This window comes from Girardinichthys multiradiatus, chromosome Y (genome assembly GCF_021462225.1).
Source record: "Girardinichthys multiradiatus isolate DD_20200921_A chromosome Y, DD_fGirMul_XY1, whole genome shotgun sequence".
NCBI classification, from domain to species: domain Eukaryota; kingdom Metazoa; phylum Chordata; class Actinopteri; order Cyprinodontiformes; family Goodeidae; genus Girardinichthys; species Girardinichthys multiradiatus.
In genome coordinates this window covers 40,212,624-40,356,398 of record NC_061818.1, presented here as the reverse complement: position 1 = coordinate 40,356,398, position 143,775 = coordinate 40,212,624, and the positions used below count along the sequence as shown (strand labels likewise).

At 43.1% G+C, this 143,775-nt stretch overlaps 6 protein-coding genes across 6 annotated transcripts; 1 reads left to right on the top strand and 5 right to left on the bottom strand.

Moving 5' to 3' along the window:
- Positions 1–2,295: 2,295 nt before the first annotated feature.
- On the bottom strand, positions 2,296–5,265 carry LOC124863721 (keratin, type I cytoskeletal 13-like). The gene is made up of 7 exons (XM_047358172.1): positions 4,789–5,265; positions 4,517–4,599; positions 4,239–4,395; positions 3,992–4,153; positions 3,611–3,736; positions 3,304–3,527; positions 2,296–2,538 (listed from the first exon to the last, which is right to left on the bottom strand). Exons 1-7 carry the CDS (start codon positions 5,200–5,202, stop codon positions 2,379–2,381), a joined length of 1,326 nt encoding a protein of 441 aa, XP_047214128.1. The 5' UTR covers positions 5,203–5,265; the 3' UTR covers positions 2,296–2,378.
- A 37,699-nt stretch (positions 5,266–42,964) lies between these two features.
- LOC124864706 (MBT domain-containing protein 1-like) lies at positions 42,965–59,377 on the top strand. Its single transcript, XM_047359583.1, has 18 exons — positions 42,965–43,329; positions 44,253–44,505; positions 44,850–44,983; positions 45,088–45,199; positions 45,304–45,383; positions 46,570–46,687; positions 46,765–46,899; positions 47,043–47,131; positions 49,798–49,896; positions 49,960–50,095; positions 50,167–50,222; positions 50,394–50,498; positions 50,572–50,719; positions 51,784–51,866; positions 56,957–57,194; positions 57,277–57,348; positions 57,485–57,661; positions 58,614–59,377. Exons 1-18 carry the CDS (start codon positions 43,309–43,311, stop codon positions 58,724–58,726), a joined length of 2,169 nt encoding a protein of 722 aa, XP_047215539.1. The 5' UTR covers positions 42,965–43,308; the 3' UTR covers positions 58,727–59,377.
- A 7,670-nt stretch (positions 59,378–67,047) lies between these two features.
- LOC124865073 (nucleoside diphosphate kinase B-like) lies at positions 67,048–72,085 on the bottom strand. The gene is made up of 5 exons (XM_047360086.1): positions 71,928–72,085; positions 69,988–70,118; positions 69,156–69,257; positions 67,985–68,097; positions 67,048–67,297 (listed from the first exon to the last, which is right to left on the bottom strand). Exons 2-5 carry the CDS (start codon positions 70,102–70,104, stop codon positions 67,180–67,182), a joined length of 450 nt encoding a protein of 149 aa, XP_047216042.1. The 5' UTR covers positions 70,105–70,118; positions 71,928–72,085; the 3' UTR covers positions 67,048–67,179.
- Positions 72,086–82,166: 10,081 nt separating this feature from the next.
- Positions 82,167–106,005, bottom strand: LOC124864365 (rap guanine nucleotide exchange factor-like 1). Its single transcript, XM_047359131.1, has 16 exons — positions 104,976–106,005; positions 102,775–103,085; positions 93,189–93,267; positions 91,030–91,207; positions 90,168–90,265; positions 89,835–89,947; positions 89,337–89,504; positions 89,165–89,262; positions 86,900–87,022; positions 86,533–86,711; positions 86,078–86,168; positions 85,844–85,894; positions 85,664–85,751; positions 83,678–83,742; positions 82,992–83,046; positions 82,167–82,885 (listed from the first exon to the last, which is right to left on the bottom strand). Exons 1-16 carry the CDS (start codon positions 105,173–105,175, stop codon positions 82,761–82,763), a joined length of 2,022 nt encoding a protein of 673 aa, XP_047215087.1. The 5' UTR covers positions 105,176–106,005; the 3' UTR covers positions 82,167–82,760.
- A 3,309-nt stretch (positions 106,006–109,314) lies between these two features.
- Positions 109,315–120,069, bottom strand: LOC124864364 (protein CASC3-like). Its single transcript, XM_047359130.1, has 12 exons — positions 119,853–120,069; positions 116,665–116,689; positions 116,528–116,583; positions 116,214–116,423; positions 115,389–115,537; positions 115,122–115,301; positions 113,184–114,049; positions 112,917–113,090; positions 111,004–111,102; positions 110,765–110,931; positions 110,480–110,687; positions 109,315–110,205 (listed from the first exon to the last, which is right to left on the bottom strand). Exons 1-11 carry the CDS (start codon positions 120,036–120,038, stop codon positions 110,541–110,543), a joined length of 2,259 nt encoding a protein of 752 aa, XP_047215086.1. The 5' UTR covers positions 120,039–120,069; the 3' UTR covers positions 109,315–110,205; positions 110,480–110,540.
- Positions 120,070–121,324: 1,255 nt separating this feature from the next.
- LOC124864189 (NACHT, LRR and PYD domains-containing protein 3-like) lies at positions 121,325–133,962 on the bottom strand. Its single transcript, XM_047358853.1, has 5 exons — positions 132,149–133,962; positions 129,501–129,674; positions 122,977–123,150; positions 122,788–122,834; positions 121,325–122,409 (listed from the first exon to the last, which is right to left on the bottom strand). The coding sequence occupies exons 1-5, from the start codon at positions 133,960–133,962 to the stop codon at positions 121,823–121,825; spliced, it is 2,796 nt and encodes a 931-aa protein (XP_047214809.1). The 3' UTR covers positions 121,325–121,822.
- Between the last annotated feature and the right edge of the window lie 9,813 nt (positions 133,963–143,775).

Genomic DNA, 143,775 nt, shown 5'->3' with positions numbered 1-143,775 from the left:
AAGAATCAGAAGAACCTCTTGTCTTGAAGTCTCTGCAACTTTTAGACTGTTCAAAGTTTATTTTGATAAATAATAACCATAATGTATCAGAAATCTTCTTTGCATCTTTAAACTTGCTGGAAATAGGAAAACATCATCTTCAGATGCATTAATTTATTAATTTTATCTGGCAGACAGGTTTATCTGCTTTTTTAAAGACAGCCGGACATTTTATTTGCCAAACGTACTATTTTACATCTGATCCACCTGGATCTCTTCCTTCTTGTTGCCTGCAGAATGAAGTCTTCATTCATGAACGAGTGGCTAAATTAAAAATGAACCTCTTGTGTTTACCGGCAGCAGGTGGAGTCATGATTCCTCTGCCTTATCCAGCTGGAGGTTTTGGTTGCGGCTGAAACCGTTCCCATTTTACGAGCTGCCGGGGCGTTGCCTCCATTAGAGCTGTGGTATGTTGAAGAGACGGAGGTTAACAATGACTGACAGCAGCTTCATGGACAGAAGAGGCTCTTCTTCATGACTTCTGCTCAGTAGAAGTATGTTTAGGGGACAAATTACAGGTTGGAATGCAGAAGACAAGAACTGCCCCAGGTTGGCACCAACTGATGAGGAGGTTCTGCTCATAAATAAAGCACATACCAGTTTCATGACTCCACACAGTTTTTACACCCACTGAATAAATACAAAGATTCAGTTCAAGGGTTTTAGGTATCAGAACAAATTAAATAATTACGTGTTCTTTACCTGGTTCTGAAACTCTTAATTAATTCAACATCAAGTGTGCTGGAAAATCATCTGATCAGAAACATTCATTACCTGATCCTCATCAGTGTCAGCACCTCTGTGACTACAAGAGCAGGGAAGATTGTGTTAACAGGAGGTCAAGGAGGACAGGAGGTAGTGGACATCCCAGGAGTGATAAAATGTCAGAACGTGTAATGCTCAAAAAAACCAAACAAAACTAAAGCTTCAGTTCAGACTCTACAGGTTAGCAGGGTAAAGGTTAAAGTTCTTGACAGGACAATTAAAAAACACTGAACAGTTATGGATGCGTTATGGCCGAAAGTTACAAGGCGAAAAATTGTCGCCTTGTAACTAGATTTAAATTCCTTCAGTCATCTCAACTCAACAGTCATCTCAACAATCATCTGAATGAGGTTTTTATGTGTTTATTGAAGGATTTAACTGCAGACAAGTTTAGTTTTTAGAAACTCAAGTTAATAAAAGAAAGTTCTCAGGTTTCGGGTTTTCTTATGAGAAACTCGTAGAGCTAATGCATTTATATCGTAAATAATAATAAGAAATGTACCATTTGATACAAACACTATTATTCACAAAATATATTTTCTAAACATATTTATTAATAATAATTGTGATGTTGAGCCTATGCCTTTAGATATGGACAAAAAAACCAATGACCACACGATTCTTTTTATCTGGATCTGTCTGGTCCCCTTAGAGAACTCTGTTGCTTTGTTTGTGTTGTTCTTCACTGTGAGTGCAGTTATTCTGAAGCTTGTTAGCTACCTGATGTTATGAAGAATAATGAAGAATTACCAGGTATTATGTTTCTTTCCATCTCACCTTCAGGTGTTTTTCAAAAGCTGAATGTCAAACCAGAGCAGGAGGCCTCCACAGCCTTATCTAGACAAGCTAATCATGGGATGCTCCATTTGTAATGCGCTGCCCAGAGGTAGATTTGGGTATTGCTAAATATTTTGTATAAATAGTTTGTTTGTAATTTTACTATGATGATACTATGATGTCATGTAGCAGGAGCGTCCAGTATAAAGCCTGGAGGAGAAGCTCCTGCTTGGTTGTGCAGTTTGAACCTCAAGAGGCCCAGAGTGTTGGGGCTCCATAGCCGGGGGCCTGCTGCTCTCTGGAAGGTTGATATATTTCTTTCCCTTAGATTAGTTTTAGTTTTTGTAGATATTTTTTTTCTTTACAATCAGTTCTCTGCACAGAGCAGTTTAAGTTGCTGGGGAGAATTTCAGCACCAACAGAAGTTTGAAGACCTCCTTACAAAGCTTGGCCAAGTTGTACAATAATAACATTATTATTATTAAACTTTTTATCCAGACAAAACCTTTTAAGTCCAAAGGGTAATAAAATAATTATCCTATTAACATTTTTTAAGCAAACTGTTCAACTTTGGTACATTTGTTTTTAAATTAAACAATTTATTTGACCTCTCATATATTCATTAGAACATTTAGAAATTTGTTTTTCCTTTTTCTTAAAGTATTCTTGGTTCTTCGCCTGGTGGTGATCAAAGGAATTACAGACACAACAAACTGGATTTTGTTAATGACTTTTATTTTTCAAGCACCTTAGCAGAATTAGATTTTTGGGTCAGTTTCTGCAACAACTGCTCGAGCTCAATTGGCCTCCTGTGTGGAAGTGCTCACCACCTTTCCATCCACCATCACCTCTTCTACAACGACGTACCTGGTGGTGGTGGTGGTGGAGGAGGAGGAGGATGAGGAGGCAGCTGTGGAGGCGGCAGTGGAGATGGTGGAGGCTTTGGAGGAGGAGACGCTGTAAATGAAACAAACAGGACAATATCGCTTTTAATAGATGCAAACGTTTAGAATGTAGCTCAGCTTAAAATATTTTCTTGTTGAATTAATTATTTAAATTCCTGGAGGATGAAATGTTGGACCTGAGTTCATAACATTTTCTATGACCCAAATAAATCCTAGAAAAAATTTGATTTTTGTCAATACAAAATTAGAAATTTGGAGAAAATGGTAAATATACTGAAAAATGTAAAACGAACCAATTTAAAACTTTCTCCCAAAAGCAAATAAACAACAACAAAAACAAACATTTACAATATTATGAATCTAATTTAAATTATCAGTAAAAATTAGTAAGGCAATAATTAAAACAATTTTATAGAAATGTATGGTTCAACTACTGATTATGATAGTGATTTTAGTAATTTAATGTAGTTTATTTTCATTTATTTGCTGCTTCTTTGCTACTTTGCAGCTTTATGTTTGACTTTATGCAGATGACGTGCTGCTATTTTTCTGTTTTCTGTGATTTTTACATGTTTGATAAAGTAAAAGTGTGTTTATTCTGTAAACTTTATTCTCTTTGTTCATTTAGGTGCTTTAAAGATGAACCAACACTACTAAAGCTCATAGTTTCCTCCTGATACAAGATTCAGCAGAACCTTGTGAACAGAATCTATTTTTATCGTGTTTTCACAAGCTGTCTGATCAGATTTTGCTGTTGTCTTTAGTGTATTCTTCTGACAGTTAATGGGAGAACTTTAACCGTATGATCCCCTCTCACCTGCCGCCTCCCTCTCCATCCAGGAGCCTTCTGTACTCTGCGATCTCCATCTCCAACCTTGTCTTCATGTCTAGAAGCATCTGGTACTCCTGTCTCTGCCTCTCCAGGTCGGCTCTCAGCTGCGTGAGCTGCGACTCCAGAGACAAAACCTGGTTCTGGTAACCGGCCAGACGCATGGAGTAGCGGTTCTGAGTCTCGGCCACTGTGCTTTCCAGGCCGGCTTTCTGTAGGAGACAAAAGGGACAAAAGTTACCCTTTGTCTTGCTTTAATCATGCAGGTTTGCAGTGGAGTGTTTGTTGCACCTACCATGCTGAGTTGTGCTTGCAGCTCAATCTCCAGGCTCTGCAGCGTCCGTTTTAGCTCTGTGATCTCTGACTTGGAGGTCTGGATAGTTTCAGTGTGGGTGGTGACTTCTTTATTGAGCCCTTCTGACTGTATGGAGAAATACCATAAGTATGAAATTAAACTATAATGAAAGAAGGGCCATGTCCCCTGCTGCCAGCTGTTCGGACATTTTACCCCATTTCACACTTAACCTCATGATGGAGCTACTTTAGAACCCAGACGAAGTTAAGTTTCATTGAGTGCATCTCTGTGAAAACAGAGGAAATTCTCCATATTTGGAGCAGATGGGATCAATCACACAGCCATGTTGAAAATAACCCACATGAATACCAGACACCTCACCTTGCTCTGGAACCACCCCTCTAGTTCCCTGCGGTTCTTGGCAGCGACAGCCTCGTAGTGCTCCCTCATCTCCTCCATGATCTTGGTCAGGTCTTCCCCTGGAGCAGCATCCACCTCAACGTTCACCTGTCCACTCATCTGAGTGCCCATTGCCATAAGCTCCTGCAGATACCAGCATATTTACAACTCCATGAATCTGTTCTAGACCACACAGAAACATTTCCATGAGATCTCAGAACCCCCTTACCTCCTCATGGTTCTTCTTCATGTAGATCAGCTCCTCCTTTAGGCCTTCAATCTGCATCTCCAGGTCAGATCTGGCGAGTGTCATTTCGTCCAGGAGCCGTTTGAGCCCGGCGATGTCGCCCTCCACAGACTGACGCATGGACAGCTCGGTCTCGTACCTGCAGGAGATGTGAATACAGTGTTTCTGGACCAATATCTACATGAAATTAAGCAGGAACGCTGTGATGTTTTTTGAACCTTTGAGCAGTTGTAACCTTGAAATGGACTTTGCTGACTTACTTCAGCCTGAAGTCATCGGCAGCCAGCTTGGCGTTGTCAATGGAGAGGTAGATCCCACCGTTGAATACAGTGGCTAGCTGGATCTGGGGGACGAGAAGGTCCAGTTTCACTTGTTTTAAATCCATGCAGACACAATTTATAATATCAGCACTATGTTAAGAGTAGTTAAGGATCTTTATCTTTATCTGACCTGAACTTCTTCATTTTTACTGATGTATCTCTCAGAACCTCTGTGCCAAGTTAGAATACTTCAGTTCAGCATCACTGCCTACCTTTCCCTGCAGTTCTGCGATTGTGACAAAGTAGGCACTGTAGTCTTTGGAAGATGGTGAGGTCTTCTTCTCCAGGAACTCCCTGATCTTCTTCTCCAGCTCTGCATTGGCTACCTCCAGTTTGCGGACCTTATCCAGGTAGGTGGCCAGACGGTCATTCAAGTTCTGCATGGTGGCCTTCTCATTGGCAGAGATGTTCATGCTGTCACCACCACCTGCTCCACCGCCTGCTCCACCACCAAAGCTAAAGCTGTAGCTGGCTCCTCCAGCTCGACCACCACCACCACCTCCACCGCTGCGGCCACCACTGTACATGGACATGGCAGAGGAGGAAGTGGACATCCTCATGCCACCAAACCCGCCGCCGCTCATTAAACCTCCACCGCCGAGAGACCTGGTGGTAAAGCTTGTCATGGTGATGAAGGATCAGGAGGTGTTTGAGCTTCAGCTGCAGAGGAGAGAGTGGAGATGTGAGAGAGAAGTTGGTGTTTTATACTCTTAGATGGGTTGCAGAGGAGGAGGAAGATGGAGAACTGAAGTCAAACAGGGAGGAGACACCTGTCCTTTAGGTGTGTCTGAGACATGCAGTAACCAAACATTATCAGAAACAGAACAGCTCCAGCGTGCCAATTTCATTTAACATGAAAGGAGATGAGAAGGGCCAGTTCAGACATGGAAAACATTAACCTCAAAACACTCCAGGAATGACAATCCGCAGACCAAAGTGAAAGGAGTGACCTGTGTGGCTTTGAAGGAGGTGCCAGAAAGATTTAAAGATTAACCTTCACGTTAGACCACTTCTGTCATCATTATTCTCACATAAACAGCCAAGGAGAGGCTGAATGTTCTCCTGTCAGAGTTGGAAAACAAAAGACCAAAGACCACAGGGATTATCCTGCTCAAATGGGCCCACTCTGCCGAGAGAAACAGTTTCTGTGAGCAAAGAGGTTTGGTTTTGATCCAGGGTTGAACAGGTGTTTCTGCTGGAGCAGTAAAATATCTCTGAAGATGTTCTGATCTTCAATTCTGGTGCTGGTAATCAGAGCTTTGGAGATTTATATTTATTATCTTATTGTTCCAGCATTAGTAGGTGCAGGCATCTTCTAGTGAGATTTAATACATTAAAGATGATCCAAGTGGTGCATTTAAAACAAGAGTGATCCAATTAAGTGTTATTCATTTGTATTTAAAACCACTAAATCAGTAGTGAGCCCAGGGCTCTTCACAGGGAAAAAGGGCTTAAATTCCATAATCCCATTCAGTCATCAGTCAGTCAGTCATCTTCTATATATATGGCATATTCTCATTCAATTAAGTTTATTTATATAGCGCCAACAACATGTTGTCTTAAGACACTTTACAAATTCAAATGAGTCAGCTACATCCATTCTAATTAGTCCTAACTATCAAACAGTGCAGTAAAGTTCAGTTTATTATTTAAATTGGTTGAAAAGTTTTTCTATTCAAGGAAACCCAGCAGATTGCATCCAGTCAGTGACTTGCAGCATTCGCTCCTCCTGGATGAGCATGTAGAGACAGTGGACAGTCACTGGCATTGTGTCATTATTCCAGAATTATCCAGAAAACATGGACTACATGTTTTATCCAGAACTCCTTTCACCGACTCGCTCTGAGTGTCATTTGCGTTTCCTGCGACTCGTTCCTAGTCAACATGTCTGTGTGACACCAGAGGCAATCAGATGCATTGATTGACTGATCATCAGTGTGAGTGCCTCTAAAACAGCCAGTGATGGGAATAACGGCGTTAAAACAAACGGAGTTACTTTTTTCAGTGATTAGTTATCAAATGAATAACCTTTTCCATCGGTACAACGCTGTTACCGTTACCGACAATTAAACGGGGTGTGTTATAAACTAAAGCTACTCATTAAAACTAGTCATCTGTCGTGGCTCTCAGCCACAGGAGCTAAGCTTGTTTTCTGTGGTGAAGAGAGGAGCAAGGGTCAAGACCATCGCATAACTAATGATGATTGGCTAAGATAGAGAAAGCTTTCATTGTTAGCCAATCAGAGGCAGTGTTCACTTTATACACAAACCACAGACGCACACGGCTGCCCTGCTCAGGCAAAGTAGCTGCAACAATGGCGGGTCTGGGGGGAAAAATTGTGTTTCAAAGTGGAAGTACAGACACTACTTTATTCTCCTTGAGGTAAAAGGCAAGAACGTACATGTGAAGTAAATGTGAAAAGTTTGGTGTAAGTACTTGTCTTTGTAATTCCACTTTATGCTACTGGCTTCTAAAACCAATCTAAATTCGTAGTCATATTTAAACTTAAAAAAGTAACGCAATAGTTACTTTTATAGTGGAGAAGCTCAGTTACGTTTTGGGAACTATGACTAATTACTTTTTTAAAGTAACATGCCCAACACTGGTAGCAGCTGGAGTTTGGTCAGTTTGCTGCTCTGGAGAAGCTAGGTGTGTGTTAGTGCAATGCCAGAAAGGAAAGATAACAGCAATGACCTGAGAAAAGCAGCTGTTGCTGCCATCAATCTGGGAAGGGTGGTGGAGTGCTGATGATGTGGGCATGTTTTACAAACTGCGGTTATGAAGTTGACCATACTTTGCATACCAAAGTATTTAGGCTGTCTGTCTGACAGCTGAGGCTTGATCCAAACTGGGCCGTCAAAAAATAAGAAAGGATTAAGGTGCTGCAATGGTCTAGTCAAAGTTCAGACTTCAACCTAACTTAAGTACTGAGATGGGACCTACAATTAATTTCTCCACAGAGTTTCGAGAGACTGGTAGAGTTATTCAAAACCCTGTGCAGAAAGGTTACTGCTGTTGAAGGAGGTTCTACTGCTACTGATGGAGGTTCTAAAAGCTGCTGAAGGAGGTTCTACTGCTGCTGAAGGAGGTTCTACTGTTACTGATGGAGGTTCTACAAGCTGCTGATGGAGGTTTTACAAGCTGTTGGGTGAGGTTCTACAAGCTGCTGAAGGAGGTTCTACAAGCTGCTGATGGAGGTTCTACTGCTGCTGAAGGAGGTTCTACTGATGCTGAAGAAGGTTCTACAAGCTACTGATGGAGGTTCTACAAGCTGTTAGATGAGGTTCTAAAAGCTGCTGAAGGAGGTTCTACAAGCTGCTGAAGGAGGTTCTACAAACTGCTGATGGAGGTTCTACTGCTGCTGAAGGAGGTTCTACTGCTGCTGAAGAAGGTTCTACAAGCTACTGATGGAAGTTCTACAAGCTGCTGATGGAGGTTCTACAAGCTGTTAGATGAGGTTCTAAAAGCTGCTGAAGGAGGTTCTACAAGCTGCTGATGGAGGTTCTACTGCTGCTGAAGGAGGTTCTACTGCTGCTGAAGAAGGTTCTACAAGCTACTGATGGAGGTTCTACAAGCTGTTAGATGAGGTTCTAAAAGCTGCTGAAGGAGGTTCTACAAGCTGCTGAAGGAGGTTCTACAAACTGCTGATGGAGGTTCTACTGCTGCTGAAGGTGGTTCTACTGCTGCTGAAGAAGGTTCTACAAGCTACTGATGGAGGTTCTACAAGCTGCTGATGGAGGTTCTACTGCTGCTGAAGGTGGTTCTACTGCTGCTGAAGAAGGTTCTACAAGCTACTGATGGAGGTTCTACAAGCTGCTGATGGAGGTTCTACAAGCTGTTAGATGAGGTTCTAAAAGCTGCTGAAGGAGGTTCTACAGGCTGCTAAAGGAGGTTCTACAAGCTACTGATGGAGGTTCTACAAGCTGCTGATGGAGGTTCTACAAACTGTTAGATGAGGTTCTACAAGCTGCTGGATCAGTCTTTTGTGAGGTTGAATTGACCTCATTCTCAGATGAATGAAGTCGCGTAGTTTACTGTTTACTCTAAATGCTCCACAGGAGATCCAGTTTGGCTCACACAGGATGAGTTCAGATGTTGGTTTTCCCTTCAGGATAAATCCTAATCATAACTAATTAGTCACCTAACACCTAATTAACACCTAATTTAATTTTAAAAGATCTTGTAGAAGAACATTTTACAGCTCTGAGGATCTTCTGATGGCTGGCATAAGCCGTTTTAATGGATGTGGATCAATAACATCAGTTAAAGATTCACTAAGATGTTTCTGCTGTGTCAGGCCTGAGATGTTAAAGCTGCTGTATATAATTATATTTGGAAGCTCTCAGAGATTTCTGCAGAACTCTGTCACGAACTTGTAGCAACATGAATCACACGAGCTGCAGCAGCAGCTCCACCACCATCCTGCTGTATCGTAATGTTTTTAGTGTGGTTAGGGTGTAACTGAACACATTCCCATCATCTGAAGATGCTGCTCCCAGCCTGCAGGGAAAACTGTCAGAAACAAAGACAACACCCAGGTTTTGGACTTGAGCCTGTGAGCGCCATGCTTCACCTGAACAGAGGTGGCTGTCGGACTCTCTGACTGTTCAGGAAGATCTTCACGAAGAGAAATTCAGCTTTAGTTCAACCTTCAGCCATCAGGATGGACACACAGAAAGTTCTAGATAACAGAAAGTGGTTCCAGATGTCAGTAAACAGGAAGCAGCTGCTTAGATCTGAGAAGAAACGACAACTTTATCTCATACAGTGAACAAGTATCACAAACATACAAAATCATCAGACAGAACTATTGGGTTCTTCGGAGCGATGCATCGCTTTGGACATTCTTTGTAGGTCTGCTCACTGTTTCATTTAGAGGGGACTTGACAGGAGAAGGTGGTGGGAATGTCTCCTCTCCCTTAAAAACAAACAGCTGGGCTCAGGTAATCTTCTGGAACATTTAGGCTGAGTGTCCAAGCTGCACTGCAGCGACTGCTGCCATGTGGTGAAGATGAGTAAGTTTCAGGAGGCATGAGATGTACAGAGGACCAGGGACATTCAAAGTGTTTGTCACAGAAGTGTGGGAAAACATGGTCATTTGGTGTGTGTGTGTGTGTGTGGTAAAAAGCCAAACACACACACTGCAAATAGCAATAACAAGTAATTCTTTACTTTGCTAAAACAATCCAACTAAACTACCAAGCAGAATTAAAGAATAATGGAGACTAATGGACTATGTACAATATAAACAAGTTGATTAAAGATGATTGGAAATTATGACCAAAAAGAGTGATGCAACATTACCATGCAATGTTTATGTTTGAGAACCAAGGATTATCTTGAAGAATCTGGAAGTGAAGTTAAATTAGTCTTGGAAATAACTTAGACAATAATCAGCAACATTTAGACAACCATTCACAATGCAAGATCAGATAAAATATTATTTTAATAAAATAATGTTTTAAATAATGATCTGCTGAATAAAACCAACCTCCTGGATGACTAATTCTCAACGGTGTCTAATTAGCTGCCTTTATTTATTAAAATAATATTTAAAGAAATATTATTAAGGAGATGGTAAAATAATATTAAAGGAAATATTATTTTGACACACACTTTAAAAATACCGTCAATAAAAGGGTTAAAATGCATAAGCATGGACAGCGCGTTATGGCCGATCTTCTGTGTTTAAGATCACCCTTTAAATAAAGTTTTTTTTTACTTTAAAAGAAACACAAACACAGAACACACAAACTGAGCACGTGGTGCTGAGCAGATAACCTGCTAGCACTAAGATAGCTGAGTTTCACACAAACAAAACTTCATAAAATGAAAACATTTTTAAATAATTTCATTCTAAATTACTTCTCTCTCTCTGCTCAAACCTAACCTCTAAGGTGAACCGTGCTGAGGAGAAGTTGTCCGGGCGATGAAGTTTGAAGAAAGCTATTACAGAGAACAAAAGTGTTAGCTTCCAGTTAACCTCCGTAGCTATGGGTGGGGCGGCTTGCTCTGTTGGCCGGCTGAACTGCACGCTACAGCTGCAACTACGGTGTCGCGGTCCCATGACCCTCCTTCAGACCGGGAAAACCGCTCCACTGGTTGTCGTAGAGACAGGGTCTCTGCTGGGAACTCTCTGGAACACAGTTTGCTTCTGTAGACCTCAGAGAGAAAAGTCAAGCAACGCTTGTACCTTAATTATCCCGTTCATGAATGAATACCGGATACACAGACAGCAATTTATTCCTACTTAACTTAGTGCATATGATCACGTGATCATATGACACTCTTGGATCCAGTTTGAAGAGTTATGTCTGTTTGCCAGCAAAGAGACATTAGCACGCTGTCTCTCCTATCCAGATCCTCTCGAGAACAGTGTGGAAGAGGTCAGTTCGTTGGAAAGGGAGGGTTTATATACGGACAGTGACGACACAGGAAGTCCGCTGTCTGGCTGGAAGTAGGTTAATGCGATTTATTTTGAAAGTTCCAGAAAAGTTTGTACCGGACTTTCATGTTGTAATCCATGGCTGTGGGTCCCAACAACTGTCTTATCTTTTTCAGAAGTAGAAAACTACAAGTATAATCAAAGAAAAATTTATGATGATTTCCTATTTTTCTACAATTTTTAAATATAATGAAGAGGGGTAATGTTAATCAATTGTGATGGATGAATAAAAGGAATGAGGTGATGGTTTTTTTTTAGCTGTAACTGGTGTGAGAGCAAGAAGCAGAGAAATACTGTGTTAGAAAGCTTGAGGCTGAGCAGATAAGGAGGGCATCATGGCCTGGGAGCCGGAGGCGGCAGAGTCATAACATCAGGACGGGAGGGGCAGAGGAGAGCCAGCTTCACGGGAACTGGGCGTGGATGGGAGGTCAACGAGCAAGCTCAAGTCATAAAAAGGATGGGAGCGAGAAACTAGAAGCCAGGTGCACGCTGTTTTTCGTCAGTCTGAAGTTCGAAAAACAGGCAAAACTCATGGCACCAGGATGGGAGCGGGAGTTGTGAAGGTCAAAAAACAGGCAAAAGTCATAACACAGGGAGCCAGCTGCGGTTTACGACTCTGTCTACGAAGGCTGGGAGACAGCACCGAAAGGTCACGGTGACCACGTAACTCAATGATGGGAAAGCTTGCCCGGCAACAAGGGATGAGCAGTGAGGCACTCTGCAGTATAAAAACTGTGCCAAAGAAAGAAACGGGGTTGTTTCCTCGCAGAAGACCAGCGAACAAGATCAGATGGAGAAAGAAGCTACAGATGATTTAGAAGACCGGAGACGCAGCCCCACTGACAATTCTGCATTATAAAGAGGATCAACCCGTGTGCCCTGAGAAGAGCTGCAACTCAAAATTGAGAATCTGAATTTCATCTGTTGCATTTTTACCAAGACAACTGAAGTAAACTTGGTCAGTGAACAACTGATTTCTCTAAGTTTCAGGCTTCTGGAAGTCCTTAACCAACCTCAATTACTCCTCAAAGGTTTCCTTCAACTATTCAGCCTCTGGAAGCTACCGACTTTTGAAACATATGCCAACAAAGTTGCTGTTTTTTTTATTTTTTTTTATTCTTTTATTTATTTTCCAACTTGACCATCGAAACCCCGAGCATCAGCGCCTGTCCACTTAGAGGAAGAAAACTGAAGATTTGCCTTTCACCCAAGAAGAAAATCACTCTTGCCTACTGAAGAAATCATTCCATTCAGATCGATGGTGAGGCTCCGTCTCCAAAGCCTCTTCACCCGTACCAGTTTCAGCATTAGGGAAAGATAAGTTAGGTTGATTTATTTATTTATATTATTCAAATTACTAAGTTTTACTGATTTTTAAGCTGTTACTGACCCCTGCAAAAGCATTACTAATTAAAGAAAGCATATTAAAATTCTAGATTTATTGTGGACAGTCAATGATTTGAGTCACCTTATCTTTGGGTTTTTCGTTGGTAAAAAGTGTTGTTGCCTAGTTCCAAATGATTTTAGGAGGTTTTTCTACGTTGCCTTAAGCCAAACTTGTTAAAACAATGCCCTTGGGGCTCGTGCCGAGCAACTAAAATCAACCTAACCCATATATCAATTGCAAGTTGTAAAATAGGGAATGAGCACACATTAACAGAAGTGACTGTCGAGGAGTGGATGACTGCTGTGGGCTACTCAGCCGTCCAGACCACCAGTTGAAGAAGGGCGAGACCTCTGGAAAAGAGAGGATGTTAGAGGCCTGGCGAGTCATTTCCCGACACCAGCTTAAACAGATTTTCCAGTAAACCTGCTTAGTAAGACCTTCCAGGTTTAGGGAAGTCCGGACCCGTCGGATGGAGAGCTGGATTGAGCAATCCCCTTAGAAGTAGGGAAGTAGGAGGGAGGGGTTAGCTCATCGGACAACGAAAGGTGTTTGCATTGTTTCCTCTCTGCAACGCAGAATTACATTGAGCTATATAATGGATCCAGAACCATTACTCATGATGTAACCAACTCTTACGTGTAGACATAATTTATATTTCTGCCAAATATTATAGTTACAACTATATTATAGTCCAGGTTCAAAAATGGAGGATAATAAGCACAAACACCAATGTGATACCAAAAGGTAAACCATTGAACAACAAGATGGCGCCGACGATGGCCGCCTCGGAGCTTCGCTCTCTCTTTGTTTGTGTATTTTGCGTGTTTAAATGTTTTTGGAGCCACAGTACTGTGGTCTCATTCAGTAGAGAGGAACTTCTCAACATCAGGGAGTCCTCTCTTGGGATTTTTTCACCATCTTTCATCGATCCGAGGTTCACTGAGCATCTGGCAAGCGGAGCTGCGGCACTCTATGGGATTCTGCACGGACGGAGACGTCGGAGGGGAAAACATGCTGGCGCACTGGTAGAACTCCGCAAAAGAGGACTTCACACACCACTGCCTTCAATCCATCTGACAAATGTCCGCTCTCTGAGCAACAAGATGGACGAGCTGCTTCTCCTCACCGGTAAAAACACGGACCTCCGTGGGTCAGCGGTTCTCTGCTTCACCGAGACATGGCTAAGTGAAAACATCCCGGACCGCACACTGCTGATGCCGGACTTCCAGCTGTTCAGAGCGGATCGCAGCGCGGAGCTATCGGGGAAGAGGCGAGGAGGCGGAATCTGCTTTTATATAAATGAAGGTTGGTGCAGAGACGTAAAAGTGCTGGAGAATTCCCCAAATACAGACAGCATATTAAGTGTCCAAACCAGAGACAAAAACACACTGGACCATTGTTACACAGCTTTAAAGGACTCATATCATGCTGTTACCAGGGCTGCTCTGGGTTTTTCAGATCATTATCTAATCCACCTCATCCCAACCTACAGACAGAGACTTAGAGCTTCCAAACCCAAGGTTCACACTGTTAAGAAGTGGACTGAGGAATCAAAGCAGATGCTACAGGCCTGCTTTGAATGCACAGACTGGACTGTTTTTGAAACCTCAGCCACTGACTTAAACCAACTAACTGATGTGGTGACATCATACATCAGTTTCTGTGAGGACATGTGTGTGCAGACCAAGACCTTCTGCACCTTTGGGAACAACAATCCATGGTTTACTCCACACCTCAGGAATCTGCGCAGGGAAAAGGAAGAAGCTCACAGCAGTGGAGATTGGGCGCGGTACAGGCAGGCCAGGAACAAACTAACAAAGGAGATCAAAGCAGCTAAGAGAAGCTACAGTGAGAAGCTGAAGAACATCCTTTCTACTGGTGACACTTCAGCTGTATGGACCGGTCTGAGAAACCTGACTGCCTACAAGAGCCCCTCCACCCATCCTGAACAGAATCCTCGCCTGGCCAACCGTCTGAATGGTTTCTACTGCAGACATGACAAGAAGCCATTCACACCTCAAATCATCTCCTCTACATCCCATTCAGGAACAAATTCCTCCCATAAAGCTACCAACCCCCTACCTTCAGATCCTCTACCTGCACTAAAGATCTCTGAGGAAGATGTAAACAGGCTCTTTCAGCGCATGAAAACAAAGAAAGCTGGAGGACCTGATAACGTCTCCCCATCATGCCTGAAAGCCTGTGCAAATCAACTCGCTCCGATCTTCACCAGGATCTTCAACAAGTCACTGGAGAAATGTGAGGTCCCCTCCTGCCTCAAACGATCCACCATCATCTCGGTTCCCAAGAAACCCACCATCCTAGGATTAAATGACTACAGGCCTGTAGCCCTGACGTCTGTGGTCATGAAGTCCTTTGAGCGGCTGGTGTTGAAGCACCTGAAAGACATCACAGGCCCCCTGCTGGACCCCCTGCAGTTTGCTTACCGAGCAAACAGGTCGGCAGATGATGCTGTTAACTTAGGTCTACACTTCATCCTGCAACACCTCAACCACCCAGGGACCATCACTGTTCAGAAGAAGGTCCAGCAGAGACTGTACTTCCTGAGGCAACTCAAGAAGTTCAACCTTCCACAGGAGCTGCTGGTCATCTTCTACACTGCCATCATTCAATCTGTCCTGTCTTCATCCATCTCAGTGTGGTTTGGCTCATCCACAAAACAGGACAGGTCCAGACTGCAACGAATAATCAGGACTGACCTTCCCTCTATCCAGGACATATACAGGTCAAGGGTCAAGAAAACAGCTGCTAAAATCTCTGCAGACCCCACACACCCTGCACATAAACTGTTCAGAGTTTTACCTTCAGGTGGCGCTACAGAGCACTGTTCACTAAAACCAGCCGGGCTGTTTCTCTGTTGAACATTTAATAGAGTACAAAACAACAACATACAGATGTTGCAAATGCACCTTTTTTATTATATATGTGTATATTTGTATATTTGTATATATGTATATTATTTAATGCAAAAAACAAAAACCAGAGAGCAAAGTGTACTGGAGTCAAATTCCTTGTTTGTATGTTTGTATGTACAAACTTGGCAATAAAGCTGATTCTGATTCTGAATAATGTAAAATAAAATAAAATAAATGAAGTTCTTGTACTCTCTCTCTCTCTAACAACACAAAGTTTCCACTTTATAAAACATGTGGTATGTACTCTTCTCCTTGAGATAATTGTTCAGTTCCTTTTTGTAATTCAGTTTGTAATTTAAGTCAGTTAAGTCAAGTCAGTTTGTTACTACGTAGATTTGTCAATTTCAATGCCCATGTGTTTCTTTAAATGCAAATCTTATCGTAATCCAGTGCAAAGCAGCAGTGGATCCAGTCATCCCAGGTCCTGGGTTGAAACTAGGAATCCAGTCCATTCAATCCAAGCCTGCAGAAGCACGCAGCTGAACAATGTCCACAGTTGAATGGGGTTCTAAAAAAACCAACTGGAGAAAATCAATGCAGAACGAGTCTAACTGCAGAAATCAGGTTACTTATACTTCTTTCCAACAGCTGTGGCTCAAAATGTATCAGCATTTACCATACAACTTTTTTTTTTTCTCAACAAAAAGATAACTTAGGCACACCATGTGCTGTTGCCTACTGGAGTTTTTTTTCTTCTTGATATGTTGAACACAAAGACAAAATATGTCGCCATCTATGGCGATTTATGGTAGTATAACCAAAAACTAAAACGCAGGCAAAGTTAATGTTACATTGAATTACAATAAGCAATGAGGACACAAAAAATAAAGAAAATAATGAAAATAATAATATAGCCATATTTATGGGGGTTACAATGAATAGAATGGAAAAGGTATCTTATTGTCCTAACACATGAAACTGGCCATCTCTTCACCTGATGGGACGAGTTAAACAGCAGGATAAAGTCGATCTTTTTGATCAACACTTTCTGCTGTCTGTAGAGATCTTAGTCTGTGGAAATGTTGTCAGTTGTTCAGGGTAACCACCAGCAACCTACTGGCAATTGTTCCTCTTTAAGGCTTTTATTATCCTGCATTCATCAGCAGCTGATCTACTTTGGAGAACCTTCATCCAGCTCTACTACAGAGTTACATTCACAGACTTTACTGAGAAGACAAGAAGCCTGATGTTTAAGGCTAGGCCTAAATCTTTCCTTTTTGTTAAAGCTTATAGTTAGAGTGGCTTAGTTTATCCTGAGCTATCTCTGTAGTTATGCTGCTATAGGCTTAGGCTGCTGGAGGACATAATGACCACTTTCACTCTCTCTGCTACATTCTCACACTACTCTCCAATTTTGCATTATTTGCTGTTATTTCAGCTTTTAACTTTATGTTCTCTCTCTTTTCTCTTCCTAGAACCTACACCTGTCCTGGCTCTGTGTTTAGCTGTGGTACCTTCCTGGAGGGGGACATCAGCCAAGCTTCTGCTGCCAACAACTTGATGCTCACCTTCTACAGATGATCCACCGGCCCTGCCTTTCAGTGTTTAACCCTTTCTCTCTCCTAGACATGGCTACTGACTGAGCTTCTACTTTGACTAACTATGTGCTCTTTTTCATCCTCTAGACTTGAAAACTGGTTCAGAGTTCATCTGCTTAGCTGTCATTCTCTCCTAGATGAAGCCTCAAAAGGAGCTACAACCATTAATGTTTCACTTTTCCTTCCCATAGAAAGTACTCCTGGATCTAATTATATGAGCTCTCTTTCAGACTCTGACCTTGAAAACTGGCTCAGAGTTTATATGTTCTTTCTTTCTAGGTGAAACGACTAAAGGAGCTACATCCATTAACATTTACTTTTCCTTCCCATAGAAAGTACTCCTGGATCTAATTATATGAGCTCTCTTTCAGACTCTGACCTTGAAAACTGGCTCAGAGTTTATATGTTCTTTCTTTCTAGGTGAAACGACTAAAGGAGCTACATCCATTAACATTTACTTTTCCTTCCCATAGAAAGTACTCCTGGATCTAATTATATGAGCTCTCTTTCAGACTCTAACCTTGAAAACTGGATCAGAGTTTATCTGTTCTTTCTTTCTAGGTGAAACGACTAAAGGAGCTACATCCATTAACATTTACTTTTCCTTCCCATAGAAAGTACTCCTGGATCAGTGCTTCTTTGTTCTTTTTGTGTCTCTGCTCTGTTCTCTCAAACCTCCAGTCGGTCGTGGCAGATGGCCGCTCACACTGAGCCTGGTTCTGGTTCTGCTGGAGGTTTCTTCCTGTTAAAAGGGAGTTTTTCCTCTCCACTGTCGCTACATGCATGCTCAGTATGAGGGATTGCTGCAAAGTCAACACCAGTGACTGTCCACTGTCTCTACATGCTCATCCAGGAGGAGTGAATGCTGCAAGTCACTGACTGGATGCAATCTGCTGGGTTTCCTTAGATAGAAAAACTTTTTATCCAATTTGAATAAATAACTGAATCTGACTGTTAGGTTAGGATTAATTGGAATGGATGAACCTGATTTGAAATCTGTATTGGGTTGAACGGACTTCGTAAGGAGCCTTGAGACGACGTGTCTTGTGAATTACTGCTACAGAAATAAAACTGAATTGAATGTTTCCCTCAGAGGAGGAGTCAGCTTCTCTGGGATGGACCATCACACGGTGGGAACATGGATCAGTTCTCCAGATGTTTGGTGGAAGAGGAGCATCCAGCCTGTCGTCAGCAACCAGTCCCTGCAGCCAGGCTCTGTGATGGTAGGAGGATGCATCATGGCACTGGCTTGGACCATCTCCTCTTCTGTGAGGCAGCATCGATGCAGAAAGGTCCAGCAGAGATTCTAGAGCAACATCTGCTACCTTCAGGACCACATCTTCTCCATGACAATGAAAAACCAGATTCCAAAGAACTGGCTGAGGAAGAGGAGGGTACAGCTGTCGAACTGACCCATCCCCAACAGAGACCATTTTCATCCTGGCACCCCTACAGAAAATTAAACTATCAGACAGGATTTTATGAGACAGCTGAGATTTCCCAAATCTGTTTCTAGAGATTGGATGAACGGCATCTGGTCCAACAGAACCTGTAAAATTTGACTGTTTTAGTCAAATCATGCTGTGATTACTTTTATATTTGCGTTTAAATCCTAATGTGAAGCTTAATTTCTAAATTCAGCTTTTATTTTGAGAGCAACCGCCAGTGTTTTTCCATTTATGGGTAGCTTCGCTCCAAGTGGATTCCTACCTGCAATCTGATGTTGTGCAGACAGAAGCAGGATCTTCCCAGGTGAACAAAGATGAGGAATCTGAGTCACCTTTAGGAAATGTCCGAGTAAGACTGAAACAGAAAGTGTAGCCTGTAGCAAAATGTGAACATCTTGGTGTTTATTAGGTGAACAGTTAATGAGTAGTTACTAACTACCTAAGTTTGACAGATATGTGCATATGAAACTCTGCACTAACACTGAACCTTAAAAATATTTTATTAAAACATTCACATTCTCCCACTACTGTTTTAGTGGATCTTCTGTATCCGCACTGTATTCTGTGCTCTATTGAATGCTAGCAGGAAAATTATGAATCCTTGTTGTTGAAAGTTACTATAACATTAGATGCTGTCTAACCACGAGCCCTCATCAGCTGCCTACTGGGGGCTGAAGACCCCTGAAGCTCAGGTCCTAGAATGGCCCTGTCTTTGCTGGAAGAATGGAACAAAGTAACATCTGGAGCTCCTTATGGGTTGGTGTCGTTAATGCCAGAATGGGGTTTAGGTTCTGGGAGAAGGAATGCTCTGTCCTCTCAACCCCCAGTTGTCCAAGGCAGAGGCTGGTCATACTCAGCTTGGTTCTGGTTCTTTCTGGGGGTTTCTTTCACTGTTGCCACATGCTTTGCTCAGGAGAAGGGACTGCCATGAGAGGTAACAACTCCTTACAAGGACAACTTTCTAGAATTAGGATTAGAAACTGAACTTGGCTGCATTGTATTAGAACTAGGATGGAACAGGAATTCTGTCCATAATATTCGGTCAATCAGATCTCTTTTAAAGTACCTTGCACAGACACCGGCTGTAGGTCGGTGCAATTTAAAAAACTGAATTAAATGGAAAAGATGCAAAATGTGAATTTTTAATTTTAATTTATGGTGCAGCTCGACTGCTTTCTGCTCACTAACTTTATTTTCTTTGGGTTGAGAAATGAATGAGTTTCTTTCAGAACCGATGCTCTGATTCTGCAGTGCAGGACTCTGGTTCCTGCTTGGATGCCTCAGGCGACCTGTGGTGATCTTTGATCCTGCAGAGCGGGTTTCTGTGTAACTGGTGCGTTTGTTTCTTTCAAAGCAAACAAGGTGAGTTGCATCTGTTGCTGTTCATTAAACTCAAACAGTGTTCAGACCCTGTTTTATTCAAATTTTTTATTTTTTTCTTGGAACGAACTGTAAAAATGATTTATTTTCCACTACATGTTTCTTGGTTCCTGCAGCAGATAAAAACACCAGGAAGAACATTTAGATGAATGTGCAGAGCAGCTTTTCACTGCTTAATCATGGGTTTTTTTGCTGAATCTTTTAACATTTGCTTTTATATAACAACAACACACTATTTATATAAAGTGGAAAAACTGTACAAAATCAGCAGGATGTGAACACTAATTTAACTTGTTGGGAGCAGAGATCTTAGAAATTCTAACAGCTGCTGGGAGGAAGGATCTGTGATAACACTCTTTTGTATACCTGGGATGCAGCAGTCTTTCACTGGAGGAGCTCTCCAGGTCTGAAACAGCTTCAAGCATGGAGTGGGAGACATTGTCCATCAGTGATATTGTCTTTGCCAGAGTCCTTCTGTCTTCTACCACCTGCTCTGGGTCGAGGAGGCATCCTAAGACAGAGCTGGCCTTCCTGATGAGCTTATCTAATCGCTATGCCTCAGGTGTAGATAAGCTGCTGCTCCTTCATACTTCACCACAAAAGATGGTTGATGCCACCACAGAATCAAAGAAGGTCTTCAGTAGCGCCCCCTGCACTCCAAAAGATCTTAGCCTCCTCAGCTGGTAGAGTCTGCTCTGACCCTTCCTGTGAAGAGCATCAGAGTTGTGACTCCAGTCCAGTTAATAGTTTAGGTGAACACCCAGGTGCATTGATCGGGATGTGGTTCTACTGGCACCAGTCCACAAAGTCCTGTGTCCACTGTCTGTATTCTGAGTCGTCCTCACCTGTGATGAGGCCACCTTTGGCAGAGTCATCTAAGAACTTCTGAAGATGGAAGCCAGGGGTGTTGTGGGAGAGGTTAGTATAGATAGTATAGATAGTGAAGAGAAAAGGCCCAAGCACAATTCCCTGCGAGCCCCTACTGCAAGCCAGCCTGTCAGAGACAGGCACCAGTTCCACACAGGAGGTCATCCACAGGCGTGGTACTTTCCCCAGCTTCAGGCTCAGGCTTGCTATATTTTATTCTTACAACAGGATGAAATAGTGATGCAACTTTCTCTGCAGAAGAATGGATGCTTGAGTTCAACTGGTCGGTTCTGAAACATGGCAGCTGGTTGGAGCTACGAGATCTGAGTCAGGAGGATTTAGCACAAATCTTTGAGTCAAGTAGTAACTGACATCCTGATGTCTTTTAAAACTCTTTAGTCCACGTTTGATCTTTTTGTAATTTTATTATTTAATATAGATTTAAACAGGGACAGGGGGAAACCAATTAAAACCTGAATGGAGCCAGAATATTACAAAGATTAAACCAAATCGAAAACATTAAATCAGAATAAAACTGGACATAAGGCTGAGTCAGAGCTTTCTTATGTTTCATGGTTTAAGGTTTGCATGCAGGAGCTTTACATTCTGAACAAGTCCAAACAGACTGCAGCTGTGCAGGTGTGACCTGAGAGGAGACTGGGGGGCGGGGCCAAGCCTATTCAGGTGTGTTGTCGAGGTAACGTTTCATTTAGCTCTGCAGATGCAAAGTCAAACTAAAACTGAAGCAACAACTGAGGCAAACAAAGTGCTTTTGGCCTAAAACCAGAGATGCTTCCAGGTCCAACTCAATTCCTAAATCTATAATGACTGAATTAAACATTTCCTCATTGAATACATGCCCTTTGGTCTACCTGTAATACTGCATTACTGTAGGTTAACAATTCAACCCCAACACATGAACGTTTAAGAATGAGTTTTAACAGTCAACATGCAGAAATCTTGTTGCAATTGATAGGGTTGGTATTTTCTTCACCCAATTAGAAATATAAATATGCACTTGATAAAAGTTGTTGAAGTTGAATTTCTGAATAAATCAACGTGCTTTTTATTGTCATGTTGTAGAGGTGTTGTTCATGTTTTTACATATTTGTCTTGTTTTATTGTGTCAGGTCTTGCCATATCAGTTCACTTTTCTGTGCTTATATTTGTTGGGTGTTTTCATGCTTTTCTTTGCTATCAGCTTTCTAGTTTACTCTGGTTTTCTTTTCATTTGGAGTAATTGCTCTTAATGTTTTTTGGGGATTATTCATAGTATCTTTGTTTAGTTCCTGTGATGTTTTTACTTTCACACTCTCCAACTGTCACGACAACCAGCTTCATTCTGTTCAGCTGCTTCATGCCAGTCAGCCTCCATGTTTTCACCTGGGCTAGGTACTTTATATACTCTGCTGTTCTGTTTACTACTCACAGATACACACTGTTACATACCAGGCACATCCATGTCCATTCCGGTTTTTTCCTCATGCCAAGCTGTATGTTTTTGCATTTTTTATTCGTAAACCTTTTCTACTCACCAGGCTGCTTCTGCCTGCCTGTCTGCATTCTGGGGTCCGCTCCAAGAACCGCTTTCTGATACTTATTTTAGCTTTGCAATTACTTAATTAACACATGTTAATCCCTGTGGTGTTATGGCCCAGTTCTACAGTATTTCCTGCACCTTGTTCAGTTTGAAGGGAAAACCATTGAATCTGCATTTAAAACCTTTATTTTCAACATAAAAAATGTTCCAAGGAAATCTATAAATCCCAACAATGTGAACAAGTTGCAGTATAGTCAGTAAAAAGAAATAGAATGTTGGATTACTTAATAAACAGAACAGGAAGTGCTTTTATTTTGATAAGCAGGAAGTATCTTTGTGGTGATGAGCTGAACAGAGAGATTAGGATGCTGGAGGTCAGATGGTTCTGAGACGACCTGAAGTCATCATTCTGTTGTTCATAATTACGGAGCTACAGAAAACTAAAGAGGTTGCTTCTATCAACAGTCAGCAACTATGACTGGCTGATAAAACATGTAAATCCTTTCCAAGAAAAACCTGAACATTATTGTCTAGTTGCTCTTGTGTTCCCTTTTTCTAGTTTGGTCACCGTAGCAACTATTCACATTCCCTCAGTTCTCTACAGCCTGGTCCACACCTGATTTCTATCTCCCCTGATTTCCTGCCTCTCAGTTCTCATTGGTCCATACTCCACTTCCCTCTGTTTATAAGCTCTCTGGTTTTGATTGTTCTTTGCTGGTTCCTCCCATTCACTACCCCTGTTTAAGGTCTGTTTGTGCTACGCTCTTCCACTGTGAACTCATGTAAGTTTTTGGCTCTACTCATGTTTGTTCCAGGGAGTAACTTATGTATCGTTTTTGAAAACCTTTTGATTAAAGAAGGAAGCTTGTTCTCATCATGCTGCTGCCCAGTGTTTGTCTGCACTTTGGTCCACTACAGCCACAGAATGTGACAGTCTTCTGTCTGGGTTCTGATAAACCTGAGAGAGTCACTATTTCAGAAGTATAATCTGCAAATCAAAGATTAGTTCTGGAGATCCTTATACACATTTGTCATTGTTTAGATGAAGTCATCTCGTCCTCCTCTTCCTCCTTGGGGTGTGACAGCCACCAAATTCTTCAGAACTTTATGTCCCATTATTGGAGCTCTTAAACCTTATCTTCTCCGTCACTCGCCTATCACTACTTACTTTCCTTTTACATGCCCTGACAGATTTCTGAACTCACTCAATTCCCAGTAAACAGTTTTAATTGCAGAAATACTAAGATGAAGTTCTCTGGAGAAGGACTCAGCTCCAAGGAAACATCTATCAACTGATTTCTGGTGGTTTATTTAATTTAAATGTTGCAGCTGCAGCTGATAATTAGTTTTTTTTTTTATATTTTAGTTCATTTAAAGCAGGTCTCTAAATGATGTTTACCTTCCAGTTCTATTTGTCTTCTAGGCCTCTTTATTGAACAGTACCTGCTGAATGTACATCAGTTTAAACAATCAGCCTTTTAATTCATTGAATGTTGACATTGTTGCATATATTTTTCACATTTAAACTTTTCTGAAATTAGTTTTGTCCATATTTAACTCAACTGGGAAACCCCCACCTCCCAATGTAAATGTCTAAAGCTCAGGGGCAGGAGGTGATGGGGTGGAATGAGAGTCAGTCAAACTGTATGCAGATGATGCAGGTTTTTATTTCACTGTTGAACATGTCTGACTTTGGGAGCAGTGGTGCTTCAACACCAGTCAGTCAAAGGAGTTCATTTAATTTTAACAGACATCGTGAAAGGTGATAATATGTGCCCTTTAATAGATGCTTTATTAGATGTTGTTCTGTATAACTCCCTTCACAGACATCCTGCAGACTTATTAGTCCAAAGACTCTAAGTGAGTTTGCGATGAAAGCAGTCAGGCAGAGGATAATAAAACGATAACTAAACGGTTATAGATCAAATCATGTTATGTGTTGGAATGGCCTAGTCAAAGCCTAGACCTAAATCCAATGTCAAATTTGTTTGACTTGTTCTTAGATGTTCTCCATCCAATCTGACTGAGTTTGAGTTGTTTAATAATAAGGAATGGGGAAAAACTTCAGCATGTAGATAAAGCTGGTAGAGAGACACCCCAAAAGACCTGCAGCTGGACCTACAGCTGAACCAGCAGAAGAACCTGCAGCTGAACCAGCAGAAGAACCTGCAGCTGAACCAGCAGAAGAGCCTGCAGCTGAACCAGCAGAAGAGCCTGCAGCTGAACCAGCAGAAGAACCTGCAGCTGAACCAGCAGAAGAGCCTGCAGCTGAACCAGCAGAAGAACCTGCAGCTGAACCAGCAGAAGAACCTGCAGCTGAACCAGCAGAAGAACCTGCAGCTGAACCAGCAGAAGAACCTGCAGCTGAACCAGCAGAAGAGCCTGCAGCTGAACCAGCAGAAGAACCTGCAGCTGAACCAGCAGAAGAACCTGCAGCTGAACCAGCAGAAGAACCTGCAGCTGAACCAGCAGAAGAACCTGCAGCTGAACCAGCAGAAGAGCCTGCAGCTGAACCAGCAGAAGAACCTGCTGCTGAACCAGCAGATGAACCTGCAGCTGGACCTGCAGCTCTTTGTGGATGACTCAAATTTGCCAAGATGGGTTGCATTTTTCCAAAGACTGGACCTGAATGCAGCCACGGAGGTTCTGGAAGGACTTCATCATGCCTGCAGGAGATTTTCCTGTTTGACAGAAAGTGACCCCGCCCACCAGAGAGACATGAGAACAGTTTCAATAAGACAACTGGCTCATAAACTAACTGTAGCATTAAATATAATTACTCTGGCGCAATCACTGCATTTCTGAAGAACAAAGCCGGATCATGACGTTAGATGTTTGATTGACTACAGGACTGTGTTCATGCTGTTTCTGCTGAGGACTGCAGAAAATCCTGATTTAAAATTCTCCTGCTGCATCGTCCTGTAAACGAACAGGATCCAAGTTTATTCTGATCTGAGGAATTCCCAACCATGTCATTAAAGGACTTCACAACAAGTCAGGCTGGAGCTGACCTCCAGTCACTGAGTGTTCTTACACACAGGTCAGAGTGAGTCGGTCCAAACCCAATCTGTTGCAGCAAAGACCTGTGCTCCCAGTTCTCCCAGTGATCCCATTTAAATAAACAGCACCATGTCCTGTCACCAAGCCCACCTGCAGGCTGTGCCTTCCAGCTGCACTGAGCAGATTCAGTTTCTGCAAGTTTGATGAAGATGTGAGCAGAAGTTGTTTGTTTTAAGACAGATCTGAGGAGCATCAGTCCAGGAGACGTTCATCTCTGTCCACCTCAGGCAGTTCTGTTCATGTTTAATAAAGGAAAAATGTGTAAAATAAAAGATTTTATGTTGAATCACAGAAACTGGGCTGTACCAGACCGTCTCTGTGTTTTCATGGACTCAGACTGAAGCTTGTGATAAATTTAAAGTGAAGAATGAAAAGATCTAATCTGCTGAAGGAGATATAATCTTCATGTCCCTCCGGTTTATTTCTCTGCAGCTTTGTGCTCCTAACCGTCTTCTCCTGTTTCACATCATGCAGCTCCATATATTTACCATAAAAGGAGATGTTACCTGCAGCTCAGTTTATCTGTTTTCCTGACAGCTCTGATCTTCTCCAACACTTGATCTCAGGCCTGGAGCCTCAGGCTGTAAAGGTCAGCAGCTCACAAGATGCTCTTTGGACCTTCTACAGTGGCTCTTAATAACTTTGTCTAGATATAAAAATTCGGGTTTTAGCACATTTCATGCTTTAAATTTCAACAACAGAACAGAAAGTAATGGTAATATTTTTAGATCTGTTTTTCAGGTCAAAAACTTTATTTTTACATCATTTTCCATAAATATCAACACATCATAGAAGAAAATGCATCCATCCTGTTTTGCTAAAGTTGTATGTTTTTCTTTATTGTAAAGCTAAAATAGAAATAAAATGATGGTTCTTTAAAAACAACAATAATAAAAGAACAAATTCTTATTGATTTAGGCAACATTAGCAGCTCTAACTGGTTTTATTTAGCTGATGGTAAAAATGTCTCTGTGGTTTTTGGTTCAGATTCACCAGGTTTACTTTAAGATGTTGAATCTGAGATAAAAAAAAGAAAAGTCTTTTCAGCTGATGTCAGGTGTTGCTTATCTGTCCAGGAGGTCCAGTTTAAAACGTTCTGGTCCAATCTGTGCAGTTTCAGATTTTTATGCAGAGTCATAATTGCAAAAAAACAAATGAGTTGTACAGTAACATTCTGGAAGACCTCTGTATACTGTGTGTGTAATTATTTTGTCAGTCAGTCATTTTTTACCACTTATTCCATAGTGGGTCACGGGGGAGCTGGTGCCTATCTCCAGCAGTCTATGGGCGAGAGGCGGGGTTCACCCTGGACAGGTCGCCAGTCCATCGCAGGGCAACACACAAACAACCACACACTCATTCATACACCTAAGGGACATTTTAGAGTTACCAATTAACCTAGCAGGCATGTCTTTGGACTGTGGGAGGAAGCCGGAGTACCCGGTGAGAACCCACGCATGCATGGGGAGAACATGCAAACTCCATGCAGAAAGACCCCAGGCTGGGAATTGAACCCAGGACCTTCTTGCTGCAAGGCAACAGTGCTACCAACTGCGCCACCGTGCAGATTTTTATGCAGAGTCATAATTGCAAAAAAACAAACGAGTTGTACAGTAACATTCTGGAAGACCTCTGTATACTGTGTGTGTAATTATTTTGATTTTGTGTTATTTGTCATCCTTGTTGTGGTTCTCATTTCCTTAATCCCATCCTTTCTCCTTTCTCTGCCTCCCTCTTCTTCTTTAGGTCTTTATAATTGTTAATATAAAGACCTGACCACTCAGGCCTGTTGTCCTCGCCACCTGAACTTGCTGTGGTCCATCGAGCCTCTAAATTTATAAAGAAAAGCTGCAGCATCATCAGTTTGCACCCAAAAAACTGCTGCTGAGAACGTTACAACTGAAGGAACAGTTTTATTGATCATCCAGAACTTCATGCTGAGAGGTTCAGCTTAAGGGAAGAAGCATCAGGAAGTTCAAGATGGTCCAGCAAGCCGCAGGTCCGTCACATGATGCCACCTGTGCAGAGCTTGCTTAGCATCGGCAGCAGGTTGGTGCTTTGAGGAGAAAACTTTTAGACTTTTCTGTCCAGTAAAACCATCAAGACCAACAAACTTGGAGAGAAGAAGACTGAAGCAAAGTTCTTTTCTTTGATGAGTTCTCCTTCAGATTGTTTGGAACATCTGGAGGAGAAAAGCTTAGAGTTTCTCATGATCCAAACCACATGCCTTCTCTCAGGGAGTGAACATTGACATGGATAAAGAGAGCGGTCCAAACGTCCTCCTGTAGTATCTAGGATCATCCATCCAGGAACAATTTGGTGATTATCTGTGGACTTCCCAGCGTGATGGAGAAATGTTTCATAGGGCTAAAGGGGAAAATAGTGGCCCAACCCAAAGATCAGAACAATGAAACTTTGGACCTGTGGTCAGGGAACACCCCCAGATCTTCACCCCTCTAAGAACTCGAGGTCAGTTCTCAAAAACCAGGTGGAGAAACAGAAAAGATCAAGTCGAAGGATGATCCATCATCAGTTCTAGAAGTTAAAATCCAGCAGGTCAGAGAGAACCGAGAATTTAACTGTGAAGATCAGCCGCTGGTTCGATGAGTGAGTCCTACAGAGCACAAAGCAATAAACTGAAGCTGAAGCCTAACATGGTGAGACCTGAGGAGCTGCTGCAGGGTGGAGCAGCTCCCCAAATCTCCCTTCCAAGGCTTCACCCAGAGGAATGTTGCTTGTTGGGAAACTGTGTGAGTTAAAGGAAAGAAGGTCAGAGTTATTCAGGAACAGTCTGTGAAGATCCGCTCTGAAGGTGCAGATGTTAGATGTCATGTTATCTCATTTTCTGACATAATGGTGTCATGGTGACATGTAATCAGATCTTCTCCTTTATTAGAGGAGGTCAGACAGATATCGAAAAACCCTGAAAAGTGGAACCAGTCCAAACTCTCCTGAACCTGTAGGAATCATGGAGTAGAGTTCAGTCTTCCCAGTATGAGCTGTTTTAAGGACCAGTAATCTGTTTGTTTCTTTCTATGGAAGCAAATTGTTACCATATTTCAAATGAAAAAGCATTTCCAGAAATGCTTTTTCATTTTAAGAATGTGGCTGCATTATTTGACCCATAAATAAAATTAGTAATCAATCATCCTATTTGCATTTTCTTCTTCATGACTGCACATTTTATGCCATAATCAAAAAGAAAACAAAGCAGACATTGCTTTTTCGTTTTCGTGGTCTGTCCGCAAAGTCCTGCCCAGAACTCGAAAACGAAAAAGCATTCTGAGCTGCGGGCGCAGAAGAGTGACGTCAGCAGCCGCCCTTCCTCAGCTCCCTGCTGACCGAGCTACCCATCTTGTTCGGTAGGGGGCGCTGTGCACGTCTGCATTGCATTACATTGCAAACGTGCCGAGAAATTGATCGAATTGCAGCAGGGCCGAGCTCAGTTTGTGGCAGTGGCAGGAAGAACTGGCAGTTCTGGAGGCAGACTGTGGCATCCTCGTGGCAGCATTATGGCCTGGGACATCCAGCGTGTTTTTAAGCTTTTATTTATAATTTTCTGTGAGTGACAATTTAGAATAGCCGCTCATGCTCTATAATAAACCGGCTGTTTGTGCGATAAATCTTCGTCATCCTTTCAACACGTCACACATACACATAGTGCTATTTATTTTCCATGTCAAGTAAATACAATCACCTTATGTTATGGGTCTAAAGCTGTTTATTAAATAATAATCAATAATGAAATTATTATTTAAAGGTAACAGGCTATAACAATAATGACATCCCATTTGCCGATAATCAGCATCAGCTTCCACAAAAACAGCGGCAACCACATTGGCAAGTTTTTACGGCCGGTCTGGCACCTTCTGGCATCCTCGCGGTATCCCCTGCCACCCTGCGGCAGGCTTTGGCAGCGCCGGTGGCAGTTCCGCCACAGCCTGCCACCGGAACTGCCAGTTCTTCCTGCCATTGCCACAAATTGAGCTCGGCCCTGCTGCAATTCAATCAATTTCTCGGCACGTTTGCAATGTAATGCACTGCAGACGTGCACAGCGCCCCCTACCGAACAAGATGGGTAGCTCGGTCAGCAGGGAGCTGAGGAAGAGCAGCTGCTGACGTCACTCTTCTGCGCCCGCAGCTCGGAATGCTTTTTCGTTTTCGAGTTCTGGGCAGTACTTTGCGGGCAGACCACGAAAACGAAAAATCAATGTCTGCTTTGTTTTCTTTTTGATTATGGCATAAAATGTGCAGTCATGAAGAAGAAAATGCAAATGCAAATAGGATGATTGATTACTAATTTTATTTATGGGTCAAATAATGCAGCCACATTCTTAAAATGAAAAAGTATTTCTGGAAATGCTTTTTCATTTGAAATATGGTAACGATTTGCTTCCATATCTTTCGACCTTAATGTCTCAGTCAGGCTGTGTTACATCTTCTGGGAGAAGATCTCAGGATTTGTTCTTCTATTTGTTTTTACTTTACTAAAAATCCACCTTAAACCTCCCAAACCCGGTGCGGCTTTGAAGCTTCTGTCTGCTGAGATTCACTGGGATTTATTTCACACCAGCTGTTTTTTTTTACTGATCCCAGAGCTGGATGAAGTTCCTCCTCATGCGTCTCAACTGGACCTGAGTGGTCAGGCCTGCTGTCACCGTGACAACCAGCTGCAGCAACTGTGCACCCGGCTCTGGGCTCTGCGAAGATCACAGCTCCGTTCAAGCGGGTCTGTGGGAAATATCTGCCGTGACATCCCAACAGGTCCACACACGCAGGGAAACGCCTCCTGTCAGGATCGTGAAGCATGTTGAGCAACGGCAGGTTTCTGCACGATCACCTGGAGCCATTCTGTTTGATGCACCACAGCTTGTCAGCTCTGTGTTGGTGCATGTTTCTGCTTCACTGCAGAGACATAATGGATGGTTGCATTTTAACTTTGGGGGCTTCTGGACAGGATTCCAGTCCATCACAGAGACACACATGATAGTCTAGGATGGATAAGTTAACCTGACATGCATGATTTTGGACTGTGGGAGGAGGCTAGTGTTACTCCTCTCGCGTTCAATCAAGGCTCAACATCGTTCTTGGGTTTCAACAGACATTTACTGCGGACAACATGTCTTTACATGTCTTAAGGATGCTCCGAAAATGCCGTCAGAACTAGGAAAGGAAACATAACCCTACATTAGCTCACGGAAAATATAGAATCTACATAAATAAAAGATACAAATAAAACAATAAAATTGTACCTAATTGGCCGCATCAACTCCAGAGGAATAAAAATGATTAATACAGCTTCTTCCCACACACAAAAAATACACTTTTGTCAACTGGGGAAACTTCTTGTGACCAGCTTCTGAGAGACAGCAAGCTCAATTTGTGGCAGTGGCAGGCAGAACTGGCAGCTCCACTGCCACCGGAACTGCCAGTTCTGCCTGCCACTGCCACAGGTCTAGCATTGTCCTGCATTAGGAGGAACCCAGGGCCAACCGGACCAGCATATGGTCTCACAAGGGGTCTGAGGATCTCATCTTGGTACCTAATGGCAGTCAGGCTACCTCTGGCGAGCACATGGAAAGAAATGCCACCCCACACCATTACTGACCCACTACCAAACCAGTCATGCTGAAGGATGTTGCAGGCAGCAGATCTCTCTCCACGGTGTCTCCAGACTCTGTCACGTCTGTCACATGTGCTCAGTGTGAACCTGCTTTCATCTGTGAAGACCACAGGGCACCAGTGGTGAATTTGCCAATCCTGGTGTTCTCTGGTAAATGCCAAGCGTCCTGCACGGTGTTGAGCTGTGAGCACAACCTCCATTTGTGGACGTCAGGCCCTCATACCATCCTCATGAAGTCGGTTTCTAACTGTTTGTGCAGACACATGCACATTTGTGGCCTGCTGGAGGTCATTTTGCAGGGCTCTGGCAGTGCTCCTCCTGTTCCTCCTTGCATAAAGGTGGAGGTAGCGGTCCTGCTGCTGGGTTATTGTCCTCCTACGGCCTCCTCCACGTCTCCTGGTGTACTGGCCTGTCTCCTTGTAGAACCTCCAGGCTCTGGACACTACGCTGACAGACACAGCAAACCTTCTTGCCACAGCTGGCATTGATGTGCCATCCTGGATGAGCTGCACTACCTGAGCCACTTGTGTGGGTTGTAGAGTCCGTCTCATGCTACCACGAGTGTGAAAGCACCACCAACATTCAAAAGTGACCAAAACATCAGCCAGAAAGCATCGGTACTGAGAAGTGGTCTGTGGTCCCACCTGCAGAACCACTCCTTTATTGAGTGTCTTGCTAATCACCAAAGATTTCCTCCTGTTGTCTTTTTCATTTGAACAACAAGATGTGAAATTAATTGTCAATCAGTGTTGCTTCCTAAGTGGACAGTTTGATTTCACAGAAGTTTGATTTACTTGGAGTTATATTATGTTGTTTAAGGGTTCACTTTATTTTTTTCAGCAGTATATAAAGGGCTATGTCAAGAATTTATTGTCCAATAACAACTACAAATAAGTTAGATAGCTTAACTGAAAACTGCGTATGTTGTTGCTATCACCGTAAAAACGGAGGTTTGATTTGTGGATTTTTCGCCCCAGAAAGTTGATAAAAAACTAACTGGTCTGTGAACATAAATGTAGCAACAGTTTTTAAAACCTGAAAGCCAAATGTTTGTGCATTTATATTTTCATTTGGTCATATTGACATATTTAGTTCACATTTACACGTGAGTAGAGTTATTCTGATGTTGGTTCATTTCTGGTCTGTGCTGCTGCTCAGTGCATCTTCAGTGAAAAACAGCAACTTGGAAACAGTGGTTACCTTTCCAGAAAGCACCTGAGAGAAGCAATTTATTTTTCTGACAACAATCAAGATATGATTTTATTGAATGTTATTTAAGTCTCTTATGGGATGTTATTATGTAGAGGATTCAATGCTTTTTTAACAATTCTGTATCTGTTTTTAAGAGAAATTTGTGGCGGCCTGCTTCTATAAGGAAGGCAGACAAGCATTCAGGAGTCACTAGCATCGCCCAATGTGCAACTCTCTTGTAATCACATGGTCCTCGAACTTCAACCAATAATATGGGATTGATAGAGCTTTGATTATGTACAGCAAATATGATAGTATAAAATTCAGGCTAATTTGCAATACTCTAACAATATTAACAGGTAACAGCATCTACATACTAATTAATACCCTCAACAAACCGTCTTTTGTTGGCAGGGAAGCAACATGTTGACTGACAGTCAGACTGCAGCTGATTGGTGCCAAAAACAACATGTGAGGGTAGAGTGACTCTTCCAAAAGTACTTGACATGGACAACACTGAACAAACTGAAACCCTCGAGGCCATAAAGAACTGGAGGATGAACACGATGACAGCTCTCCAACTGAACTTTTAACTATTATTTTTGGAAAAAAAGGAGGACTATGAAAAATTCTGCTCAGAAATGATTGATGTACAAAATCTAAACAGTTTTGCTAGGTTTGAGGCCGATTAATTAGTCTTTGTGGACACTAAAGAGTATAGCCAAAGTAAATGTACAACAGCGACCCTCTTGGCAGCCTTATGGCCTGGGACATCCAGCGTGTTTTTAAGCATTTATTTATAATTTTCTGTGAGTGACAATTCATGTTCAATAATAAACCGGCTGTTTGTGCAATAAATCTTCGTCATTCTTTCAACACGTCACACATAGTGCTATTTATTTTCCATGTCAAGTAAATACAATCACCTTATGTTATGGGTCTAAAGTTGTTTATTAAATAATAATCAATAATGAAGTCATTATTTTGGTGTGTGGAAACAATCATCTCATTTTGAACGTGACTAAAACAAAGGAGATAATTATAGATTTTAAGAGAAACAGGAATAAGTCAAAAACTATTTCTATCATGGGAGAAGAAGTGGAGGTGGTGGAGGAGTATAAATACCTCGGTGTTCACCTGGACAACAGACTGGAGTGGAGATGCAACTGTGAAGCCATCTACAAGAAGGGACAGAGCAGACTGTACTTCTTGAGGAAGCTTATGTCCTTTGGTGTTTGCAGAAAGATGCTGCAGATCTTCTATAAGTCTGTTGTGGAGAGTCTGATCTCTTCTACCATCATCTGCTGGGGAAGCAGCATCAGAACCAGGGACTTAAAAAAGCGCAACAAACTGATAAAAAAAGGCTGGTTCTGTTCTGGGGTCTCCTCTGGAACCTCTGGAGATCATTGTGGAAAGACAGATTCTTCATAAAATGAAGAACATTATGAAGAACCCTGAGCATCCTCTTCATCAGACTGTCCTACAACAACAGAGTGTCTTCAGTCAGAGGCTTCTTCAGATCTGCTGTAAGACGGAGCGCTACAGGAGATCCTTCCTGCCCACAGCCATCAGCATCTACAACGGCTCTTTGAGGAAACCTTCATAATATGAGCTACAACAACATTTAATTTCCCTTTGGGATTAATAAAGTAGTTTTGAATTGAATTGAATTTAAAGGTAACAGGCTATAACAACAATGACAACCTATTTGCCGATAATCAGCATCAGCTTCCACAAAAACAGCGGCAACCGCCGTGGCAAGCATTTACGGCCAGTCTGGCACCTTCTGGCATCCGGGTGGAATCCCCTGCCACCCTGCGGCAGGCTGTGACAGCTCCACTGCCACCGGAACTGCCAGTTCTGCCTGCCACTGCATGTGGCTTCCTTTTGTACACCAGCCAAACTTCCCCCAGTGGGCAACAATGTGTCATGCGGAACAAAAAATAAGTTCCCCCCTTACATTTTAATGTGTTTTTAACCACATAAATGAACTCTTAACTGCATGAATTTGCTGAAAGTTATTATTAAATGTTTCATATAAAATACTAATATGTATTTATTTTTAACTGAAACTTAAGGATAATGAATTAAATATGAGAGCTGTCCATAATGGCAGCTACAGCTAGCATGACCCACATATCCAGGGAGAACATGCAAACTCCATGGCCTGGGACCTGCAGGACTCGGTAACGTTCTAGCAGGAATTGGAGTCGGTTTATCTTGATCTTCAGAAACAGAAATGAAGATATTTAGCAGAACCAGGAATCATGCACACAGACTATATGGGTCTATGTCACCATTTTTATCAATTTGTTCTTCAATGACAAGTTTTCAATTTTCACTCAGAAGATGAAACCTGAAGCTGGAATTCCAAGCAGGAAAGACGGGAGGTTTCTTAAAATCCAAGATGGATTTCTTCTTCGATGGTCAAAGTCAAAAATAACTTCTGTTTGTATCTTAATAAATTATTTTATTTATTTAAAATCTATTTGATCAGGGACAGAAAACATTGTTACATTTAAAAGAAACTGTCTTCCTTTCTATCAGACCTTAGCTTAATGCTAACTAGCAGGCCCAGTCCCTGGTTGGGCTTTTAGAATCAGAATCAGAAACAGAAAAAAATAACGACACATAAAAAGTGCTGCTGTACAAGTTTCAGGGTTCACATACTTTTCTCCGTTTGACACATTTTTTCTTATGAGATGTAAAAGCTCTTCAGCAGGGTTGCCAAGGCCCAGTCCTGAAGAGCTTTTAGATGCATCTCTTCTCCAACACCTGAATCAAATAAATGTCTCATTACCGAGCCTCAGCAGAACTGAATGACCGGTTGCTGGTGCATGTTGGAGCAGGGATGTATCTAAATGCTGAAGGATTGTAGATCCTCTGGGTGACTGGATCTGGGCAGTCTTGGTCTAAGGCCGTTTGTTTACTGAAGGAAAACTGTTCCAGATCCGAGGTTCTTTCATTGAGGAAGATGTTTGTCCAAATGATGTTTGGAGAGAGTTTACAGCTCTCCTCGTTATGAGTTCTGCTGTGGGTGGCTTAGAAATCATTTGACTACTAACCTCTGGGACAACATTCTTAACACGTCCAATTCAATTCAATTCAGTTCAGTTTTATTTGTATAGCTCCAGTTCACAACACATGTCGTCTGAAGGCTTTTTACAAACTCAATTCAATCCAATCATCCAGATTCCCAGTCAGGTTCATACATTCCAGTTAATCCTAACCATCAACCAGTCAGATTCAGTTATTTATTCAAATTGGATAAAAAGTTTTTCTATCTAAGGAAACCCAGCAGATTGCATCCAGTCAGTGACTTGCAGCATTCACTCCTCCTGGATGAGCATGTAGAGACAGTGGACAGTCACTGGTGTTGACTTTGCAGCAATCCCTCATACTGAGCATGCATGTAGCGACAGTGGAGAGGAAAAACTCCCTTTTAACAGGAAGAAACCTCCAGCAGAACCAGAACCAGGCTCAGTGTGAGCGGCCATCTGCCACGACCGACTGGGGGTTTGAGAGAACAGAGCAGAGACACAAAGAGAACAAAGAAGCACTGATCCAGGAGTACTTTCTATGGAGGCTTCATCTAGGAGAGAAGGACAGCTGAGCAGATGAACTCTGAGCCAGTTTTCAAGTCTAGTGGATGAAAGAGAGCACATAGAGTTAGTCACAGTAGAAGCTCAGTGAAAAACAGTCAAAAACATGACTGTTAGGTTAGTTGGTCTCGAAGTTAACTTTTTGTATGACTGTGTGTGCATGGTGGCCGCCCCTCAAAACTGCTTCCCAACATTTTTTGCCTTTGCTTCTCTCCTCTCCAGTTTTTCTTCCTCCCTTCACCTTCTGCTCCTTCTTCCTCTAATTTTAAGCATCTTAAGACAGAAAACATCTGGACTGGTTTCTGCTGAGATGTTCTTTCTCCTCTCTGTCAGACCCATCTGGAGAACCTTAACGCCATGTCCTACACAGGGCAGGGAGACGAACAGGGAAGATACAGGGGTTGGACAATGAAACTGAAACACCTGTCATTTTAGTGTGGGAGGTTTCATGGCTAATATACACGGCTGGTCTGCTATAGCCAAACCTTTGGTCACTCATGCCAATGCCAAACGTTGGTTTCAATGGTGCAAGGAGCGCAAATCTTGGGCTGTGGACAATGTGAAACATGTATTGTTCTCTGATGAGTCCACCTTTACTGTTTTCCCCACATCCAGGAGAGTTACGGTGTGGAGAAGCCCCAAAGAAGCGTACCACCCAGACTGTTGCATGCCCAGAGTGAAGCATGGGGGTGGATCAGTAATGGTTTGGGCTGCCATATCATGGCATTCCCTTGGCCCAATACTTGTGCTAGATGGGCGCGTCACTGCCAAGGACTACCGAACCATTCTTGAGGACCATGTGCATCCAATGGTTCAAACATTGTATCCTGAAGGCGGTGCCGTGTATCAGGATGACAATGCACCAATACACACAGCAAGACTGGTGAAAGATTGGTTTGATGAACATGAAAGTGAAGTTGAACATCTCCCATGGCCTGCACAGTCACCAGATCTAAATATTATTGAGCCACTTTGGGGTGTTTTGGAGGAGTGAGTCAGGAAACGTTTTCCTCCACCAGTATCACGTAGTGACCTGGCCACTATCCTGCAAGAAGAATGGCTTAAAATCCCTCTGACCACTGTGCAGGACTTGTATATGTCATTCCCAAGATGAATTGATGCTGTATTGGCTGTAAAAGGAGGCCCTACACCATACTAATAAATTATTGTGGTCTAAAACCAGGTGTTTCAGTTTCATTGTTCAACCCCTGTATGTTAGCTTGTTGTCCAGGAGTGATGCTGAAACACACACATTTGTTACTTCAAGGCTGGACTATTGTAATTCTTTACTATCAGGATGTCCACAAAATGCAGTTAAAAGCCTTCAGCTGATTCAAAATGCTGCAGCAAGAGTTCTGATGAAAATTAAAAAGAGAGATCATATTTCTCCTATTTTAGCTTCCCTTCATTGGCTCCCTGTTAAATCCAGAATAGAATTTAAAATTCTCCTCCTCACATATAAAGCCCTTAATGATCTAGCTCCATCATACATCAGAGATCTGATTGGTCCATATGTTCCTAACAGTGCACTTTGTTCTCAGACTGCAGGTTTACTGGTGGTTCCTAGAGTCTCTAGAAGTAGAATGGGAGGCAGATCCTTTAGTTATCAGGCTCCTCTCCTGTGGAACCAGCTCCCAGTTTTAGTCCGTGAGGCAGACACCCTGTCTACTTTTAAGACTAGGCTTAAAACTTTCCTTTTTGATAAAGCTTATAGTTAGAGTGGCTTAGTTTATCCTGAACTATCTGTGTAGTTATGCTGCTATAGGCTTAGGCTGCTGGAGGACATAATGACCACTTTCACCCTCTCTTCTACATTCTCATACTACTCTCCAATGTTGCATTATTTGCTGTTATTTCAGTTTTCAACTCCACGTTTTCTCTCTCTTTTTTCTCTTCCCAGAAGCTACACCTGGCTTGGCTCTGTTTAGTTGTGGCACCTTCCTGGAGGGGCAAATAATTCACGCTGCTGCCAACAACTTACTGCTCACCACTTGGCCCTGTCTGTCAGTGTCTTTCAGTGTTTAACCCCGTCACTTCTACTGAATGCTTGAGTCACTGACTCAATGCAATCTGCTGGGTTTCCTTAGATAGAAAAACTTTTTAACCAATTTGAATAAATAACTGAATCTGACTGGTTGATAGTTAGGATTAACTGGAGACGATGTACCTGACTTGGAATATATCTGGATGACACGAATGAACAGACTTTGAATTGGCGCCATATAAATAAACTGAACTGAATTGAAAATAAAGGCTTACAGCAGTTTATCTGGGTTCTGGTTTTGACAGGAAACTCTTTATGGATTGATGATTTTGGCAGATTTAATAACAAACTTGATGTTGCTGATATATTTCAGCTCTGAGTCCAGAAATTCACCCTAGTTTCTGATATGCTCTGTGGCTTTTGGCCTCATTGGACCTCATTTATCAGAATCTGGTGTAGAGTTGGGCTCAGAAATGATCGTAGGTCAAGGTCTGTGTCTGAAGTTGTGTTTCTGCTGGCCAACCCCAGCGTTCAAACAGAAAGTTAAGAAATGTGTGATTTAAGGACCGCGTTCCTGTTTATTTATAGTTTCAGTGGCTACACCCACAGAATTTGCCTCATAAATGAATAAAACCGTAAAAAAGAGAGACGTGGAAAATTATTGACATGGTAAGGCAAGTTTATTTGTATAGTCAAATCAAAAGACACATTTTATTTATCAAGTACATTTAAAAACAACAGGTTGCTACCAAAGTGCGGAACAATGAAAGGCAAATGCAGAGAATGAATTAAACATAAATGAATTATCTAAAAACAAAAGAAGAAATCTAAACATAAAACAGAACAATAAAACACCCAAAAACTCCCACTGGGTCAAACACTGCAGAAAACATAAAGAAATTTAAAAAAGGGACTGAAGCAGCGCCGCCAGTGGCCAGAACCTGAGCATTTTATGTTCTGTGCAAACTATCAATAATCAGTCCTTCACAAAGTCCAGATTCATGAGCCTGAGCTCAGTCACAGCTAGCTAAAATAGTTAATGAGCCACAAAATAAAACAAAGATAATAAGATTTTACTATCTTAAAAGCAAAGTGATGCAGAAGAATCCCTTTTCGAATATAACCAACAATAAACGTAACGTATCACTAAAATCTGGGATATACCCATTTGGGCTTTCATGAATAATAATTTTCCAACAAAGCTGCATTTGCTCTCCTGCACCACAAGTCCTCTCAGACCTGAGCTTTGCTGCGATGCACCGAGAGATGAAGGACTACATAAGAATATCTTCCTAACTTTGTTTTTATCCCTCCCAAAAAATCTAAATATCCCAAATATTTGTGATTTAACTGATTCTCTATAACCTTGTGACTTCATATTTTGTGCGGTCTGTATCTGATTGATGGACAGATGCAGGCGGTCACAGGTCTCCTCACACACCGTGGGTTAGTGTTGGTTTGTGTGTGACACGCTGGTTCATTTAGAGCCATGTGAAACATTAGTGTCCAAGAAGTTTGAACAATAAAAACCTGTCTGCATTTACAGGTTTGATGTTGTGATGGAAATTCTTGCAGTAAGCGTTCCACAGTGTATGACCTTTGGTTTACCTCACTCCAGTGAACATCTGTGTTAGAGGAGGAAGCTGTAAAAACCATTATCAGAAGTTTAATGGTTAAGGCCATTTGTTACGGTGATGCCTCAGGGAGAGTAGATGGTTGTTCCTAGGTAACCTTCTCACCTCTGAACCCGAGAAGGGTCTGGGGTCGTAAAACACAGACTCTTTGAAGTTGAGATAAAACTGTCATGTTCTGGTATAAATATTGTGTGTAAATGTTGATCGGGGCTCTGTTTCACTGACTAACCTCAGTGTCAGGGTCTTCAAACGCTGAATGCCTTTGAATAAAACTTATAAAGACAAAGTCCGGATTTTCTCTTGTTATGAGTCAACTTCTACCCACTTTGATAAGAAAATTCAACAACAATGTCATTCAGCACCCAATTCAGCCACTGATTACAGGAAAGATGCTCAGAGGGCCTCAGTTTCACTGTTCTTCATGAGCCTGAGAGAAAGGTTTCCTTCCTGTGGAAAGACGTTGGGTGGTGCTGGACTCACATGGCAGAGCTAAATATCACCACCTTTAATGGTTAAAGTTAGATTTAACTCCAGTCTTATATATTTATGGGTTATAGTTAAGTAACGTAAGATATTTTGTATATTTTGCACCACAGCTCAGCTATAGCTTCATGAGGTTTTCAACCCACCACTGCTCATGTGCTCATAACTCCCCCTGCTGGTCAAAACATTTATGGTCATTTCAGCCATTTGTGATGACATCATGGCTTCCTTGCAGCAGTGTCAGCATCGTAATAAGCAGAATCAGAAACACCTTAATCTAATTTTCATTCATTCTCTCTCAGAACTGAAATAAACACATTAGGATGACAAGTTTATGTTAGAAGTGTTTCAGGGGTTTCCACAGATGGGACGGTCATGGTGTTTATAAATACATGGCTGATGGTGCCTTCAATGCCCTCAATCTTATAGGAAGTAGTATTTTTTCCCTTCTGTTTGGACCGGGTCAGAACCAACGTTTTTGGACATGTGTGCCTGAGTATCCCACAGTAAGCCTGTACTGAGGGGATCGTCTGTTCAGCTGATGTTCGGTTCTGCCAGGTACCTGTACACTTCTACCCTGGCATCAGACAGTATGAGTTCTTTTGGACTCTGTAACTACAACATCTAACACCACAGTTTGTTTCCTGAGAAACATTGTGGTTAAATATGTTCATGGGCAAAAAACACTGAGCAGCTGCTTGAGATGCAGCTTCATGTGGTGTTGAAGCTGCATCTGAAGATGATTGTGACTCTGTAGATCCAGTTACATTTCATTGCTTCATCTGCCTTTCTTGACATTATTTGTGTCGACATAATCATCCTGCTTTGGACTTTGTGGAGCATTCTTCTAAAGGAGCCAGAGTTGGTGCTCTTCAAGCTTTAGGGACCATGTTGCTTCCTCCAGCCTGGAGCATCTTTTCGACCATTTTCAGTAGTTCGTTACCTTTGTGCCAGATAGTTTTCTATCTTCTAGCGACCCCATATTGGTCTCATGAAAGAGAAACAATAAAGTCAGACACCCACCAACATTATTGTACTGTTCAGATATCAGCACAGTGTTTTGTAGGCCCACCAGAGCTCTCCCTCCAGGCTTCCTGGGTTCTTCTGATCATTCCAGCTTTTGAAAGGTGCTGTTCCATTTAGTTTCAACCTCCTGTGTCAGTTTCTTAGTTTGTTTTCCTATCTGCTTTTGATAAGGTCCAGCTTCTCATTTAAAGATAAAATGTGTAAACCCAGATGAAAATAATTCAATTCAATTCAAAACTACTTTATTAATCCCAAAGGGAAATTAAATGTTGTTGTAGCTCATATTATGAAGGTTTCCTCAAAGAGTCGTTGTAGATGCTGATGGCTGTGGGCAGGAAGGATCTCCTGTAGCGCTCCGTCTTACAGCAGATCTGAAGAAGCCTCTGACTGAAGACACTCTGTTGTTGTAGGACAGTCTGATGAAGAGGATGATCAGGGTTCTCCATAATGTTCTTCATTTTATGAAGAATCCGTCTTTGTACAATGATCTCCAGAGGTTCTAGAGGAGTCTCCAGAACAGAACCAGCCTTCTTTATCAGCTTTTTGAGCTTTTTTTAATGTTTTTGGTCCTGCTCTTTTTTGAACGTTGGACCATACTGGGCTCAATTCAAGAGCTGTTTCAACAACTAGGTTCAGAGTGTAAGAAATACATACCGCATGGTGCAGCTGCAGCCCCTCACCACAGGGTCATGCGACCTTTCATTGTTTTCTCCCTGTTAATGATCATTTTTAGAATATCACAATATGTTTGATTTCATTTAGTTGGTCTTTGTCCTTTACTCAGGCTGCTAACAGTAAACACAATCACATAAACCATTGCACACATTTTATTCTAATTCACATTCATAAAAACACGCAGTTTACAGGCCAAGGACTACAACATGTAAAGTATTATTAAAGTGTTTTTAATTTATTCTTCTGTTAGATGAAAATTAAACTATTTTCTTGGCTGGGTTAAACCCCAATGTTTCAGGATCCTAACATCGCCTCTGCTGCATCAATGATCATTACTAAAGACATAAAATATTTATATTAGTTTAATGTCCTGCAGTGTCACAGCTCTACCACTTGATGGCAGTGCTGGTTCGTTTGTGACGTTGTTAATTAGCTCAATTTGGACAATTTTTTTTTTTTTTTTAAACATCTGTTTATTTAAATAAAATAAAATAAATGAAACAGATGAAAATATCAAACCTGAGCTACATTGTTTTTTTATTGTAACCATGGAGCTGCTGTCCTCATCAGCTTATTACTAGAACTGCTACTACTACTACAATTACTAATAATAAATTCTACATAAAAGAATTAATATTTTACAAAAACAATCATTATAGTAAGACACGGCAAAACATTTGGTCCATTTTATCAGAATCAGAAAAGCTTTATTGCCAAGTACGTTTTTGGACATACAAGGAATTTGTTTAGCGTAGTCGGTGCAATACAATACAAATTAAACAGTATAAACATTTATTCTTCTTCTGGTAAAAATATGTCCTTTGTATAATTTTAGTCTTAATATATTGATATTTAGATTTAATCTTTACTGCCGTTCCATAAAATGACTCCACAGACAGAAATGCTTTTGGGTTTAGTTTCAGCTTAATGACATTTAATTCATATTTAATTTGAATATTATCAGGCAGCATTTTGCAGTGCAGTCCTAAGTTCTCAGAAGTCTTGAAACTTTCGTTTTTGTCATTTAAGGATTGGCTGTTTTCACCGTGTCCAGCAGGATTTACTCTCCTTCTGATCGGCCTCTGGAGTGTAGAGAAGGAAAATGCTACAGTTGAAATTTCACACGTTAACTCAGGAAGGTGGATGTTGCAGCATAGGAGGACAATCTAATTCAATCAAAGCTTTTTGACTCAGGAAGTTTCTTACCTTTCCCAGTTCCCCTATAATCTATTTGTACTGGTCTAATTTTTTTTTCTTGCAGCGTTTGTGATCAGGAATCAGGGTTTGGGGAATAGTAAGCAGAGAGTTTGAGCTTTTGCCTGAAAACACTGCCACAGATGAGCCTCTGTTTAACTCAGATGTTGTGAAGAAACCAACCAGAAGCTTACCAAGCCTTGACACCATTTTACTGTCAATTAGCAGCAACAGCTCAGTAAAGCCTGACAAATCTATGTGTGACCTGTAGACCTATCTGTAGAATTATCAAAAATTAAAACTGACTGCATAATTTTTCTCTATCTGATCTGAAATAATGATGTGCTATTAAGTATAAGAATGCCGTTTATTTCTGAAGTTTTAAAGAGCCAGAAAGTTCAGCTGTTTATTAAATATTTATATAATATCTGTTATTTTAGTTTCTGCAGCAGCAGTGACTCTATATGTGTTTCAGAGGGTTTTTCTTTTTGGATCAAACTGAGAGAACCTGTGTTGTTGTTGAGCTTCAGCCTCTGTCCAGCAGGGGGCGCCTTCTCATCTGAAATCCACACACGAAGCGGGGCCAGCAGCCAATCAGCGGCCAGTATTCAGCCTCTGCGCTGTGCTAATTGTGTTGTTATGTCTGCCGCTAGGTTTTAAGCTGCGTTCCTGCGGGCTGAGGCGATCCAGAGAGCGGCCTCCTGTGTGCCTCCGGCCCCATGGAGACCCCCAGAGACCCGGTGAGTCCATGTCTCCTCTGCCCCGAGACAGACCCCTGTTCCCGCCTCGTTTTGCTCCAAAAGAGCAGAGGCAGACTGATCAATAATCGACGCTGACAGGTTGATTCCTGCTCGCTCTGCGGGCAGAGAGGGGTGCATGGATGCCGAATGAAAGGATGAGGGTTGATAAGTGAAAACAGGACGCGAGTCCTTTCTCCAGAACCTTGGAACTGGATTCAGAACCGACAGGAATGCTGGAGGGAATCTGGTGCAGAGTCAGAGCACCGCAGTGCAGAGCTGAAGAAACATCTGATCATTCAGATGTGTTAATGAGCTGCAGGTCCAATTCTGACAGAACCGGGCATCTGATACACACCCAGGCTGTTCATTTAAATCCGATGGGAACAGATGAAGTCAGAGTGAGTGCTGCTGGAGAAACCTGAATGAATCAAAGACCAAACTAAAGACATCCCTCTGAAAATGCTCAGAACCAAAGACTCAACTGAAACTGAGGGGAAAAGAAGCCAAAGTCCAAAGAAAACCCATGGAAGACCCTGTAGAACACACTGACCTGCATGTTTTAGGTGCCTCCCTGTTTCAGCACACCTGATTTCACTTCATGGCTGATTAACAGGCTTTTACCGAACATCAATCATCTGAATTAGGTGTGTTAAAGCAGAGGAACATCTAAAAACCACAGGGCAGTGGGCCTGGAGGACCAGGGTTGGGAAAACACTGGAGAACTGTTGTTCAAGCTCGCTTTCATAGATTAGAGGGAACTCAACCCCAGGAGGGAACACTGAATGGAGGCTGGAGTTTCTGCTTTAACTCTAATTATCTGATAGACATTTAACAAATAAGCCCAGTTTTGCAGAATAAAATCAGAAAGTAAAGCTCTCTGACCATCTGTTGACCTTCAAGTCTGAATCTTTGTCCCTCCTCAGATGGAGCGTCCGTCCAGGAAGCGGCAGGATTCCTTCGGGATGCTGGATAGTCTGGAGGAGGACCGGAGCAGCTGCAGCTCTGACTCCAGCGGGGGGAGCGGAGGGTCCAGCCCAGAGGACAGCGATGATGAAGACTTTGGAGTGGGAGGAGTCGGGAATCAACTGACCACCTCTTCATCGTCCTCCTCCTCCCTGATGCTCATTAAGACCAACGGACAGGTGTACACCTACCCGGACGGGAAGGCGGGCATGGGTCAGTCAGAAGGATGTGAAAATGAACTGAACGTCTGATTTCCAGTAAAATCAGAATAAATTCCAGGAGATTAAAGTTTGTATCAGTATTACTTTCTAGTCCTGCGTGAATCTTCCTCAAACAGCTGGAATTCTAAACTTTGAATGTCTGAGTGACTCGGTGGACAGTCTGGACTCGCTTCTGCTCGTTAATTAAAATCCAGCCAATCAATTGTTTGTAATTGTGCAGTGTAGACCTCAGCAGGTGGTGGTTCTTCTGAAAGCCTTGTGGACCAGGATGTTGGACGGCTGAACGCCTGCAGGTGAGACGCTGACCTCCTTTTATCTCTCTGTCCTGGTCCTCAGCCACCTGTGAGATGTGTGGGATGATTGGGGTCAGGGATGCTTTCTACAGCAAGACCAAACGTTTCTGCAGCGTCTCCTGCTCCAGGAGCTTCTCCTCCAACTCCAAGAAGGCCAGCATCCTGGCCAGGCTGCAGGTGGGTTCCTGGTCTGAGCAGGAACTCTTCTAGAAGCCAAGATGGTTCTAATAATCAATATTTCACATTGAGAAGATCATGTCTGCCTTGTGTCTGTTTTTAAGGGTAAGCCGCCCACGAAGAAGGCCAAAGTTCTCCAGAAACAACCTCTGATGACTAAACTGGCTGCTTACGCCCAGCACCAGTCCAGCCAGCAGGGCGGCAGCAGAAAGAGCGGTGGGTCATGCAGCCAGAGTTTGGTTCAGATGAACGGAGGCTTCAGTAGAAGCTTCATCATGGAACGTGTAACGGCTTATTTGTTTGACTGTTCTGTCCTGCAGTCTCTGTGGACGTTTTTGACTGGGGACGGTACATCGGAGACGGAGACGTGTCGGGAGCGCCGGTCAGCTGCTTCAAACACGTGAGTTCATCCCGAACAAACTGGGAGCTGGAGCACGGTCATCGAATCGGACCATTAAGTGTCTGGGATTCATGCTCTGCATATCGATGATGTACGGGGCTGCTTGGATGGACTCCTGATGTTCATCTGTAGCGGCGGAGAAGCCGGAGACGTTGAGTGATGGTGTGACATCATCAGTGTTCTTATAAACTTGTTTCCTGAATATTGAGCAGGTTTACTGGAAACGCTGGTTTGGAGACAGAAGGACATATTCCAGTTCTCCAAATGTCCTTGATTAATCGACAAACATCTGGAATCCATGTTGGAGTTTGATGTTACAGGGTCAAAATTATACATACACCCCTCACTTTTATTTTTTTAACATGTTTCACCTGGACCACAGACGTTTTGTGACCATCATCAAGCTTCTGGCTGATGTTTGACCCCTCTACTTGGCAGGTCTGATTGTTTTTTTTTTTTTGTAAAGGTCATCCCAGAAATAATTGATTTCAGGTTTGAAAGCCTCACCATGACTCCTCCAAACATCCTTCTTGTCATTGTGTCCAAACAGCTCCATCTTTGTCTCGTCTTTCTCCAGAAGACATTCGGCTTGTCCATGAGGGGCAGCCCAGCGAGAAGGTGCTGATCTTGGAGCAGGACCTTCTCTCAGTGATTCTGGTGTTCCAGGAGTTTCCAGTTCAGAGTAGACTGAGTTCTGGTGGTCTCCTGGGTTGATCTTAGAGTCTGCAGCTGAAATGGGTCTAAATGTATTTCCCAGCTTGTGGAGATCTTCCCTGAGTCCTTCTGTCCTTTCTGTGCTCCACTAAATCATGATGACATATCAGAAGATGGCAGGTCTGGTCAAGTTCAACACACTCTGGAGCCTTCAGCACCAGGTTCTAACAGGTTCAGGTGAATGTATGGATCATTGTGAAGAAAATCCTCAAGAGGTTCAAGCTTCTTGCTTTTAAAACTCATCCAGAGGAGCAGTTATAATAAATCATTAAAGTAATGACATTTATGCAAACGCTTGGAAACTTTAAATCTAAAGGTTTCACTTCAGTTTTTCAGCTCCTGCTGCAGGTCCATGTTGGAGATCAAACCCTGAGGTTCTGGTGCTGCCAGTCCAGTTTTAATCCCAGCTGCTCTTGTCACACCTGGAGTGCTCTGTGAGTTTTTCTGTCATATTTTAATCTCATATGTTCAGGTTCTGATGGGGAAGTCGTGGGGCAGTGTCAGTGAAGGAGTCCGGGTGGAGGTCCCGAACACCGACAGCGGTCTGCCCATGAAGGTCTACTGGATCGCCAGCATCATCAAGCTGGCCGGTAAGCACTCAGAGCACGGCTCCGATAAAGCAGAGGAGGTTCTGTCTTAACTTGACAGGTTCTGGTTAATTCTGCAGGTTTTAAGGCTCTGCTGCGTTACGAGGGCTTCGACAGCGACTCCGCCAGGGACTTCTGGCTGAATCTGTGCGTGCCGGACATCCACCCGGTGGGCTGGTGTGCAGCCGGAGGGAAACCTCTGGTTCCTCCTCAGAGTGAGTGACGCCTGAATGATCTGACTCTGGGTCAATCTGCTCCAGAACCAGCAGGGAAGCTGGACCTGAAGCAACACATGTTTACGTTGGTAAGTTAAGGAATAGTGACTTCTGATTGGCTGATGGCGTTTTTCTGTCCTCAGCCATCCTGCACAGGTTCACCAACTGGAAGACCTTCCTTATTAAAAGACTGACCGGGTCCAAAACTCTGCCGCCAGACTTCTCATCGAAGGTGATGCGTGAATCTGACACAAACACACAGTTAGCTGATATCAGGAGATCTGCCTTTACGGCACCATCGGATCCTGCAGAATCTGGTTTCAGTTGAAATCTGCTGACACGGTTCTGCCCGTTTCAATGACCTTGTGCATTCAAGGCTCCTGTCTGTCTCCTAAAACACGTGGAAACGACGTCCATCACTTTAACAGTTATTCATTTTCTAATAAATAAAATATGAATTTCACCAAAAAATGCTCAACAGGCCAACTCCTTGTCCATAGATAAATATGAAAACTGGAATAAATGAAGCTCTTAGCCAAGTTTTATTCGAACCAGGTTGGATAAACAAGGGTAAATAAACTGGTGTTTTTCATCATACTGGGTTTACAGAAATTAAGCTGATATTTATGTAATTAAACAAAAGGTTTTCACAAGCTGAATGTGTATAAAAGCTGTAATGCTATTGGAGTCTGAGCTCAACGAGGCTGATTTTTACTTGAGGAACCTAAACTGAGTTCAGGAAATGCAGAGAAGACCTAGTCTGGTTGTCTGCCGTGCTGCATGCAGCGTGGTCAGGCTGTTACACATCTTCATCCTGCTGCTTCTGACCTCTGGGACTAGCTCTGACCTCTAGGACTAGCACTGACCTCTGGGACTAGCTCTGACCTCTGGGACTAGCTCTGACCTCTGGGACTAGCTCTGACCTCTGGGACTAGCACTGACCTCTGGAACTAGCTCTGACCTCTGGGACTAGCTCTGACCTCTGGGACTAGCACTGACCTCTGGGACTAGCTCTGACCTCTGGGACTAGCTCTGACCTCTGGGACTAGCTCTGACCTCTGGGACTAGCACTGACCTCTGGGACTAGCTCTGACCTCTGGGACTAGCTCCGACCTCTGGGACTAGCTCTGACCTCTGGGACTAGCACTGACCTCTGGGACTAGCTCTGACCTCTGGGACTAGCTCTGACCTCTGGGACTAGCACTGACCTCTGGGACTAGCTCTGACCTCTGGGACTAGCTCTGACCTCTGGGACTAGCACTGACCTCTGGGACTAGCTCTGACCTCTGGGACTAGCACTGACCTCTGGGACTAGCACTGACCTCTGGGACTAGCTCTGACCTCTGGGACTAGCACTGACCTCTGGGACTAGCTCTGACCTCTGGGACTAGCTCTGACCTCTGGGACTAGCACTGACCTCTGGGACTAGCTCTGACCTCTGGGACTAGCTCTGACCTCTGGGACTAGCTCTGACCTCTGGGACTAGCACTGACCTCTGGGACTAGCTCTGACCTCTGGGACTAGCTCTGACCTCTGGGACTAGCTCTGACCTCTGGGACTAGCTCTGACCTCTGGGACTAGCACTGACCTCTGGGACTAGCTCTGACCTCTGGGACTAGCTCTGACCTCTGGGACTAGCACTGACCTCTGGGACTAGCTCTGACCTCTGGGACTAGCACTGACCTCTGGGACTAGCTCTGACCTCTGGGACTAGCACTGACCTCTGGGACTAGCTCTGACCTCTGGGACTAGCTCTGACCTCTGGGACTAGCTCTGACCTCTGGGACTAGCACTGACCTCTGGGACTAGCTCTGACCTCTGGGACTAGCTCTGACCTCTGGGACTAGCACTGACCTCTGGGACTAGCTCTGACCTCTGGGACTAGCACTGACCTCTGGGACTAGCTCTGACCTCTGGGACTAGCACTGACCTCTGGGACTAGCTCTGACCTCTGGGACTAGCTCTGACCTCTGGGACTAGCTCTGACCTCTGGGACTAGCTCTGACCTCTGGGACTAGCTTTGACCTCTGGGACTAGCACTGACCTCTGGGACTAGCTCTGACCTCTGGGACTAGCTCTGACCTCTGGGACTAGCTCTGACCTTTGGGACTAGCACTGACCTCTGGGACTAGCTCTGACCTCTGGGACTAGCTCTGACCTCTGGGACTAGCACTGACCTCTGGGACTAGCTCTGACCTCTGGGACTAGCACTGACCTCTGGGACTAGCTCTGACCTCTGGGACTAGCTCTGACCTCTGGGACTAGTTCTGACCTCTGGGACTAGCACGCATCTTAGTCTGGCCAAACTAACAGCACCAAAGTAGAGTTACAAGAAAAATGAATGTGGTGATGTGTTGAACTTGTAATGCAGGTTTTGGGTTGTAGGAAACAGGTCTGCATGTTAGAATCAGCTTTGTGACACAAATGAGAAATTTGACTGTTAGATGTTAGCTGCCATTTTCCTGACCCTTGACCTGTATAAGTTCTGGATAGAGGGAAGGTCAGCTCTGCAGTCTGGACCCGTCCTCTTTTGTGGATGGGTCAAACCACACCATGATGGATGAACACAGGACAGACTGGACGATGGAAGTGTAGAAGATGACCACCAGCTCTTGTGGAACATTGGTCTTATTGGGTTGCCATAGAAATTGCAGTCTCTGCTGGACCTTCTTCTAAACAGTGTCTGTGTGTGAGGACCACCTCAGGTCCTGAGAATCGGTGGTTCCTAGGAACCGGAAGTGGTCCACAGTAGATACAGTGTTGAGAATGGTGAGAGGAGGCAGTGTGGGGGGGCAATGTCCAGAAATTCACCATGGGGGGGGGGGGGTGAAAACAGCTGAATCTGCTGCTGCTAGGTTTTCTGTTTGACGTGTCCTCCTCTTCCTCCTCATTGTCCAGGTGCAGGAGAGCATGAAGTTCCCCTTTAAGAAGCAGATGAGGTTGGAGGTGGTGGATAAGACCCACCTGTGTCGGACTCGGGTGGCTCTGGTTGAACAGGTGAGTGTCAGTTGGACTGATGGTTCGGGTGTTCCCGTCTCTCTGACGGGCGTGTCGTTGCAGGTGATCGGCGGGCGGCTGCGTCTGGTGTACGAGGAGTGCGACGACGGGACGGACGACTTCTGGTGTCACATGACCAGCCCTCTGATCCACAGCGTGGGCTGGTCCCGCTCCATCGGACACCGCTTCAAACGATCAGGTGGGTGCGGCTTTAAACGGGCAGTGAGGATGAAGGACGAACAGAGGATGAAGGTGTGTGTTTGTTTTCAGACGGGATGAAGAAGCTGGACGGACAGATGGACGCTCCTGGACAGCTGTTTGCCAAGGTGAGCCTCAGATATTTTTAATCATTAGAACCGTCTGATGTAAGAAACATGCAGCCTGTTCCACACCTTCCATGTTCTGACCACCAGGGGGCAGTTTAACACCTGGAAACATCTGCATGCACTGCCTAACGGCAGCTGTGACCTCAGAGGGATGTTGTTTGTCTCCTGCAGGTGAGGGAGGTGGATCAGACGGGACTCTGGTTCCGGGACGGGATGAAGCTGGAGGCCATCGACCCTCTGAACCTGTCTGCAATCTGTGTGGCCACAGTGAGGAAGGTGAGGAGGAGCCCGTCCTGTTCGGACAGCAGAATCAAACAGCTGGGTTTAACCTGCAGCCTCCATCCCTCAGGTTCTGGCAGACGGATATCTGATGATCGGCATCGACGGCTCTGAAGCGGCCGATGGCTCCGACTGGTTCTGTTATCACTCTACGTCTCCGTCCATCTTCCCTGCTGGGTTCTGTGAGATCAACAACATCGAGCTGACGCCCCCCAGAGGTATGTCTGATGGCAGAAGGGGGTTCCTCAGTGGGTTGAAGAAAGATGGGAATTTTGTGGAAACTGCTTTAGGAAAGTCAGGTTGGAGGATTGTTCAGATGCCGGATGGTCGGATGTTTTTTGGAAAGCTCGGGAATAATGAGGACAGCTGGGAATTGTTTGGAGATTTAGAAAGTTTTCACTAGAGGGATAAAAACTTAGACGTCATCTTGTTAAACATTTTCACGAAAAGTTTTTTTTAAATGAGGGAAAACGTTACAAACTGACATTCCCATAAAAATCAGCCGAAACAGGTTCAGGTAGCTAGAATGGTGGAATTGAAGGTGCTGGTGTTGTTTAACCGGTTTCACTGGGAATGGTGACCCTGATTTTGCAGCAGTTTCCAGTTCAAGGCAGGTTGAGCCGTGGTTGATCTTAGAATCTGCAGCTGAGAAATGGGTCTGAAATCCTTTCCAAGCTTGTTTAATCTACAATTCTTCTACTTAGATCTTCTCCTGAGGTCTTTGGACCTCACTGTTGTTCCATAAGGAAGAGTGTTGGGATATGTGGGACTCGCCTACTGAAGGCAATCCATTTTTTGAACAAAGATCACCTGAGTATTAACATCATGAGGGAAGTAGGGACAGGTGTGGAAATCATGATGGGTCCTGGAAAGCTCCTTAGGTTACTGGGAACATCTGTTGGAAAGTTGTAACAGGAAAAGTATTTAGGAAACTGGGGATTTGCTTCAGAGACTCCATTTTAGAGTTATTGGGAAGAAAGGTTGGGAAGATGTTTGAAAAGGGAAATGATGGATGGATGGTGAATGTCGGCATTTTTTCAGGAAAGATCATCCAAACATAATATTGGGACGGAAATGCCAACATAAAGAGAAGTTGGCAATTTATTGGAGAAGTTTGAAGGTTTATACAAGTTGTCTCATTTTTATAAAATTACAAACATCTGAAGATGGAAACAAGTTGATTTGGAAAGTTTTTTTTCTACGTTTAGGAAATCTGGGAAGTGTCCTAGAAGAGACGGATAATGTTTGTAGGTGCGATAACTAATCTTGTTTTTCTCTTCAGGTTACAGCAGTCTTCCCTTCAGGTGGTTCGAGTATCTGAGGGAGAGCAAGTCTTTGGCAGCTCCAGTCAACCTCTTCAACAAGGTGAGACCTTAAACCTCCAGCTGAGGCATCTAGAAAGGTCATCAGTTTACAGATAGATCCTGATCTACTGCGTGTCCTGAGCCTAACTCCTCAGAAAAAGCTACACAGCATTATCCTCCCTCCACCAAACTTCATGGATGGATGGATTCAATTCAATTCAGTTTATTTATATAGCGCCAATTCACAACATATGTCGTCTCAAAGTTCTTCACAACAGTCAGGTTCATACATTCCAATTAATCCTAATCATTGAACAGTTCAGTCAGATTCAGTTATTTATTCAAATTGGATAAAAAGTTTTTCTATCTAAGGAAACCCAGCAGATTGCATCCAGTCAGTGACTTGCAGCATTCACTCCTCCTGGATGAGCATGTAGAGACAGTGGACAGTCACTGGTGTTGACTTTGCAGCAATCCCTCATACTGAGCATGCATGTAGCGACAGTGGAGAGGAAAAACTCCCTTTTAACAGGAAGAAACCTCCAGCAGAACCAGAACCAGGCTCAGTGTGAGCGGCCATCTGCCACGACCGACTGGGGATGGATGGATGGTGGGTGGATGGATGGTTGATGGATGGTGGATGGATGGTTGATGGATGGATGGGTGGATGGTTGGATGGATGGATGGATGGTGGATGAATGGATGGTGGATGGATGGTTGGATGGATGGATGGATGGATGGTTGATGGATGGATGGATGGATGGATGGATGGTTGGATGGATGGATGGATGGATGGTGGATGAATGGATGGTGGATGGATGGATGGTGGATGGATGGTTGGATGGATGGATGGATGGATGGTGGATGAATGGATGGTGGATGGATGGTTGGATGGATGGATGGATGGATGGTTGATGGATGGATGGGTGGATGGTTGGATGGATGGATGGATGGATGGTGGATGAATGGATGGTGGATGGATGGATGGACTGATGGTTGATGGATGGATGGTTGATGGATGGTGGATGGATGGATGGATGGTGGATGGATGGATGGTTGATGGATGGATGGTTGATGGATGGTGGATGGATGGATGGTGGATGGATGGTGGATGGATGGTTGGATGGATGGATGGTTGGATGGATGGATGGATGGATGGATGGATGATGGATGGATGGATGGATGGTTGATGGATGGATGGTGGATGGATGGATGGACTGATGGATGGATGGATGGATGGTTGATGGATGGTGGATGGATGGATGGATGGATGGTTGGATGGATGGATGGATGGTGGATGGATGGATGGACTGATGGTTGATGGACTGATGGTTGATGGATGGATGGATGGTTGATGGATGGATGGTGGATGGATGGATGGTTGGATGGATGGATGGATGATGGATGGATGGATGATTGGATGGATGATGGATGGATGGTGGATGGATGATGGATGGATGGTGGTTGGATGGATGGATGGATGGATGGATGGATGGTGGATGGATGGATGGATAATGGATGGTTGGATGGATGGATGGTGGATGGATGGATGGTGGATGGATGATGGATGGTTGGATGGATGGATGGATGGTTGATGGATGGATGGATGGATGGATGGATGGTTGGATGGTGGATGGATGGATGGATGGATGGTTGATGGATGGATTGATGGATGGATGGATGGATGGTGGATGGATGGTTGGATGGATGGATGGATAGATGTTGGATGGATGGATGGATAGATGTTGGATGGATGGATGTTGGATGGATGGTGGATGGATGGATGGATGGATGGATGATGGATGATGGATGGATGGTGGTTGGATGGATGGATGGTTGATGGATGGATGGATGGTTGATGGATGGATGGATGTTGGATGGATGGATGGTGGATGGATGGATGGTGGATGGATGATGGATGATGGATGGATGGTGGTTGGATGGATGGATGGTTGATGGATGGATGGATGTTGGATGGATGGATGGTTGGATGGATGATGGATGGATGGTGGATGGATGATGGATGGATGGTGGTTGGATGGATGGATGGTGGATGGATGGATGGTGGATGGATGGATGGATGGATGGATGATGGATGGTTGGATGGATGGATGGTTGATGGATGGATGATGATGGATGGTTGGATGGGTGGATGGATGGTGGATGGATGGATGGATGATGGATGGATGGTTGGATGGGTGGATGATGGATGGATGGTGGATGGATGATGGATGGATGGATGGATGGTGGATGGATGGATGGTGGATGGATGGATGATGGATGGATGGATGGATGGTTGATGGATGGATGGTTGGATGGATGGATGGATGGTTGATGGATGGTTGATTGATGGATGATTGATGGATGGATGGTTGGATGGATGGATGGATGGTTGATTGATGGATGGATGGTTGATTGATGGATGGATGGTTGGATGGATGGATGGTTGATTGATGGATGGATGGTTGATGGATGGTTGATTGATGGATGATTGATGGATGGATGGTTGGATGGATGGATGGTTGATGGATGGTTGATTGATGGATGGATGGTTGGATGGATGATTGATGGATGGATGGATGGTTGGATGGATGGTTGATTGATTGATGGATGATTGTTGGATGATTGATGGATGGATGGTTGGATGGATGGATGGATGGTTGGATGGATGATTGATGGATGATTGATGGTTGATGGTTGGATGGATGGATGGTTGATGGATGGATGGATGGTTGATTGATTGATGGATGATTGATGGATGATTGATGGATGGATGGTTGGATGGATGGATGGATGGTTGGATGGATGATTGATGGATGGATGGTTGGATGGATGGTTGATGGATGGTTGATTGATGGATGGATGGTTGGATGGATGATTGATGGATGGATGGTTGGATGGATGGTTGATTGATTGATGGATGATTGTTGGATGGATGGTTGATTGATTGATGGATGATTAATGGATGATTGATGGATGATTGATGGATGGATGGTTGGATGGATGGATGGATGGTTGGATGGATGATTGATGGATGATTGATGGATGGATGGTTGATGGTTGGATGGATGGATGGTTGATGGATGGATGGTTGATTGATGGATGGATGGATGGTTGATGGATGGATGGTTGATTGATGGATGGATGGATGGTTGATTGATTGATGGATGATTAATGGATGATTGATGGATGGATGGATGGTTGGATGGATGATTGATGGATGATTGATGGTTGATGGTTGGATGGATGGATGGTTGATGGATGGATGGATGGTTGATTGATTGATGGATGATTGTTGGATGGATGGTTGATTGATTGATGGATGATTAATGGATGATTGATGGATGATTGATGGATGGATGGTTGGATGGATGGATGGATGGTTGGATGGATGATTGATGGATGATTGATGGATGGATGGTTGATGGTTGGATGGATGGATGGTTGATGGATGGATGGTTGATTGATGGATGGATGGATGGTTGATGGATGGATGGTTGATTGATGGATGGATGGATGGTTGATTGATTGATGGATGATTAATGGATGATTGATGGATGGATGGTTGGATGGATGGATGGATGGATGGTTGGATGGATGATTGATGGATGATTGATGGTTGATGGTTGGATGGATGGATGGTTGATGGATGGATGGATGGTTGATTGATTGATGGATGATTGATGGATGATTGATGGATGGATGGTTGGATGGATGATTGATGGATGGATGGTTGGATGGATGGTTGATGGATGGTTGATTGATGGATGGATGGTTGGATGGATGATTGATGGATGGATGGTTGGATGGATGGTTGATTGATTGATGGATGATTGTTGGATGGATGGTTGATTGATTGATGGATGATTAATGGATGATTGATGGATGGATGGTTGGATGGATGGATGGATGGTTGGATGGATGATTGATGGATGATTGATGGATGGATGGTTGATGGTTGGATGGATGGATGGTTGATGGATGGATGGTTGATTGATGGATGGATGGATGGTTGATTGATGGATGGATGGTTGATTGATGGATGGATGGTTGATGGTTGGATGGATGGATGGTTGATGGATGGATGGTTGATTGATGGATGGATGGATGGTTGATTGATGGATGGACTGATGGTTGATGGATGGATGGTTGATGGTTGGATGGATGGATGGTTGATGGATGGTTGATGGATGGTTGATGGTTGGATGGATGGATGGATGGTTGGATGGATGATTGATGGATGGATGGTTGGATGGATGGATGGTTGATGGATGGTTGATTGATGGATGGATGGTTGGATGGATGATTGATGGATGGATGGTTGGATGGATGGTTGATTGATTGATGGATGATTAATGGATGATTGATGGATGGATGGTTGGATGGATGGATGGATGGTTGGATGGATGATTGATGGATGGATGGTTGGATGGATGGATGGATGGATGGATGGATGATTGATGGATGGATGGTTGATGGTTGGATGGATGGATGGATGGTTGATTGATGGATGGACTGATGGTTGATGGATGGATGGATGGATGGATGGTTGATGGATGGATGGATGGATGGTTGGATGGATGGATGGATGGTTGATTGATGGATGGACTGATGGTTGATGGTTGGATGGATGGATGGATGGTTGATTGATGGATGGACTGATGGTTGATGGATGGATGGATGGATGGATGGTTGGATGGATGGATGGATGGTTGATTGATGGATGGACTGATGGTTGATGGATGGATGGATGGATGGATGGATGTGTATTTTTACAGATTTTGGAGAACATAAACTATTGACACAACGTTTGATTTTGAAGCACAAGATGAACAACATTAACTTCATTCCAGACTAGAACGCCGTGGAACCTTCACTGCAGATAGATTGACCAAAGTTAGGCAGCAGAATGCAACACAGTAACACAGTTTGAGTCAGGCACCCACAGAACCACAGAAACCCAAGTGAGCAAACATCTTGTTGATGCTCATCAACCAGAAGAACTTGTCAAGAACTCATGTTTGTATCAGTGATGGTAAGGATACAGTGAGGTCTTCTCTTCCATCTGTATGAGCTTCAGTTGGAACCTTTAAACTCTTACGTGATGCAGAAACCGTATCTTACTGAGAAGCCCTCCCTGTGCTCCATCAGGAAGTCCCAAACCACGGTTTTCGTCCTGGGATGAAGCTGGAGGCCGTGGACCTCATGGAGCCCCGACTTGTCTGCGTCGCCACAGTGACCAGGATTGTCCACCGGCTGCTGCGGATCCACTTTGACGGCTGGGAAGATGAGTACGACCAGTGGGTGGACTGTGAGTCACCTGACCTGTACCCAGTGGGCTGGTGTCAGCTGACTGGGTACCAGCTGCAGCCGCCTGCGGTTACTGCTGGTAAACCTCACCTGAGGGGGGCTGGGTTCTGAGAGATGCCTGGCAGGGAAACCACGTTAACTGAGGTGTTTGTTGATTTCAGGGTCCAGAGATCTGCAGTCTGCTGGATCCAAGCAGAGAAGGAAGTCACAGCAGTACAGAGGACAGAAGAAAAGTAGGTTCCCTCGTTAAATAAACCTCGTTAGGAATCAGGTTTTATTCTGGTAGATTGACTCAACCTGAGGTTTTACAGATTTGGTTCTTTAAAGTAAAAAGTAAATCTAAAAATATTTTCTAATTCTATCTCCCAGAGAGGAAGTTACCCGTTGCCAAGCGCCCCGTCAGCCTCTCCGGCACCATGGTAACCGGAGTTCCCAGGAACCTATCAGGAGATGAGAACGAGACTCCACCTGATTACCCGTCGCCGCCTCCTCCGACCTCAGCAGCCCAGCCACCCTCTGCTGAACCCAACGCGGAGGTGGGATCAGGTAAACACTCTGATCACCTACATGCCACAACAGGAAGCGGCGCCACCTGCTGGAGAAAAAATGTCACGTTCCAACATGGACTCCGTCTCTTTTCTCCAGAATGTTTCTCTGTAGGCTTCATGTTTCAGAGGTTACTTCACTGTCCTGCCAGGTTTTATTTCTCCTTGAAGAATATCTCTTGGCGTTTCCTTTTAGGAACCTTTCAGGCTTACAGCCGCGTGTCTCTTTGAAGGCAAACCAACCTTCACTGGAACCACGGGGCCATCCCTCTGATCCAGCTGCTTGTAGAAGCATCTTCAGGATCAGAAGCTCTCAGCTGTCTCATCTGTCATGGAAGAATTTTGGTCCAAACTTGTTTCTGTCGTTGCTTCATGTCTTGCATGACAAAGTTTGGACCAAGCTTCAGATGGTCTCACATTTCAGTCTTGAATACTTGGTTTAGAGAAGAGCTCATGGTCCAATCAGTGGCTGCAGGGTTCTGTTGCCCACATCATGAGTCTTCCACCACCGTGCTTGTCAGTAGATATGAGGTGTTTGTGCTGATCTGACGTGTTTTCTCCAAACATGGAGTTGGGAATTATGGGACAACATCTCTACTTTGGTCTCATCTGTCCAAAGGACATTTTCCATAGTCCTGCTTCCATGTTGTGTTTAGATGGAAGAAGATTTCTCCTTCAACCATCCAAACAGCCGGATTTTTGTTTCCGAAGCGCCACCTGGTGACCACCCTCAACCACGGGTCCACACCAGCTGATGAGGCGTTGGTGCTCTGAGTGATCTCAGAAGTTTTCTCCAGATGGAGAAAACGACCCCACTAATGCCTCTAGGCCTCCTTGGTGTGTTCATGATGGCGATAGCAAACACGTTTTCTGGAGTAATTACACTTCAACGATGATCTAGCATTGATTTAAACCGACAGTAACCTAAGCTGATGATGGCTTTGTGCCTTCAGGTCTGCAGATGGAGATCTACAACAATACAGGAGGGACGAATTCTTCATTTCAGCGAGCAGCACCAGAAACCAACGGATCGTCCAGAGACTTTCTCACCAACAAAGATCAGTAAAACCTGTTCTGCTCCCTTATCATCGGACCATTTTCTGTTAAGAACAAATACCTGCCGTAGCTTCACCTCGTCGGCTCTCTTCCTCCAACGTTTTATTTTTCTGAAACAAATTGTCAGAAACTGGCCTGAAAGGCAGAAATTTACAGCAGGAGTTTTAATGTGATGCATTCAGGTGCTTTCAGGACATCACAGCTTCAAGGAGTTTTTTTTTTAATCTTTATTTGAAACATATTTTCCACCGTTTTAAACATCAACAGGAGAGAAAATCTGAAGGCAGTCCTGGAAATGACAGATTACTCTCGATAATTTTCAGGTTTTAACATCTGAATTTACTGTTTCTGAAAAGTAACCGTTGACGCGTGTTTTTTGTGTCTGTACCCTTTATGGGGTGGTACCCTGTAAGTTTCAGAAAAGTAGCCTCCAAGTTAAAGGAAGGTTATCTCTAAGTTTAATTTTAAGCAGACTATATTTGATCTGAAGCAGAAATACTTTATTCTAACAAATTCAGTTTATTCACACGGTTCTGGTTGGACTCCGCATTCAACAAAACCATAGAATGTAAAGTTTAATGTGTGGTTTTTCTGGTCGGTGCAGGAAGTGTTTTCATGTTTTTATCTATATAATAAAGATGTAATAAAAGTTTTAACGTTACACGTCTGGGTTTTCTGGAAAAACAAGGTGATGCATAAAAAATCAGTTTAACATAAAACAGAACCTTCCAGGTTAAAGACTTTAGTTGCTTTCATGAAGCTCTGAAGGTCCAGTTCATTAAACTAATGTTCATTTTTACATCAAATGTAAACTCTGGAAGCCAGTTTCTCTCTTTCTCTTTTCTTTCATTCAGTATTATGTTATTTTCTTGTTTTTTTTTTTTTGTGTAAATCTATAAATTTTAGTCTTCTGGACTCGAACCTGAAGCAGATCAGAATTATGAGAACCTGAATTATTCATTGTTCTGGTTCTGATTTACTCATATCTAGCAGATCCAAATTAGGATTAAAAATGTTTATAATTGTTTGATTTTTGGAGAAAAAAGTTGAAACGTTTTTCATAATTTAAAAGGAAACTAGATGAAATGTTGCAGATCATATTTTTCTATTTGCTCATGATGAAGGTCTGAATGTTCTCTTCCTGGGAGAAGAAGGTTTTCTTCCATCTCATCTCATCGTTTGGATCACAGTTGAATCTGAACTGGAACCAGTTGCGATGGAACCGTGTGAACTGGTTTCTGTCAGGCATCCTGATGCTGTGTGTTTATGGATTTTTAAGCTCTGTTCGTGTTTTTATGTCTGTGTCAGATTTTCTATGAGCAGAAGATGCTGAAGGTCTTCCTCGTCTCTTTCTCATGTTGGTTTTAACCAGTTTCTTGTGTTTTAAAGCAGTTTGGTCCCACAGGAAATGTCAGGATGACTTCAGAGAGTCTTGTCGGTGCGTTTAAAACCTGAAACCGGGTCTTTATTCCGGTACCGGCTGTAATGACCACAAACATCCCCGCCTGCTGGTGCCGTATCTGGCTGGCCGGAAGACCTGCCCAGACATCCTTGTGGTGCCAGTGTGGAGGCAGATGTTGGACCTCTGTTCCTCTGCCTATCAGAGCCAGAGGAACCTGGGATGGTTGTAGATCAACCTGAAGAGACTAATTTAGGAGACCAAGATGAACTCATCTACCCTGAGAATAATCAGAGGGAACGGCAGAACTGTACTGGTGTCAGAGGTCCGGTCGGTTTTTTCATCTGGAGCCGCTGAGCGATTCTAGGAATACATGGAGTGGAGTTTCTTGTTTAGAATGGAACTGAACTGCTTGGTGAACTGTTGATCTGAAATATAGGAAGCTGGTCGGCTGATAAACATTAAAATCTACGAGCTGCTTTATTTATTGGCTTTAATGCATCTGTTGCTTTTATGAAACAGGTTCTGGGTTTGAGTCCATTTGAAGCTGTGATGAATCTTGGTTCGGCTTTTTGGGTTTTATGGAAGAAACGATCTTCTGTGTTAAGAGAGAGACCTGAGTGGGGTTGGTCCAAATAAACGTGAAACTAGAGAAAATTAGGATCCATTTCAGGAGGCGGGAAGTTTTATCTAAAACCACGACTGGACCTGGGATAAATTTAAAAGCAAAAATGCTGGAAAAAAAGGTCCAAAACCCTGCAAAGACCATCCAGGTTCTGGTCCAGCCAGTGTGAAGGAGATCCTATAGAAGAACAATAGAAATATGAAACATAATTAAATCACAGGTTCTCCTTATGTCAGCTGTTGTGTGAAAGACTTTTAACAAAGAAATTCAAAAATATTTTCTTCAGCTTGTTAATCAGCAAAGATCCTGAAGGTAAGAAATAAAACCTCATCCAGTGGTGCTCAGAACTAAGACTGCCTCAGATTCACATTCCTGAGGTCAAGAGGTCATGAAACATTTATCTCCTGTGAGACAAACTGGTTTCCCACCAGACCACTGAGGGGTGCTGTCTGGTTTTTGTTAAATGTGAAAATTAATGAATGATTTTCTATGAATCTGTTGTCAGTTGGTTGTTGTGAACATTTATTGATCTCATCTGTGTGAAAATAACAGATTTACTGTAACTGTGACTAAAGTCGTGTGTCGATGTTCTGATGAAGGTTTTTCTACGTTGGGCGGTTTTCTGGCAGCATGATTGTCAAGAAATATTTCATCTAGATGTGATATTAATGACTTTATGCAATAAAATAGAAAATCTACTGTGACGGTTATTTAATGAACATCTGCTTGAAGAGACACAATGATGAAGTTTACTCAACCATCCAACCATTTATCAACCATCCATCCAACCATTTATCAACCATCCATCCAACCATTTATCAACCATCCATCCAACCATTTATCAACCATCCATCCAACCATTTATCAACCATCCATCCAACCATTTATCAACCATCCATCCAACCATTTATCAACCATCCATCCAACCATTTATCAACCATCCATCCAACCATTTATCATCCATCCATCCAACCATTTATCAACCATCCATCCAACCATTTATCATCCATCCAACCATTTATCATCCATCCATCCAACCATTTATCAACCATCCATCCAACCATTTATCATCCATCTATCATCCATCCATCCAACCATTTATCATCCATCCATCCAACCATTTATCATCCATCAATCCAACCATTTATCATCCATCCAACCATTTATCATCCATCCATCCAACTATTTATCATCCATCCATCCAACCATTTATCATCCATCCAACCATTTATCAACCATCCAACCATTTATCAACCATCCATCCAACCATTTATCATCCATCCAACCATTTATCATTCATCCATCCAACCATTTATCTTCCATCTATCATCCATCGATCCAACCATTTATCATCCGTCCATCCAACCAACCATTTATCATCCATCCATCCATCATCCATCCAACCAACCATTTATCATCCATCCATCCAACCAACCATTTATCATCCATCCAACCAACCATTTATCATCTGTCCATCCAACCAACCATTTATCATCCATCCATCCAACCAACCATTTATCATCCATCCAACCAACCATTTATCATCTGTCCATCCAACCAACCATTTATCATCCATCCAACCAACCATTTATCATCTGTCCATCCAACCAACCATTTATCATCCATCCATCCAACCAACCATTTATCATCCATCCACCCAACCATTTATCATCCATCCATCCAACCAACCATTTATCATCCATCCAACCAACCATTTATCATCTGTCCATCCAACCAACCATTTATCATCCATCCATCCAACCATTTATCAACCATCCATCCAACCATTTATCAACCATCCATCCAACCATTTATCATCCATCCAGCCATTTATCAACCATCCATCCAACCATTTATCATCCATCCATCCAACCATTTATCATCCATCCATCCATCCATCCAACCATTTATCATCCATCCATCCAACCATTTATCATCCATCCATCCATCCAACCATTTATCATTCATCCATCCAACCATTTATCTTCCATCTATCATCCATCGATCCAACCATTTATCATCCGTCCATCCAACCAACCATTTATCATCCATCCATCCATCATCCATCCAACCAACCATTTATCATCCATCCAACCAACCATTTATCATCCATCCATCCAACCAACCATTTATCATCCATCCAACCAACCATTTATCATCTGTCCATCCAACCAACCATTTATCATCCATCCATCCAACCAACCATTTATCATCCATCCAACCAACCATTTATCATCTGTCCATCCAACCAACCATTTATCATCCATCCATCCAACCAACCATTTATCATCCATCCAACCAACCATTTATCATCCGTCCATCCAACCAACCATTTATCATCCATCCATCCATCCAACCAACCATTTATCATCCATCCATCTTATATGATTGTATTCTCATCTCATCATCAAACATCGATATTCGTTACCCGGTCAAAAGGTTTAGAACGTCTTTCTCATTTAATGGTTGTCTTTATGTTTAGGACTATTTCCATTGTACGTAGATTCTCACTGAAGGCATCAATTAACACAAATGGAATTATGTAGCAAACTAAAATGACTTTAAATATGTTTTATATTTTAGATGCCTTAAAGTAGCCGCCTTTTGCTGTGATGACTGAATTATTAATGTTTGGCCGTCTCTCAGTGGACCTCTGGGAAGTTTTTTCAAGACCCTTAGGAAAACCATTTCAGGTGACCACCTCATGAAGATCATGGAGAGAATACCCAGAGAGCAAAGCAGTAATCAGAGCAAAGGGAGGCTGTTTGGAAGAATCTAAAATATAAACATGTTTAGAGTTATTTCACACTTTTTGTTTACTACATAATTCCATGTTTGTTCATTCATAGTTTGGTTGCCTTTGGTGAGAATCTACAATGTAAATAGTCATGAGAATAAAGAGACTCATTAAGTGGGAAAGTGTATCTATCTTTTCACCTGTAGTGTATGATCTCATGTTTTCCCCGTTTTTCTGGGTTTTTGTCGGACCTGCAGGGAGATGAACACGGATGAACCTTTGTGTCAAACAGACCGGTCCGTCCCATCCTCAGCTCTGGTGGTGCATCCATCCATGGATGGATGGTTCTGTTTTCACCTTAACAGAGAAGCAGCATCCGCATTGCTGCAGATGCTGCTTCAACCCACCTATCAGTCTCTTGAAACCTGAATCTTTTTTTTATCCAGGATAGTTTTGCCCTACTCTGGGCTTCCATAGATGACTGGTTCGGAGTGAGAACCAGACTAAGTTTGACTCGGAAACCATTACAATGATTTTAGAACCAATAGACCAAGTTACTTCACTTGGACCAGGAATGCTGGGGCCTGGTTCCAGCCAGCCAGGATTATCCCTGGAAGCACCTTAAGGTTTGGCCTTCACCCGCGAGGTCCAACCAGGCACTACCACAATGAGCTACAGAAGACCACAGTTTGGACCTGCCATCTCCAGGTGGTTCTGTACAGAACTGGTGGATTACTGTCCCCAGATTATTTTAGGTATTTTATCTGTCTGTAGACAACAGATCAAACCAAAGACATCTAAAGTACAGAACCCGGTTTCACCTCACACCTCTGAATATAGCAGCTTTGTTTACTCAGTTTCAGAACCGGGGTTAAAAGTTCTCATTGCCCTGTCTAAATTAATCATCACAGTAGACTCCTCCTTAGCATGGCTTCTGGACTGAAAGTTGATCCTAACAGAGTGATTTATTACTGGGTCGGGGTGGTGCAGATGGTACTGAGCCAAGACCAAGCTGGGCCTTAATATCTCCTGGTCTCTTGTCCAACCCCCTGATCTCTGTCCCTCCAGTACAGACTTTATGTAATGGACCCTGAAATAAAACAGAGCATTTAATCTTTGAAGCAAACTCCTGGTTCTGGGATGTTTTCCACTTTAAATAAAAAAGATGTTTTTCATTGGAGCTGGAATATTTAGTTAAAGAATGAATGAACTTTGGTTATAGTCTTCCAGCATGTCCTGCAGCAAGTCAGCCCAGACATCCTGGAAGAGGCCCTGGGGATCCTGCAGATCAGAACTGGCTTTGGGTTGATGCCCTCACCTGAACCCACACATGTTCAACTGGTTAAAGACCTGGTTGTCCACAGGAGGACCTCACCATGATGCAGCCACTTCATAAACACACCTGTCATGTGTGGACATGGGCAGGTACCAGTCTCCGGATCTGTAAGCACTCTCACATAGTGTGACATCTGTCTAACTTCATCTAGCTGCGTCAGGATCTTCTGACCTGGACTCTCTGTTTTTACTGACTGTAAGATGCTCCGGTCATTGACTGATAACATTATCCTTCCTCATTTGGTAAAGTTGTTCCCACTGGCATCCTCTCCAGCTCCTTGTAAATCAGAGCCTTAATATCCCGATCACTGGCCTGCATGTGACCAAATGAAGTCTGCTTTAGCGTTTTTCATTTTTTGAAAAATAAGCCAAAGATGAGGATGGATACTGGATCAGCCCCGACTTCTCAGGTAGTAGAATGAGCCAGGACAAAAAATGTTCTTCCTTCCTAACTCTGACCTCCAGGTCAGAGTTGACATATATGGATAAAAGTCAGTTGAATGTGTTTCAAGTCTGTTTCTGTCCTGGTTTTATCAGCTTGTAAAAGGAAAGTTGTTTCAGCCCATCAACGGTTCATCTGGACCTGGATCAGAGCCTGATGCGTTTCCCTGATGTTAGAGGCTAGGATTCAGCTGATGGATCTGTCTGAGATGTTTCAGCATCCTCAGCATGACTGACTTTCTGCCAGAAACGTGTACACCCCCTTCTAAAAACAGCTTCCTGCACTACATGCCGACACCGGATCCTCAATGTTCTGGATACCAGCCAGCTGGAAAACTGGACTCAAGTCTTGAGATGATCAGAGTTATGCAAACGAGGTGAAGCTTTGCTGTACGTGTTTAACATGTTTGTCATCAGTGTCATCATTTGTATTTCACTTGCTGGAACCATGGCTGTTATGTTTAAAAGGCTGGTGCTGCACTGTGGTCGGATCCAGTTTAAAATAAGTTATTTTCCACTCATCTCTTGAGTTATGCATCTCTTTCTGTCCTAAAGATTTCAAGCTCATATATTCAGAAACTGACCCGATAATATGAAATCTGGTTCTATTCAGGAACCAGTTCAGAATTAGGAACCAGTTTAGGAACAGATGCTGAGCTCAGCATACCCCAATGATCTAGGACCTACACTGAGGGTCCAAACAGCCCCGGAAACAAGCGAATGATGGACCAGTGCTGTTCCAAACACTGGGAGGATGGGCACTATGAAACATGACACACTGTAGATGTACTGGTTTTTGTTGACGCATAAGGCTGCTTAGTGGTGCAGGTGGTAGCACTGTTGCTTTGCATCAAGAAGGTCCTGGGTTTGAATCTCAGCCTCAGCTCTTTCTGCATGGAGGTTGCATGTTCTTCCAGTGCATGTGTGGATTCTCTGGGTACTCCAGCTTTCTTCCACAGTCCAAAAACATGACTGTTTCATCAGATTGTCCTCAGGGGTGTGTGTGTGGATCTTTCCTGAGCGTCTAGGTGTTGTACTGCAATGGACTGGTGACCTGTCCATGGCGGACCCTGCCTGTCACCCAAAAGTCTCCTAGAGATAGGCACCAAACCCACCAGCAGGGAACCAATGATCAAAGGTGGAGAAAGGCTCTACCTGCTGCTGAGGTCTTCTTCTTTTAAGCATCTCATGTTATTTCTGTGGCTTTTTTATCGAGTCTCTTAACGTTTCCTCTTACATGCTGGTTCAGTGGGCTGTCGTTTATGGACCAGAACCATCCACACAGCAAGGTGAAAGTCTGCTCAGAGACCATGGGTCCATTTGAATGAACTGAGCTCTTTCTGGAAGGGACAAGCCCCTTGTCCCTTCAGAGCACTTTGTCTTGATGCCTCTGGGTGGCGCTGCTGCACACCTTCAGGGACAACCAACAGGTATTCTGTGTGTTTTGTTGTAGTTGGGTTTATTAATGTTTGAATTGATGCACTTTAATATTAAAGTATTTATCTTCATGTTTGGTCATTTCTTTTTCTGCCTTTTAGTTTTATGAGGCTAGAAACAGAGATGTTCAGCTGAAGCTGGATGATCCTGTCAGGGCAGGTAAGCAGACAGTTTTCTGGATAAATATTGGAAAATATTCGTCTGTGTTCATGAAGTTCAGGTTCAGGTCAAAGGTTAAAGGGGTTTCATGGTTTATTTCCACCATGTCTGTGTTGATAGATTATTTAATGTCTGAAGCATCATGAAGCTGAGATCATCTGCATGATGCTCCTCCAGAACGTAGACACTCAGACACACTCAGTGGTTAACATGAGACTTTATTGATCAGTGCTGCATGTTTGATGGGACTGATGAAGACCAAGGCAGAGGATCGACTGTAGAGTGGGCGGGGTTAACAGACAGGTGGGCGCAGCTCCAGGCGGGTGGGATTTACTCATACAGGAAGGTCTGAGCGCAGGGGGTCCATTTGACGAACTCCTCAGGCTTGAACCAAAGACCGACCTCCAGCTTGGCGTTATCCAGGGTGTCGCTGCCATGGATGATGTTTCTGAGGAGACAATCAGGCCCAGATCAGTAATTTATTTTTACAGATTTCTCGTCTCGTAGTTTATTTTATAGTATTGTAGTTTATTTTAAAAAATAATTGCAGTTTGAGTTTTTTGACTCAAACTAAATATTTTGCATGAATAGATTTTTGTTGCATTTTTATTGATAATTTAAATTAATTGAAGAATTTTCTTTTAACTCCGGGTCGGCCTGGATCAGCACCTCATTAACAGCAGCTCTGCTTTAGCTGATAATTTGGACTATATTGCAACAAGCTGTTGCTTTTTTATATTTCATTCATAAAATGTTTCTGTTTTTAGAATGAATGATGTATGTTTTTTATTTCTAAATGCAAAAATGTTCTGCTGCTAACAGTAACAACTGGGTTTTGTCTTTCATTAAAAGATAAATTTTGATAAAATAATTATTTTAGAATTTCTGATTTTTTTATGTACCTTTTGAAATCGGCTTTAATATTTTAATATTATATTTTAGTCTTTGCTTTTTTATGCAACTTTTGTTCTGGTTTTTAACCCCTATCTTAGACTTCAATTATCACGTTTTAAAGTTTTAGTCTTTCTCACGTTTACATTTGCTCTAATGTTCTTGATGCATCAGTAAAGCTGAAGCTTGGCAGTCGTCTTCTGGTGCATTATGATGCAGCACTGCGTTGCTATGGTTTCCTCACCTGCCAATGTTGATGCACAGGTCTCCACGGATGCTGCCAGGCTTGGAGTCAGCGGGGTTGGTCTCACCCAACATCATCCTGGCCAGCTTCACAATGTTCTGACCCTCCCAAACCTGAAACACACATGAAATATTTGTCACCTGCTGAGGCTCACAGCTCTTTAGATGTTCAGACTTAGGAGCTGCAGCTTGACTCAACTTCCTTTCCCCAGCAGGCAGGTACATCTGCAGGAACAGTGATGTGAAGATGTCTCTGTGTAAGTTTTTTGTCTCTAAACTTCACTTCTTCTTGATTTTACTTTATTTCTTTCTGTTATTCCGGACTTTTCAAAGAGCTCTAATGTGTTTTCTGGGGTGATTATTTATATGTTTGAAAAAGTCTAAGAAACCATATGGCAAAAACTGATCCCAAACAGGATCCCAACAAGTAAGCACGGTGGTGGAGGTATCATGACATGAGAAAACAAGTGTTTTCTGGAACATTTAACACCATTCTTAGCCTCAGTACAGGGAGGCAAGGTGGTGGAGGTGTTATGATGATGGATTGTTTTTATATCAGTGGGATCTGGAGAACCTATCAAGATTTCTTTTAATAAAAACTAAATATCTTACCTTCCCGTCTGCGTTCTGTACGTTTATGATCATTGAAAGAATCTCTAGAAACCTGAAGAAAATCAAACCCCCCTTTCTGTCCAGTTTTTTATCCATAATTATAGTTTCTACTCTGGGTTGGTTGGACTTGCTGGTGTTTAATCTGTCTTTGTCTTTCTTCCATTTGTCTCATGTCCTAAAGCTTTGCCATAAATTGTCCTAAAGCATAAATAAGGATAAAAACACGCATTATCTGGAATTAAGTCTTCACGGCAGCAGACCCCACTCAGCTAGATTAAAACCCCAGGTGACGCTACCTCCATGACTGTTTTTACTAGCGCCTGCTGCTGACAGCTGGGACACTTTGGAGACATGAGTGTTCTCATTAATGCAGCCATGAATCAAGGCGGCTGCAGAAACAGAGTCCTGGGTGTCCGCTGTGACTGAGCAGAACTTCCTGCTGAAGGTTTGATGGGATTAACGCAGCTGAGGCCTTGAAGACCAGCAGGTGTGAAGAGGTTGCTGACGCAATGGAAAAAAGCGGTCTGCAGAGAAGGCAGCAGTGTTTCTGTTTGTGTTACCATGGCGAAGACTGGTCCGGAGGACATGTATTTGCAGAGTCCTGCGTAGAAAGGCATGTCCTTCAGGTCAAGGTAGTGCTTCTTCATGTGGTCTTCAGAGGCCTGGGAACAGAGTCAGAAGATGATTAGCACAAAAAGATAACATTACATCATACCATGCTGCAAGTTATTTCATAAAAACAGAACCCGACTGTGGAAACTGTGTGAAAAAACTAAGTACACCCCTGGTGATCCCACATGATATGAGACAGAAAGTAGCAGCTGAAACTGATCTGATGCATTAATTAACCAATCATAATCAGTGTAAGCACCTCCAAAAAACAAAACGTCTGACTGGTTGCTGCTCTGGAGCTGACAGATGTGTATTAACACAATGTCAGGGTGGAAAGGCATCAGCAATGACCTCAGAGATCTCAGTTGGCAGGTTAAAGGTCATACAGTTAGAAAAAGCTAGCTTTACTTATGTACCCTAAGCTGCATCTAAATGAAGGACAAAACTTCTGGAACAATGTCGTCTGGACAGAGGAGCCTAAACTAGGGACGTTATGATGGGCAGAACAATGTTTGGGGAAACCCAAACACAGCAGATCAGCAGAACCCCAACTGTCAAGCATGGTGGTGATCTGTCCAACAGTCATGCAAGGACAGAAGGACGAGTGGACCAAAATTCCTCCACAACGATGTGAGAGACACACCAAGTCAGACAGAAATCCACTGCTGGAGGAGGTTCTACAAGCTCCTGGATCAGCAGGTGGACCCAGTTTTCTGTCACTGATTCCTCATCTGGGTTCAGTTTGAGTTTTTGTTCCATCATGGAGTCACTTCCTGTTACCTGCACAAACTTGGCAGCGACCAGCTTGAAACCTCTGTGCTCGAAGCGCTTGATGATCTCACCACACAGTCCTCTCTGGACGCCATCAGGCTTCACAGCGATGAAGGTCTGCTCCATATCTGCTGAGGAGGCTGCAGAGAAACATTCATTTCATTTATTCATGTTTAAAAACCTTCATGTGAGTGAGGATCTTGGTTGACCCTCCACACTTTGTTGAAAACAGAACATAATCAGTGTAAACCTTTTCTCCTGTGGTCAGTCCCTAGATGATCAAACTGAAACTTAATTGTCTTCTCCTTTCAGAATCTAACAGATTCATCTGGACTGATCTGGCTCTGCCCACTATCAACATTTTATTGGATTAACAGCCAGTGAAGACCGTTAAGCGCAAAAACACGTGATAATTTCTACACTCTGGAATAAAATGAGAAGATTGTTCTCATGTTTCTGTTCATTTTGTCTGTAAAATGTTTTGGCAAATATCCTGCTCCTCCATCCTGTACCATCCCTCCATCCAGGCTGGAACTAAAACCCTTTAGCTGATTTGAATTCATCCTCATCAGAAACACAATCCGGTTTTCTGGACATTTTCAGGTTCTGTCTCTGCTGCTAATTTTACAGCTGCTGGTATTTGATGGCGTCACACCGACAGCAGCTGAGGGTCAGCAGGAGATGCTCCCAGTTTAACCTCCTGCTGGAGTATTATTAGGATCTCAGTTTGTGTTCTGCTGACCCTTCAGTCCATTTCCAGATGAAATCGGAAACTGAGCAGAACAGGACATGTTCCAGGCGGGAGAAAGATTTGAGTTTTCTGGTAGAAAACTATGACTGGGCAGCTGTTTGGGCTTTAATATCGGTTAACTTCAGAACTCCTGAAACTTCTGCTCTCTGAAGGTGTTTTTATTTTAGGACTGTTTCACAGCTTTTTAGCATCTAAATTTAGCTTCATTTCATAGTTTCAAAGGCACCTTTGATCAGGTCCACTTTTAAACCCACTGATTCTGTAAGGACCCTGGTATGGTCTAGAGCAGGCCTTGCTGGTATCGGTCTGCTGGGGTGTGGTCCTGCATGTCTAAGATGTTTTCCTGCTTTGTTGGCAGCTGGCTGAAGAGATAATGCAACCAGTTGAACCTGGTTTGTTGGAGCAGAAACACGTCTAGAAGCTGCAGAACCGCAGCCTGAAGGTCAGTGATCCAATATTTCTCAAACTAAAAGCTTGTTTGTGAATGGCTATTGGAAGATGTATCAGGGTACTTTAATTATCAAGACTTCTGCATCTGTCATAAAATAAATCCCATAATTTATGCCAAACTTCCTTTTGCAGCGTTTAGCAGCTGCTGATTTGACCCGAGAGCAGCTGCACAGGGAGAACGATGAAGAGCCCTAACTGAAACTCCATGAGAAACATCCAGTTAGAACCAATATATCTTCTGCTCCAGGATCTGACTTTGGAGATCTCTGAAAAGTTTGCTGAATAATTTCAAATAAAATAAAAAAACTCTTAAAAAGAATCAATGAAATCATGCATGTTGGACCTCAAACATGGACTAGAACGTTCTGAGATTCTTCAGAAACAAAGGGCCACACTAATGTTGTCTTATGTTTTCTCTGTCCGACCAGCCTGCAGAACCATCTCCAGCTCTGTACTAAAATGGTCCAAATAACGATCTAGAAACATGCAAAACAGTTAATAGCTTCTTTTGGATAAACTGTGAGGAAACACTCGACATCAGCTGCTTTAAAACACTTCATGCAGAGAGTAAAATCAGTAGCTGTGACTGATGTGACTCAGATGAAGCTGCAGAATAAAGAAGGAGCTCAGATGGTCATCAGCAGCTGCAGGATGCAGCTGTCTGGTTCCAGCTGAAATGTCAGAATATAGCTGTTCATTACAAGGTGCTGCAGAACCGCCAGAGCTTCATGCTGAGTCTGATATCTACCTGAGTTCTGGTACTTGAGGAGAACTTGTGAAGTTGAGTTGCCGGCGGCTTGGGATGCGACACCGAGGCCCAAGAGCCAAACAGCAGCTATATATGAAGGATTCACTGAGGGAGGGACTATGGGTGGGGTCAGTTTATGGGCTCGGTTCCGAATCTGTGGGAGCCGCTGACTGATCGCTCATTTGTGCATGTTTGTCAGTCGCTGACGGGACTGTTTTAGAACCTGTTGTCAAAAGCTGCAAACACAAAATTAAAGATGGTCAGAAGAAACAATTATTCTACAGAAACAAATATTCCCTTTTGATAAAATATGGAAATATGAAAGTTTTAATTTGATTAATATCTGACCTTTTTAATAAAAACTACTGTTAACTTTTTAATCTGTCCTTAAAAGGGGCATAACTTTATAATTTACTTTAATTTCAGACAAGACTGGTCTTAAAAATAAAGATGTAAACAGCAGTCTTCAAGCAGAAACTGGTTCAGAGTAAAAACGCCTTTTAAATCATAAAGCTCCTAATTTAAATTGTGTAAACTTTCAGAAACTCTCTCTGTAGCTAAATACTTTTGAGTTCTGATTTGACATTTGCATCACTTCATGGTTTAAAACATCATAGTTTCATGATATTTAAATGTCAAACAGGATCCATGAATGTATGTAAAACAGAAATGATCCCTGTAGCTCCTAAAATATGGATCATTACAGTTCTAATCAGGTTGCTTATGGAGTTTTACATATTTGTTCTGTGGTTTTTGCTCAGAATATTATTGCTTTTTGTTGGTTAATTAGTCAGGCAGTCTGCTCCAGTAAAGCTGCCAGTGAGCTGGGAACCAACATGCTGCTCACAGCAAGATTACCTTCATGTAATAGATGGAGCTGCTTGTGACTGAAAATATTCCCAAACAAGTGAATTTAAGGGAAAAGTGTGGCAGCTTCTTTTAGCCAGCTGGCTGACAGTGTGCAGCAACAGGTGTTGGAGGAGCATCGCTGCATTACTCCCTACTTCATATATTGGAGGGATGTTGCAGAACTTTCTTATTAAAAGGACTTTAAACCATTGGAACTAAGGATGGTGGACCTGGAGGGGCAGAGACTAGAACCGGGCCAAGACTGGTACCGGGCTGAGACTAGATGAGGTCCAAGCATTGGAAATTGTTTCTGAGAAATATACTGGTCCTTCTCAAAATATTAGCATATTGTGATAAAGTTCATTATTTTCCATAATGTCATGATGAAAATTTAACATTCATATATTTTAGATTCATTGCACACTAACTGAAATATTTCAGGTCTTTTATTGTCTTAATACGGATGATTTTGGCATACAGCTCATGAAAACCCAAAATTCCTATCTCACAAAATTAGCATATGATTAAAAGGGTCTCTAAACGAGCTATGAACCTAATCATCTGAATCAACAAGTTAACTCTAAACACCTGCAAAAGATTCCTGAGGCCTTTAAAACTCCCAGCCTGGTTCATCACTCAAAACCCCAATCATGGGTAAGACTGCCGACCTGACTGCTGTCCAGAAGGCCACTATTGACACCCTCAAGCAAGAGGGTAAGACACAGAAAGACATTTCTGAACGAATAGGCTGTTCCCAGAGTGCTGTATCAAGGCACCTCAGTGGGAAGTCTGTGGGAAGGAAAAAGTGTGGCAGAAAACGCTGCACAACGAGAAGAGGTGACAGGACCCTGAGGAAGATTGTGGAGAAGGGCCGATTCCAGACCTTGGGGGACCTGCGGAAGCAGTGGACTGAGTCTGGAGTAGAAACATCCAGAGCCACCGTGCACAGGCGTGTGCAGAAAATGGGCTACAGGTGCCGCATTCCCCAGGTCAAGCCACTTTTGAACCAGAAACAGCGGCAGAAGCGCCTGACCTGGGCTACAGAGAAGCAGCACTGGACTGTTGCTCAGTGGTCCAAAGTACTTTTTTTCGGATGAAAGCAAATTCTGCATGTCATTCGGAAATCAAGGTGCCAGAGTCTGGAGGAAGACTGGGGAGAAGGAAATGCCAAAATGCCAGAAGTCCAGTGTCAAGTACCCACAGTCAGTGATGGTCTGGGGTGCCGTGTCAGCTGCTGGTGTTGGTCCACTGTGTTTTATCAAGGGCAGGGTCAATGCAGCTAGCTATCAGGAGATTTTGGAGCACTTCATGTTTCCATCTGCTGAAAAGCTTTATGGAGATGAAGATTTCATTTTTCAGCACGACCTGGCACCTGCTCACAGTGCCAAAACCACTGGTAAATGGTTTACTGACCATGGTATCACTGTGCTCAATTGGCCTGCCAACTCTCCTGACCTGAACCCCATAGAGAATCTGTGGGATATTGTGAAGAGAACGTTGAGAGACTCAAGACCCAACACTCTGGATGAGCTAAAGGCCGCTATCGAAGCATCCTGGGCCTCCATAAGACCTCAGCAGTGCCACAGGCTGATTGCCTCCATGCCACGCCGCATTGAAGCAGTCATTTCTGCAAAAGGATTCCTGACCAAGTATTGAGTGCATAACTGTACATGATTATTTGAAGGTTGACGTTTTTTGTATTAAAAACACTTTTCTTTTATTGGTCGGATGAAATATACTAATTTTGTGAGATAGGAATTTTGGGTTTTCATGAGCTGTATGCCAAAATCATCCGTATTAAGACAATAAAAGACCTGAAATATTTCAGTTAGTGTGCAATGAATCTAAAATATATGAATGTTAAATTTTCATCATTACATTATGGAAAATAATGAACTTTATCACAATATGCTAATATTTTGAGAAGGACCTGTATATATATAAAAAAAAAAAAATTAAATAGTTAAAATAAATAAAAACTAAATGAAATACAAATGCAAATAAAATAAAAGTTAAAATTATTAAACATGTTAACAGGGTTTCGAGTTTGTCAGCAGTGTAAACACTACACTACACATAGTTCAAGGCTCCTTGTCGCCATGGTGATGACTCCATGTGCAGCAGAGAAGAATAACTGAAAACCCAAGCAGCTGGGTTGATCAGAACCTAAAGCTGCAGAATAAAATGTGAGCAGAACCAGAATTTCAGAGTGACGTGCAAGACTGATTTTATGTTGGTTCTGATCTAGCCCCTAATGAGGAGAAGGGGGCGCTGCTCTCCTCCTTCACCTGTTAAATATAACAGTCCTTCACCCTTCCCCCAAATTTCTCCCTAAATATAAACCTTCTCCTTATCAGGCATGGAAAGCAGCATCCACTTGGGGAGGGGGGGATGGGTGAGGTTCTGTCCACTCTGCAGCCCTGCAGAGGGGGGGTCCAATCAGGTCACATCAACCCACACACACCTCGTCCTGACTGATCCCATTCCTGCAGGAATCTGAGCTCTTCTGCCTGCAGAGCTCTCAGGTTTCTCTTGGGTTTTTTGTTGTCAGTTTGTGTCCCTCCTTACTGTCCTGATGTGACCCAGTTAACGGCTCAGTAAAGCAGGAAACACGTACATCCTGCAGGAGAGCCGGGCCTCAGCAATTTTATTCACATCAGCTCCTCATAGATGCATCTTTCTTTCTCTCTTCAGTTTAGCCTTTTATTTGTTCTGCTTTAACCTGGACATTCAGGTCTGATTTTCAAACTGTCTCAATTTCCAAAAACACTGAGTTGTTCCCAGGAATATTCCAGTCCCGAATCCTGGAATTTAATCGAAATAAATGTGTTTTTATCTCGGGGAATATTTTCCTCTTGCAGCTTTAAAATCTTCTTAACTAAAACAAAACTGAAGTAATAATCTTTGGACCAAAGGAAGAGCGTTTAAAAGTTAGCACACAGCTTCAGTTAATACAGCTAGAAACCACCAGTCAGGATGGAAACCTGGGTGTAGTGATGGACTCAGACCTGAACCTTCAGAGGAACATAAAGACAGTAACAAGGTTGGCCTTCTATCACCTAAAGAACATCTCCAGGATTAAAGGACTAATGTCTCAGCAGGACCTTGAAAAACTAATTCATGCGTTCATCTTTAGTAGAATTGATTACTGCAACGGTGTCTTCACAGGTCTGCCTAAAAAGTGGATCAGACAGCTGCAGTTGATCCGGAACGCTGCTGCCCGCGTCCTCACTAGAACTAAGAAAGTGGAGCACATCGGCCCGGTTCTAAAGTCCCTAAACTGGTTCCCTGTAGCTCAGAGAATAGACTTTAAAATACTTCTGTTAGTCTATAAATCACTGAATGGCTTAGCACCAAAATACATTACAGACTTGTTGTCAGTGTATCAACCACCCAGACCTCTCAGGTCTTCTGGCTCAAATCTACTCTGTAGAACCAGAACCAGAACCAAACATGGAGCAGCTTTTAGTTCTTATGCTCCACTAATCTGGAATAAACTGCCAGAAAACTGTAAAAACCCTAAATTACTTTAAATCAAGATTAAAAACTTGTTTAGAGCGGCCTTTGACTGGGCCATCTACACTTTATTAGTTAGGTTTTCAGTCCAACTTTCCTTTCATTTTCTTAATAATTTTATCATAAATTTTTTATCTTTATCATCTCCTTTGAATTTTTATTATCTTTAATTATTTGTGTTCGTTAATTATTTAATTACCTTTATGCCACTGTAATGTACTCTTCCTATTATGTCTCCTTTTCACGTACAGCACTTTGAATTCCTACTGAAATGTTCTCTAAAAACTTGCATTGCTTTTCTGCAGTAGGTTGGTGGTCTTCTCAGACCGGTTGTAGATGTTTGTTGATGGCGCCACCTGCCGACAGACTGAAACACCTTCAGGTCAACACAAACAACAAACTGAGGCTTGTTCTTGTTTTGTCTCCAGATTTTATTTCAGTGTTTGTTGTGAGACATCAGAGGGAGCAGACGTGTGCAGGAGGTGGGTCCTCAAGCTCTTCATCGGCATCGAAGGTCCACTTTCTGAACGCAGTGTAAAAAAATCTGCTAAATTTGCGACATTTTTATCAAATTAATCCAAAATTGAATCTTTTTAACATCATGTTTAAAGAATGAGAAAACAGGAAGTGACGTCAAAATATGAAAATTTGTAAGAAAACGTTAGCTGACACAATGTAAAACTTTGGCATAAAAATCACAAATAAATTATTTCAATCATATTAATGACAACTGCTTGTAAAAGATTTGTTTTTGCAGGAAATCTTGAAAAAAATTACAATTATTATTATTTTAAGTTTTTGTTTATTTGACACAAAAAAATCAATCAAACTCATTAGAATATTGCTGTCAGTTTCTCATTCTGGTCTTTTTTTATTTGATTAAATCCGATTTTAAAATTATGACAAAAATGAAGAGTTTTCCCATGAGAAATCTGAATTAAATCCAAATTACGATTCATTATTTTAAATCCCAACTCAGATTCTTCTTTGTCAAATTAAAAAACCTTTGCAAACCAAAAGCTTCCCAACTAAAAATTAGAAATGTTGAATTCTTTAAGGTTTGTTGAACTTTTTCTGCCTAAAATTACAGCTCAATGCATCAAATGAAAAGTTCAACACATTATTCCAGCTTCTCTCATAACTTTCATTGAAATCTCTGAATTTGACAGATTGCTTTTCAGGAAGTTCCATAATAAGTTCCAGGTACCTCCAGGTCTACTTTCCAGGAACTTGCAGGGAACCTTTTGAAATTTTCGGAGTAATTTCTGGCACTTCCAGGAAAGAACCTTGTGAGTTCTGGGAGAGAAACCCTGAAAGTCCAAAGTTACGAGAAGCCTCAAAATAAAGTACCTTGAAATTCTGTTGGGTTTTACTAAATTACTAAATGATTTTTAAAATGATCACATTTGTCCTTTGAATCATTTGAAGTCTATGATCCAAGGTTCAAGTTATTTTTGAATGTTTTATTGTAAATTAAAATCAAAGACTTTGAACCTTGAGGCCCCGCCCCCTGCCAAACGTCTGCTCCAATCACATTGCTCACAGAAAAAAGGACTGGTTTCCATGTAAACAACAACTTCTGTACAAATAAAAACCGAACAGAACCAAAGTTTAGATAGAAAACAACTGAACAATCAAACTAAAAAGATTTCTGTACATTTCATAAAGTCATATATTCATTTTAATAATTACTCTGTTTCATCGTCTTCTTAAACTTTCTGAGTTTTGCAAATAAAAGACACCAAATGAAAGTTTTCTCCTAGAGGTGGCGCTGCTCTCCCTCCATTCATACATAAAATAGAATCTTGTTAGTTTTTATTTACACACTTCAGATATTTACAGTTTTTAGTGTTTTCAGACCAGCAACACTGAGGCAGCCTCGTATTAAAGGAGACCGTCTGCTGCGCCAAAGTTCTGGATCCCATCACAGTTCTGGGCCGAGGCAATGATTGATCCTTAGACCAGAACCTGTGGGGTCGGAACTGGATCCACACAGAATCAAAGATTCAGGACATCAGCTGCTCAGAACTCGACTAGGATCCACAACGATCAGCGCCTGAAAGTGGTCCTGAGAGCCGTCGGCTGACTGGTGTCGATCCACCTTAACTGGGTTTCTGGACCCGACCTGACCACCATGAAAACGCTTCAACAAGACCTTTGATATGGATCACAGAGCCCAGGATCTCAGCAGGAAAGCGGTTTCGGGACTTAAACATCCTGGTGGTAAACTTCATGAACAAAACCGGAACAAAGTTCCAGCAGAGAAAAGCTTTTATTTTGAAAGTTTAAATTTAGATTCATGTTGATTATTTATTAAATCTGACTTTATTTTGGAAACAAATTTAATTCGAAATGACGAAATCCAGTTTAAACTTTGGAGATCATCATAGTTTTATCTTCTCATTTAATGGTTTAGTCTCAAAATGTTAACTAAATTCCTGCTTTGTTTCTTTTGTTTTGAAAACCAACATGTAGCAGAAAATTAAATAAAATTAATTTGTGGTTTTGTAACCGCTGATCAAAGTTTCGGTCCCACTCTGGATTTCTTTTTCAGGATCAGGATGTTGGAAATTCCAACCTGAATTCCTGCCGGCTTTATTTAATCATTTTATTTTTAAATAATTGCAGTTAGGAACTTTTTGGGACGTGAGATGCAGGTTCCTTTTAAAGATATTTGGGTTTGTTATTTGTAATAAAGTTCCAGGGTTTAGGACTCAGAAATCTGTCCTCTGGCTGATCTGGGTTCTAGGTATCGAGGTTCGTTTTTGGAAAGCTGGAAAGGTTCCAGAGGCTCTCCAACTTGTTTTCTTGATGGAATAAACTCCTGGCTCTGTGTTGGATAAAAGGTCCAATCAGATCGGTTTTCTTCTGTTCAGAATCAGCTGATATCAGTTCATGGATAATGTTCCAAACTGGAATTTTACTCAATTTCATTTCTGGACTCTCAATATTCCGTTAATGGCAGCAAAATACCAGGTTCCAACCTCGTTCCTACTTTTAACAAATTTCTGTAAACGAGAATCACTGAACCAGAAAAATCAGCCATTAATGGTCCTGAACCTTTCTGGCTCCAACCAGTAGAACCGAGCTTCTGAACAAGAACAAACTGGATGTTATGGTACAGATGGAGAATAAAAAGATCTCACTGACCACCAGAGCTGAGACCGACCGACCATCCATCCATCCATCCGTCCGTCCATCCATCCATCCAACCGTCCGTCCATCCATCCATCCAACCGTCCATCCAACCATCCATCCATCCGTCCGTCCGTCCGTCCATCCATCCGTCCGTCCGTCCATCCATCCATCCAACCGTCCATCCAACCATCCATCCATCCGTCCGTCCGTCCGTCCATCCATCCGTCCGTCCGTCCGTCCATCCATCCGTCCGTCCATCCATCCATCCAACCATCCATCCGTCCGTCCATCCATCCATCCATCCATCCAACCGTCCATCCATCCAACCGTCCATCCATCCATCCAACCATCCATCCATCCATCCATCCAACCGTCCATCCATCCAACCGTCCATCCATCCATCCAACCATCCATCCATCCATCCGTCCGTCCATCCATCCATCCATCCAACCGTCCATCCATCCATCCAACCATCCATCCATCCGTCCGTCCGTCCATCCATCCGTCCGTCCATCCATCCATCCATCCAACCGTCCATCCAACCATCCATCCATCCGTCCGTCCGTCCGTCCATCCATCCGTCCGTCCGTCCGTCCATCCATCCAACCGTCCATCCATCCAACCGTCCATCCATCCATCCAACCATCCATCCATCCGTCCGTCCATCCATCCATCCATCCAACCGTCCATCCATCCAACCGTCCATCCATCCATCCAACCATCCATCCATCCATCCATCCGTCCGTCCGTCCGTCCATCCATCCATCCATCCATCCAACCGTCCATCCATCCATCCAACCGTCCATCCATCCATCCAACCATCCATCCATCCATCCATCCATCCATCCGTCCGTCCGTCCGTCCATCCATCCATCCATCCATCCATCCAACCGTCCATCCGTCCATCCATCCATCCATCCATCCATCCATCCAACCATCCATCCATCATAGCTGCTTCTATTCCTGTTCTCATTGTCCTACATCAACATACACTATATAACCAAAGGTTTTGGGTTCCAGCACCAAGTCAATGAGTTCTGGTGGTCCAATCACTTCCATGGCTGCAAGTGAGGACTTGACTAAGCTCCACAGAGTCCTGACCTCAACCTTCTTGAAGGTGAAGTAGACAGACATATACTTTTGGCGAAATAGTGTATGATCTTCTGTTTTCCTTGTAGTTCTGGTTTTCTGCAGGGAGGAAAAGACGGATCAGCCTTCATGTCAACCCGACTGGTCCGTCCCGTCCTCAGCTCTGGTGGTGATCAAAACAACAACTCTTTAGATTTCTATAACTGGAGTAAATATGATAGCAGCGTGATGAGCTATACAAATACAGAACCAAGCAATCCAAACACAATTTGACTGAACTGAACAGAACTCTATTGAAGAAGGAGTAAACAGAACCTCTGTGTGTCTCTGAGCCCTGAGGTTTGACAAAAAAGTGCTTTGACCAGTCGGCGCCGCTTCCCGTCGCCTTAGTTTATTGCCTTGGGCCCGCCAGAACCCGTCAGAACTGACCAGTGGGAGGCCAGCACTGTGCAGGGGTAGGCGGGTCCTTTGTAGAGAGAAGGAATTTGACCACCTCTGTGGAGTGATGTCCTCTCATTAACACGGCTGATTGGCTGGAGGTCCAACCAATCCAGTTAAAGAATCAAGCTCTCTTAAAGGACCATTCCTGAGTTTTTACTTCAGATGGAACGAATCAGATGGAGGTTTATCAAGTTTTGATCTTCTCATCTTGAACCCAGAAAAAAACCACAGACTGATCCTTTAAGTTGAACCCGATCTGGATCATGTGACCCTCCTCAAACACTGTGAGATGTTTAAGGATCATCATCATCTTTTGGAGACACAGTCTCTGTGTTACAGTCATCAGGTGTTATTCGGTAGAAAACCAGCATCTACTCTTTCTGATCCATTCAATCAGGTAGGTTGGAACTCCTGCAAACACCTCTGTCGGCGTCCATGAGTCCGACGCAGGAACCGTCAGTGAATGCATCATTGCTGAGGAAGCAGTGAAGCTGAGGTGCAGCTGACTACCTGAACTTGGAGCAGAATATGGCAGCAGATATGAAGCCCGGATCAGTCCCAGCATCAGGACCGACCCGTCACTGAGTCCTTTACTAAAAACATGGAATCTCAGTGTGCGGTGAAATGAAATGATGGCTGTTTTCCTTGTCGCTTTAAACATTTACAGATCAGTTCTGGACTGTTCGGAGAACAGAGAGCTGAACAGCTGCTGGTGTCTGTTAATCTCCAGCTCCTTCAGCACGTTTGACAGATCTGCAGCACACCCACAGAGTCTCAGTATCATCAACCCACTGTGGGGGTGGTTGTACTTGTGAAAAGATCCCGTTGCAATAATTCTGCAGATCTGGAGAGGATAGCTCTTTATATTCGACCCGTTTGGTCCATGAAGTCTGGTCATATCGTGTTGAATCCTGTAGCCTGAATCTGGCTGAAGCAAGCTGATTGGACGATTCCTGCTGGTTATCAACAGTCTGATTGGTCCATAAGTCAGGAGTCGTGTTATCAGTTTCTAACACACAGCTGCTAAAGCCATCACTGACACTGTTTGGGTTCTGGACCAACATTAACCCTGAAGATCTGATCTTTAATGCATCTCTGAATATTTAAAGGATTAGTTTTTGACAACTACTGCCATCTATTGGTAAAGAAAGATAAAGCAAACATCAATGATTCTGCCAAGAACAACAAATTGTTGCATGAACTGGGTTTGACTCACACACCGCTGGTTTTATTTGCTTTATGTAACAAGTCTGATCCTTCATTGTTTTTGTCATCATGGCTGTTCTTCAAAGGGATCAGATGGGTTTCATGGATCTTTAAAAATGAAAAAATTTGTTCTGCATTTTTCTCCTGATTATATATATTATATATATTTATAATCTGAGAGATGAGCTAAATAAATTTTCTGATAAATTCTGCATATCTTCAGTTGTTCCAGGTGAAGATGTGTATGTTAAGGTTTCTCTGCAGAGAAATAAGTCAGATCCAGACTGAAACAGGTCTCTGAAGAGGCAGCGACATACCACTGGGTTTCAGCTGTGTGTTAGGAACCAAGGTTTGGGTCAATGCAGGTCCATCTGGCTGGTTCTGGAGTTTTCAGTGTTACAGATTCTGCAGAACATTAGGCTGCACAGGCGAATCAGCAGCAGCAGCAATGAAACAGGTCTTAACATGAAAAGTTTTGTGTCCTGCAGGATGGAGGTTCTCCATGTTTGGGATGGTGGCAGGATGTGTGTCACGTTCAGGAGCAGGTCCTGAACCTCCTCCTTCTCCTCGTTCCTCTGTCCCTCCTCCATCCCTCTACGTGTCTTTGGGCTCCAGCTTGCAGGACATGTCAAACAGCAGGTTCTGGTTGTCGATCACCTGCAGCTGACGGACGTAGGCCTTTGTCTGCAGGTGGGACGGGGACGTCTCTGTATCTATGGCTACCAGAAAACACATCAACTTGTCAGTAAGTAGTCACAGCTGCAGTGGCAGAAGCCTGCCACCAGGTGGAGTCAGACAGTATGATGAGAAAAGGTCCAGACTCACCCAGCTGGGAGCTCCGGTACCGTCTGATGGTTCTCACCATCTCAGCCACTTTATGCTGGAGAACAACATGAAAATGGTCAGAAAACATCAGGTTCTACATCAGGTCTAGAGAGCCACAGAAATCGGACTCAGAGTCAGACTCCAGCGCTGACCCGGCTGCAGGTGTTTGGACCGCTGTGCTCTCTGACTTGTCGTTGTCTCTGGAGCGATTTGAAAATGTTCTGATCTGTTCACATATTTTCTAGATATTTCTAACTGTGGTCAGCAATTAGGTTCATTTAGCCCCTCTGTAACTGTAGCGGACACATCTAAAAGTGGCTCAATGGCGCCGCCTGCAGGCTTGAGCTGAGGAGCACCGTTGTGCCATTCCTCTCCTTCTCATACAATGATTGTGACTGAATTTTTCTGGGCATTGTCTCAAAATGAAATCTGACTTTGATTAATCTGTTAAACCAGTCTGGGAAGAAATATTCCAACAGTGCAACTGCACATTTTTTAGACTTTTCTGTCACTTCGCTCCTTAACTGATGAACCACGTTAACAACTTTAGAAACATTAGAGTTGATTTGGCTGCATGGCTGGAAAATATTTAGACTCATCTTAAATAATTTACGCCATGATTCAAACATCTGAACACCAGAGGTCTTCATCGGGACATACCTGAAGTCTGGGATTAATAAACTCACCATCTTCTCAAAGTTGACAAGTTCACCGTGGAACGTCTTGCAACTCTCATGAAGAAACGTCAAATCTGTAACCGACACAAATCAGACCATTAATGAATCTCACTGATGAAGCAAAGCAGCACTTCGTCTGATGGGCATCAGAGTCGTAACAATAGAGGGTCAATGTTGAATGGAGACCCGTGAACAAAACCAAAAACTCCAAACCAAACCAAAAATGGTGTCTAAAACACAGATTAATGCAAAATCTTGGCTTCATTTGTAGGAACATGAAAGAGGTGAGTGATGGAGACACCACGCAGGTAAAGCCACAGCTAGAAAACTCAAGCAGAGCCAGAGACCAGACCAGGTGATAGAAAGTCTGTTATGGTGAAGCATCTCTGCTGTTTCACCTCAGCTTTATAAAGAACATCTCATTCCTCTCACTGAACGTTCCCCCTGGTGGTTTACTCACAAGAAATAGCTTCAGCTGCAACTTATCTTTCCTCAGTGTCTGAGTCAAATGAAAGAGCAGGTGTTTGACTGCAGTCTAATTGCATAGCGGTAGCTGTCATCCACCACATATGGACCGTCTTCAACCTAATGCCTTTTAGGACCAAATAACTCGTTGCTGTGAGAAATCTGATGGCAGCTGGACTTGTGGACTTCAAGTGGAGGGACAGGCGGTGTCCTCATGCATGGAGAGCTTCATTACTGTAGTGCAGTCAAACTCTCATCACTAACACAGACTGATTATCTGGAGAAAAGTGAGACTTTCAGCTGCTTCCTTTCACTGCTTTCAATTATTATTGTATTAATTAGTTGCTTTTTGTCACACAGTCTTTCCTCACTGTAGTGAACTACATGCAGACTGGTTCACCACCGGGAGCTTTTAATTCCCTCTGAGCGGTGCCGGTCTGTTAGGTCTCTGAGCTTCTTCTGCCTCAACAGAGAAATCAACACATGAATCTTAATGAGCTGAACTCATGTTTGAGCTGCAGACCTTCCTCTCTCTAATCTCGTCGTGGGAGGCCACTGTCATGCACTGATGCCTGAGTTTGGTGCTTCAAACGTAGTGAGATCACTCTCCTGCAACTTCCAGTTGCATTCTTGGATCACTTCTTGGATCATCAGATCCCTTGGTTTGTTTTAGGACTTTTATTTTGCATATTTTATCTCAAAGATGGAAATGAATTTTATTTTCCTGACCAACAACCATGAACATGTTTTTAATGGGTACTTTTTTAAACCCTAAATCAGAGTTTTTAACTTTTCACCCTATGAGGGCGTCAGATTCGTCTCTACAAAACACATTTTCCTTTTTAACCCACTTTCATCCATCCTGTTCTCTGACTGTGTTGCCATGGAGACAGAGTGCTTCAAGCTGCAGGAGCACAGTCTCCTGCACACCATCTTGGATTAATTCATTTGAGTTGAATCTATTTATCTGATATTTATTTACATAGAGAAACCTGGGGGTGCTTTGTGAATTCTTATTGAAAACATAAATTTCTTCAGATATGAAAATAATAAAAACTTTCGCTTCCATTTCTTTTCCCTTTTAGGTCCAGCTTAACTTCAACTGATGCTAACGGGGCAGAGAACGTTTCTGCCAGAGCTCCTCACAGTTCTTCAGAGATTCTCACAAACCTACAGGAGAGGAGACTCTTTGATGCAGACGAACCTTTGTGTGTGTGTGGGACTGTTTTGCAGAAGAACAAAGAGCCGATTGGCCAGCAGGTCTAATTAACCACATCTAGTCCTCAGCTGGAGGCCAACACAGTCCCAGTGGAGCCGCAGTTACCTGAGAATGAACCGACCACTCTGCAAAAGTCCAACTGATGAACCTCTGAGATGAAACAACTGCAGGAATAACGTCTGTGTTGCATCTCCCAGCAGAGCAGAATTTAACTGCCCCTGATTGCTTCTTAGATGTACAGTACAACAGATCAGATGTTTGTCATTTTATCCTTCAGGCTTCAAAGTAACCAGCAGCAGCACAAAAATCACCTTTTAGCAGCAGTGGGGTGAATGGGATCAGTGGGGGTCTCAGGCTGGTGATCAGGTCTCTGTAGCTTTTGTGGTTCCTGGAGGGGTCCTGGAGGAGAAAAAGGCCAGAGATGAGCATCATCTTTGAGAACCAGGGCAGTTCTGATTGGTGCAGACTGAGCAGTAATGTGGATTACTCACAGCGATGCTTTCAAACTGCTGAAACTGCTTCCTGAACTTCCCTGGAAGACCCTGGACACAACAGAACAGAATTCATTATGGAATCAGACAGAGGATCTGTCTGCTCTGGTTCTGTTTGAAGGAACCAGTTTGTTTCCTCCAGCAGTGGGTTTGTGTTAGTTTCAAAGAACCCAGCTGTTTAATTAGAGCATTTTTACTCATTTGGTCTCTGGTTTTGGTCTCATCGGGTCGTACCTCCCAGGTGAGCCTCAGTCTGCTGACAGCCGGGTTATCCAGTCCCAGAACCACAGCCAGGAACGACAGCAGGTCCTGCTGCTGTTTGCAGCTGAAACACAGAGAAGAAATGTGTCATTTTACATCCTTAACACTGGTAGGCAGCAGAGAGCTACTGAATGACCAGTTTATGCCTGATACTGATCCCTGTGTTAGTCTGAGAAGACACACCAAAAACAGAATAGGATCTCATCTGAGATCCTATTCTGAAAAGCTGCAGTAATCAGGTTTGTCTCTGTGGGAGACATATTTAATCATGACATATTTCATAAAATCAAATTCAGGAAATGGAAAATATTTAAATCTGCTGATCACTATAAAAGGAAAATGTTTTCATTTTTATAATATTTTATAGCGTGTGCCCCATATGGTCTCCTGCCGGTCCATAATGTGTGACATGGAGCGTTCGGACTCACAGTGCTGCGATCTTGATGAACTTGCGCAGCAGCTGGATCCTCTTCGGCAGCGACTGGCACTGCAGAATTTCCGTGGCGACCCAGTGCTGCACCTCGCTGCAGCGCTGCAGTACCAGCTCCAGGTTAAGGGGGCGCCAGCGGGACTGCTCACCATGAAATACATAACAGATGAACTCCACCTACAAGGGGGCGCACATAACTTTAATCATCTCTTTTACCAACTGTGATCTTCACCAATCGCTGCAAAGTTCAGCTGGATAAAAAAGATGACATTTTCTACATTCTTTAAAATTTGCACAAGGAGCTGCAGATTCATACATTCTGTTTTATTTCATCAGAACATCCCAGGTTTTAAGGTTTTTCTCACCTCATGAACGCAGCTGAAAAGTTCCCAGTCGAACACCACCAGCTGATTGGCTACTTCCTCCGCCGACATGTCATGAAGTTTACTGTCACCAGGCGTCCAGTGGATCTCCTCAGGAAGAGGAAGCTGAAGGAAGTAAGAAATACGATTTTATTGTTGCACATTGAACCCAACTTCAGGAAGCCGCTTTACGTTTGGGAAATTTGGGAACTAACGTAGGCATCCCTCAAGGCTTTGTTTTCAGACCTTTATCTTTCTCCTAATTCAATCCTTCTTACTCTTTTATAAAAGTCTTTTTCATGTTTCTCCGAGTCTCTGTGATGTTCTGAGATGGTCTGGTGGTCTGACTGGGGTATACCACACCTTTATACCTTTCACCTTTCACTTTTTGTGGGATTAAAATAGCTTAGTTGGACTAATTTTACATTGAATTCTACAAAATAGACCAACCTCTGTTTGAGCCAATGGCTAAAATCTTCTGGACTGGGTTGATTCTACACTAGACCATTCTTTTTGTGTGGTTGTGGCAGTCAAATGTAGGATTGCAGGACAAAACCCCTTAATGTCACTGAATAACCTCCAAAGCTCTCAGTTTTACCCATTTAGATAAAATACACTAAAAAGAAGCATCTGGATTGGATGTAATGTGGTCATCATGGACAAGGACCAGATAAAGAATGACCACCAGAGGTAAGTGCAGTCTCAACAGACAGCTTCAGCTGGACATGACAGAGTTATGGTTCATTGTGTCGGTGTTTGTTTTATGCAACAGCACCACAGTCACTGATGATGTGGTGCTACATGTCAGGAAAATGACATGAAATGACCCAGCTAGTTAGGATCAGAGTTGGATAACATTTGGCATCTATGCAGTGAGTCCGACTCATCACTGAGCTTGTATTCATGTTAGAGATGCTGTCAGTCCCTCCTACAGTTTGATTGGTTCTATTTGCAGGATTGAGTTATGATTTAAGGGTAAACCAGGTGTCCATGAGTATCTATAAGTATTTAGGAGTATTTATGAGTATTTATGAGTATCCATGAGTAGGATGATCCTTGTCTTGAGCCAGGAACTCAAGTCTGTGGCATGGAGTGAGGAAGATTTGTTCTGTTTATAAAACTGCACTGCTTATACAATTTAAAAAAGTTTAAAAGGTCCTGATAATTAATATATGTTTAAAAATCTTAAAGTTTTGTACTGGGATCAATTAGGATTTTCTACTTTAGACCTGAGCGTGGTGGACCTCGTCATGTGCAGTGAGAAGCAGTTCACTGCAGAAGGCCCCTCCCTGACTGACCGTGGCTGAGGTGGGCTCGGGGGGTTACAGAGCACAGAGAAGGTTCTGATTCTCAGTCCAGACGCCGACCAGTTTTAAAGGAATATACCCCCATTACCCAGAGGCATAATGGGCCAGAAGGTTTCCTAGGAATTACCTCCTCCCTGGGGAGAAACAGTTGATTTTATGGTGAAAAAATATGGACCAAAAAGCACAAAGTGCATCAATGAATGGGTTAAAGATTTAGACTTTCCTGCAGGGTCCATTTAGTCTAAGGATTTTACAAAAGCATTGAGTTCATTCATTTCAGTCTGTAGTTCAACTCTTCTTTCTTTACTTTTCTTTAACATGTCACTGCAATGTACTTTTTTCCTCATGTAAAGCATTAAATTGTCTTGTTGCTGAAATGTTCTCTACAAATAAACTTGTTCATCATGAGAAGAAACACCAGCAGAACGTTTCAGTAACAGTCGTTAAAACTCATTTCGTCCATGGAAGAAAAACCGTCTGACAGGTTCAATCTAATCTTAGAAGAAACTCAGTTCAGTTCAATTTAAAAATACTTTGTTAATGCCCAATGGAAATCTTTAGTAATAGCCTGGAACTGATTTCATCCATATTGGACTTCTCTGACCTGATCTGACTGCATCTTTAAACTTATATGGTCCAAAAGATGATGATCTCTGAGTCCCACATACGGCTAGCACAAAGGTCATTTTGTAGGTGAAAGTCAATTCATTTATTTTGATTTAAATTTTAAAACTTTGATTGTAGAAACGTTCCAGGAAGCCAGAACATTTTAATCATTCAGAATCAGCATCAGAACCAGCTTTATGGGCTATGACTGTGTGCACAAACAGAATGTTTTCCGCAGGGATCAGCATGAACTGGATGACTGAGACGCCGCGCCGACATCTCGGATTTCATTGGCTGTTGCTATCCTACAATCAATCAACCTTTCAAAAACCCAATCAATGAAATGGATCCTCACCAGAGAGTCGAGTTCAGAGGGTTCACAGGCGAACAGGTGAGTGTTGACTCCCAGCGTGGTGAAGACGGCCTCGTCACTTGGACGAAACACGGCTTTCTCTGAAAACACAGCATCCATCAGCCATCAGAGAGTCCACACACAGCAGGAAAAACATCTTTATGGGCATACGGACCTCCAGCTGAGGTGACCGCCACCAGTATGAGGTTTCCTGGCAAAACTGGCTGGTCTTCACTGTACTGGAGTTTCTCTTTAACCAGTGCTAGAATCTCTCCGACCCGACAGGACAGGCGGCTCCGGATGGTGACGTATGAGTGATCCGGGGTGTACACCCTGCAGAAGACTGCAAACAGACACAAACATCACAGTGAGCTGGGAATTTCTCCTGAGAAATCAGTCCTCATAGAGGTTCTGGCTCCATCTACAGGTCGTCTGTAGAACAGCAGGCTGTCATTTGGCTGAACAACGCCTGAACGGCTGGCTTGTAAAGTCCAAACCTCAGATCTGTGTGTTTGTTCAGGGTGTGTTGACTTGTGATTTGTTTATCCCGACCACAGATTGCAGCTGTGTTTGCATTTCAATTGTGAGTGCGTGTGTTTACAGATCACAGTGCAGCACAGCTTTTGTATTGCAAGTGTGTGTTCATGTTTGCAGGTATCTGTGGGCGTCGTACTTTCGTCTGAGCCTCTGAAGGCCTCCCGGGGCTGCAGACAGGCGTCGATGCGTCGGAAGTGTCTGAACAGCGGACGGACCTGCTTCTTCCTGCTCTCCTTCTCCTCGTTGGAGCTGGAGACACAAATATACCCAAAATAAAAGGCAAGACAGCACAGAAACCTGTGATAAATATCTGACAAATACAGCATGTGGAATATTAATTCAGATGGTTCAGCCAAAAAGCTGCTAAGAAACGTTCTGAGCCACAGTGATCTTGCATCTTCAGAGCTCCTCAGCTATGATGGATGGTTCATCACGTTCTGGCTCAAAGCGCTCTGTGTGTGAGTCTTACGGGCAGTGTAAGATCTCAGTCCATCGCTGCAGCTTGAGGACGTCCTCCACCAGCTCAGGATACTGGGTCAGCTCCTGAATCGCACACATGTACAGCTCCTGCACACAAATGCAACAAACAGACTCACAATCTGCAGGGACTCATCATTAGGACCCAACGCCAGCAGCAGCTCAGGTTCAGCTGTTTTCTTTCAGTTTAGGGGAATTCTGTCTGCTTCCTGTTCAGGCCAACGGCCTTCCCAGAATCAGGTCCCGGTCCTGGAGATTCCCATCAGGCCGTTACCGTGAATGCAGGGGGTGACTGATAATTATCAGGAAGTCAGACATGTTGAGGCCTGATTGTGTCTCGTTCTTTGAGACAGTTTACACGCTGATTACGTAGTTTTACTCAAAGGCTGCAATCGGGAAAGAGTTTCCTGTTGTTGGTCTGGAACAAGCACAATATCCAAGGAGCTGTTAGCAGTAAACCCGGATGCTAAACAGGGAATAGCGAAAGAGTCCAGCCTAAAACAAATCTGCAGCAGATGAGCGTCCATCACAAGACATTTCCTCAATGAGAAGAAAAACCTCAGGATTCACCTGGGTTTGAACGGGACAAACAGAGGCATCATGCATCTGTTCTGCACATGGATCGGCCTCCAGACTACAACGGGATGCAGAATCTTTGTTCTAATTTTGCATCTTTAAAACAGATTCTCAGAGAAATATTAATGCAGTCTGAATGGAAATGAATGTTCTGATGAAGGATTCACACTTTCACACCTAATCTAACCAACGCTTGGTCAGACTGAGTGTAAAGTCTGATGTTTAACTCTGGTTATTGATGACTACTGGTGTTGCACTGCTCATGTGTGAGTTGCTACCTTTGGGAAGCTGTTGCTGCGCTCTCCCTCTTCCTGCAGCAGCTCTCTGTAGGTGTCCAGGTACCTGAAGGCCATGTTCAACACCGCTTGCTTCCTCTCTGCGGCGCTCATCGCCGCCTCCGACTCTCCATCTCGCCTCTCCCCCTCTCTGCGCCCCCCCTCAGCCTCCAGTGTGAATCTGGAAGAGCGTTGCGTTAAGGAGGAAACGAGGCTGCAGCTTCGGTCTGAAACATGTGGTTCCTCCTCTGCTGCGGCACATAAAAACCTACATGCATCTTCTGTGTTACAGCAGGAGGAGCATCATTTTCAGCACAGAGACGCCACCATGATGACCCACATTACACCGCAGACACACAGAAACTCTCATCCAGCTGCCTCACCAACACACACACTGGATGTTTCATCCTCTGGCTCGCTGATGAGCTGCTTTTTCAGCTGTTTGTCTGATGGAGAGAATTTCAGCTACATTTCCCATGAAGCTTTGCTCTCCATTAAAAAGAGATATTCTTCAGGTCTATGGCTGTTTAATCCTGTATGGAGGACAGAGGTGCACGTGTCTGAATGAAGAACCTGAGGTCAACTGAACACATAATTTTCAAGCTGATCTTCATCCATCTCTTTAATACAACAAAGAAAGATTTATTCCCATCTATTTCTTTCACTGTTCTTCATCCACCCACATCCCTCTCTTCCTCTTCATCTCCCTGTGGGGGAGGATTCATGTAAAAACTAGCAGTTTTAATATCAGCACAGTCCTGAACTGAAATAATCAACTCTTTTTAATGTTAACACACCCAACAGAAGAATGTGTCCATTTCCTGCACCAGGCAACAGACGTCCAGGATTTCCAGGTCAGCTGACAGTTATCTGCAGATGATGCAGCCATGTTAGTTTCAGTGATCGGTGACGTTTGGAGCGTTCTGCGTGTGAAAGTAAAACAGTCGGGAGGATTCAGATTGTAAAGTTGTTTGCGGATGATGCAGTCGTGTTTAGTTTCATTGCTCTGAGACTTGAGGATGGAGTCATTTGAGTGTGAAACAGTTAGAAATACAATCAGCAACTAGAACTCTGAGGCTATGGTCACCATCTGGAAAGCTGCAGATTTTCACCTGCGGGTTTGGGGTGAGATTCTGGCTGAGGCAGAACAGATTCAGAATTTGGGGTGTGGGGATAAAATGTGGATTCACCAGTCGGACACATTTCCATTCCTCACCTCAGTCATTCGTTAGGCGTAGTTCCTTCAGGGAAGGTCCAAACATGTCGTACCTGCTGACGCACCTGAAACCAGTCACAGTGTGTTTCTGATTTCCACATGAGCAGTGTTTGTACTACACAGGACAGTGAGCCATGTTGCATTACCTCCGCTGCCTCTGCTCCCCCAGAACATCAGCATGAACTTGAGCTGATGGCTGGAGGTTTGAACCTAACTCAGCTCTAACTCAGGCAAAGCCATCTTCCAGCAGGAGGAGGCTGGACACCAGGGCTCACCGGACACATCCAGATAGATGGGCCACATTCCCAAAGTTCCTTTTTTCACCTCATCTTGGTCCTACCAAGAACTTTACAGTGTCTCAGCAGGATGCTTGTGTTATAGATTTGGTGTGAAGAACTTTATGCAAAACCCCAAAACAGAACAAACACTGAAGGTAATTAGAGTTCATTGTCTTCAGGACACGGAGGGGTCAGGATGGATGGGTAGATGAATGAGATCAAAGTGTAAAAAAAGTTCTGGTTACAGTAAGAGTTAAGGAGCGGTTCCCGGATCTGGCTCTGAGGTAAATATCATTAGAGAGATTTTTTGGACGTGTTGTGCTTTTCTCTGGAATCTGAACCTGGAGGAATGATCTTTCTCTCTCCTCTGGAACAAAAACACACAGAGAGAAGGTGGGGCAAAAAACCCTCAAGAACAACCATGAAGCAGAGCAGCTGAGGCGGTGTCAGCCTGCAGGCAAAGAAGAGGGAAAATACAACTCGCAGCTATACAACTGAAAGAAAGCTGCTGATAATACCCTTAAAGTCAAACCTGCGAAGCTCATCTCTCATTCTGATCGCATTAAACACACCCATGCATGTACCTGGGCATGCACATCACATCGCAGCGCCGTCAGCGCATTCTACCGGGCTCACTGTGTGTTCAAGCAGGCCAAGGAGAAGGATACTGCTGTAGCAGGACTTGCTGGAGCCTGTCGGCCGTCAGGAAGATGGGATGTGTCAACATGAAGTCATCCAGCAGGGTTTCTGCACACAGAGAGGTTAAATATACACAGTGTACCTAAACGCAGCATCAACATTTCCATCTGAAACCAGAGGACTCCACCTGAACACTGAAACTCACCTGTGGTCAGAGAGAATACTACAGCTGCACACATGAATACAAGCAGCGCTCAGAAAGCATGGAGCTTCAGTTTCAGCCTGGTCTATTAAAGACTGAAACTGAAGCTCATTCATGATATTAAATCAACCAGGTGGAGACTGAGTGGTGGCTTTAAACCATCTAAACTAATTCAGACAGAGGCTCAGCGGTTGGACAGTTCTGTTTCCAGCCTCACGGGTTCCTGTTTTCTACACGCAGAGTGAATTCTGACAGAAAAACAGTGTCTCAGAGCAGGATGCAGATAAACCTTCCTCTGATTATATGTTGAGCCGTGACACACAGCGAGCAGAGAGACGACGGCTGTAATTTAAGATGCTGAAGCAGCGCGACGCGCCTCAAACCTGTGGTCACATTTACTAAAATACACTGCTGTGTGTGTGTGTGTGTGTGTGTGAGAGAGAGCCATGCTGCAGTGGGTGTGTCCAGTCCAAGCCCGCCTCTCTGCAGGCGGTTTCCATGGAGACAACACGTTGCCGACAGCGAGAGGATGGGGGGGATGTGAGAGAAGAAGAAGAAACTGATAGGAAGGAGAGAAATCACAGTGGATGCTGTAGGAAAACGGATCAGAACTGATCCGTTCATCCTCAGAACTAATCACTCAACATGCTCCAGTCAGATCCCTGTCCCTTGAAACAGAGTACCAAGAAATGTTTTCAGAAGATTCCAGGAGACCAGAGCAGGTGTCAGAACCTGGGCGTCAAATTTCCATGAACCTGATCCAAATCCAGTTGGATCGCGTCAAGTTAGTCCAGATTGGTACCAAACCCGTTTGAATTTTCCAGTATAGAATTCAAAACAATATAAACAAAACAGTAAATTCAGACAGAAGCATCTCTGGAAGTCCGATCTAACAAATACCGGTCCAGAACCAGTCCCTAACCTACCAACATCCAACAAGCTTAGAGACAAAGTTTAATACCAATAAAATGGAGTCCCGACCCAACAGAATCCACACATCAGTCCAGAAATTAGATTTCAAACAAAGAAGACAGAACATTTTCAGATAACAACCCGTTTCAGGATTCCGGTCTGAAAAAGTTCTACATGAACCAAAAACCAGTCCAATACCAGTTCAAATTAGCTCAGAACCCAGTGGTACCAGCAAAGGTTAGACAAATATAAGTGAACCAGCCTAAATATCCGCTAAAGAATAATTTCAGCTAAACTGGAAGGAATTCAGTCTAAAAATGTCCAAAATGGACCCATATTGTTCCAAAACCCGTCTAAAGCCGAGCCTAAGGTTCTTATTTAGATACCAGTAAATATCGGGCAAATGAGTCCAGACTGACACCAGAATTACATCCACACTGAAATTCCACATTGGTCCTGACCCAGTTTGAATGTCCAGAGAGAAACAGCCGTTTCAGTCAGTTCTGGTTCTAAACGCAGACGGGTCAACTGTGAACAGAAAGCATGTAGGAAACCAGGAGAAACAGACCTAATATGGTCCAAATCTAGATACGTTCTGGAGGTTTTACAGAACAATTTCAGATCAGTCAGGATTTGTTCTGGAAGGAGTCGGGTTTAAAAATGTTTAAAACAGAAAAAGTTTCTGGAAATTTTTGATCATTTTTCTCCTTTTTATTTATTTTCTTATTTATTTAAATTTATTTTCTGTGTTTTTTCCTTTTTAAACTTTGTTCTTATTTTATTTAAAATAAAAAACAAACCTTAAAAATTGAACAGAAACCAGTCAGAACCAAATCATGTAAAAATGTAAAGAGTAGTCCAACATGTCCACCCAGATCAGTGCTGACCCAGTCTGGTACCAGAACACGCTCAGCTGATCAGCAGTTCTGTCTGGATCGGGTGAGTCAAAGCTCAGCGCCATGAAAGGATTCGAGGACATCTACTACTGGACCATCTCAGGGCCTTCAGGAAGCTCTGCATCAGAAACTATCCCATCTCTGGATCAGCATCTCCACATGGAACCTTGGAAGACCACCATCAGTTGGCAGAACCAGCCTCTGCTTCCAAAAATGTCTTCCAGGGTCAGAAGGTCACATCTGAACTCTGATCAAATACACAGCAAGTTCTCTGAACCTGAGCCCGTTCCAGAGGGAGACATGTCTTCTGTGGACAAATGAGTCCAAGTTCCAGCTGAAGATCTGGAGGTCTTTCTTCAGGCCTCAAGCACAGGGGGGATCAGGGAAATCTGACAACATCGACCACAGAGTGTGGAACAGATCTTACCGACTTGCACCGACACCAAACCAGGACAGCAGGAATGATCAGGACCAGACTGCAGACCCAACCGGGTCAGAGATTATCAGAAAATGAAAAGAAGAACTTCCTGATTCCTTTATCACAGATGATTAAAGTCAAACCAGCACTCAGATCCCAGGATCCGCAGAGAGGAACGATGGTGAGAAACAGAGAGGAAGAGTGAGATGGTGGGAGGAAGAGGAGGAGGAAGAGAGAGCAGCTGAAGCCGACAGGGATGAAGAAACGCTGTGATGGGCTGCAGGCCAGAGAAGAACTGAAGGAGTGTGAAGAAGCCAAACCGTCGAGTGAACAAACTGTCTACAGAAGTTCAGGAAAGGATGCAGACGAGCTGCTGGAGATAGTTAGATGTTCCCTGCAGCTTCACCTGTTTAAGACAGAAACATGTTAAACATGTTCCTCAGAGAGCTTCTGATGTTCCTCTGCTCCACAGAAGAGCTGCAGGAACACTCGACTCAGTTTACTGCATCTGGTCAGACTGCTGAGGAACGTTCTTAGAACGTGCAGATGAAAGTCTTTTTATCTTCACTCTGTTTGGAAAAAGTTCTCCAAACCAGTTAGTCCTGATTGTCCTCACTGTGCTGTGGTAATGATGAGGACTTATTTTCTACTCTTCTCCTGACTGATACCTTCTAACAATGAGCTCATCTGGGTCTGCTGGTACCTCGTTGCAAACTGTTGCTTCAGCTAAAGGATGTAAACGAGCAGAAGATCAGATTAGAGTGAGCGCTGATCCATCTGGGTTCCGGCTGATGTAAACAGATCCGTTTGTTTTCCTGTTGAATTATGCAGGAACTTTGTCAGATGAAAGGTGGAAAATATTTTCATCCCAAACAAACACGGGAATATTTCACATGTGGGCTTTAAAGCTGGCAGAGAAAGGTTCTTTCACAATGTGAAGCCGTGCAGAAAGGAGCGGTTAAAGTGGATCGGGCCGGAGGACGACACCATGGAGGGGAAGCTGCATTCATACATGGAAATAAGCGTTTAACCAGTGAAAATGTTCTGTTTGGCAGAGAGGCGGCTCTACTGTGCAGAGGTTCATCAGAACATCAGAGACAGAATCTAAAACTTTGTGTTTTAGAAAAGACTGAAGACCTTCCTTCAACAAGAGGTTTCGTGCCTCTTTACATGTTCATAGCAGGAGGTCCCCAGGGCAGACAGCAGGAGAAACCAGAACGAAGGAGAAAGGTTTTAAAGAGCACATTGTTCTGACCTCAGGGTCTCATTCTGAATCCATGACTGAATCCAGTCATTTCACAGACATTCATGAAGGGACGTCCCATTTTCCACCACATTTCTTTAAGTGCTTTCATCCATGAAGAACCTCAGGAAAGGTGGAGACCTACAGATAGGACCAAAAAATAGAATCTCTGATTCTGTTCTGATGTTTGGGTTGATTCGACCCATAAACCATCGTATTCTACATTTCTCTGTGTATCTTTGGCAGCAGCTGAACATGTGATCCCTCCAGCTGCAGGGATGAGGAGAAGTTGGAGGTTTTCCTGCATGTTTCCCAGCTGGAGCTTTAATTTCAGTGTTTTTCCTCCCACCTCCTCGGCTCACATTCTCTTTCCGCCTCCCACTCCTCCTTTTCTCCCAGCGTCTCACAGAGAGCTGGTTGCTATGTGAACAGGTGCTAAAAGAGCCTCTTCTGCACACATAACATGAACGTTCATACGATGCACAAACAGGACTAACGTGCAGCTCAGAGAGGTCGACGAAGAGGAGGAGGAGGAGTGAAGGTAAAAGCATCCAGAGAGGTAAATGAGTGGGAACACTTCTCTGAAGAAAATCCTCCTCCCACACACGGATCAGTTTGTTTCTTCATCCTCTGCACAGTTTTCCAACCAAGGGAACGTGTGAACTTCACTCAGATGGATTCAATCATCATTATATCACCAACTGCTTCTTAAACTGTTCTGGTGAAGCTCCAGCTCTAAGTGGCTGAATGTAAAGAAGATGGAGCAGGAGCGTGATCGTCATTGTCCCACTCATGACCCAGTTTGCACCAAGCTTCAGCTGTAGGACACTTAACTCTAGAATATTTTGGTACACAGAGAAGATCATGGTCCACCTTAATGGCTGCAAGGTGTAGAACATGCCACATCATCAACCCTGGTCATTTCTCTGACCTTTAAGCTCTGACCTTAGGCAGAAGCTCCTGGGACAATTGGATGGCCATTTTAAATATTTTTAACTTGTGAATAATCATTCTCTGAGTAGGATGATGGACTCCAGATAGATTGATGAACAGAAACAGCCACTTATTGAAGTTTATTCATTTAAAACCAGGATAAAAATGAAGACAAGTTAAAAGCGAGATAAAATAAGGATAAAATTAGAATGAAACCAAAATCAAATCAGGATTAAAGCCGGATAGAATCAGAGTAAAACCACAATAAAATCAGAATAAAGTTGGTATACAGACAGAATTAGGATGAAAGCAGGATAATACTGGAATAAAAGCTGGGTTCTCCTACAGTTTGGGTTGGTTTTTGTGTGACTGACGAGGTTCTGTTTGTGTCTCTGAGCTCGATGGTTTTATCGTGTCTAAAAGTTTAATTTTGTTGTTTTTTTCTCCTGCTGGACAATAAAACGACTGAAACGTCTAATTAGAGCCTCAGAAAGAGACTTAATTAGAGTTTCTGGAGGCCAAACAAACACACACACACACACACACACTTAGAGCTATGTTTGTGTCTGTGAATTTTCACCCTGGACCAGGTCTGAACCCCTGAAGCTGCAGCTCCTTCAGGAGAAACTTTATTTACCTTTAGCTCCATGGCGTGACAGCACCTCACCTGAACACCTGCCTGGACACGCCCTCTCGCCATGCTGGGCGCTGGTTACGTAACATGTTCTAACACGCAGCTTTTGCTTTCATTTAATTGTTGGGAAGCTGTGATATTCCAGGTATTTTCCATGCAGTTTCCAGGTGAACTATCTGTTCCCTCCCTGAGAACCCTGAACTGTGTTCTGTATTTCAGCTGCAGCTCTGTCAGGAAGTGATGTAATCAGGTGAGAAAATCCCACCTGCAGCAGGATCTGCCCTGGTTCTGCCTCATTATTAAAGATCAAACTGTTCCCAGCTTAGGGAGCCAATCAGAGGGCTTGATGTCACTGACAGAGGCCATGTCTGTGGAACACACACACACACACACTGACAGGTAACTGGATTACCAATCAGTAAAGCTTCCCAGCACTGCTGCAGGTGAGAAGTTCCCACGTACAGCAGGTAAAACCTGCTGAGTGAGGAGGCACCGTGAGGTAGAACCTGCTCTTCAAACCGTCCAAACGTCCTGCCTGCGAGCCTGTTCAGGAGACGTTCTGAGCTGAAATAAAAGCTGGATGCGGGTCAGGCTGTCTGAGAGGACCAACAGCCGCCGTTTTCATGCTGCACTGAGGGAAACTGAGACAAATCATCTGCTGGAAGGATCATCAGCTCAATGAGGAGATCCAAGCAGTCAACCGTCAACACAGCTCCCCGTAATAATCATATCCCATCACCATCATTCCCAATATTCCAGAAGGAAATAACCTGAGACAGAGGAAATGTCATGAGACTGAAATGAAATAAAAACAAGTTTTCAGCTGCAGACTGAGACTCCAGCAGAAAGCAGCGACTCCCAGAACTTGACGTTCACATACCGTCCATCTGAGGAACAGAGGCATCCTCTTGTCCACTTTAAGCATACACAGTTCTGGGTAAGGTTCTGGACTGAAACTGGGGCAAAGGAACCACAGACAACTGCTGACAGAGCTTCAGAAAGCCAGAAGAACTGTTTTTCCAAAGAGCTTTAACAGAACCCAGGACCATCTGGATCACAGCAGGGAAGCTAGAAGGAATGAATACCAGAGACTGGATGAGGAGACGGTTTGGAAACAAAGTCTGCTCTTTCGTAGGAAACACTGAGGAACTCACTGAGTGACTACACACACCTCATAAAATATTCACACCCCTGAAACTTTTCAACTTCAAATCCACAAAATATTTTATTTGACAAAAAACACAAACAAGATCAAATTCAGTGCAACCCATTGCCTTCAGAAGCAGAAGGTGATCTGCTCAGAGGAGACCAAAACTGAGCTTTTGGTCTACTTCTGAAACATAACCCTGAAAACACCATCCCCATGGTAACACATGGTGGTGGCAGCATCATGCTGTGGTGATGGTTTTCCTCAGCAGGGACAGGAAGCTGGTCAGAGCTGAGGGGAAGATGGATGGACCTGATCCAGGACAATCCTGGTGGAAAACCTGTTTGAGACTGCAGAAGACCTGAGACTGGGGTGGAGGTTCCCCTCCCAGCAGGACAACCACCCTAAAGCCAGAGATACAATGGGATGGTTTAGAAGGGCCTAGTCAAAGTCCAGCCCTAAATCCAACTGAGAATCTGTGGCAAGGCTATCTGTAGATGTTTAGAGCTGGTGGAGGAAAAAACCCCCAAAAGACCAGCAGCTGGACCTGCAGCTGAAGGTGGTTCTACAAAGTTCTGACTCAGGGGGGTGAATACAAATCCACACCGCACCTTGGATGGTTTCAAACACATGAATCTGCTGCTCAGGGTGGACACCACCTTCATGGGAATTTTTGACATTTGCTTGGACACTAAAGGATGTAGGAGGATGTAGGAGGTCCCAATCAGCACCATCGATCCTCATAACTGTTCAGAAACTGCAGCATGGTTCTGTTCCAGACCACTGAAGGAAGATCAGGAACACTCATTGGTCCTGCTTCACCTCAACAGAGCTGCTGCAGTCGGAAGGCTGTGAGCAGAACATGTACCTCCAGAAGCACCGCTAAAGTGAAGCTGAACCATCTAACTGAGGCTCCATCAGATGAATCTGAACATCTGAGCTCCGGCATCAGCGTGAACCTCTGATTCAGTCTGAAAGTCTCACTTTGTCTCATCAGAACAACACCAGCAGAATCTAACCGGGCTGAGACAGCCCAGGCGCTGATCCGATTCCTCGCTTACGACATCACTGAGTCACTGAGAACGACCAAGCAGAACAGAACTTCTGTCAACTGATGCCAGACAAGCAGAAGCAAAACACAAGAGCATGTTTATGAAAATAGATTTTAAAAATTCTTCTTTTATAGCAAAAAAATAATAATTTTACTGTTATTTATTATTTCCTAAATATTTTGGTGAATTGTTTTAGTTAAATAAATATTCCAACAGATTGAAGTTATGATGTATATTTCATATTCATAATTAAACTAACTTAACTTCAGATTTTACATAAATAATACATAAAAATGTGTACAACTATAATTAATAATTATATAACTACTGTATTATGCAAACAAAATACTAATATAACCATATTGATATATAATAATATCAATATTGTCTCTAAAAAACCTCATCGTATATAAAAATATCTATATTTTTTAAAATAAACCCAACTTTACCATTTATTTTATTTTGTAACATGTTTATTTATGTCAAATATTTTACCATAAATCATGCAAATTATTTATGCTAAAAGGTATAAACCAAGGTAAACTATGTTTCATATTTTAGTATTTTTCATGGTTTTACAGCTATTTAAATGTTATTTTTTATCCGGCTTGTGAACAAATGTACATGACTGTTTTAATTCTGCCTGCCGCACGTTTCAGTTATCCTGCTGATTCCTGCTACTGAGCGGATGGTTCTGTGGGAACAGAACTCGTCACGGCTCTGCGGCTTCTCAGAGACAAACTGTGAACGTCTAATGAACAGAACACGTTGCAAAAGAACCAGAAGAACAAACACAGCAGGCGGATCATAAAGAGTCCTTTGTGAGAGTTTGTAAATGGGAGTAAAATCACCTCCTGTTAGTGAGAAACTCAGCAAACTGTCTCAGAACTCACACCAACTAACCCTTTAATGAACTAACATTTCAGAAAGTTAAAATGACCATTAAATGTTTCCCTGCACTGAAAATGTTTCTTTGAAAAATACTTTTGAAATATTTAAATTATTACTTGGATTATTTTATTAAAGGTCAACACATATTTTAGATATCTTCAGTAAATAGTTGATCAATAGATGAATGATGGATTAATGGGTGGATGACTGAATGACTCGAAGTCCACAGTCTTGATGAAGATCTATACAGGTTTGGTTCTGAAAATTAGGATAAATTTATTATTTACTCAAAAAATTCATCCATCCATCCATCAGTCCGTCCATCCATCCATCCATCCATCCATCAGTCCGTCCATCCATCCATCCATCCATCCATCAGTCCGTCCATCCATCCATCCATCCATCCATCCATCAGTCCGTCCATCCATCCATCCATCCATCCATCCAGTCATCCATCCATCCAGTCATCAGTCCGTCCATCCATCCATCAGTCCGTCCATCCATCCATCCATCCATCCATCAGTCCGTCCATCCATCCATCCATCCATCCATCCATCAGTCCGTCCATCCATCCATCCATCCATCCATCAGTCCGTCCATCCATCCATCCATCCATCCAGTCATCCATCCATCCATCCATCATCCATCCACTCATCCATCCATCCATCAGTCCGTCCATCCATCCATCCATCCATCCATCCAGTCATCCATCCATCCATCAGTCCGTCCATCCATCCAGTCATCCATCATCCATCCACTCATCCATCCATCCATCAGTCCGTCCATCCATCCATCCATCCATCCATCCATCCATCCATCCATCCATCAGTCCGTCCATCCATCCAGTCATCCATCATCCATCCACTCATCCATCCATCCATCAGTCCGTCCATCCATCCATCCATCCATCCATCCAGTCATCCATCCATCCAGTCATCAGTCCGTCCATCCATCCATCCATCCATCCAGTCATCCATCCATCCATCCATCAGTCCGTCCATCCATCCATCCATCCATCCATCCATCCATCCATCCATCCGTCCATCCAGTCATCCATCATCCATCCACTCATCCATCCATCCATCCATCCATCCATCCATCATCCATCCATCCATCCATCCATCCATCAACTCATCCATCCATCCATCAGTCCGTCCATCCATCCATCCATCCATCATCCATCCATCCATCCATCCATCCATCCATCAACTCATCCATCCATCCATCAGTCCGTCCATCCATCCATCCATCCATCAAGCTGTGTTCTCCCTGCAGGGAAGGTCTTACCTGCACAGTGTCCAAAGCGTTTTCCAGCCACTCCATCCAGAACAGAAAGGGTCAGGTTGTCCGGAGTATCAGGATGAAGAGGCGTCCCTCCTCCTCCACTTCCTCCTCCTCCACAGCTGGTCTCTGTGATCAGACTGGCCTCAGAGCTCTGTTCATCGCTGGACAGAGATGGACTGCGGACATCTCCTCCTCCAGAACCAGAGCCAGAACCAGATCCAGTTCCAGAGCCAGAGCCATTGGCGCTGCAGGGAACTGAGGCCAGCCCAGTCCCCGCAGCTGACGGCCAGGAGGGGGGGTCCTCGCTGTCAGGGCTGGAGGGGTCAGAGGTTAAAGTTACTGAAACTGATGATTCCAGTGAGGTCCGATTTCTTACAGATGACTGTTTATTCAACTTTAATACATCAGAATCATTCAGTTTAACTCCCTCTGCAGAACCAAAGCATCAGGAGATGCTGCTTCAAACATCTGGAACAACCTCAGTTTGACATGAACAGCTAAAATGATTCAGATTTATTAAGATAAACCAAAACGGCATGAATGCAGGCTGGATTTATGATAATGTTAAAATCTCAAATATTTCTCCTGTAATTATTCTGTCTCTGACCCGGCCGTTAAACATCAGAATGCATCTCTGGGGCCTTTTCATGTCCAGCTTTCAATCATGGCTCTCCGCTGAACAACATTCATGTGTCCACAACTTCAGTATATCTGCTGACAGATAAGAAGTACGGTGAGGTACGGTGGCTGAGAGGGCCCAAAGCAGTGGAGTAGGGGAAAAGCGTCCCATCAGGTTTAAACATCTTGAATCAGGAGATGACTGTTGGTTGGCTGTTTTAACCACAGATATTTGGACAGAACTATGATAAAATACGTCCTGGAAAGTTTTAGCATCATTTAATCATCATCAGGGGAAAAATAAAACTAGAAATTCAGCTCCTGGATCAGAAGAACCTTCAATGCCTGGAGGTGTTTATCTGAACTAAAACTAAAAATGAAATCCTAAAAATCAACACATTTCCAGACAATTACAATTTCTAGAATTTCTAGACCAGATTTTGGAAGGTTCTGGTTTCAATAAGAACATGAACAAAGTTGGTTTTAACATCTGGATGTTCTGGAAACACGGTTAGATCAGACTTCCAGGTGGAGCGACTTATATCAGAACTTAGGTCAGTTCTGGACGGGATTATTGCACATTTGAAACTGATTATTTAAATCCCAGTTAGTGATCTGTTCCTTCTTGGATGCTTGGGATCTAGACTCGGTTTAGGAACCACAGGTCTAGATTAAGAGTCCAGAAAAGGCCCAAAAAATGACCGTGTTATGGTCTGTGGGTGGGTGAACATTAATCTCTGTTAGGGAAACTCAATGATCAATCAAGTCACTAATTTGAGTGAGAAAATTGACATCATTTAAACATAAATTCATGTAAAAAGTATTTAATTTCTTCAGAAAGTCAGATTTTTTAATTTTAGATCATAAAATAAGGAATAATTTCTAGAAATTAAAAATTTTTTCTCTGAATTTACATTTTTTACATTCTGTTTTAGACTATGCTGGAACGCAGAAACCAAACACAGTAAAACCGATGACATGAACCGGTTTCTGGCCAATCAGACATGGTTCAGCTCGTCACTTGCTGGCCGCTTTATTAGGAACACCACTTTAATTTCATCTCAGAATGAAAGCCTAACCAGCCAATTACATGGCAGCAACCCAATGCAGTTATTGACCCAGACAGGGTGAGGACATCGGGCTGAAGTTCGAACTGAGCATCATGAAGGAACCTAAATTCTGATGACCCGTCTTCTGAGGGCAGCTTCCAGCAGGATAGTCCTCAATCTCAATCCAACAGAACACCTTCAGGATGTGGTGGAACCGAAGGTTCTCATCATCTGCAGCAACTGTGTGATGCTTCATGTCAAAATGGACCAACGTCTCTGAGAAATGTTTCACACCTTATTGGATTCATGACAAAGGTTCTGGCAGCACAAAATGGTCCAAAGCAGCGCTAGCATGGTGGCCTAATAAAGTAGCCTGTGGTTAAGGTGTCAAGAGGTTTATTTTTTTTCTGCCTCTTTGGACCTAGATGACACCAAACTTTAACCTTCAGTTGGGTCAGCGTCATTAGGATTTCATTAAGATTAATTTCTAACATCTTTTTTGAATATGCTTGTACCATAGACCCCCCCGGCTCTCACCTGAACACCTCCCGCGCGTGTCCGCTTTCAGGTGAGGTCTCCCTGAAGAACGGGACGACCCGGGACAGGCTGGCCCTCCTGCGGGACGCTCCGGTCCCACCGCTGGCCTTGTCACCCACCCCTCCGAACCCCCCGGCCCGCGTCAGAGCGGTGGTCTGCTTCTTTAGGAACTTCTCCAGCGGTTTCATCCCCGCCGGCATGGTTCTTCTCTTGACCGGGTACCTGGGGGTCTGAGACCTGGGGTCCAGAGACCTGGGTGCTGAGACTTGAGAGCCTAAGATCTAGGGGTCCTAAGACCTGGAACGGTAGCTGTGCTGCTGCTGGTGGGGCAGCGGCGTCTACATCATCCGGCCCCCGCAGGTCGGGTCAGGGTCGGCAGGTGCGTACAGGTAAGAGCTGACCCTCCGGGGTTCTGTGGGCTGCTCTGAACCACCAGTCCGGGTCTAACCCATGGGTGAGGCGGCCGGTTGATGGTCCTCCTCAGCCCCCGGGTCTCCGCGCACCGCAGCTGCTCCTCCTGCAGCGGTCTTCAGAAACCCTCGGAGCGGCGGCGGATCCGGGCCGCTCTTCCCCCAACCTCTTTTTGGCTGCACCCGCCGAGTCAACTCGAAGCTCCGGCTCCGAGCTCCGGTTCCGAGGGCTAAGAAAAAGCCAAGCGAGAGCTCCTCCAGTCCGCGCTGCGCCTCTGTGGTTCTGGGCTCAGATCAGGATCTCTGCGGATCGCTGGTTCCTCCTCGCTTACCTGGAGGAGCGCAAGTCAGCCCGGTGCGTTTGGGTACGGTGAGTTTTCTGAGGCTCGCCGGTGGTTCTTTGGTTCTACTCGGATGCACAAAAGGTTCGAACGGTCCGGCAGGCTTAGGGTGCTGTTGGATCTCCGGTCCTGGTCCTCCTGGTAAATTTCTGGATGAGCAGCGATGAAGATCAAGCGCGCTCCCCCCGCCCTCCGCGCGACAATCTGCTGCAGTTGCGCGCTCTCGACACTCGCACTGCACGGTAGTGCGCAGGCACGGTGTCAAATTAATGGAAATGGAAATATCCCTGACGACAGAGTTGAAACACCGCGAGATTTCGACGTTAGAGAGCTTTGATTTTTTTTTATTTTTAATTTAACATTAGACTCTGATCCTGACAGGAAGTTTTCCGCCACACCTGCTAATTATTGGTGGCAGTGAAGTTACAGGGCCCAGTATTGATCTGTGTGCTGGAAGATGATCCAGGAACCAGACACCTGCTCAGGGATCAGTTTCTGTTTCACTGTGGCGGGGAGCAGGATGGGATTCCCCTCACCTGTTACCACGTAACAGCAATCACCTGTGGAATACCACACAGTTCTGAACTTGGCTCCGTGTTATTTTCTTCCGATAAAGCTTACATATGTCAAGTTTTCACCTAATTTTCTGAACTTTTGTTTTATTGCTCACCACTGTAACACAGGTTGATCTCAATAAATTAGAATATACTGATTCATTCCATATAGAGTAACAAACACTATATTGCATCTGACTGTCTACCTCTAAACGTACGTGAGCTTTGAGGACATCCTATTCTTAATCTATAAGGTCCAGTTCATTGATGGACCCACCACTGTCATCAACAGCAACTAGCACTATTCTATAAACATCTTCCAAGGTTCAGGGGTGTGCTCATAGTTAGATCAGAACCAGAACTGCAGCCTCCGCTCTAATTCATCCCAAAGTTGTTCAAGAAGGTCGAGGTCAGGACTCTGCAGGTCAGTCATGTTTCTCCACACCTGCAGCCATGGAAGTGATTGGACCACCAGAATTTATTGATTTGGTTATATAGAGCATTTTAAGCATTTATTTGAGTAAATTTTGATCATTCTGGTTTACAGCAAATTAAACCCTGAAGTCAGTTTCTCAGAAAATGTGAATATTACATCTGACCAACTGAAAGCAGATTTCAACACAGAAATATGGACCTACTGAACCATATGTCCATGTTCTTTTTGCATAAATTACTGCATCAGTGCAGCGTAACATCGAGGAGATCAGCCTATGGTTCTGCTGAGGTGTTCAGAAAGCCCAGGTTTCTTTGATAGCAGCCTTCAGGTCAGGTTCTGGTGTATCTTGGCAGAACTGCAGAGATTCTCTGTGCGGTTTGGGTCAAGACACTTTCCTGGTGTTACCATAGTGATTAAAGCAGGTACTGGTACCTTTGGCTGTGTGGGTTGGTACCAATTCCAGCTGGAAAATGAAATCAGCATCTCCATAAAGCTTGTCAGCAGAAGGAAGCATGAAGTGCTCTAAAATGTCCTGGTAGATGGCTGTGATGACAGTGGACTTCAGAAAACCCAGTGAACCAGAACCAGCAGATGACATGGCATCCCAAATCATCACAGACTGTAGAAACTTCCCACTGGACTTCAAGCAACGTGGATTCTGGTCGTCTCCACTCTTCCTTCAGACTCTGGGACCTGGATTTCCAAATGAAATGCAGACTTTAATGTTAAGAAGACTTTGGACCACAGAACTACGGTCTGGTTCCGTTTATCCTTGGCCCAGGTACTGTGGTTCTGACATCTCTGGTTCAGGGGTAGCTTATAAAAGATAAAATTTGCCAGTTTTCACAAACAGAAACTGATGACAGATTCATTCCCAGCAGACTGGATTTCAGCATTTTAACATCACTCGCTATTCAGGAAAAACCATCCAAGGAATCAGATTACAAAGTTAATATTTTTAATCAAATGAAACAAAGCAGTGTGGATTAAAAGGGTCGTATAAACGAGGAGGGTTTAAAGACAGAAAATCTGATTTCAGTATTAAACTGAATTAAAAAAAAAGAGAGGATGGAATCATTTACTAGAAAAAGGAAAAAGAGTGAAAAGCTATAAATAAATCAGATGAAAAAAGACAGGAAATCTGATTAATTTCATTGATCCTGTGATTGAAATAACGTCATAGCTTCACACCAGGAAGTAAAGCAAAGCTCCCTACCTCTCATTGGCTCATGAATTGCAACTCTGCGGTTTCTTGGCCAATCAGAGCTGCAGGTTCCCTCACCATCCTCTCTGGTGCTTCGACGTTAAAAAGCTAATTATCCAGAAAGCTTCAGCATCCTTATCGGCGTCCTGCTGTCCATCACAGGCTGAAAGAGTTGCCATGGTTACAGCAGTTGGGTGGGCCTGGATCAGGGCGTCACGGTGGAAATGAGCAGAATGGCCCTTTAACAGCTGAGGCTCCTTTGTGCTGAGCTGTCAATGAATATTTATGAGGCCGTCTGACGGCTGATTGGTCGTTGGAGTTTATATAAGAGCCCCGCCTCCTGTAGCTCATTAATATTCATGTCAGCAGCAGGTTTGAGGCTAAGGAATGAGAGGATTGTTAACGGGAATACAAAGATGGAAATAAAAACCTTTTCTCCAATCAAATATTTACAGTTTATCCAGCTGTGTCCATCCTTTCTGTTTCCAGGGTTAGGTTTCCTGATCAAATCACACTTTCATCTGATTTAACATGTAAAGGTTTTCCTCTTTACTCCAAGTAAACCTCCATCTCCTCTGTGAATCATTCCCAAGGTATCCGTTGTGTGCTTCAAGAACCATCTGCAGTAAATGCTGGTTTTGGTCGTCTCTGGAAGGTAATGTTCCTGGAGCTACGTTTAATCCGTCTGAACACCGAGAAACATCTGAATGTATTCTGGAAGCAGATTCCTGGAGTCCACACCAGTCCTCGGTCCAGATCTGGAAGCAACAGTCCAGAAGCTGAAGGTTTTCTGACCAGGCTCTGGTTAGACGCCACATGGAAGCTGCTTCAGGATCGGTTGGAATCATCAACAATGACTGTGTTAAGGTTGGCATGAAGTAATCAACCCTATAATCAGGTACATGGTGTACCACAAGGTTCTATTTTAGGACCACTTTTCTTCTGCTTGAATATCAATAACTTACCTGAAGGTTGTAAAGGTTTTCAGTGCCAAACATCTGCAGATGATCCATCATAAATGTAACCTGTGAAACAGGTGGAGGGTGAGCGCTCAACAGTCTAGAGAGCGTTCCAGAATCATTCTGCTGTCACCGAGTAGACAAATCTGGAAAGACGAATTCAGGTTGTTTTGGATTCCTAAATGAAATTTCAAGCACCACCTTAACTGCATTCTTTGGGTGGTGTAGACCACTACATTATATTCACAGGCTCTGATTCAGCAGTTAATTTAAAAGCCTGAGATCTGATTGTAAACCAAACAGGCCTTAGATCTGCAGCCAACAAAGTCCCTTTGCCCCAGAATCCAGAGGAAAGGTTCACGTTTTAGGCTTTATACACATCTGTAATCAGTTCTGGTTTGTTTGCAGCAGCTGGTCACGGACGGCTCAGAGACGTTCAGGACAGAAGGAGAAACTTTAATCTGACATCAAACCACAGAGGCTTCAGAGATCTGAGCAGAAACAGAAGATGAACAAAAAGACATTTTCCTGATATCCTTCAAACTAAGATCTGTTAACGGGTCAGTCTGGGGTTCCCAGTACGCTCCGGTCCGAATGTCTGACACATGGAAACAAAAATCTGAGCAGGCAGTCAACATGGCGCTGCTAAAATAGAAAACATCTGTATGAAAATGAAAGGGTTTAATAAAAGGAAGACGAGGCTACTTCTCTCTATAATAACTCCAGCGTTAACATTCTAGGTCCCTGCAGACAAGTCAGCGCTCTGCAGTAGAACACCTCCACGGATCTACGTCGTCTCTTCCAGCTTTTATTTACAGCAAAGCGAAGCTCCACCCTCCATCAGGAGGCCATCGCTGCTCCAACAGGTCCTTCAGTGATGGAGCACATCTGGGTCACAAAGGTTTTAAATGTCGCCACATTTCTGAGGTGATCTAAACAGAACCCGAGCAGAGGTTCAAGTTTCGTTAACCGGTCCAGTTCTGATGGTTGGATCATATATTCATGTGGCCAACTAATAAAGTCCAGAACCGTTAAACTGGATTCAGACAAACCGAACAGCAAGTCTTTAAACGGGACGTTTCCTGTACTGAGAACCAGTCCGATCCATCGGAGCAACTCATCTGACATCTTAGTCCAAACACACGTCAGAACTGCTGACTGCTGAGTTTCAGAGCTGGGAACTGAAAAGGGAATAAAGGAAAGTCCTGATCCAGCAGTGATGCTGTGGGCCACCTGCAGAGTCCGTCTCATCCTGCCCCCCTCCCTGGTGACGTTGGTGGTCTCTGTTTGGGACTGCAGCTCCTCGGTGATCCTCCCACCCTGCTCCTGCACACACAAACCAATCAGAAAGCCAGATTACCCAACAGGAACGAAGGGGTTCTACATGTTCCTGGAGTAGGAAGGAAACCTCAGATTATGTTCTGTTTGGATGCTCCACAGCTGGCAGCAGAACCTTCTAAGGGAACTGTTGCAGTAATCCTACCTTTAGACCACTAAAATTCCTTCATACCGTTTCCCTTCAGGAAGCTTTAAGGAATTCTGTGATTTGAGGGAACTTAACCATGGTGTCAAACTAATGAGGAAACCTTTAAGGCCTCACCTGCAGTTCTGAGGTCAGGGTGGGGCGGATTTTAGGGGCAGGGAGGAGATGAGGGGTGGGGTCACTCTGAGGCAAAAGGAACCTCTGGAGGGGGGGGTTTGACGGTGACGGGCTGGGATGTGCGGCGGGGAGGTGATGGTTTGGGCTGAGCCTGCTGCTGCATCGTGTCGTAGTACGTGACGCCACCGTAGGTCACCTGGGTCTGGCCCTGAAACACAGTGAAGATGTTCAACTGGATCCTGAGCGGTTCTGATGGTTTCAGGCTGCGGAGCGGTCAGTTCTTACCTGTGGGCTTGGGTACATGGCAGGGTACGGGAAGGTCATGACCCCTGGGGGAGGATAGAAAGGTGGAGGCAGCAGCTGCTGTGGTTGCCCCGGTGACAGAGAGACAGGTGGAGCTCCATACAGGGTGGGGTTAGCAATGGGGCCTCCTGATTGGTGAGGATGGAGACCTGCAGAGAGGCAGCAGAGTGAGCAAATGACCCAGCAAGGTTTCTGAAACATTAATGTTAAAGACCACCAACCAGGATGAGGGATGTGCATCTCTGGCTGGACCAGCATGCCCTGCGGGGGTATGGGGGCGGGGCCTTCCCCGTGGGTGTAGATTGGTCCCTGGTACGACACTGAGGGGGAGACGTGAGAAAAAAGTGACAGTCAGAGGAAAACATCAGCAGCTGCTACACAGAACATGTTCCTGATAATAAATCTCATCTGGACCAACTCCAGTTCCTGCTTCCAAGTCAGTCACAGACCCGGGTAGGTCTGACCAGGAACTACTGCAGACAGAGTTTTACTGACCTCAACTGGTGACAAGGAGGAAGTGCAACACTGATGTGAAAACTGCAGACTTGGACTGATCTAGGCCCGGTTCCAACTCCCACACTACACCCTACGCCCCTCTATAAAGTGTGTACTTTGTACCAGTGCATGTAGGGGTTAAAGTGCGCAGGTTATAAGTGAAGTGGAGAATTGGGACAGTAGGGATTACGTCATCGACTTGCACCTCTGCACCGTAACTGCAGCATCAAAAAGGGCGGGAACCAGCGCCTGTTTTCAGTTGCTAAAAAAAAACTATTTAAAACTGCAACAAGCAAAATGTTTTGAGGAGAAGAAAGTGCCGGAAGTGACGTAGGTTTATACACCAGACTCTCGCTGCTCCAGTGTTTGTTTGAAAGGTAACTTCAGTGTTATGATCTACTGGCCCAGAACTGGTCCAGAATCACTCTGAACCCACTGGTTTCTTACTATGTTGAGGCTGGAAAACCAGTAAAAATATATATTTGTCGGCTTGCTGTCTAAAGTTTACACAGTTCTTATTATTCTGATTTGATGGTTAATTACGTTGACGGTTGTGATTGGTTTTGGATCAGAACGTCATCTGCAGCAGTGAATTGTGGGTAATATACTTCGGCGAAGTTCGCTTAGATGCGGGCTTCGCCGAAGGGCGGATGTGGGGCACAAATACGACTCTGGAGAATTGGGTCACACTACGCACTCGAACCCATCAATGGGAACTCAGGGACACAAGGGTGGAAATGTGGGTTTTGGGACAGGACCTCGCTGTGTCTCCAGTTCTGATTTTAGGAGAAAACTCCTGAGAGCACCAGGACCCTTAGGACCCGAATGTTGCTCTGACGATCTGCAGTTTTAACACTGCTACCAAGGATCAGAACCGATTAACCAGACGTGCTAAAACCAGAGCTCCATCAGAGCAACACCTAGAACATTCCCACTGACCTGATATCCATTCTTCTACTACTCAGAGATATCTGAGATTCACAGCAGCCATATCTGCTGATGTTTAATTTATTTTACATGAAACCTTCAGCTGTAGGAGGCTGACTGAAGCAGCAGCTCCCTCTGGTGGTGGAAATTGGACCTGTCCCTCTCCCTGTCCTTTCTTCCTGGTACAACAACAGTTCTAACGTCTCTGGCCCATTTTTGAGCAGAAAGACAGACCTAAATACCTCTGATAAATAAAGCTCAGTGGAATTATTTGGCATTTTGTGTCAGCAATTTATTCCTTAGTTCGGTGTAATCCAACTTTAACATCAAGTTGCTCCAATGTGAGCAAGCAGCCAGCTGTGGGTTAGAGGAGCACCACCCTGCAGCAGCTGCTTCACCCCTCAGTACAGGCGTATAATTTCTCTCACTCAGAGGAAGCGACTGAGCTCTGCTGCTGCTCTTCACCGACTGACCCACATAATAACGCAAAGTTCTGATAAGCTGTATCAAGATGACCGTCCAAAACCGGACTTTTAGAGACGAGATTGAGGTGGTAAAGGAGCTGAAAACTTGGGTCCATCTAAATGTTGTGGCAGTGCAACCAGTTAGAGCGGGGTTCTGATTCACTGGGTTTTATCTGAACTTTACCGCTGGTTCTTCAACTCCAGCTACCCCAGGTCTGACTCAAATGTTAAACTGGTGTGAATCTTACTGGGCTCAAAGTAGTGTCCCTCCATCACTCCCAGGTGCATGGGCGGAGCTGGTTCTGGCACAGCTCGCTGGCGCTGGGAGGAGTAGCGTTTGGCCCGGTTGGAGCCGACGCCCAACTCCTCCATGTTGGAGTACTGAGGCGGACCACTGGCCATGTGGATCGGGTTAGGAAGGCCTGTAGACAGAGTTAGACTGGTTTAACTGGGACACAGATCAGACGGCCTGGTTTAACTGGGATAAATAAGTCCCAGTATGAAGTGTGACTCACCTCTCATCTCTGAGCGTAAATACGACGTTGGACTTTGACTCCAGTTCTGTCGGGCCAGATTCAGCCGAGCCACTTCCTGGTCCAGGTCGGCCACCCCTCCCCCTCCTGTCTGACTGGCCCCATCGCCCCCTTCCGCCCAGTTCTTCCCTCCCCCACTGCTGGGTGAGGAGTTGGTCGGCCCGGCTGCAGATTCCTCCACTGAGGCCTGTTTACTGCCCAGGTCCGAGGGCCGTGAGCGAGTCCTGCGAGCCAGAGAGTACGATTTCCGTTCAACTGGGCGCTCAGTGGGAGGAGAAGCTTCCGGATTGGCTGCTGAAGACTGGAGGGCGGGGTCAGAGGTGGAGGCAGCCGAACCAGAGGCAGCTCTATCAGCGCTGCCTCTCTGTTCCTGCCGTCTTGGTGACTGATACCCGCCCGGCTGCACTGTTGCAGCAGTCGCTGACCTCGGATCGTCTTCCGCTGCGCCTGATTGGCTGACTGAAACCTCCTCAATGACCACAGAGGAGCCGCCTCTTCCTCCGTGGCCCCGCCCTCCCCTGCTGGACCCTCCTCTCTCTCTTGTGTCCAGCTGAACCTTTGAACTGTGCCGCTCTCTGGGATGAACCTGAGGTGCGTTGGATTCATTGTTCCTGTACACGGACTGAGCTGATGGGTGCGTTTGGTTGTGGTAGGGGGGTCTGCTGCGAGAGGGGGGTGGTCTGGAGGAGTTGTTGCTTTGCTGCGCAGCAGAGAGGGAAGGAAAGCCTGAGGAAGAGGGTGGAGGGACAGATGAAGGTGGAGGAGCTCCTGCTCCTCGGTTCTGCCAGGATCGGGCCGGTCTCTGCCCGTCTCTCCACCTTTTGTCTCTGCTGGAAGGAGAACTCTGCCTGCAGGAGGACAGACAGACGGTTTTATCACAGAGAGGTTAAAGGTCAGTTACTCGACCTGTTAGGGTCAACAGCTGATAAATCCTCCTTCTACTAGAAAAAAGTGTGGTGGAGTCCAGTTTTCAACCCTTACAGCGCCCCCTACAGTTTTAGACAGCTCGCATGCTCCTCGCTGGTCATCCCCGGAAAAAAATCCGTTTTTCTAAAACTGATGAGGATCTTGAAATAAGAGACATTAAATCAAACATCTGAATCTATGCATTTTTTTCTTAAAACATGAATTCTGTGAAAATCTACTTAACCCAGACTTCTGTTAAAAATGATCAAATCGGTTTTTCTCCTTCCAACCTGGGCAGCAGCAGCATCGTTTCAACCGTTAAATTGCTCAGCCCGTCGTTGATAAATTTGTCCAGTCAACCAACCTTAGTTTATACCACAGCAGACTGTTGTGAACAGTGAATTTGGGATTATCCGGTGCCGCAGGGTGGGACTGTTGCTGCGACAGGAGCCGATCTTAAAGCTGCTGGGAATAATCCAGGTTTCAGACAGGTTAGATGTTTGGGCATCCTGGTGTCGTATCATCATGTCTGACACTTCCACTTTAACGGCCAACAAACACCGCTCTGTCGTTCGATTTTTAGAAAAGGCTGTGCAGCCCTGATCAGCACGTTCACTGGAGCATCCAGGAACTTCTCAGCAGGTCCTCTTTGATGCGACGACGTAGACAAAGCACATGACTAATGATCTCAATAACAAGTAAGCATGATCACATCGATCCTTTTTTTTTTTAATGTATTTTTGCAGCACTAGTGGCCTTTATTTTATCATTTTTTGACAGTAAGCAGACAGGAAATGGGGGAAGAGTGAGCAGAAAACGTCGCTGGGGCCGGGATTCGATCCTGCGACAGCCTGCGTCGAGGACTAAGACCTCCGTAGATGGCTCACATGCTTAAACCCTTACACCACCAGTGCTGCACCCTCAGCCGTTATTCCTATAGTACAGAAACCTCCATCCTCCTGCAGCCTGAGGCTCAGATTAAAACCCAGATCTCCCAGAATTCCTGCAGCTCACCTGGGTCTGCGCTGTCTGTAGGCCCGCTCTCCAGAGTCGATGCCACCGCCGTTTCGGATGTCGTAACCATAGATTGCGATGAGCTCCTCGCGGCTCTTTGGCGCCTGCTCCTCCTCTCTGAACCTGTCGTGTTCCCAGCGGCCTTCGTCCTTCCACAGCTTCCTGTTCCGACCTTTAGGCCTAAGAAGAAGAGAGGAACCAGAGTTAAAGCTCCTTCATCTGGACTCGGTGAAGATGCTGAACAATGAAATAAATCCAGTGGCCCACCTCTCCTCTTCTTGAGTCTGCCCTCGGACATCATGCTCAAAGAACAGACCCTTCCTGGGAATGTAAGCCGGGTTCTTCCGGTCCTCGTCATCATCCAGCTGCTGACCTGGTTTTCCTTCCGCCTTCGTCTCTGGATCATCGGTGGACTCCTGCATGGTGAGAAACCATGACGACCATCTGATTAATGCCGGTCAACAGGAAGACAAATATCAACGACTGAAACAAAACTAAGCAACAGTTACTGAACATCCATCCTTCTGCACAGCAGAGAAACAACTGATGCAAGTTTTGTTCCAGAACCATCTCCAGTAAAGGTTCTGGTCCGGATCTGCGTGGAAGGTTTTCCACAGTTTTTCCTGAAGCAGGATTGGGGCCCAGATGAATGGTTCCTGCGGTATTAATTACTGGGTCATATGGTGACATTCACCAATATCATCGCATGTTTTCCTGACATCATGCTGCCCTGGTACAACGGACTCTGATTGGACACCACATGCAGGCTCCTATTGGCTGAGAGAGGAGACAATCAGAAGCTTCTAGACAAACTGGATCGCAGATGTTTTCATGCAAACCTGACTGGTGAGAGAAAACTGGGAATATCTCTAATAAAAAGCTGATTTTAGAACTAAAGGTTTTCCAGAACTGGATAGTTGGGTCTCTGCTGATGGAGAATGAGTTCTGTTTCTGTGGGTCATAGAAGGATTTATGGGAGAGCTGCCTAAAAGTTTTATTGTTCCTGCTGTCGTCACTTAATAGGAAAATTATTTGGATGAAGTGAATCCGAACTAATAATCAATATTCCGATGGATTCTCTGAAGGTCCCACCTGTCCGTCTCCGCTCTGTCTCTCTCCTGCCAGGTTGCCTTTCTCCTCCGCCTTGCTCTCCTCCTTACTGCACTCTCCCACCTCCTCCTCTGCCTTCTCCTCCTCTCTGTCATCCTGGGTCGGACCGTCAGCAGCAGACGGTTTGGGTTCGCTGGCTGCTGCTGCTGGAGCCTCTTCTTCACTGAAAGCCTCTTCTTCCTCCTCCCCTCCCTGACAGAAGAAACACAAACCAAAATCATCACAGGACTCCAGCTGAATGGATCGGGATGAGCAGAAACCAGCCTGCAGATCCACAGGGAGTCGGTCCGGTTTACCTCGGAGCGGGAACCATTTTCCTCTGGATCTGCACTTTCATAATCTGAGAGGACAGCTGAAGGAAACAGAACCAATCGTTGTAAAAACTGGGAAACAACAGAATATACAACAGGCTGGGTGTTGGGTCGGGCCTTACCTTCTCCTGCTCCATCTTCACTCTCCTGCAAAGACAAACAGCATCAGAACCAGAACATAAAGATGTTCAGAAAGTATAGCTACATCAAAAGGCTCAGAGTTTGTTTCTGAACAGAAGGAAAATGTTTACACGCTCCGACCCACTCCAGATCAGGTTCTAAAGCAGCACAACAGACCAGGATCAGATAGCACAGGAAGTTCGGCTGTGGTTCTACAAGTGGTTCTGCCTCACTTACCCTGCAGTGGATTTAGCAAACATGCTCAAAATAAAAGACAGCAGAGATGAAGCAGAACATTTTCCAATAAAGTTAAATATGGACTCCCTGCACGGCGGAACCAGACGGTCTGAGTTCATTCTAGAACCTGAAAAACAGAAACACGGACGGGCTGCAGTGTGATGGACTTCAACACACAACTAGGATGATCCGTTAGAAAAGAAGAACAATCGTCAGAATCAGGGGCAGTGCTAGACAGAACCGTACTGGAGCACGGACCTGAATACAAATCATGTTTAGATTTCTTTTATTACTTTTAAATATTTGGTTCAGTGGTTCCCAAAGTCCTTCATGAGCCCGTTTCCTTCATGTGTCTTGGACCAGGGGTCTCCAGCTCGAGTCCCGCAAGTTTTAAAAGCCTCCGTCGTACAACAGGTCGAACCAGACAACCGGATCACGTCCTCACCATATCATCAAGTTCTGCAGAGACCTGCAGCCTCCGCGTCAGTTTTGTTGTACTTGTTTTAAAATGTTTAGGAGCCACAGGTACCTGCTCTCTGGGGATTATGATCTATAATCTGAATGTCTACTTTTTGTTACCTTAAATTCCTGATATCTCCTGCTTTAGAGTACAATAATGACGCCTTCAGGACTTTTATGGTAATTTCATTTTCTAGGCATGAAAACAAAGTACCATAACTTCCAGACTACAGAGCGCACCTGATTAAAAGCTCTGATTTGTGGCAGATGGCCGCTCACACTGAGCCTGGTTCTGGTTCTGCTGATGGTTTCTTCCTGTTAAAAGGGAGTTTTTCCTCTCCACTGTCGCTACATGCATGCTCAGTATGAGGGATTGCTGCATAGTCAACACCAGTGACTGTCCACTGTCTCTACATGCTCATCCAGGAGGAGTGAATGCTGCAAGTCACTGACTGGATGCAATCTGCTGGGTTTCCTTAGATAGAAAAACTTTTTATCCAATTTGAATAAATAACTGAATCTGACTGAACTGTTCAATGATTACGATTAATTGGAATGTATGAACCTGACTGTTGTGAAGAACCTTGAGACGACATGTGTTGTTAATTGGAGCTATTTAAATAAATTGAATTGATTTTAGAAAGAAAACCAATTTTGTATTTGTACAGGTCGCACTGGATGTCCCACGTTGTAATATGATTTATACAGAAAGATATTAACACGTGAGGATTTTTAACATTTCATTTAATCCGTATGGCAAATGCTTTTTTTCCAACAGTGCCTGTAACACGGCTACCTTTAAATATACGTACGTTATCAGTAACACACAAATTACGTTGCTAATGCTTTTTTACTGAACAGAGCAAGAACAACAGTCCAATATCTCCTAACTGATTTACACTGCAGCCTACCAGGTCAAAGGTCATTGATCGCCTTCTTCATCTTCTTCCTGCGAACTGAAACCATCAAAGTCCTGTTCTTCAGAGTCCGAACTGATCAGCCTCAGGATCTCGTCTCTTCAGCCTCTTCGTTGACGCTCTCACCTGAGCGCACCTGGTCCTCTTCATCACGCAGCAGTCCAGCCTTTCAAACCCGTTGGTTATTTTCCACGTTGATGAGGGTGAATATAAATGTCTGATTTACGATACCAGTAATTAAAATTGTGAAAGTGTGTTTTCTGTCACATTTGTAGACCTGATATCCACAGTGATCTCAGAGGAGATCTTAGGAGAGCATGTGTGAGAAAAGCAGAAACGTGGCGTAGCAGCACAAGTTCTTTTCTAGATTCAGTCAGTCACTGAATCATTCATCTAGGTTTGTTTTCACCAGTCTGCCAGAGTTTGCTCACTCAGATGCAACATATATTGCAGTGCAGTTTTTAGGTTCTTTAATGGTGACTTCTATAGTTTAGTACACAGCTTTCATGTTATTCTGAAAGCTGAAGCTGTATGAAGATAATATGCTGCCACACATGTAAAACAGCTGATAGTCAATCATCCATCAGAGGAAGCTTACTTCAGCTGTTTTTGTCCAGGATCTCATTCTTCCAGTCTCCATCCGTATCTATTGACATCAGGGGAAGGTTGGAACATAGATGGAGCTTTACCTTTCAGCCCAGCACCTTATTTACCATGAAAGACTGAAGCAACATCTTGATTACTGCAGGTGAAGCTCTGGTCCATCTTGCCCACTCCACATTCCCAGAGCATGATTATGTTGCTGGGAACAAACAACATCCTGTCCGGGTCTTCACCTACTACCCGGTGGGTCCCACATTAAGGAGCTGGCTGGCAAACTCCCACCCGACCTTGATCCAGCAGGGTGAGGTTCACTTAACATTAAAAAAAAAACAGCTAATAATACTGACCTTTCTGCTTACATGTATCTAGATTAATTATTTCAAAATGTAGCTTCTCTCTTTAAGAGAACTCAACAGTGTGGATATGGATCATTTCAGTTGAATTGTGATTAATCAAATCACATGGGGCCAAATGCCGAGGAGACCACCCGGCGGGGCCACAGGCTGCAGACCCTAGTGGGGAGGGTACAGTCTGATGAGTCCAGCCAGTGGGGGTCCTAGGGGTCCACTCACACACTCAGTAACCCCAGCCTTGATGCTCTCTGGCAGTCTGATTAATGATCTCTGCATATTTTTCCTTCTGCTTTAGATTCAATAGACTCGGAGTAGCCGCCGGCAGTCCGAGGAGGTGTTATGTCGCACTTAGTAACCCCTATAAATGCGTTCCAACAGGCGCCTTTTGGTCTGGTTCCCAGAGAACATCTCAACGCCGAGCTAGCCCTAAACGTTCAATCGACTTTTAAATTGTTAGGTTAATAACTGACACTTCCTCTGAGTCATGCTGAGCTAACAGTGAGCTAACGGTCCAGTAAATCATCCAGACAGCGGGCAGACCATAAGATCTCTGTCCGCACTCAGAGCTCTCAGATCCGACAACCACAGTTAGCTTCTTGGGTAGCCCGGACTGATACTCACACACTCGGACTCAACGTCGCTCTTCGCCTCGGACCGGCTCACTGTCGGCTCAGCCGGGTCGGGTTCTCGGCCTCGTGCTTTTGTAGCTGGAGAACCGGACCTTCCGCTATCCGAACCCGAGCCGGACTCATCGTCGTCCTCGCTGTCCTGAGACGCGCGCCTCCTCCTCCGTCGCCGGTCCGCCATCTTAGAACTGGAATGGCTGGAAGCGGAAGAAGCGAGGCATTATGCGTAATGGAGTTCCCTTTCATTCATGTCTGAAAACGGCTTCACACGTCTAATCGCTATCTACTGCCACCACGTGGACAGTATTATATCACTCTCAACTCATCGCAAATATCATTTGAAGGTTTTAGCATTTTTTCTTCAACATGTTTATTGATTTAGAGAAGAAATTAAGTTTATTTATTAGTGCACAGTTGTGTTGTCTTTTGTGCTCAAAAAAGAGCATCAAGACTTAACTTCCTAAACCCGGAGATATTTATATCAGAAAAAGGTTCTTCTCTTTGAGCTGCTTCTATCTATCTATCTATCTATCTATCTATCTATCTATCTATCTATCTATCTATCTATCTATCTATCTATCTATCTATCTATCTATCTATCTATCTATCTATCTATCTATCTATCTATCTATCTATCTATCTATCTATCCATCTATCCATCCATCCACCCATCATCCATCCATCCATCCATCCATCCATCCATCCATCCATCCATCCATCCATCCATCCATCCATCCATCCATCCAACATGTACCTTAACATTTTAGACTAAACCTGTTAAACGTTTATTGCTCTGCTTCTGTAGAGCAATCAACACATGAAACTCAACATGACCTCATATACACATGACATACAAATTAAGGCTTTACTTCACCACAAATTATAAAGACTCATTACACAGCCTGAGGCTCATTTGTCAGATTGTAATTTATTGAATATGACTGTACATTATGTCAGAAATAAAGAGTTCTAATGGTCCTGATCCCATTTACCCGACCACAGAAAAAGATGGAGTTGGTGAGTATTAAAACTTTCAAATTTTAATAATTAAAATACATTTTATATAAACAACTTAAAACACATAAAAATGTACTATTTTCCTCCATGTGTAAAAAAACAGTTAAACGCTGAGCTATCAAAGGTGTAATTATGCTGTAGGCAACAAAGGAGCGTTTGTGACATCTTCATTACTCAGCATTTGATGACTGTCCTTTGCTGATTGCATTGGTAAGGTCATGTGACACAGGAAATCATGGTTGCACAGAGTCTACAGATGTGCCTGGGTTCCATGGAAACTTGGACAGGTACCATCAGGTTTGGACTCAAAGGAGCAGAATTTAGGTTACCCCCACGTCTGATGACCTTTTCTCTTTTTTTTCAGAGTTCTGTGATTTCTGCTTTAACATGGAGGCCCAACCCAATCATCTCCAGTAGATGATGCTGAGATGTTAAGGTGGCACAGTTAGGGTTAATTCTGTTTTCTACATTTTGCTGAGTGGCCTTTTGAGAGACACTTAGAAACACCAGAATAAATGTTCTCACTTACCTTACCTTTGAAAGGCCCAACAGAAAAATATACATGTATTCAACAATAAACATAATAATTTCATATTTTACATGCAGCAAGGTCTGTGAGTGGTTTGAAGGTTGGTTATTGCTCAGTTTGGTTTTCCTTTAATTAATTAGTCCCTGCTCTGCACAGTGAATGTGACCTTGGCTGTTTTTTTTTGGAAAAACATTCCTGCATCAAAAATGTTGGTTTTCAAAAGAAAGACATTTCACTGAATAAACATAGACACAGTCTTTCATCCCACTGGGAACCAGTCAAGATTTCAATAGTCACAAGAAAGAACATAAGACTCCTGCTTATACTGTACAAAAGGACCCAGACATATGTAAAAGTTTATTCTAATTTTAACATGAGTAGACATTAAACATCATATTTTCTACCTAAATAGTTGGTACTTATTTACTAGCAAGTTTTGCAGACTCATCTACCAACAGGGGGCACACAGACACCGAACAGCTAAAATTTAGGAAGTTAAGTAGCCTATCCCGATCACATCCAAATCCGGCATAAAGAGGTTCGGTGAATGTGGTGTTGAAGGTGTGGAGGTGGATCAGTGAGTCAGAGGAGACCATGTAGAAGGACAGAATGCCAGCAGGACAGTCCACATACACTGCTACTCTGTTAGAGACATTTGAGGCAAATCGTATTTCTTGACACTCTTTGTTATGGAACACGGCAAAACGGTTAAAGAAGCACGCCAGACTCCAGGACTCCTTATTTCCTCCAAACAGAGACTCGTTACCATGTCCTCTTCTGCTGATATTCCTGTAACTTACAGCTATATAAATCAGTCCATGCCATTCCACCTCCCAGTAACAGTGACTGGTCAGAGGATTTTTACTCAGCACCTGGGGCCAGAAGTTAAATCTTTCGATGTGATCCGGATACATCTGGTTCTCTGAAAATGTCATGTTCCTCTTGCTTTTGGACAATTTGAGGCTTCTGTGTGCTGTGTTTGAGTCCAGCTCTAGTTCGCAGGCATCTGATGGAGAAACCAAGAAACCACAGCTAAGACTGTGTTCATGTACCCCGCAAACAGATTCACTTCTGATGAGAAGCTCATGACTGCATGAATGGCCCACAAATAAGGTCCCAAAGATCCAAAGAGATGAACGGTTGTAATTAAAACATCAATCAATAAATAATCCTTCCCAGCCAATAATCAAACCCTATTCATACAGATAGAGATTATGATCTAATGACCAGCTAAGGATTTTATCTAAAGATAAAAAAGTAGAAGACAGTGGACTGGCTAGTCATTCGACTCATAGAGCTTAGAAAAGCTATTTGTGATCACGTTATGAATGACTTTTTAATGCTCGTTGTACATCTGCAAGTCAAAGTGATCATAGTAACTTACATTTCCTGATTCCAGGGTGCAGCCTCTGCTCACCACAGTTGTCCAACCTGTGGAGAGAGGACAAAACTCCATCAGTTCAGAGAATGAGGCTAAAGATCTTGGCTAATCAAAACTTCGAGATCTTTCTCTCATCTTCTGCACTAGTCTGCTGTTTAAAATGTTATGACAAGCCAGTGTGTCTGTCCATACTTAAGAGTCTCTAGTCTCCAGAGTGGATCTTTCAGTCCAGCTGCTAACTGCTTCATCCCTGACTCTCCTGGATGGTTGTAACTCAGGTCAAGTTCTTTGAGATGGGAGGGGTTGGTACTCAGAGCCGAAGCCAGAAAATCACAACCAACCTCTGTGATCAAACAGCCAGACATCCTGCATGATTAGAAAAAAGCTTCAGTTCAAGAAACTGAATAAAATAAAAGGAAACAACAAAAGTTGACTTATTCTGTATTTTGGGCTCAACATAATCATCATAAACATACACCTGAACAGCCCTGCCCCGAGGATTTCCTAACTCCAAACACATTGTTAATTGTTAATGTTTTTATATTTACAATGCTGTAAAAATGTTACATTATAAAGTTTAGATTTTTTAGATCACCAAACTTATGTTAATAACAGAAGATGATAATAATTGCAAAAACTGTTTTCAAATAGTTTTTGAAACATCCCCAAAATGTGATTAACCAGATGTTCTGGAGAGCAAAGCTCAATTTCACTCAGGTCCGATAAATGCTAGACCTGCAGAATCAAGACATCCTTTAAATAGAACCTGTTTGAAATAAACCATATGAACCAACTTGTGCTTTTATGAAAAACATATCTTCTTTTTAAAATCATGAAAAAACTGTGATTATTTATGCTTGTTTTAGAAATATGAGTTTCACTAGCTGGACCCAGGCATGGGTACTGGCAGACCTGTAGAATCAAGACATCAGTTATATGAAACTTTTCAGACAACATGAAGTTGGTAAATGATCTCAAAAAGGCAACACAGATAGGAAACAAAGTCACTAATATCTATGAGTCTGGAAACTGTTACAAAGCTAGTTATAAAGCTTTGGGACTCCAGAGAACCACAATGAGAGACATGAAACACAAATGGAGACAACATGAAAGGTGAATCTTTCCAGGGGTCCTTCCTACCAAACTTAGTCCAAGAGGTCATCAACAACTCATCCAGACCTCAAGTCCTCAGTTGAGGTCAGAGGTCTAGATTCAGCAATATTTTACAAGGCCAAAACCACTGCTGACCAAAACGTCTCATATTTACAACCTGAGGATGACCAAGACCTTTGGGAAATAATCTGTGGACTGATAAGATAGAATTGTACCAAGATGCACGGAGAGAACATGCAACCTTCATACAGAAAGATGTCAGGCAAGGATTTAAACCCGAGATCAGCTTGTTGCAAGGCAACAGTGCTAACCACTGGGCAAACATATAGCCCATAATGCATGATTTAAGAAATCAATTGTCTACAGTCAAACATGGTGGTAATGTGACTGTTTGGAGCTGCTCTATTGCTTTAAGACCTAAACAGTTTGTAATAAACTGATGTATGAATTATGCTTTCTACCAGAAAACTTTCCTCCACAGTAAAGTAAAATATTCATTGCCATTTATCAAAAAACCTGATGGCAGCTTTTGGTGAAACAACCAGTTATTATTTTTAGGGGATCATTGCTTTTTCACACAGAGTCATTGTGGTTTGGTTAGTTTTTTCCCCTTATTAAATTAAATTAAATTAAATTCAGTTTATTTATATAGCTCCAGTTCACAACACATGTCGTCTCAAGGCACTTCACAAAAGTCAGGTTCATACATTCCAATTAATCGTAACCACTGAACAGTGCAGTCAGATTCAGTTATTTATTCAAATTGGATAAAAAGTTTTTCTATCTAAGGAAACCCAGCAGATTGCATCCAGTCAGTGACTTGCAGCATTCACTCCTCCTGGATGAGCATGTAGAGACAGTGGACAGTCACTGGTGTTGACTTTGCAGCAATCCCTCATACTGAGCATGCATGTAGCGACAGTGGAGAGGAAAAACTCCTTTTTAACAGGAAGAAACCTCCAGCAGAACCAGAACCAGGCTCAGTGTGAGCGGCCATCTGCCACGACCGACTGGGGGTTTGAGAGAACAGAGCAAAGACACAAAGAGAACAAAGAAGCACTGATCCAGGAGTACTTTCTATGGGAAGGAAAAGTAAATGTTAATGGATGTAGCTCCTTTAGTCGTTTCATCTAGAAAGAAAGAACAGATAAACTCTGAGCCAGTTTTCAAGGTTAGAGTCTGAAAGAGAGAACATAGAGTTAGTCACAGTAGAAGCTCAGTCAGTAGCCATGTCTAGGAGAGAGAAAGGGTTAAACACTGAAAGACAGGGCCATGTGGATCATTGGTAGAGGTGTGGCTTTGGGGATGACTTTGTTTAAGTTGTAGTTACACCCCAATGCCAGAAGGTGGCGCAGTGCTCTGTGAGACAGAAAAGCGAGGTTATAGGTCTCCATCTCCAATATGGCAGAAGCAAGGCATTGAGAAACTTCACCAGTCGTCTGTCTCATCATTTCCCTGTGTTTTACAGATTAGTAGCAGTTAAATTCACATGAAAGGAGTTTTAAAATACTTGTAAGAAACACAGTTAAATGTGAATGTGTAAATCAGTTGGTAAACGCTGTATTTTGTTACGTTTTGAGCGAGGTGAAAAGACTAAAGGGCAACACTGTGGGTGCCATTTTGAATAAATTGTGTACTTATTTCAAGCTCCTTTTAGTTAAGCAAGCTCCGTTTTGTATTCTGACGTTGTGTATTAATGTTAACATGCCATGGCCGTGAGCAACATATGTTTACTAGTCCTAAAGAAGCATACTGAGAATGTTAAAAGCTATAGCTAAGTGTGCCAGGATACATGTGTTAGTCCCATGCAGTCTGTGAGCTAGTAAACTAGACAGTTCTATACTAAGCACTGGTGTACGTTAAACAGTCCAGCTGCGAGTATAAAAAGGTATGTCGGTAAAGAGTGGAATAAATAAGGTAAAAGTATTAAAAACATGTAATTCATATATGGTGAATTGTCAGGTAAAGGGCAATTGAATTACTTATGATTTAAAGGCCACTGTACATGATGAAAAGGATTATAGATATTTCCTTTGCATATGAAAGACAGCTATTATGCTGCAGTTTGAAAATACATGTGACTGTATTAATAAATATGGCAGAAGCAAGGCCTAGTGAAACTTCACCAGTCATCTGTCTCATCATTTCCCTGTGTTTTACAGGAACATTTAATCTGTTTAACAGGCTCAGAGCCTGGGTCTGTTACACCATCCAGGTTAAGTGATTGACTAAGCAGTTTCTTTTTTAAAGACTCCGGTCCAAAGACAACTTCTGTCTTGTCTGAATTTAGAAGCAGAAAATTTAAAGTCATCCAAGTTTTTATGTCTTCAAGACATTCTTGTAGTCTATCTAACTGGTGGGCTCATCAGGATTTATGGATAAGTAAAGCTGAGTATCATCAGCGTAATAGTGAAAATTTATTCTATGCTGCCTGATAATTTTACCTATTGGAAGCATATACAGTACAGACCAAAAGTTTGGACACACCTTCTCATTCAAAGAGTTGTCTTTATTTTCATGACTATGAATATTGTAGATTCACACTGAAGGCATCAAAACTATGAATTAAAACATGTGGAATTATATACTGAACAAAGAAGTGTGAAACAACTGAAAATATGTCTTATATTCTACGTTCTTCAAAGTAGCCACCTTTTGCTTTGATTACTGCTCCACACACTCTTGGCATTCTGTTGATGAGCTTCAAGAGGTAGTCACCTGAAATGGTTTTCCAACAGTCTTGAAGGAGTCCCCGGAGACGCTTAGCACTTGTTGGCACTTTTGCCTTCACTCTGCGGTCCAGCTCACCCCAAACCATCTCAATTGGGTTCAGGTCCGGTGACTGTGGAGGCCAGGTCATCTGGCGCAGCACCCCATCACTCTCCTTCTCGATCAAATAGCCCTTGTTTGGGGTCATTGTCCTGTTGAAATATAAATGATGGTCCAACTAAACGCAAACCGGATGGAATAGCATGCCGCTGCAAGATGCTGTGGTAGCCATGCTGGTTCAGTATGCCTTCAATTTTGAATAAATCCCCAACAGTGTCACCAGCAAAGCACCCCCACACCATCACACCTCCTCCTCCATGCTTCATGGTGGGAACCAGGCATGTAGAGTCCATCCGTTCACCTCTTCCGCGCCGCACAAAGACATGGTGGTTGGAACCAAAGATCTCAAACTTGGACTCATCAGACCAAAGCACAGATTTCCACTGATCTAATGTCCATTCCTTGTGTTCTTTAGCCCAAACAAGTCTCTTCTGCTTGTTGCCTGTCCTCAGCAGTGGTTTCCTAGCAGCTATTTTACCATGAAGGCCTGATTCACACAGTCTCCTCTTAACAGTTGTTCTAGAGATGTGTCTGCTGCTAGAAATCTGTGTAGCATTGACCTGTTCTCTAATCTGAGCTGCTGTTAACCTGCGATTTCTGAGGCTGGTGACTCGGATGAACTTATCGTCCACAGCAGAGGTGACTCTTGGTCTTCCTTTCCAGGGGCGGTCCTCATGTAAGCCAGTTTCTTTGTAGCGCTTGATGGTTTTTGCGACTGCACTTGGGGACACTTTCAAAGTCTTCCCAATTGTTCGGACTGACTGACCTTCATTTCTTAAAGTAATGATGGCCACTTGTTTTTCCTTTACTTAGCTGCTTTTTTCTTGCCATAATTCAAATTCTAACAGTCTATTCAGTAGGACTATCAGCTGTGTACTGTATCCACCTCCTGCACAACACAACTGATGGTCCCAACCCCATTTATAAGGCTTGAAATCCCACTTAATAAACTTGACAAGGCACACCTTTGAAGTGAAAACCATTTCAGGTGACTACCTCTTGAAGCTCATCAACAGAATGCCAAGAGTGTGCGGAGCAGTAATCAAAGCAAACGGTGGCTACTTTGAAGAACCTAGAATATAAGACATATTTTCAGTTGTTTCACACTTTTTTGTTCAGTATATAATTCCACATGTGTTAATTCATAGTTTTGATGCCTTCAGTGTGAAGCTACAATATTCATAGTCATGAAAATAAGGACAGCTCTTTGAATGAGAAGGTGTGTCCAAACTTTTGGTATGTACTGTATATAGTAAAGAGAATTGGTCCAAGTACTGAACCCTGTGGTACTCCACAATTAACCCTGGAATTTAAAGATGATTTATCATTTACATGAACAAACTGGAATCTGTCAGACAAATAAGATTTAAACCAGCCTAGCGCTGTTCCCCTGATCCCTACAGCATATTCCAGCCTTTCTAAGAGAATATTATGGTCGACTGTATCAAATGCAGCACTGAGATCTAACAGAACCAGAACAGACACAAGTCCATTATCTGAGGCTAGAAGAATATCATTAGTGACTTTCAGCAGAGCTGTTTCAGTGCTATGATGAGCTCTGAGGCCTGACTGAAACTCTTCAAACAGGTCATTGCTGTGTAAATGCTCACACATTTGATTAGCAACAATTTTCTCAAGAATTTTAGATAAGACTGGAAGATTGGATACAGGTCTGTAATTTTTCAAGTCATCTCGATCAAGCGAAGGTTTCTTAAGTAAAGGTTTAATTACAGCCACCTTAAAAACCTGTGGTTCTGATCCATTTACTAAAGATAGATTAATCATATCTAAAATGAGGCTGGTTATCAGAGGGAACACTTCCTTAAATAATTTGGTTGGGATTGGGTGTAACATACAAGTTGAACGTTTAGATGAAGCTAATATTTCTGATAACTCAGGAAGCTCCACAGGATCAAAACAGTCCAAATACAGATCAGGTTCTACAGTTACTTCTAATGTTGTCTCACTTGCTGAGGAGTAAGTAATCATCTTCAGGAGTATGTCAAAGATTTTATTTTTAATAGAATTAATTTTATTTAAGAAGAATCCAATAAAGTCATGGCTGCTAAGAGCTAAGGGAATGGATGCCTCAACAGTTCTATGACTCTGTGTAAGTTTAGCAACTGTACTAAAGAGAAACCTAGGATTATTCTTGTTCTCTTCTATTAATGATGAGAAATAAACTGTTCTAGCTTGGCGAAGTGTCTTTTTATACAACATAAGGCTATTTTCCTAGATTAAGTAGGAATCCTCTAGGTGTGTAGAGCGCCATTTTCTCTCCAATTTTCTAACATTGTGCTTTAAGGTACGCAGCTCTGAATTAAACCAGGGAGCTAGCCTCCTATGAATAATTACCTTATTTTTCAAGGGGGCTGCATTGTCTAATGCACCACGCAATGATGGAGTAACACTATGAACAAGAGAATCAATTTGCTGAAGGGGAAGAAACAAAATTATTGCCCTCCACTGAGTTTTTCTGTGATAATGAGGAAATCAAAAGTGGAACACATTCTTTAAAGGTTGTTACAGCATTGTCCGATAATGAAGTTATCACTTGAAAATGCTTTTTTGTATTTACTCCGGTTATCTTTAATATTAACATACTGTATATTTAATGGTCTGAAACAATTAGGTGGGACAAGAACATCTAAAGCCAAATAAACCTTTAAGGGGGAAATACTTTTCACAGCATTTAATCTCTACACAAAAAGATTTAAAAGTTATTACGAACAGATTTAACTGACACCACATCATACTAATACTGGTAGACTTACTTGAGAGTCTCTAGTTTACAGTTTGGACTCTGCAGCCCAACAGAAAGCAGCTTCACTCCTGAATCCTGCAGGTCGTTGTTACTCAGATCCAGTTCTTTTAGACTGGATGAATGAGAGCTGAGAACCAGAGACAGAACTTCAAGGGATCCCACTGATAATTTGCAGCCAGTTAACCTAAAACAGAAGTTAGGATTGTCTGTTAGTTGTCCTTCCTCCGACATAAAACCAGACATTTTTGTTTCAGACAGAGATATTATTATTATTATTATTCACAATGCACACCAACACAATGAACTGCTTATATCACTAAGCAAATCTAGTTTTCTTTGATTTAATGATGTTAGAAGGCTGAAAGTATTCTCCATCAAAAGGAGGATAACAGTCAGACCTTTGGAAAAGTGTCCAGTTGTTTTGCTTAATCTCACCCAACATTGTCCTTCAGTACCATGCAGCTTGAAACTGTTGGTACAGAGCTTTGGAAACTGGCCTTTCACAACATATTCTCACTATAAGTGAAACAATTACAAACACTCATAAAATTAGATTTAGTAATGCGTTCCAGCCTATTGGATATCATAGATGTAAAATATGCACATTTTGAATGAATTGTCTTAGATTTAATATGTAAAACTCACGATAATCTCAATTTTTTTATCTATTCCAGGCTGTGAATAGGATCTTCATGTGTCCTATTTCTTCTTTTAGTCTTACACTGCTTGGGGCATGACTAATTATTGAAAACATTATTCAATATATAATTGTAAGTAAAATAATATACAAGTTTTTATACTCTCACCCAACAACCCTGCAAGCACCAGGGGACATATGCTCATTAGATCTGCAGGATAGTTATCTTCCTAGCTTTCAGATTGTGTTCTAAATATCTGCCTCCAGAGTTTTAAATATTTTCATGTATTTCTATTCGGATCTGAGTTGCGGTCTGTAGTTACTGTAGATCTCTGTTCCCTTTATTTTGAAATCTGTTTGTTTTAGGTTTGTGTTCTTATTACTTCCTGTTTCCTTGTTCTTACTCTTTTGAGTTTGTTCTTCACCTTCTGGTTTGAATTCATTCCTTTTTTTTGGTTTGTATACTTTTTTCTGGTTTTTGCATCTTGTTTCACCGGTTCCCTATGAACTAATGGCTGGGTATTCTTAGATGAAATCTGCAAGTATCCAGGTAAAGATGAGGCTGCAGTTGAGGCTTTTTAGTTTTATTAAACACTGTTCAGACTAATTCATATTAAACTTCCATTGGACATGGTTCTATAAAACAAACAGGTAAAAACAAAGTTCACTAATTAGGATATTTGTCACAAAACAATTCCTTAAACAGTTTTTATCAGATTAAAAACAGTGCAATTATTACAAAGCACTAATGAATAATACACTAAATCCTAGATGTCCACTCAAATAAAGGATATATTAACATTTTCATTCATGAAAGCAAATCTCCATGATTCTACTGTTAACCCTGGTCAGCGGTTGCAAACATGCTTTTAGAATAGCTTTTTTCTTCATGGTTCATTGACAAGACAGCATCACACAGTTGCTGCAGATTTATCTGCTGCACATTGATGATGACAGTCTTTGGTTCCACCACATCCCAAAGGTCCTCTGTTGGACCGGGACTTTGGGGGTCATTAAAAACAGTGAAGTCAAGACACTGGTAGGAGATGATCTGAGCTTGGTGACATGGTCCATTATTCTGCTGGAAGTAGCCATCAGAAGATGGGTCTACTGCAGCCATAAAAGGATGGACATGGTCACCAACAACCCTCATGTAGGCTGTGGTGTTTAAATGAAACTCATTTGGTACACTAGGGATGCAAATGTAGCCAAGAACATATTCCCCAAGACTCATCAGACCAGGTAAAGGTTCTCTATCCTGCTATTGTCTAGTTTGAGTGAATCTGTGTTTAATTGTAGCTTCAGCTTCCTGTTCTTAGCTGACAGGAGTTGCATTTGGTGTTCTTCTTCTGCTGAAGCTCATCTGCTACAGGGTTTGACATGTTGTGCCTTCAGAGACAGCTGTAACAAGTTATTGAGCTGCTGTTGCCTTTCTGGCTTCAACATCTATGCCACATTCAAAGTTATTTATTCCCCATTCTGGTCCTTATGTTGAACTTTAGAAGCATGTCTAGATGCCTGAATGCAGAGAGCTCCTGCCATGTGATTGGGTGTACTTAACTCTGCCTTCTATAAAATAAACAGGTAAAAACAAAGTTCACTAATTAGGATATTTGTCACAAAACAATTCCTTAAACAGCTTTTATCAGATTAAAAACAGTGCAATTATTACGAAAAACTAATGAATAATACACTAACTCCTAGATGTCCACTCAAATAAAGGATATATTAACATTTACCTTCATGAAAGCAAATCTCCATGAGTCTACTGTTAACCCTGGTCAGCGGTTGCAAACACGCAACATCATATCATAAATTGGCTGAATGCAGCTTGACTTGGTATCTTATGATCATATTCCACAGATTGTTATTTACTTACAGTTAGCTGACCACACCAGAAAACTCTCTAGAGCAGCTTTAGCAGCTTAAAACTAAAAAGATGTTTCTAACCTCTAGTGACAACTGTAACATGTAACGACTTACTTTACATTTGCTAGCTATAATACATTGTGTGTACTCACAGAGCTTTGCTGGAGACTTTCAGAACTGGCAGGAGCTGCAGCAGAACCTCATCTGAAGAAGAGTATTTCTTCAGGTCAAACTGATATAGATGTTTTTCAGATGACAGTAAGATGAAGATCAGAGCTGACCACTGAGCAGGAGACAGTTTGTCTGCGGAGAGACCTCCTGATCTCAGAGACTTTTGGATCTCCTCCACGACAGAGTCATCCCTCAGCTCATTCAGACAGTGAAACATAACTATCATTTTTTCTGGGGATTTACTTCCACTGATCTTTCTCTTAATGTATTTGATTGTTTTCTGGTTGGACCTTGAGGTGCTTCTTGTTGGTGTCAGTAGGTCATGTAGGAGAAGCTGATTTGTCTGCAGAGAAAGACCCATGATGAATCGTAGGAACAAGTCTAGCTCTCCATTTGGGGTTTTCAAGGCTGTTTTCAGTGCTTTTTTATGAACTTTTGTTGTAGACGTTCTCCTGAAACGGAGGAGCCAGTTGTCAACTGTCATCCATGATACAGACATCACATTTTTGTTGTCAGAGAGCAGTGAAGTAATCACATGAAAAGCAGCAAGAAACTTCTGAATGCTGAAGTGAGAAAAGCAGAAAACCTTCTCCTGGTAATTGTCTGTCCTCTTTCCAGAAAACTGCTTGAAGATCTCTGTGAACCAATCTGCGTACGCTGATGCAGTTCTCACCTTGAGACCACAGCTGTTTAAGTCCTCCTCAGTAAACACCTTGTTATCTCTCAGGAGTTGGTGAAAGGCTAGTTTGGCCAGAGACTTGATGGACTGGATGCACTTTTTAGGATGATACTTTTTCTTTGTGTGGTTGATCTGAACCATCAGAAACTCTGTATACATCTCTGTCAGGGTGCTGGGAAGCTCTCCTCTCTCTTTGGTCTCCAATGCATCCTCCAGAACTGCAGCAGTGATCCAGCAAAACGCTGGAATGTAGCACATGATGTGGATGCTTTGGGATGTCTTAATGTGGGAGATAAACCTACTGGCCTTCAACTCATCTCTGAATCTCTTCCGAAAGTACTCCTCCTTCTGCGGGTCACTGAATCCTCTGAGCTCCGTCACCATGTCCACACACTCAGGAGGGATCTGATTGGGTTCTGCAGAATGTGTAGTTATCCAGAGGCAAGCAGAGGGAAGCAGTTTCTTCGTAATGAGATTAGTCAGTAGAACTTCTACTCTGGGTGACTTTATTACATCAGACGCATTTGTCCTGCTGATAAAATCAAATTTAAGGAGATTCTGATCTACACCATCAATGATAAACAGAAGTTTAAATTCACTTTTGTCATTTCTGGTTTCTCTTGTGAATATGTCATTAAGCATCTCTGCCGTAATGCCACTGGATGGCATTCCTGGAACACACGTGTGAATTAGCTCTGCCAAACTGAACCTTTCTCCTCTCCATAAACACAGCTGACGAGCATCAAAAGGGAAAACCAGATGAAATTCTTGATGGGCTCGTTTTTCAGCCCAGTCCAATATAAACTTCTGCACAAGGAAGGATTTACCGATACCAGCACTCCCTTTGGTTACAACTGTTCTGCAGGAGTTGCCTCTTCTGGAAAGATGTTGAAACATGTCGCTGACTTTCACAGGTTTAGATGTTTCTGTTTCTGAGCCTGTGATCTCACGCTGATCCCATTCCTCTGTGATGTACAGCTCTGGATCCATGCAACATGAAACTTCCTCATGACGCTTCCCCAACCAACCCTCTTTCACAGAGCTGAACATGTTCTGGAGGTTGGACTGCAGTGCAGCCGGGTCTGATGTGGTTGGTCGATGATGCAGTGCTGACATCTTCACATCTGTCAATAACAGAAACAAAGCCTGAGAAATCTGTCCCCATAAAGATTTAGCATCAGTAACCTGAGTAATATGTGCAGCACACAGATTGGTCCTGTAAGTCAGGAAACTTCTAAAGTTTACAATAAAATCAGCACAAAGTTCTGCTGCTTAATTCCTAAATTAAACAAGAAGTCAGTTGTGATTCAGAGGGCAGATGTAGATGCAGCTCTCTCTGCAGTTGCTGGTTTTTTTAAGGTTTTAGTACAGATTGAAACAAACAGCTTGTCTTGCCTTTTCACCTTACAGAGCTAAAACTCTACTTAAAAAACATTTTATTTTAGCCTTGAAGACTTTTTGAGATCCATGTAATAATACCGGACATTTTATTAGGTATGGTTGTGGGACTGTGGCTCAGTGGGAAGAGTAGTCATCTTGTCAGCTAATAACAGGAAGCTGAAGCTACAATTAAATCCAAAAGTTGCAGGTTTAAATGCAGCTTTTCCCAGTCATATGTCGGTATGCTCCTGGGCAAGGCACTTAACAACATTTAATTTCCCTTTGGGATTAATAAAGTATTTTTGAATTGAATTGAATTGAATTAACCCCAAACTGCCTACCAATCTGCATATGGGTGTATGAATGTGTTCGTGCATCAATCATCAATGTGCACATTGATGATGACAGTCTTTGGTTCCAACACATCCCAAAGGTCCTTTGTTGGACCGGGACTTTGGGGGCAATTAAAAACAGTGAAGTCAAGAAACTGGTAGGAGATGATCTGAGCTTGGTGACATGGTCCATTATTCTGCTGGAAGTAGCCATCAGAAGATGGTTCTACTGCAGCCATAAAAGGATGGACATGGTCACCAACAACCCTCATGTAGGCTGTGGTGTTTAAATGAAGCTCATTTGGTAACACTAGGGATCCAAATTTAGCCAAGAACATATTCCCCAAGAATCATCAGACCAGTTAAAGGTTCTCCAACCTGCTATTGTCTAGTTTGAGTGAATCTCTGTTTAATTGTAGCTTCAGTTTCCTGTTCTTAGTTGACAGGAGTTGCATTTGGTGTTCTTCTTCTGCTGAAGCTCATCTGCTACAGGGTTTGACATGTTGTGCCTTCAGCGACAGCTGTAACGAGTTATTGAGCTGCTGTTGCCTTTCTGGCTTCAACATCTATGCCACATTCAAAGTTAGTTATTTACCATTCTGGTCCTTATGTTGAACTTTAGAAGGATGTCTCTATGCCTGAATGCAGAGAGCTCCTGCCATGTGATTGGGTGTACCTAACTCTGCCTGTGATCCCAAACAGTGACAGTCAGCTCAACAACTCAGGCGACAAACTGAACACTGAGAATAAACCTACTGGCAGACCCCTCTGGCATGTTTTAGGCACATGCCTAAAAAATCAAGGTGGATGACTCACTGGGAGATCTCAGAAATTAAATAAATTAGAATGGCCAGAATTACAGAGAAATGCCCCCGTTTCCCCTGGGAAAAGGAGACTTCGACAGCGAGGTGCTGTCACAACAACTGATAGAAGTGAGACAGCTGGAAATAATGGAGTTCTCCTCCAGAACAGATTTGCTCCACTACAGAATGAAAACCAGGAAAATGATCCATCTTCTGAGAACAATAAAAGGTTTGAGAACAACCTTCATTCTAAACAGTTTTCTCCTAAGCTGCCAGAGAAAAATCGCCCCACCGGACCAAGAACCCTAATAGTGGGCAACACAGCTGTGGATGGGATTAAAAACTTCTGCAACAAGAAAAACACTGAAGTTATGATTGGTACCAGTAACGTGGTGTCTGATATCTCAGAGAATATTCTTGCAATCACAGAAAAGCGCCTATCTATAGAAAACCTTATTATACACTGTGGAGCCATGGATGACGTGGCTAAGAAAAAATCAGAAGGATTGAAGGAGGATTTCACTCATATTCTGAATATTGTTGGAGGTATCAATATCAAGGTGTTTCTCAGCAGACCCTTTGCACCGGTTTTCTGTGGAGATGAGATTTTTTCCAGACTTCTGATGATTAATAAGTGGTTGAAAAAAACATGCGCTACTACATCTGTGAACTTCATCGACAACTTTTATATTTTTTGGGAAAAAAGACAACTCTTCAAGCAAGATGGTTTCTGTTTGAACAAGCCAGGAGCCAGACATCTCACATCTAATCTCTTCTATTCAGTAAATAATCCGCTAACAGCTTCGACCTTCAGCAGAGAACATGGAGTATCAACAACAATGATAACGCTGCCTCCAACAGCTCCAGCAGAGATAGTAATAACCAGGCAGTTGGCTGAGAAAGAGAGGTCATCACAAAAGGTCTCCCCGTCAAAATCCACAGGAGACGTGGACCCCCCCGTTAAATCCCCCTCACTCTAAAACCCGACCCAGACCTCACAGAACTCTCCCATCTCCCCACTGAGCCCGCTTTTTGCTTTACTGGATTCTGATAACATGAAAGGAGCTCTTAAAATCGGGACCCAAATGGCTCTGACATCTTCTCCATTCAACACCCCCCGTGGCCGAGGCCCTGCTCCTAAACCAACATCTTCCAAATGCTGCAGACCTCCACCACCTCCTAATCTATCTCCTACTAATCAGGACCTTCAAATCACTTCTCTGTGATACAGTCTGGGCCCCAGTGGTAACTATCAGAAATGATCATGTCCAGGAAAAACTTGGGCCCCTAATAGGAGATAGTTGTAAAATCTCTGTGCTTATACGTGACAGAAAGAAGAAAGCTAAAAGGATAAGAGACAGTAATAAACAATCAACAAAAGCCATAAACTGTCAGGTACAACCAGATACAGAGTTAATATCAACAACTAAGTCATATAATCTGGCTTTATTGAACATTAGATCTCTGTCAGGAAAATCATTTTTAATCAATGACTTCATTACTGACCACGATGTTGATGTTCTGTTTTTAACAGAAACATGGTTACATGAATTTAATGAAGCTCCCATTCTGATAGAGGCGACGCTTCCAAACTATAATTTTCTTTGTGAGAGCAGACAACAACAAAAAGGTGGAGGGGGGGCACTTTGTTATATAATAAAGATTTATTAGAGAGTAAAAATGTATTTCTGGGCAAATTTGACTCTTCTGAATATTTGGCTCTCCAGGTAAAGAGCCCGGTCCGAACCATGTTCTTGAATATTTACAGGCCCCCTAAGTCCAAAACAAACTTTATCAGTGATTTTAATGAGCTTTTATCTGTGAAATGTGTTGATTATGACTGTTTAATTATTGTGGGAGACTTCAACATTCACATGGACAATCCTGAAGACAGAAGTCCAATAGATCTATGTGACACTCTTAGAAATGTTGGTTTGACTCAACATGTTAAACAGCAAACGCACAAACAGGGACATATTTTGGACTTGATCATCACTAAGGGTCTAAACATTTCCAAGGTGTCTGTAACTGATGTTGCTCCATCTGACCACTTTTCTGTTATTTTTGAAAGCATCATCTGCAATGACTCAGAGTGCCAAAGAGACATGATAAGAAAATGTCTCTTTGCTGGTGGAGAAAGACTGGAATCCAGGTTCACTATGACATCTATAAAGTAAAACTTCACAGATATAACTTACAACTGAAAAATGCAAGGGAATCTTTCTTTTCTGAGATCATCAGCAAAAACATTAACAATGCTCGTTCATTATTTGCCACGGTCGACAGTAACTGTAGCATCTGAACTCCACTCTAGAGAAATTTTTTCGGGAGTCCCACGGGTCACGGGATTCCCACGGGACGGGAGACAGCATCAGTAAAGATCCCGTGATTGGGACGGTACAGGATAAAACATGAACTGGAGCAGACGGGAGCGGGAGCTAACCAATAGGAGGGAAAATAAACTAGGATCAATTGTCTTTGGAAATGTAAAACTGAGACTTTGTTATAAACTTTAAGAAAAAAAAACTTGGATCGACGCCGCCATTGTGTAGTTTTTTTCCAAGAAGCCTAAACTATAATGCGAGTCAAACGAACTACATGACCTACAAGCCAACAGTGCTTCTGATCGATGTTTTCCACCTGCGTTCAGGATGGAGGGAGCAAACGCAGGTGGAGAACTGGACGTGGTAAAATTGGATTTGCAACGTAAAGTCAGCAGTAAGGACTTATCTATTAAACTCATAGAGCTGACAGGAAAGTCGCAAATATTACCGAACTTCAGGAGAGTTGAATGTAGCGATTTTAACACGCAGTCTGCTGCTGTAAAACGTGTTTAGTCGTAATCAAGTTCACCAGTGATTAAAGGACACTTGTAAGGCAGATTCTGGATTAAATCAGTCCTGCATCTCTTCATTCATCAAACCAAAAGTACCAACATGTGTCAAGTCTCATCTGACCAACAAAACTGCTGCATGTGCTCTAAAGATTTAAGAGGTAAGGTACGGAAGCCCGTGAGGGGACATGGGGAAATTTATTTATTTTGCGTTACATTTACTTCACTTATGGGACATTCACAACATTTATTTATTTAATGATGATTTTATTGTATTAATTTTGGCCAGTTTGACCCTCCATTCTTGATGCCTGTATAGGAGGTCATGTCAGAATTTGAATCAGGTGTTCTGGAGCAGACACACATCTAAAACCTGCAGGGAAGGGGTCCTTGAGGACCAGGGCTGTGAACCATTGAGCTACAGTTTCTAAATTATGAAGGTAATGCCTTTTTACACTTTTGTTCACCAAGAACAGTTCTCTTACTAGGTGCAATTTTCTTTCTTTTCAGCAACTTGAAACATAAAAGTGATATCATTGTTCAAAGGAAACAATCACTTAATAAATGAGTAAAATACAACTATGTACATTTTGTTTATTCAACTAAGATAGGCATGGTCTGTTTCCTTGTTTGATATTTTATTATTTCTTCATTATTATTTTGTTTATTTTAACTGGCCTTTACTACAGCTAAAAACAGGGACCTAACTGGTCCTTCAAAGAAAGAAATTACCAAAAGACTAAATGAAGAAAACAAAAATGGGAGAGGCACAGGAGTGGGAGTCAATTTACCAGGAGTGGGAGTCAATTTACCAGGACTGGGACGGGACAGGATTTTTTTCGTTATGCTGGCCTGGGATTAGGATGGGACAAGACATTTTTCTGTGGGAGCAGGATGGGACAGGAGAGAAAATCCACTCCCGTGTCACCCTCTACTCCAGACTGCCAGGGCCTGCAATGAATTTGCTAACTTCTTCCCTGAAAAAACCCAAAAGATCAGAGTGACAGTCAGCACATCCACATCAACTCCAGTACCAAAGTTGTCTCCAACTAGAACTGATTCTGACAAAATTTCCCAATTTCACCAAATAAACTACAAAATCTTAGAAGAAATCGTACAGCAACTAAGTTCTTCTTCCTGCTGTCTCGATCTTTTACCCACAGCTTTCCTTAAGAAAGCTTTGCCTGTAATAACATCTGATTTAACTCCAATAATAAACACGTCCCTTTTGTCAGGTGTTTTCCTGCAGGCCCTGAAAACAGCAATTATCAAACCTCTATTGAAAAAGAACAACTTGGACAAGCTGCTACTACAGAACTACAGGCCTATATCAAACCTCCTCTTCATCAGTAAGATTATTGAAAAAGCTGTGTTTCAACAGTTAAACAACTTCCTAACAACAACCAACCGCTTCGATGTCTTCCAGTCAGGCTTCCTGCTCACCACAGTACAGAGACTGCCCTTGTCAAGGTGTTCAATGACATCCGTATAAATGCAGACTGTGGAAGAACCACAGTGCTGGTATTATTGGACCTTAGTGCAGCATTCGACACTGTTGATCATTTTATTAGAGCGCCTGGAAAACTGGGTCGGCCTTTCTGGAACAGCACTCAACTGGTTTAAATCCTACTTGAAGGACAGGGACTTTTTTGTGTCAGTTGGTAACTTTACATCAGAGACCACAAAAATCACATGTGGCGTTCCCCAAGGGTCCATCTTAGGGCCCCTCCTATTCAATATCTACATGCTCCCCCTAACTCAGATTATAATAAACAACAACGTAAGTTATCATAACTATGCAGACGACACACAGCTATACGTTACGATGTAACCAGGTGACTATGAACCCATTCAAGCGCTGGGTAAATGCTTAGAAGAAATCAATGCAGGGATGGGCCAAAATCAAAACAAAACTGAAGTCTTTGGACCAAAGGAAGAGCGTTTAAAAGTTAGCACACAGCTTCAGTTAATACAGCTAGAAACCACCAATCAGGCTGGAAACCTGGGTGTAGTGATGGACTCAGACCTGAACCTTCAGAGGAACATAAAAACAGTAACAAGGTCGGCCTTCTATCACCTAAAGAACATCTCCAGGATTAAAGGACTAATGTCTCAGCAGGACCCTGAAAAACTAATTCATGCGTTCATCTTTAGTAGAATTGATTACTGCAATGGTGTCTTCACAGGTCTGCCTAAAAAGTGGATCAGACAGATGCAGTTGATCCAGAACGCTGCTGCCCGCGTCCTCACTAGAACTAAGAAGGTGGAACACATTGGCCCGGTTCTAAAGTCCCTACACTGGCTCCCTGTAGCTCAGAGAATAGACTTTAAAATACTTCTGTTAGTCTATAAATCACTGAATGGCTTAGCACCAACATACATTACAGACTTGCCTTGAGTACCTTGTTGCTGAAAAGCACATTATAAATAAACTTGACTTGACTTGACTTAATAAAGTGGCTGATGACTGTATGTAGAAAAGTACAACAATGAGAATAATTAAAAGAGACATTGTTTGGACCTTCAGCTTTGACATATACATAGCATTACCTTCAGGCTGTCTTCTGATGGATGGGATGACTGAAGAATGAACAGATAATTCTGCTTTTTTATCTGTACCACATCTGATTTCCACTGAGGCAGAAGAGAACAGATTGTTTGGTAATGAGCTCATTACTACTTCATCTGCTGCAGATGTGGCAGTAAAGGGTTTATCAGGTGGCTGGGGTGGGGTTGGTTCAGCAGTGTCGAGTGACTGTTTCCCAGTTGACTCCATGGGTTGACTCCCTGCTCCTTCACATGTCAGAGGGTTCTTGGTCAGGACCTTAACCCACTGGTAGCCAATGATGTTGTCATGGATGCAGGTTTGTGTAGGAACAACCTCAGCTGCAGACTCTAACGCAACATTTGACAACCTCTCTACCAGATCATTCCTCTTCATTCTCTGTAAAACCGTGCTGGCCACCTCCACACACTGACAGCTGTAGGTTTGCACCAATAGGTCCACGGTATCCGGTCGATCTAAATTCTTCAACCGGCTCTTTGGGATGGATGGAATGACTTTCAGGGACTCTGCCTGCTGCAGGTACCACCTAAATTTCTTGAATTATTCGTCTTCTAAGTCCTCCAAAGACTCTAGCAGCTCTATTGCTCCTGCCATTGTTTCTCACAGCTTACGCATGCTGAGATTTTGACTCAGAGGACAGTCAAAGGTCTAACTCCATTGCATTCCTACCTGTGGAGTCAAGGCATAGATGGAGAACATCATTGCAACAGGAGATTGGAAACAGAACCATTTCAGAAATTCAATTAGAAAGTCTTTATATGTGAGACCAAATAGCATTTTGTATTAGACATTATCATCTGTTTTTGTCTCCTTAGACATTACATACCTCTGAAGGCAGCACAGAACTTTATGCATGCAATGATATTTTCCCACTTATCACCCTGAGTTATTGGTTGGGCCCATAACTATTACAGGTTCTTATATAAACAGGCACAGAAAATACTGGACCAAATGCCAGCTCTCAGTACTGTTGTCTGAGTGCCAACAGATTTACTTTGACAACCGGAGTGTCTAACGCTATAATGCTCTGCTTGATATATTTTAAAAAAAATTATTGAAGCAACATTACCGAGCCCCACAAAGCTAGGTACGGGCACGGAGCCCTGAGAACCGACGACTGCTGCAAAGTCAGTTACTCAAAGCAATCTCCTGTGTGTCCTTAGTATCAAATATTTACTCAGGTTGTCGAAATATAACCAAATCAGAAGATGACACAGATTCGATGCACAGAATTAGATTGAAATGAGGTTTTATTGTTCCAACTTAGGTAGACCTTGATTAGAGTTGTTAGAAGCCAGAGGATGAGGAAGCCCCAAGGATCCGAGCAGAGAGAGAGTGTTCTGGCGGTGGAAATATTTACAGTGCAGATTTCCTGAAGAAGAGTTCCATATGGCGACAGGCAGGCAGACAGACAGATGGGCAGATCGACAGGAAGGCAGGACAACAAGCGATCAGGCAGGTTGACAGAAGTCCACATAACAGAGACTATGTTCCAGCAACAGACTGTGTCAGCAGCTGTCTTAAAAAGCCATGAGCTCATTAGCTGGATGAGTTGCAGCTGAGAACAATGAAGTGCCAGAACCAGCCAGCAGAGATCTCACACTTAGACTTTAAACCTTTCACAACTCTCTTCTATAGAAGGGCCTACAGATCGGATCAAACAGCTGATACCTACAGATTCTCCTTATGAGCAATGCTGAGAAACAGGACGGTGTGAAGCATGGGTCAAGAGGCCCAGTATGGTGACCAAACAAGACCTGGGCCGCAAATAAGGCATTATGGTTCCTGATTGGATATTAGAGGCTAACTGAGGTAAAAGGCGTTACTCCTTTAAATTCCTGCTTATTTTTCTCTGTTCCAAATGTTTTGCTCAGATTTAAGTCAAGTAAAATAACTCTAATTATTATGTATGAAACCCTTTCCTTTAAATTTCTTACAGAACTTGACAGAACCTTTGATACCACAGTTGTTACTGCAACTCTCAAGGAGAAGAAAATCAGAAATCTGAAAAAATTAAATCTAACTCTTAAAAAACCATTTTATAAAATTGATTATTAATTAAAGAAATTATTCTTAATCTGCTAAAATTTTCTTTATTTCTTTTAGTTTTCAGATCAAAATAAAGATGATGTTAGAAACATGTTCATTACAGCATCTTTAACAAGCTTGAGAACATTTTATTGCCTTTTATAAACATGTAAAGTGATCGTCTCCTAAAACGCTCCTAATTTTAACAGTTTTTACCCTGGAAGTTCTCTGTTTAATACCAAACACCTGCTAAAACCATCAGTTACTCCATACAACAGAGTTGTTTTTGGAAATAAAGCAGCTATGCATTGAGTAAAAGAGTTTGGTTTCATTCATCTGTTAGCAGAAAGTTGATTATTTTCTGTGTTCAAAGTTCCCAGAAAGCAGATTTCAGGTCATAATTTCTCTCACCGTCCTCTCAGCTCCACCAGCATCAGATGAACATGTTTGATAAGAAATGATGTGAAAATTATTTCTTTTCATATCAGACAGATAACACAATGAGCAACATATCATTCAGTTGAATCTGAGGAGGATCATTTCCCTTTTTATCACATCTAACGCCTACAACAACCTGCGCAACATTTAGTTCTGACATGCTGAAGCAGAAATTATTTATAGTCCAGGACTCCAGTTTCTGTTTCTGCAGAAAAAGCAAGGAAATAAAAATCTTACCGGTCCAGTTTTACTTTAAAGGAGCTGATGCAGGAAAACTCAGCAAAATGACATTTCTTTCAGGAAGCTGAAGTTTTTTTATAATGTGGCCACTTCCTGTCACTGTGGCTGGAAACAGACTGTGTTTTGTCAGTGCAGTTCAGAAAATATTCATCAGGCAACACAGGATGTTGTCAGCTTTTATAAAGAGAGAGTTGCCAATGGAAATGTTAAAATCATAAAATGTTTTATACTTTTATTTCTGGCTTGGTCTGCATGGTTGAAACACCTCTCTGGTCGTAAATGAAAGTAAGGAGTGGAACTGGAGGCCCA

Excerpts from the sequence above, each read along its gene's own strand:
- LOC124863721 (XM_047358172.1), bottom strand. The coding sequence starts at position 5,202 with ATGACAAGCTTTACCACCAGGTCTCTCGGCGGTGGAGGTTTAATGAGC. Across the intron at positions 4,396-4,516 it reads GCCGATGACTTCAGGCTGAA|GTACGAGACCGAGCTGTCCA; the intron begins GTAAGTCAGCAA and ends CATCTCCTGCAG. Across the intron at positions 3,737-3,991 it reads AGGGGTGGTTCCAGAGCAAG|TCAGAAGGGCTCAATAAAGA; the intron begins GTGAGGTGTCTG and ends TTCTCCATACAG.
- LOC124864706 (XM_047359583.1), top strand. The coding sequence starts at position 43,309 with ATGGAGACCCCCAGAGACCCG. Across the intron at positions 50,223-50,393 it reads CTGGACAGCTGTTTGCCAAG|GTGAGGGAGGTGGATCAGAC; the intron begins GTGAGCCTCAGA and ends TGTCTCCTGCAG. Across the intron at positions 57,195-57,276 it reads GCCGCCTGCGGTTACTGCTG|GGTCCAGAGATCTGCAGTCT; the intron begins GTAAACCTCACC and ends TGTTGATTTCAG.
- LOC124865073 (XM_047360086.1), bottom strand. The coding sequence starts at position 70,104 with ATGGAGCAGACCTTCATCGCTGTGAAGCCTGATGGCGTCCAGAGAGGA. Across the intron at positions 69,258-69,987 it reads TCGCTGCCAAGTTTGTGCAG|GCCTCTGAAGACCACATGAA; the intron begins GTAACAGGAAGT and ends CTCTGTTCCCAG. Across the intron at positions 67,298-67,984 it reads CTGTGCATCAACATTGGCAG|AAACATCATCCATGGCAGCG; the intron begins GTGAGGAAACCA and ends TTGTCTCCTCAG.
- LOC124864365 (XM_047359131.1), bottom strand. The coding sequence starts at position 105,175 with ATGCCGGCGGGGATGAAACCGCTGGAGAAGTTCCTAAAGAAGCAGACC. Across the intron at positions 85,895-86,077 it reads GACTGAGGCTCACCTGGGAG|GGTCTTCCAGGGAAGTTCAG; the intron begins GTACGACCCGAT and ends TGTTGTGTCCAG. Across the intron at positions 83,047-83,677 it reads TTGTCAACTTTGAGAAGATG|CATAAAGTGGCTGAGATGGT; the intron begins GTGAGTTTATTA and ends GTTGTTCTCCAG.
- LOC124864364 (XM_047359130.1), bottom strand. The coding sequence starts at position 120,038 with ATGGCGGACCGGCGACGGAGGAGGAGGCGCGCGTCTCAGGACAGCGAG. Across the intron at positions 115,538-116,213 it reads GACAGAGCGGAGACGGACAG|GAGTCCACCGATGATCCAGA; the intron begins GTGGGACCTTCA and ends CTCACCATGCAG. Across the intron at positions 111,103-112,916 it reads GGGACACTACTTTGAGCCCA|TGTCGTACCAGGGACCAATC; the intron begins GTAAGATTCACA and ends TCTCCCCCTCAG.
- LOC124864189 (XM_047358853.1), bottom strand. The coding sequence starts at position 133,962 with ATGTCAGCACTGCATCATCGACCAACCACATCAGACCCGGCTGCACTG. Across the intron at positions 129,675-132,148 it reads AAAGTCTCCAGCAAAGCTCT|GTTAACTGGCTGCAAATTAT; the intron begins GTGAGTACACAC and ends CTTCTGTTTTAG. Across the intron at positions 122,835-122,976 it reads TGGAGACTAGAGACTCTTAA|GTTGGACAACTGTGGTGAGC; the intron begins GTATGGACAGAC and ends CTCTCTCCACAG.